This window comes from Opisthocomus hoazin, chromosome 1 (assembly GCF_030867145.1).
Source record: "Opisthocomus hoazin isolate bOpiHoa1 chromosome 1, bOpiHoa1.hap1, whole genome shotgun sequence".
In the NCBI taxonomy this organism is placed as follows: Eukaryota; Metazoa; Chordata; class Aves; order Opisthocomiformes; family Opisthocomidae; genus Opisthocomus; species Opisthocomus hoazin.
The window spans coordinates 146,949,070-147,091,026 of record NC_134414.1 but is presented as its reverse complement, the minus strand read 5'-3'; the positions used below and the strand labels follow the sequence as shown (position 1 = coordinate 147,091,026).

Below are 141,957 nucleotides of genomic sequence, written 5' to 3'. Positions count from 1 at the left end.
TGAGAAAAGTCTCTGTATCCTACCAAAACAGGCAAAATAATAACAAAAACTAAATGTCAGTCCTTCCTCTTTACACGAGCCTATGTTAAAAGAACAAGCAAGCACTTGGCCAAGAGAAGAATTTCTTCTTCCTCTGGAGTGGTGTCAGCCAGCAGAATTCACCGCTCCAAAGGGCAGAAACACCCAGACTGCTGTTGAATTTAAAAAAGGGGGATTGAATGGTCTTGATCAGGCGATGCTTGTGGCTGGTGCAGCTGTATGGAGACAAAAGGAAAAACTGAGAAGGACTGAAACTCTTGTAACGTGACACGGATGACTTAACCCCTAAAACGAACAAACCAAGGATTGGGAACACACTTGTGAATACGGGTATTTCTGCACTAGAAGAAAAATAGGAAGAGAAGGAATCGAGTTAATCCCAAAATAAAATAAACAAACAAACAGTTACTGGAAATAACTGAATAGATATTCTGCAAGACTTCCCAGAGGGACTGTAAGAGCTTTCAGATACACAACCAGAAGACAGTGATGCACACCAGAAACGGGCACAGCAGGGCATTGCTAGCCTACCTGGTCTAACAGAAACCTCTTTCAAGGATTTGCAGCCTTTTGTGGATTTGTGGGATCTGAAAAAACATGTAGCAGGTTTATGACTGGTTTTTCCTTGCCTTTGAAACTTGGAGGACGTATTTTTTTCAATGCAGGTGAAGGAAGAAAACCTTGGATGTCTGGAACATCCCTCCTCCTCAGTTTGAAAGCTAAAGCAAAGCCGACACAAATGAGACAGTCGATGGCATTTCCACCCAAAGAGCCCCAACCTCTTTTGAAAATAAAAATGCTTAAGTGCTCTTATTTCTTTAAACTTGTGATCCTTTGCTCTTTTTCTTTACTGCAAAGTGAAACTTCTTCCTAATTTGTTTTGATAACAGTTGTACAAATTATTTTGCTTCCTTCTTTTTAAGCATATTCACAGATCGTACAAGCTGCAGGAAATGTCAAGAATTCGGTTGTAACACTGCTCCTAATGTTCCCTCAAAAAAGAGCCTCCATGACTCTTTAAAATGGTGCTGTGTCTGCATTTAAAAAGAAGCTCTCTTTCTAAGGTGTGCTATATCCACGCCACAGCCTAATGGAATAAGGGTAAGAATAAGCACACCTCAGACTTCTTTTCTTTTTAAATCAGCACAGACTTTTACAGTCCTAAACGAAAGTGCAGTTCCGTCACAAGGGCGTGTGAGTAGGCAGGCTCTGGCTGGCACACGCACCTGCCGGAGAGGCTGCGCTCCCTTAGCGAGGCACCACGGCCAGCTTTGCATTTCTCTCTTGTTCTCCATCTCCAAATTCTACCCTGCCCTCTGGAGTAAGTGAATTGCTACACGGAGGAGAGTGAGACACAGTGAAGATTTATTCAGGTGTAATTACAAAACATTCTGAGATCCCGAGAGGAGAATTGTGATAAAACTGAATCCAAAGCCTGCTGAAGCCAAACGGATGTTTTCAATTTATGGGACATTGGAGCAGGCCCATACATACTGCAGAATTACTATCGAACTTTACGGAGTAAATGACTGTGGCAACAGATAAATCAGGATGCACGCAGCACTACAAAACCAGAATTAATTACCCTTTCACTTGCCTTTGCTCTGTATTATTCCAAAGAGAGACTCTTGTTAATCTCGTCTAAGTTACAGGCTGTTAAATTATCAGCACGAAGACTGCAACAACTGAGAACAAATCAGGAACAAAGGCTCGAGCTTCGCTGTCTGTGAGAACAGGGCAAACAGCAAAGACTGCTTTTCAGAGCCAAGCTGAACGTAATGTATATAACATCTGACAGCAGCCCCAATCAAACCACTATCGCACGGAGAGACAATACTCCCCCAGTTCCAGGCTCTGTGTGCTGAGAGCAATTTTCAATTAACTTTCCTCATTTACGAGGTAGATGCTAGAGTAGTTTTGAAGGAATCCAAAAGCTTAGGGTAAATGAAAAATTCTCTTGTGTGCTTCATTGAATGCGCTTCTTCTAGGACGACCAGGGAGAGACAGTTTGACAGCTCATTTCTTCAGCGGAGAGACAGACAGACGTGTTACGTTACCCAGTTGTGTCAGCACTCTCCATTCACTCGTAATTGAATACACACAATAGGTAAGGTTGTCCTAATGGGGACATGGGAGTTTTCATGCAACCCCCCGTGCAGTTTCCTTGAAGAGCTACTGGCCAAGAAACCTGATGGTTTTAAAGAAAATTTTGCTTTTATGAGTACATCTTCTCACCTTGGCGTAAACTCCCCATGAAGTGACCAGCACTGGCATACACTCCAGGACGGGGGCTGAATGAGCTTTCCCATTTCAAGCAGATACAAACTACTCTAGTTCAGACTGTGGGTTGCTTTCCGCACGCGGCAGTCTGCCCAGTGCGGTGACTCTAGCTGATGGCCATTCGTGGCTGAATCTGAGATGTGTTGGACCTGATTCTTGTTTACACTGCTACAGCAGCGTAGTTTAATAATTTTGTTTATTTACACACATACTGTACTTATTACGTACTTGAAAGCCCAGTAAAACTGCAAGATTGGGGCAAAAGAGGTTTTAATATAAATGAGAAGCAGAGAATCACAGATTCAGAGAATAAATCAGTTTAGAAGTGACCTCTAGAGGTCATCTAGTCCAACCTCCTGCTCAAAGCAAGGTGAACTTCTAAACTAGCTCAAGTTGCTCAGGGACTCATACAGTTGAATTTTTAGTATCTCCAAGAAATGGAAAATCCACAACCTATCTGTTTCTGTGTTCTGTTTTCTAGTGTTGACCAATTTCATGGTGATTTTTTCCCCCTTTCACCTACTTGTAATTTCTCATGTTTCAACCTGTGCCTATTGCTTCTATCTTTCCCCTGGGCACCTCTGAGCCGTGTGTGACCCTGTGTCCTCTGCACACTTTTCTTATGCAGTTAAAACAGCAGTAAGATCTCCCCTGAGCTTCCTCTTCTTAAGGCTGAAGAACCCCAGCTTTCTCAGGCTCTCGTTGTACTCCGTATCACCCAAAGAAACCATCTTCGTGATCTTTCACTGCACTCGCTTCAGCTTGTCCATATTGCTCTTGTGTTCAGGGGCCCAAAACCAGGCACACTGCTCTAGGCGTGGCTTCACAAGCACTACTGGAGAAGCAGAATCACTTCTCATGATCTGCTGCTATCTTCTCGTTCCTACCGCCTGGTACGTGCTCAGCCTTCCCTTCCCTGGGGCACACTGCCGGTGCCTGCTCAGACCTGGCTGTCTGCCCGGACCCCCACGTCCTTTATTGCAAAGCTGCTCCCTGGCCCAGACACTTCCCAGCTTTGTCCCCAGCTCTAATGCCCAAGAGCCATCTCGCGTTCTGTCATATTTTTTAAGCATTTGTACGTTAAATTCAGTTGTTGTTTTGCATTCTACGCTTGCTTTTAAGCTCCCTGGAGTGGGGTCAATGCGTGTCCATTGCTTCAGCCTAGCTGCTGCGTAACCCTGGTTTGAGTGCTTTCAAGAATTTGTGTTCTACAAAATAATAACAGTAACAGTATGGTAATGTCTGCAAAATCTGGGAATGAGTAAAAGAAAAATAACAAGACAAAGACAACACATTAAAAATTCTTGTTAATAATACATTATAATTATTGCTTATGCGGTCTATTATTATTATTATTATAGTAACCCCATAATCCTAATAAAGAACCCAGCAGTGTAAGAAACCAGTTCATAGAAATCTTCAGGAGCTAAAAGGATTCATATCAATGTGAGCTGTTTTCACTGACTGTTGCATCCATTTAACTCTTCCAGCTCTGCTATTTCCTTTACTTAAAATACATATCCAAGACGCAGTTAACGTATTGATGTAAAATGCAAATATGGTGAATTCACTTTCATGTCCAACCTTTCCCTCTCTCATCCACAAGCTGCTTTTTAAGACCACCAGTACTGATTTGAGGGACCCTGACCAGTCCCACCACACTTCTCTCTCCTCATATCCCAACAGCTTTATGACACAAACCTTCTTTTGCAGTTCAAAAATAAATCCCAAGGCTTGAAATCTCTTCTCTGTTTCAAATCATCAGATTTATGAACTCTGCTGGCTATGAAATCCATCTTACCACATATCCCTGTTCAACACAAAAGTTTATGTTGACAAGTCAGGGCATATCACATAATTATAGTGCAGGACTGCTGGGCGGAGGCACGACAGTGTTCCTGTCTTTTTATGGAATATAACCGAATTAATTACATAGTTTAGAATGAACTTGATTCTCTGGGTATGAATAAAATTCTTTCACCGTCCAACACAGGAACAGAGTACTGTTTAAAGCATGTTTATCCTAGTGAAAATTTATTCATTTTTCTGAGTAACAGCTGTAACAGAACGAAGCTCTCTTTAGCAGTAGGCCTGTTTTTCAACAGAAAGGCTTTCCTCTTACAAACCTCTTTTCATAAAGTTTTATTTTTGTATTAGGAAGATTTCATTGCTGCTATTACACAAGACTTTATGGGCTAAGGGTTGGAGTAAAAAGTGAGACAGAACTTGAATAACTGATGGCAAGATTTAAGTTTTTGACCGGAGATCTCATGATACATTGAAAATAAATAGCTCAGTCCCCCATCATCATTTATCAGCAAGTGATTTGCTACATTTTTCATCCTTATTGATATATTTAATTGAGTTTACAATGTTATATTGACCTTACCCTTGTTCTAGCCATAAATTTCCATCCTTAAGATATTTAAGGATACTAAATCTTCAGACTTCTTGCAGTAGACCTTTCTCTTCAGAGAATTTATTATTTTATACTAGAGGAATGTGATTTTTTTAATGACCTGCATTCTAAATTATTTCTCACTTGTAGGCAGTTTTGACCATATAGTAATAAAAATGAGGTACAGGTCTCCTCCTGGGTCTCAGGAGGAGCGCAATAAACTGTAACAGCTAACTACTTATATTATTACTGTTTGCATTAACTTAAATTGTGGAAATATGCCAAAGAAATTGCACTTTATATCTCATTAAGTTGTCTAAAATTTAGTACACTATGTTTCACCTTGCTGGTGTTCATTCTTGGGTTTGAGTTTGTTTTGTTTTGTTTGGAGCCCTGTGTTGATACTTGGAAACAGAAAAAATTGGCTATTGGGTATGTTTGTATAGGTCACGACAGGGGGTAATTTAGAATCGCTTTTTCTACCACTGAATCATCTTTTGGACTCATACGAAGATCCGCAGACACCTCCTTCTTTCTACCAACAGCCAACACTTTATTTGCCCAAGGGTTATTCTAGCATCCTGTGGATTTCAGGCCCACGTTGTCACAGCTGCACTTAGTACAATAGGAAGCTTGTCATTAAGTTAAAGATATAAAATAGAAAAGAATTTCTTTCGCTTACGGAGTTATAAAGCCAGAAAGTACTGAGCGTCTAAGCTGAAGTGTCATCTGGGGCATTAAACACACACGACAGTGCAGTGTAGAGGAATTTGGACATTAAGCATTCCAGAGGATGATCTCGTATACAGAAGTTCAGCTGGTTTTTATCTTTCAAAGCTACCTCCTTCACTTTAAATACTGTATAGATACCGTATAGTCGCTTTTATGGCCACTATACCAAGGCTTGAGAGATTGCCTAAGCTCCTGGGCAGGGAGATCTCTCTTCCAGCCTCCTTGAGTGCCTTTTGGGCTTCTTTAAACACGAAGATCAGATTGAGAGCAGCACCTCCGCAGCAGAGTCCTTTCAGTGTCAGAACATTTTCCTGACTGCTCACACACTACCCAATGCAGTGGGGAGCCCTGAGAATATGACATCGAAGCATGAAACACAGACACTAGTGTTATGCTCTCCCAAGTCAAGATTTATTTTTCCATTTTAAAAATGACGGACATACTTCAGTGATAGTGCTCTTTCCAGTTGGTTCTTTATGGAACTTTATACGCATAGAAGGGATATTCACATTACCTATTAGTGGGTATCAGTATATAGATATTGATCACTAGATCAGTTTCCCAACAATATGAACACTTAAACCCACGCTCGCTCAAAACCACAGCCCAGACTGTAAGGCTCACAGTGCTGAGGATGAAGTAGCCAAAACTGTAGAGATTGAACTAGTAAGTGCAGAACCTTTGAGTTTTGCAATTCTCTGGTACATTTGTTTTCCAGTTCATTTGGAAAACCTCCTGTGTATATTCAATATTTGTGCCCTACACATAAGACAGGGAAAAAACTATTGTAGTTGCAATAGGACAGACAGGCCATGGTAAGTGCAGAACAAAACAAAACCCAGCACTCTCCTACTACAGCTGTCACCACCATCTTCCACCCAGTTCTGGAACCACATGGCTGTTCAGAGGGCACAAATCTTTATGCATCCCTGATCGTAGTCTTTGCCACTTTGGGATCCACAACCATTCTTCCTGCTCAGTGGTTTCAACTTAGTGTGGCCTAACCCCTGTCTCCCCAGGCAGACCTTCAGCTCTTGCTCATTACGGCAGTCAGGCAGCTGGAGAACAGGCAGCTTAAGGATGGGCTGGGGTGAGGGCATCTTCCTAGGGCTTAAACAGTTCTAAGGGTTAAAAAGGAGGCAGAGGAATAAACAAAAGACACGATGTCGGAAAAGAGCCTGTTTGTTTTTAATACACCAGAGAAATAGCTGAAGCACAAAACAGCCCTGTGAAAAATCTGAAGTTAGCTTGCAGAGTTGACCTTGGCAGCAAAGCAACAGACGCCTGAGAGACGATATCAGTTTTGCATCCAATTTCTGCAAGATTGAAAACAAAACAATGTTAGAAGAAAGCTGTCCTTTTCCTCTTCACTTGCAAGGATTTGAAACAGACCCCTCTTGAAATAAATTTGTAAACATATATCCTTATCAATATCAGAATTATCACACATTTTTGCAACAGTATTTATTATCTTGGACCATGCTGAATGTGAATCAGAACAGTCTCCAAAATAAAATCATAAATCCAATCTAGAGATATCTTAGATCATATTATTTAAATCGAATTGTTCAAAGTCTAAAAAGTTTCTGGAAAAACAAGGATCCCATCAAGAGTATTAGAACTTCATCTGGACACATTTTGAAACAAGAAAAAATGTTTCAAAACAACTAAAATAGCTTATATAGGTAAGGTATGGCTGTGTTCAGAGCTAGACAAAAATCAAACTGATTTGCAAAAAAAACCCCAAAACCAAAACAAATCCTATTTTGTTCTCATATAATACCTCAAAGTGCCTTACAAATATAATTTAATTACATTCTGAACTTAATGAAAAAGACAGTTATTATCTGTCTGATTCTATCATAGGAAATAGAAAAATACCACACATTCTTCAAATGTTTATTCCCACTATAAAAAGAAATTAAAAGGCCATATGAAAAATTCCTATCTGGTGTGGTGTCTGTATTTCAGGTACTTACTAAGAGAAATTTCGGTGTTAAATTCTATTCATTTGTAACATCCTTAGCCAAAACACAGTAACAGTACAAGTATCAATTCATGTCACCATATTTTCCTAGCCATTTCTCTTTCAACACAGGACAGCCATTCACAAGACATATTAAGAAAACCCGATGCAGCACAAGTTGGTGGTTCCCAAACACAGTGTGCGATCTGTCTGGAACAGGCGGAGGCATTTGATACCGAATTCCAAAGAGATAACGTTGAAACAGAAGCTTGTACACAAAGCAGTATTTTTAGCTGCAGAATAAGGAGCTAGAAGTTCAACATGACCTTGCGGCACTCCGCGATGCCGTGGCACAGGTGGCACGCTTCACCAGAACATCTTCTTGCAGGAGAAGTGTTCCAGGATAGGTCACACACCGTGTTTGGGAACCACCAGCTTGTGCTACGCTGGAGCCAGCACACCGAGCCCCGTGTTTAGGTCAGCACGGCAAAACAACGGTACAGGAGGAGAGACACTCATAGTCACACTGGTATTGCCTCTCTAGTACTTTTCAAATGTTATTTATCTTACTATACTGGTTCAGTATGAGATGTTCCAAGAAACTGATGTCCTTAATGTAACCACAAAACAGAAACAGAACAGATACAGGGTCTGCCTGAAGTGAGGGAAATGTGTCGAAGGGATAGGGATTTCTCTTTCTATGGGCACTGAATCGCTGAGAAACTACCAGCTAGTACGCTAATCAAGCTGCCCAGCATGATCTAGAATTTGCACACTGGATAAGCCTCCACACCATTTGAAAATTTTATCACTTTCTTAATAGCTTCATTAATTATATGCAGATAAATGAATATGTCTACAGGCTTCAAAATCAGGCTCCCCTTCTGATAACCTCTAAATATGAATTCTCACTCGTACTATTTTCCTTTGCAAAGTGTTCTGCTACAAGAGCAAAGATGACAGAATCTGTCCCACTGTAACAATCTGTTTACAGTCAAATAGAAGCAAACTTACAGAATCCCATTTTACAGAGTCTGTATGAGGCAGAGAGAGTATGTGATTTGATAAACTGCACGGAAAACACATGAAAAAGGTGAAAATAAACTGCAGTTCTGGTGACTTCTAGTTGAGTCTATGTAGCCCTCCACAACTGACGACAGCGGGGATTGTACTGGTAGCAGGTAACGAAAGCTGCTGCCCACTAACAAATTATCAGAAGTGGTGAGTTTCTTTCTTGTCATAAATTGAAAATGGATAATGCATTTGTTATTGTTAATGTTATTTGTGTCATCATGGCTCCCAGAGAATAAAAATCCCATGACACTGAGATCATGGGAAAGACTGAAAATAAGTCCCTTCACAAGTGAATCACAAAGCTGGAATCTTTGAAATGTCTTTGAGGGTAGACCATTTTCTACTTAAGTTATAAAAACTTATCTCAGAAAAATTTGATATCTTTAACAGAATCTTTGGCTAAATTGCTAGTGGTAAAGATTGCAAATTATGCAGTCTAGCCGTGAAACATTAAATAAAGATATTTTTAGTTTCCCTTTAACTTCGAGCCCTTGAATTGTAGCTGGGTTCATGTTTATTTTGTTTTTCTCTCCACGAGACCTAGTAAGTTCATAAAAGTGAAGTCCGAGCTTCTTCAACATCTGACATATCAAGTAAAAACATGAAATACTGAAAGTCTGAAAATGAAGCTGCAGCAATCAGTAGTGCTGTTTCACTCTTGCTAGCCAAATAGGAGGGTGGGTATGAAAGCAAGCACCATTGGGAAAAAACCCTGACTTCTTCTCTCTTTTGTATCATACAAATCTGCTTTCTCTCTCAAACTATCATACAAATATCAACAGGAGGAGTCCTCCTGTTAGCCTACTGCAAGGCAGAAAAATAAAAACAAAATAAACCAATCGAGAGCTGTGGGGTTGGTTGTCCATTGTTTCTGCTTAATGCTTCCTCTTTTTTTCCTCCTACTCACCAATAAAATGGAGCAAATTGTAGGCTGTCATATAGGTCAGCTGATCTTCAAGCTGCTACCTGACTCCTAGCATTGCCTCACCATGTGGAACACAGCTGATTGCTTGCTCAGAAAGGAAAGATAAACGTAGTTTTCTGCAACAGCCCCTTCACACAATGCTAGGCACTCTATTGCAAATGTAAATCTTGCATAAAACCATTGTTTGAGCAATCTTGGCATGAATCAGCAGCTGCAGGGGATTACCTCCATCAGGACACGTGGAAAGGCAGAGAGGCTATTTCTGAAAGGAGTTGAATATGTAACATAAATCCTTCTCTGTTAGGAAAGATTTACTTTATAACTTGAATCAACTCAGCCCTAGTGGAAAAAAGTCTTTCACAAGAAGGTCTGGAGGTGTATGTAAAACCACTCAACTCTAGGAACCAACAGCATCTCTTTCCAAATGGCAGACTCCAAAGTCAGAGTCCACAATGTCATAAGCGTCCTGAAATGAACGGTACAATTTTTTTTGTGCAAGTAAATTTCACATGATTGTGGGTTTGTTCACTCCAGATTGTAAATAAATCTCAGTAATCTTAGTTTACGGTTCCATGTTTCTGATATAAAATAAATGATTTTGTACCATAAAAATGAGGGGACCATTCTACCGGGAAGACAGGTAACTTTGGAAAGGATATGAGGAGTGGTTTTATGGTTCAGGACTGCTGAGTGTGTGATCTCCTTGAGGAGATTACTCAGCAGTGAAGACCCTCTGCCAAAAATATCTGTCTTCAGCTTCACTGTGCTTTGTCCTGGACTCTCTGAGATGCTTTTCCAAGAAAGATACAGCTCTGCAGCTGTAGTGAAGATAGCGACGCCCTGCCAATGGAATAGATTAAAACTTGGTGATGGCTTTGAAGCTTAGGATCTGACCCTCATTGTCAGCCGGAGTAGACCTGAAGCTAACAAAGATCAGTGCAGAGCAGAATAGCCGCCGCTCTTAATCCCCCTGAAAATTAGGCAGTTGCATTCTCCAGCGGTATTGAAGAAGCCCAGAAGCCACCAAAAGCCCTGGTGGTGTTTTTACCTTTGGACAACCTCTGTAACTGACGGGCTGCTGTGGTCAGGATCTCTTCTGACAGGATGCAGGGAAATGGGATCAAGTTTAAGGATGAGTTTTTGCCACGCTGCCAGTGAGCTAACAAATAGGCTGATGCTTCTGATCACATTAACATCTGGACCGAAGGAAGAAAATATATATCCTAGCTACATAGCTCAGCTCTAGGAGGCAGCTACTGTTATTTTGGCATGGGACACCATTAATGGTTCCTCATTCAAGCATTAAATACTGTGGAAGTTTTGATGCTGAATCCTTGTGTGGAGAACTATATACCCAAACAATTATAACTGATGTATGGTTGATATAATTCCATTTTCCCAAGTGGTATCATATATCTGCTGATGCAGGATTTCTGTCTAGGACAACTTAGCAGGAAAGGACTTCTTGTTCCTTACTGATCTCACAACACTGTTGATAGGGAATGACTGACTTCCATGTAATACTGAGTAGCCATCTTGTACATTTTTCTTGTTCCACTCTGTGATGTAAAAGGGTTTTCTGCATTGATGGTCAGACATGCTATCAAAATGCCATCAAAAGACTGAATATTCACATGCAGTTTCTATCCAGTGCTCCAGTGCCACAAGCGAGTCTCGCCCTTTCTTTGCATCACTGTTACCCTCTCTGTATGTTGCTGATACCCAGTTAATCCGGCAGCAGGGACACTTGCAAGCCTTACTATTTTACGGACAATGATTTTTGTCTAAAAATAGGAGGATGAAATAGTGCGATAAATGGGGAGGCTGCCAGTATCCATTGTTATACCAGACGCTTCTACTGCTTTCATAAAATTCATGGTGGTCTTCTTTCTCTGAAGCTCATAACTTCCATTAATTAAGATATGCTTCTTTGGAAGTCAGAAGACACACTGTGCTAGTTTTGCAGGTTGTCATGTGAGAGCTTTATTTGTGCCTGAAACTAACGCAGAGACGTGGGAATCCCCTGTCCCCGGGGAGGGCCACTCCTACTTGGTGGATTTTGCTTGTAAAATAGGAAAGATAGTCATCCCAGATATCACTGTTGTGGTTAGATTACATGGTTAGTACAACACCATAGAAAGCTAAGACTGCTTAAATCAGAAGTGACACTAGGTGATACAGGTTTGCAAAAAATGTTACTTGAAATAGAGACACTGTGTCTTCCATTTCTTCTAACAAAAGAAGAAAAGCTGGACACAAACTGAAAATGCACTCCATGGTTGCATAAATCCACTATAACTTCTTCAATTGCCTTCATGCTCTGTGTATCAACTATTGATTCAACTACCACTTCTTCTCCCTAGTGTACTACTGCGCCGCTTTGTAATTATTTCCATACATATACATTTACCAGACGAGTTTCTCAGGCTTCTGGAACAAAAGATCTCTAGTTTCTGCAAAAAAAGTCTAGCGAGGTATATATTCTGATGGTGGCTTCTTGCAACCATAAAAAACCATAAACAAAACCAAACCAAAACTTCAGGTATATTTAGGCAGGCAATCTTCATAAATCTTTAAGCAAAATGATAAATCCGTAGGTTTGCTTTCTGCTTTGAATGCACCATCTTTTTTTGAATTCACTAAGTTTCACATGGTGCTTAAATCAACCTAATAAAGATTGTGGAGAAACAATTAAGTGTCCAATCTACTTCCACTAAAATCATTGTACAAACACCCACTGGCTTGACTGGAAACAAGTCTCTACACATGTCAGGTATCACTAGAAATAGAAAGGCTTGGTTCTTTTGGCCACTGTTTCCATAACCATATCCAAGTTTATTGGAAAATACTCATATTTCTTCTATAAGTTGTTAAAAATCTGCAATATCATATGTTTTCGAAATTATTTTGAATTATTTTAGTGCAGTGGCTAGAAAACACTGAACTGCCAGGACCAGCCACATATTTTTCAGGAAGCAGGTAATGCACATGAAATTTCTGTAAAGGGGATAATAGTGGAGAAACTACCTTCAATTCTGAACTGCATATAATATACTATAAACTCTTTACCTTTGGTAGATGAAAGCATTTAAGATGGAATGACAAACGTTACTGTAATCTCTCCACCCAGAGCAGGTATGAGAGCAGCAAAAGCAGTGAGTGCAAGACTCTCGGTTCCCCGCAGTGCCCTAGAAATGACTTTGGTTCTGTTCCTTTGCCTTAACTCTCAGCTGAGACTGCCCACAAAGCACCCAGCTAAAATTACTTTTCTTAATCAGCAGACATCTTAGGGAGGTGGGCAAAAAAACCTGCAGGCTCACTAAGTAGATGCCACCCAATCGTCAAATGGTAATGTTGTGTACTCACTACTACCTGTCCGTTGATCTCAGTCCTCCAAGGCCATGGTGTACCTTAGCTGACAACTGGAACGAACTTAACAAGCCCATTTGTTTACTACTTGAAGTTGATGGAAAATGTTTCTGGCAGGTGTTTGGAGGATGCTTTAGAACCCCTAGCTTAGAGATGCCTTTGCTGATTTCCAACAGTCTAATGCAAGATACACAACACCACGTGAAATGCAAAACAAATAGGAGAGAAGAAAGGACTTGACACAAGACAAAATTTGCAGCACGACTTTTCCTGGTTAACCCGCTTTGGGAGAGTGGCTACATTGATGTTCTGGTAAAGCTGTTTTATACATAAGAGAGTAAGTGGGTAATAAACACACTACTGGGTAAGTGAATGACCTCATCGAATGAAATTTTTTGTATGATAACACAGAAATGATGAAGAAAAGTAGGCAAATGACATTTGTTTTAAACAGGAGTTTGCGACTACTCTGTATATGAAAGTATCAAAGGAACATCACAAATGTCAGCGAAAACATACCACTATATTGCATGATTCATAACACAGAAGCTGACCTCATCTTTCTGTACCACAAATGCATGCCCCATACTTTGGGAACTTCCACACTAGACTTGCAGCAAAACATGGCCTGAAAATCAATTTCCCTGTCTTGCCCCATAACAGTTAGAAGAATCCGCTGTTTGACCACAAAAAAATGTCCACTGCTGATTGATTCCTAGGTCTGTTTGGATGATTATAATTCCTCAACCTACCCTTATGTGATTCACACCCATACATCTGCTCTAGCTTCAGCATATAATTGTTATTCCATACAGACAGCCCAGTATTTATTTAAACAAGGGTGCTCTTGTCTATTTTTTCTGTTTTAGCATCTCTAAAAAAAGTAAATCAGTCTCAATACATTACATTCTATGTCCGAGTTTGTGTGTGGGAATAAAAACTAGTTTTATTATCCTCTCAAAGGCAGCAGCTGATTACTAAGACAAAATAAATAAAAGGAGTATGTTAAATGGAGTACTGTACATTTACATTAGAGACAGGGCATTCCAGGCTTCTCTAAAATACTGTGGTTAGTTAAAAAAGATGATGATTGCTGTTGTTTTCCAACATCCTTTCCCATATCATAAACCAAATGTTTGCTCTCCTGCAGATCTGTTGCTACAGTAAAAAAAAACCAAAAACTAGGCCGTGACTCTGCTGCAAGTCTTTGACTCCTATGTTACCATTTTGTTCGGGGAGAAGCAGAAAAGATGCTTGTGGAATGAGCAAGTTGGTACTGCCTGGATTATCTTCATAAAAGAAGCTGAAACGAGCTTCAAAACATTTGTGCTCTGCCAGAGTCAGCTGATTTGGTTCTCAGGAGCTTGTGTGAACTGTTCTTTCATGGGGTTTTTTGGGTCATCCATGTGTTAGGACTTGGGGAAGAGTTCAGTGAACCCAGATCTCAAAGCAAAAATATTTTATCTACATTTTCTACTGAAGATGGGTTTTAAAAGCTAAATTTAGTTTTCTGGAAAATAATTTAAAAGTAATTTAGACTCATTTCACTTGTTCTATGAAAACAATCCTTATATAGACTTGAAAGTCTAGGGCTGGCAGTTTGGCTTTTGGTTTAAGGCTTTCTACATGTAGGGACCTACTTGTAAAAAATTCTGTAACTACAAGTTTAATGCCAAGTCATGTGGTATGTGGATGTGGAATTTGAGCTATTTTCAGTAACATCTATTGAGACAGTATTGTTTCTTTCTAGAATTATAAAGATTCTCAGCAAAGGAATTAATATAAATTTTATTTCTGAAACCTTTGTGCTTCCTACCATTGTTTTCCACGGCACTTTCAGTCAGATAGTGAGCATATGAAAGTGGCACGTTTGTTTTTATCTACTCATTCACATTACAGTTCTGAACGAACAACCAGTAACTACATTTCCTTTCCAGCTCACATCCCTTCAAGTACTTCAAGTCGCGTTTCGCAAAGGGAATCAAACCAGCAGCTGGCACTCCTGAGACCAAGAGACTCATGCGAAGTGAATTGAAAGTTTGCACAGAAAGCCACAGAAGCAGCTTTCATCTGGAGTCTTCCTCATTGTCATCAAGTTCTGCAGTGGAAAACGGGTGAAGGGAATACATCAATTCAGTTAGCAAAACATTTGTAGAGAAATAAGGATAAGACTGTCCAGCAAATTCGCTGTGGCTTTAACAGAGGAGCTGATAAGAGGCAGAAGAGACAGGTAACAGAAAAAGCAAAGAGAGGCATCAAAGCCTGGTTAGGAGCCACAGGGCAGAAGCCCGAAGGCCTTCAGGAGGGTAAGGCTCACTTCAGTTACCACAGAGAACAAAATATTTCACTTCCAGGCAATCAATTCACACTCTGTTACAGTCATCAGTAGCCTGTAAGTGCCAGTGATCAGACAGATAAGATGGTGATCTGACAGTTGTTTAATGGAATATGTAGAATAAATCCATTTTTCAGTAGAATTAAATGAATGTACTGATACACAACTTTATGCTTTTCCACCAACGTATTTTAACTCTCACAAGAAGAAGGGAAGTTGTTCAGATGACAGGATTAGACTGTCCTCAGCCTCTCAAGTGATGCTGTCAACAAGAGGGCTTTCTGATACTTCTGATTTTTTTGAAGATGACAAGCTAACTGATAGCAGGTTTTGGTCTTTCAAATTGGCACAGATTAGATTAATGATCCACAGATGGAAATCTCTGTATCTCTTGCCAACTGTAGTAACAGCCCATTCCCAGGTGCTGGGCAGATTTTTAATGGAATTTTTTCTGTTGGCTGATACACTGCAATGAAACATGGTAAGTTAAATTACTCGTATCATTCCTGTAGGTTACTAGTTATGAGTTTCCAAATTCTTCTCCCATTTCTTACTTCACATATGGTTATTTGTTCAGTGCCTTGAATAGGTGAGATACTAGATGCATATTACTGGTTATAACATTATATTCACATGAATTATTTTTAGTGTTGCTTCATCATTCATGTAAATAGACTAGCTGAAGTCCCCAGATATGCTAGTGTGATATGGGACTTTGCCTGAAATCTGTTTGCAGCTGTCAGCTCTTAGGTGGTCACAATGTTCAAGAGATTTGCAGGAGCTGGAAAGTGTTACTAGTTTTGTAAAATTAGGGTTTTTGTCTGCCAGAAAAATTCCTTCCCAAAAGCCTGCACTTGATAATACTTCCACACTGGTCCTCTGTACTTTAGCAAATGAAGAGTGCCCCAGCTACCTTGGAGATGCCTGAACACACTGCTCCCCTTGGATTTACTGCCCCCACAAACACGGGGTAATCCATGTCTGTAAAACACAAGGACAAAAACTGAAGTAAATGCTTAGGTGCAAAAACAGCACAAAAACTGTCAAGTAGAACAACTAGAGAATGTTATTCTAGCTGACACGTAACTGGATACCTCCGTTCCAATACTCTTACAATGAGTTCCTACGATATGCTCCGGCGTTCAGAGCCAAGTACTCGGTTTCCATAGAGACAGAGTACTTTCCAGATAAGGCCTAAGATTAACTACTTAATGATATTTCCTTACTGGGTCCTATACTTATTCCCTTGTAGTTAGGCTTTGTTGTTAAACTTCAAAGGCTCTTGATGGCTCTGAAGGGATCTAGCTACCTTGGGAACTCACGATTTTTTCCTGGTTCATGCTCAGTCAGCTGATGAACCTGTAACTGTGTAAGCAAAGATGATGGTTCCACCTGCAATCAAGTGGTATGGGTGTCTAAAGATTATTTCTTCCATTTTTATCCAGTCTGACAGCCAGCCACTTCTAGCCTAAACTTGAACTGCTCTTTCATACAAAGCTATTCATATATCCACATTAAGTGTTATATAAAACCTGAGTCACACCGACATTCACATGGAAGTAAGACTCTTGGTTTTTAGCATCCTGTAGTGATTGCAGATGATCCATTACTGGTACAGACCAGCTGGGACATGACTGTGAGATGAACTAATGCCTCCCTCATGTCACCATAAAGAAACAAAAAGAAAGAAACAAGAATTACACTTTTTGGAATCCTAGTCCGTGTTTTGCATGGCATGTTTATATGATGTGCAGCACCAAACGTGCAAGTCTCACAGAAACCCAACTGGCAAGTATCTTCAGTGCACTAATGAATTTGCAAACCTTTGTATAAGCCTCATGAGCAAAATTCTACTCCAGAATAATGACGGTACTTCCTATCATTTCGACTCACTCCAGTGTTACATATTTTCAGTTCCTTGGAGTTATATAATTATTATGGATCTTGGACAATAATCTCTGTTCCCCCAAATGGAAACCTTTGCAAATCTCCCTGTCATGTCTCATGTTTGTAAAAGCACCATCACTGTCCTCTACCATCAATGCCATTAATTTATTTAAAAGTTTAATCCTGGCAAAAAAACAAAACCCCACAACTGTAGTCACTCCAAGCATAATACCATGAGCCAGATTAATCCATGATCTAATACTGATGACATTGGTGGATCCAGTCCAGAGACAAACATAGCTTGAAGTTGTTTTGAAATGGAACAGACTTTCAAACCTCCAAACAGCAATAACATTTGCTTAAAAGCTGGATTTTTAATGCCCTTAGGGCAGAGATAACCATATGAAATTATTGTATATGCAAAGAAATTGTATCTAGTAATTTTTCTAAATAGCACAAATACATGCCGCACATGAGTGAGTAGTTTCTCTTATCTTTTTCTTACTATCCCCTATTTTCAAGTTCATCTGTTTTTCTGGTGTGTCCTAGAAGGCAAAGGCAGTCAAATACATAGTACTTTCCATTAAAACAAAAAGTTCTACTTTTTCAAATCTGATTTATTGTACAAGTAGCAGCAGAAGAACATTGCTGTGTTCTAGTTCTCTGCAATGCACAACTTGCTCCGATAAACCAGCAAATGTCATGCTGCCTAGCAAAGAGAGGCTTGCAACTAAGTTACAAACTCAGCTTTATTTATCAGAGATTATAGCCTTTTACATCCTGGCCCTGTACCACTAATATTAATGATATAACAACTGGACTGTAAGTGACTGCTCAAAAGTGGAATTTAAAGGAAATATGCATGATTGTTCAAAAAGCGATTGGAAAAGGTTTATCAACAACCCTGACTGATGTTACCCAGTTTACCTTCTTTTTTTCAAACTGTTGAAGTCAACAAAACTTCTACCTCTGAAAACAAGAAAAAAAATTACAGTACATGCTGACACAATTTTAATTATATACCTGATGCCCTGCAGAGGTCTTGATAGCTGCCATGGATTATATAAACAAATTTCACTGTGTTCTTTGCATTTGGTCTAGCTCTTTTAATTGCTGGAAGCATTTGCTGCACTAGCTTGTCATTATTGCAATGTAAGGAGGTCACTTAAGGAGTACCACTGACCTCCCTGCCATGTCTGGTTGCGTGACTAAAGCAAGCAGAAGTATGGCTCTTTCGAACGATCCAATTTAATACTGAGTTATAGCAACCCTGCGTCAGTCAGCATTGTGTCTCTGATATATCGACTCAATAATGCATAGGACGCATATGTTCGATGACAGCCTGCAGATGCAGGTGACGGACTTGTAAAACTCAGCAGTGGAACAGGATGTGTTTCTGAGGAATCAGGACAATGCTTGAGTATAAAGTATGTCTAGGTGACTCCTCTCAGACATTTAAGACATCACGTTTTGCTTAAACAAAACAACAATTTTAGAAGATATTCTGACTCATCTTCAAAGGCCGAGGGTAAATACTGTAGTGAAGGCACAAGAAATCATCATTCAAAGGAAACAGGAAAAGAAATAAAATCACACAGGCTGAAAGGAAACTCCAGAGTTAACCTCACACAACCTTCTAGTCAAAGGAGGGACAATGTAGATAAGGTTGCTAAGGGACTTGTGCAGCCAAGTTTTAAGTATCTCCAAGACAGGAGATTCCACCAACCCTCTGGGCATCTCTTCCACCATTTGATGACTATTGTGGTGAATTTTTGTTTTTTTTTGTTGCCTACATTCACTTGGAATTTCACATATTCCAACTTGTGCCCATTGCTCGTCATCCTTCCACTGTGTACCTCTGAAAACGGTCTGTCTCTGTCTTCTTTACATTCTTTTACTGGTAGCTATACATAACAGTAAGGTCCTCCACCTTTGCTTTATCTTCTTACACCTGAATGAACCCAGCACTGAGTGCATGACTTTTTGCACTTGCCTTTGCTGAACTTCGTGAGGTTCCCCTTACCCCATTTCTCCAGCCTCCAACAGCCCTCTTCACCCTCTTGTGATTCCTCATTTGGGATCGTTTGCAAACTCCCTAAAAGTGCACTATATCACACAGAATAACAGAATGTTAGGGGTTGGAAGGGACCTCTGTGGGTCGTCTAGTCCAATCCCCCTGCCAAAGCAGAGTCACCTACAGCAGGCTGCACAGGACCTTGTCCAGGCTGGTCTTGAATATCTCCAGAGAAGGAGACTCCACCACCTCCCTGGGCAGCCTGTTCCAGTGCTCCATCACCCTCAGAGTGAAGAAGTTCTTCCTCATGTTCGGACGGAACTTCCTCTGCTTCAGTTTGTGCCCATTGCCCCTTGTCCTGTCGCTGGGCACCACTGAAAAGAGTCTGGCCCTGTCCTCCTGACACCCACCCTTCAGATATTTAAAAGCATTTATAAGGTCCCCTCTCAGCCTTCTCTTCTCCAGGCTGAACAAGCCCAGCTCCCTCAGCCTCTCCTCGTAGGAAAGATGCTCCAGTCCCCTCACCATCCTCGTAGCCCTCCGCTGGACTCTCTCCAGTAGCTCCTCATCTTTCTTGAACTGGGGAGCCCAGAACTGGATGCAGTACTCCAGATGGGGCCTCACTAGGGCAGAGTAGAGGAGAAGGAGAACCTCCCTCGACCTGCTGGCCACACTCCTCTTGATGCATCCCAGGATCCCATTGGCCTTCTTGGCAGCCAGGGCACACTGCTGGCTCATGGTCAGCCTGTCGTCCACCAGCACTCCCAGGTCCCTTTCCACAGAGCTGCTCTCCAGCAGGTCCGCCCCTAGCCTGTACTGGTGCATGGGATTGTTCCTCCCCAGGTGCAGGACCCTGCACTTGCCCTTGTTGAACCTCATCAGGTTCCTCTTTGCCCAACTTTCCAGCCTGTCCAGGTCTCACTGAATGACAGCACAGCCTGCCAGTGTATCCACGACTCCTCCCAGTTTTGTATCATCAGCAAACTTGCTTTATGAAGACCTCTAGAACGAGTTGCTCCATCATCTTTCCCGGGATGGAGTTGAGGCTGACTGGCCTGTAGTTCCCTGGGTCCTCCTTCTTGCCCTTTTTGAAGACTGGAGTGACACTGGCTTTTCTTCAGTCCTCGGGCACCTCTCCTGTCCTCCAGGACCTGTCAAAGATGATAGAGAGCCGCTCAGCAACGACATCCACCAGCTCCCTCAGCACTCGTGGGTGCATTCCATCGGGACCCATGGATTTGTGGGCATCCAGATATCCCTTCATCCAGATTGCTAATAAAGACATTACACGTTACTGGCCACAATTAATGAGGGATGTCGCTGGTAACCAGCTGCCAGCTCGACTTGTACCACCGACCACAATCTCTTGAGCCCAGCACTCCAGTCGATTTCCCACCCACCTATCCACTTACTCAGTTCTTCTCATTTTGGCTTTAAGCATACTGTAAGAGAACATATCAAAAGCCTTGCGAAAGTCAAGGTACGTAACATCCATCGCACTCCCCTCATCCACACAGCCAGCTATCTCATTATAGAAGGCAATCTGGCTGGTCAGGCATAATTTGTCCTTGGTCTGGAAACTGCTCCAACCTTGCCAGGAGCACGTACGGAGGCTGACTGGCCTGCAGTTCCCAGGATCCTGCTCTTGTCTTTCTTGAAGATGGGTGTGTTTACCTCTTTCTAATTGTGAAGAATCTCCCCTTATCTGCATCTAAAAATGGTAGAGAGCAGCAGTGCAATGGCACTAATTTGCTCCCTTGGCACTCTTAGGTTCTGTCTGGTCCCATGGACTTCTATATGTCCAACTAGCTGAAGTGCTCTGAGGACTGTAGGACTAAGGCTGTCTGCTGTGGCTGATTTTCAGAGGCTGATGTTTTAATTACTTTAGCCTTTTAGAACAGTAAGTACAAACATCTTGCACTGTGAAGAACACCTTCCAAGTGAAAACATCGAAGCAGCCTACAATGATGAATTAACTCAGCTAAAGCTTGTTCCTGAAAATTTGTATTACTGTTTCTTACAGTACAGTAAGCTCATAGAAAGGTATGATAGATGTGATGATACTTAGAGAATAAGAATTTTGCTGAACTGTTTCCTGGAAAGCAAGTGAGCTGCCAGACAATTTTAATTCTCCTTTAGCAAAACTTTTACAATCTCATTCATTTTTATTATGAATTGAAATTCTTTCTGCAGAGGTAAATACTTATTTAGCTAGCCTGAATTATCAAGTGGTTCCCATATGAGGCTTGAAAAGAGGTAGGAAAAGAACATTGTGTTACTTCTACATCTCCTCCTTTACAGTGCAGTCATGCTTTGAGTGCTGACTAAAAAAATATAGAAATGGCTTTTTTTCAGCCAGAACTTAGCACCCATAGTACCTGTAACTTAGCTGTTTCACTTTGTCATGGTAACAAGAACTCTAAGCGTGGGAATAGACTTATGTACCTCTTTCATTCCATTTCCCCTTTGCATCTTGCTGATTAACACTGCAAGAGTGCCTATCCCACCAGGCCTCGTGTGAGCTGCTATAACGCTGTCGCATTGGCTTACTGCAACGTACTATATTGTTAAATGGATTGCCTGAGCACAGTCCTAGTACAGGATTTTGGAACGCACACACACACACGCATGCACACGCGCACACACACACAGACACACAGACACAGACACACAGACACACACAGAGACACACAGAGACACACACACACACACGCAGACAGACACACAGACACACACACAGACACAGAGACACAGACACAGACACACAGAGACAGACACACACACACACACAAAAAAAATGCTTTCCTCTCTAGCTGAGATCCCTGTGTTGACCCTCTCTGGGCTTCCCCCACTATGGCTTTACATCTTTCAGCCTAAACCCTGAATATGTATACATTTGCTCTACATTCCTTTATTTTCTGAGGGTTAGCTTTAGCAAGTCTGTATTCTGAGAACATTTGGCTAAAATCTGGGGAAGCACTTCCTGTTCTTGGTTTTGGTTTTGTTTTAATAATTTCTTCAGTTGTTGTCCCTTTGGTTTTGCAGTGGCTCAGGTTTCCAGTGAAAACACTGGCTGCTTAAAGTTTGTCATTTCTTCTTCTGGTAGCTCTCCTCTCTATCTGGCCAGCACTGTCAACTTTTCCCTCTCAAAAGACAGAATGGGACCTGAAGACTGAGGAACAGTGAAGCTATTGGAGCAAAGATGAAACAACTTTTAACATTCCTTATCAGTTTCATGAGTCTATGGTTGGTGCATGCTCTGAATGTGCCTGATCCTTGCCCTCCAGAAGATGGAAAGGCTCCTGATGGTCTAACTTGCATGCAGAAAACATTAGGAGCAACCTTCTTCTCAGAAGAGAAAATCCTTTTGCGATCCTAACAGTAAGGTGGTGAGTAAAGAAGTGACCTTACATCTGACCTCACCTGAAGAGATGGAGAAAACAAGGTACAAATCCCACTACGAGGCACACGGTTGATCTCTGAGGTAAGTCTCCTATTTCCCCCTATTATCCAGCTTTCATGTGTTCCATTTCTCCTACTAAACTACTCATCTTCTGTTCCTTGCTGCTGGCTCAAACCCCTCTTCACACTCTTCCCGATTCCTCTACAGCCCATTTCCCTGTCTAATCCCCTTGGCCTCTCTGTTCACACACACAGACTATACTACCATGCACTCCCAACTGAAGGCCGAGCCCCCAAATTCCCTAGATCTATGTTACAAGAAGTCACCTGAAACTAGAAAAAATATGGTCACCTGCTATGAAAGGCTCATCTAGAAAGGGCTCCTCGACTTGAAGCACACCGTTCTATTATTTGTGAAATATGATTACATCTGCCTTTTATCTTTCACCTTGTTACTCAGTGATAATGGGCTGCTCAAGGCTGGCACTCAGTTGCAATTATTCCCCCGGTGAAAACACAGCAACTTGCTCTGTGGTCGCTCTCACATATCTGCACACAGCATCTGTAACACATCATCTTTCAGCAAACAGCTAGTCCTTCTTTTTTTTTTTTTTTTTCTAAATTAGCTGTACAAATTAGTAGGGGATATTTCCCCAAAGAAAAACTTACCAGAGGTAAAAAGCACCCACATGCCTACAGATGACACTGAATGTTTCAAACCTGCAATAGATTAATATCATCCCTATTCAAGGTCCACTAACAAAGGGGCTGCCCTGCTGCTGTCTCTTCTGGCACCCGGAGATTTCCATTTACCTAGCCAATTCATTTTAGAGAACTAAGCATCTAGTAACTTCTTGAGCAGTATGTCCACAAAGCTGCCAGGTACAAGCTGAAAAAACCATCTGTAAGTCATCTCACAGTAGAAGCTCTCAGCTAGATCATTAATGTACTAATAAATATGTAAGGAGCTCCACTCAGTGGCAAGAGAGTGTATTTCCAACTATGGTATCACAACATGAGAAGAAAGGAGTCTTTGGAAATGTAAATATGTATACTACACACCCTCTACCTAATTCAGTCACTGCTTGATTCATTTTAATCAAAGCACTAGAATCATGACCTTTCACTAGGATAGCTTTATTCATCTTCAGCAACAATTTCTGAGCAAATTCAATCACTGGCTGTGGAAACATGTTGTTTAATCAAGCAGACACTCTGAATTATAAATGTTAAGTAAAAGAGAGTCTTGCCCAGGTGCTTTGTAACCTATGATTAGCATACTTGTCATTCTGTGCAGTAATGGGGTGAATTACTCTGTATGATTACAAGGCCCTGATTACTTCCTGACAAGGTGGGGTTGACGAATATTTATTTAACACTACAAGACAGTTATTTTGATAATAAGTAGACAAATAAAAAACTTGGAATAAAAATGTTTTAATGACATTTTTTTGTAATGTTATTGGAGTCTGATATATAATCACCTTGGCTAAAACAAAAAGCCTCAGTATTTTTATTTTAAGCTTGTTAGGCTTTCATTTGTAAGTAACTATTTTTTCCATCTTTCCTTCTTTTTCTCATACCTTCTCTAGGCTTTATTGATTGGCTAAGATTCTCAGACTGTGGGGAATAAAGATACTGTTTAAATCCCTTAATGTTTAATCCCTACTAAGGGAGCTAAGAGGAGGGCAATGGCGGGGTAAATGCCACAGGAGTTGCAGCTAGGGCCAAAGGCTCTCAGGCTCCAACACAGGAAAACAACAGCTCTGAACACAAGCAGAGGAAGCAGCCTGAGAGAAAGGACCACATCAGGATGTTGCTCCTCAGCAAGAGCTTGCTGACAATGTTCAGTCAGTTCAGCATCTCCTCTTGCTCCTGCCCTGTTTGTACATGGCCCCTTCCCTTGCTCTTGTTTCTGTTTGAAACACTTCCTCCCAAACACACTTCTCATTCCACTTGCAGTGGCTCCACGGCAAAGTGTTTCTCCTTCCCCAACTGCAAATGTGCTTCATGGTAGTATTTCTCCTCCCCATGCTCAGTTTAAGAAATGCTGCATTAGAAATTTCTAGTTGGAGCTGGGCTAGAGAGGCAGAATGTACCCCGGAACGCAGAAGGAAAAAAATTGGAGACGGCTGCTAAACAAACTGGCTGACTGAATTACGCGTGATACGTCCTGGCCGAAGCCTAGGGTGAACTTCGGAGACTTTCAGTTACTCTGTTCTGTCTTGGTACTAAAGATTTGATTCAAGAAAAAACATAGATAGCTTTATTTTCAGTATTATTTCTGTGTGTCTTTAATCATGTTTCCTAGAGATAACAAAGGCCCCCCCTGCTTCGCAGAACTGCAATTGAAGTCATATCCTTCTGTATCGCTGTTAAATCTAGGCTCTAAAGGCCTAATTCCTACACTCCTTGTGCTCACGTAATCATCTACATGCTTATACCAAGTCCATTGACCAGCAGAGTTGTAACTTTTATAAAACTGGGCAGTAGTTGATAACAATCATTCCACAGATTTCTACTCAGTACAATTACTTTCCTCAGGATGTAACACAGCAGTCAGCAGCACGATGCCCAGCGTCTGCCTTGGTCCCGCAGTAGGAATCAAAGTCCCTTTAGCAGCATCTGGCTTTAGTGACACCCAACATGTTCCTTACTAGACTTTTCATGTCCCTGCAGCATATGAAAAACTTAATTTGTAATACCACCCCAGAGTTTTGCCAGGCGGGATTTTTAAAACAGTCTAGATTTTATAGGTTTCACGTTTCCATGATTCTTCTCCTTTTCTGATCTTCAGCTACCTACCACCAAATCAGAAGCATTTTTGCCTTCTTCTTGCCTGTTATAGATTTTGTGTCTTCCTAAGTGGATGTCATATTGTTGCTTTGTGCAAGTGGAAAATCACGCTCCAATTTAATAGACGACAAAAATCAATCAAAGCTATGAAATCATTAAAAATCAACTTCCCTAAACGCAATCTTCCCTTTCTTCCCATTCCTCAACACTGAATTTTAGGTAAGTAACTTAAATTTGATGGTAAGATTTTATCTTTACTGACACCTAGGTTTTTTTCACTCAAAAACTTTACAACATCAGTTACCAGAACAGGGTTTTAAGAAGTAAACACAGGCAGCACTGTTAACTAGGAAATGTAATTCTATGTTTATATTAGGCTTTGAAAAAAGTAAATGTAAAAGTGATAAATCTTTTGGTTAGTCCTGTTTTAAATATAAATTTAGATAAGGGATCTCCACCTGTCTTTCCACCTAGACTCTACTCCATTCTTATAAATGGACCTTTTGGTGTGTGATGGCTCTACTGAGAACAAAACCAGATACACAGTTAGGAATGAAGGAAAAAAATGACAAGGAATTGGACAAATAGAGAACATTAATATAGGGGTTAGAACACCAACAATCCATGACATATTGGAAACACTGCTATCACATAAAGTTTGACTTTAGCACTCTGAAGTTTTTGCCCCTCAAAAAAATATTTTATACATTAAGCTGTCAAAGTAATCCTAAGAATGGGGTAAAATACAGAAAATTCTTCAGTCACCAACACTTTTATCAAGGGAAACACACAGAATCACAGATGGTAGGGGTTGGAAAGGACTTCTGTGGGTCATCTAGTCCAACCCCCTGCCAAAGCAGGGTCACTTAGAGCAGGCTGCACAGGACGTTGTCCAGGCGGCTCTTGGGTATCTCCAGAGAAGGAGACTCCACAGCCTCCCCGAGCAGCCTGTTGCAGTGCTCTGAATAAGTAGCTGGAATGAAGAAGAGGAAGAAGAAAGTGACAATTTTGGATTTACAGAGGATCTGGAGCAGATCCTTCCCGGATGGAAACAAAATGGGATTCAGTCTCACAAAGACAGCACTGCCATTTTTAACGGACACACACACACTTCTACCAGTGCCTTAAAGACACAGGATTGCTTGGGGCCCTCTGGCAACGGTGTTGCAAGTGCGTTCTCTCCAGGCCCTGTGCAGGAGGAGGGGAAGACTGTATGGCTGACTTTAGAGACTGCACAACGCAGCAGTTGCAGCAAAGCAACAAAAATACAAACTTCTCGTGGAATCCACATTGGACTATGACTAATTCATCCTCATCTTTGCACAGTAATGCTAAAATGAATGGTGCTCACCACTTCACTCTTCAGAGGCCTTCAAGCACAAAAAGCACTTCTGTACCTACTCCTAGCAAGGCAGCTTCCTTACCTGTGTCCAAACCTTCAGATTGTAGTTTTATTTCTGACTTTTATTCACTTTTTATTCACACATTTTGGGAATTCTATTTACATATGACTTCGAATGCTACACTAAAACCTTTCGGAGGTGCAGCCGAGTTCCCCATGACTGTAACCTCTGGTCTGAGACTTGCTAGATTCAGCTACAGTCACAGTGAGAGACTGGTATCACAGTCAGAAAAAGAAGTCCAGAAAAATCTTAAAGACACCGAGAAGGTCCTTGTGGCCGTCTGCGACTGCTTGTGGAAAACCTGGAAGCGCCAGCTACAGCGGCAGCACGCGTGAATACGGGCCGTGGAATTACAGAATCACGAGGAGTCGCTCCTGGGAACCCTGGGACGATCACTGGAACAGCAGAACGTCAGGAACCGACACACGGTGCCCGCCCTTCGCAGAGAGGCTGTGGCAGAGCCAGGTTACCTTAAACTTCAATTACCTGTGGATGATTTAATTGCGGGGTTTTTTTTTCTAGTCACTTGAAAAACAAAAAAACAGGTGAGTAACCGCGAGCCGTTCTGACTTCTGCGCCCGCTGAAGGACGCGGCACCCCGCTTCCCCAGCACGGCCGCTGAGGCACGGCCGCCCGCCACCTCCCGCAGCTCCCCCGGCCGGGTCTCAGCACCGCCATCGGCGCGGCGAAACCAGCCCCTCCCCTCCTTGCCTCCCTCCCTCAAGGGGCCCACGCCTCCACCGCCCACTGACGTCACTTCCGCCCCGCAGCGTTTCCGCGCCGTCACTTCCTCCCCCGCCGCTGCCGCCGCGTCCGCCGTTTCCTGCCCGGCCGGAGGGGGCTCGTGTCCCTCGGCAGGCTGCGCGCGCCCCCGCCATGGCCATGCGGCAGACCCCGCTGACGTGCTCCGGGCACACGCGGCCCGTGGTGGACCTGGCCTTCAGCGGCGTCACCCCCTACGGCTACTTCCTCATCAGCGCCTGCAAGGGTGAGCGGCGGCCGGGCGCGGCGGGGGGGGGAGCCGGCCTTGCCGTGCCGCGCCGCGCCGTGCCGCGCCGTGCCGTGCCGTGCCGCGCCGCCGGCCCCTTTGTTTGAGCGGGCCCGGCGGGGATGCCCTGGCCCGTGGCGCGCGGTGGGGCCGCGTGTCGCCGTCCTGAGGGGGCGCGAGCACGAGGAGGGGAGGGGTGGCGCGGCGAGCGGCCCTGCCCGGAGCGGCCGGTCCGTCCGGGGAAGCGCCGGTGCTCGGTCTGATACCGGCCTGCGGCGTTACCGAGCGAGAGGGGGAGCGGGCCGCGGAGCTTGGTGGATTGCCGGGGTGGGGGGGGGGGGTGGGGAGGCGGGCATCAGGGCCTGCGTTTGCCCGGTGTGGATCCAGGCTGCTGGAGGGGGGGCCTCGCAGCGGTGCGGTTCCACAGTTGTCTGGGGGGCGGGGGCGGCCGGCTTCTTTCTCATGGGACCTCTCTTCTCGTCGGCTGAATGCCCCCCCTGCTTCGTACGTATATATATTAGTCTTACACACCTAGCTGTGAGGACGCGGCTTTCTGCCTTGGAGTGCTTCCAGTCCAGCTCTCTGTCTTCTTCTGTGAACAGCGTTTTGATAGCCTCCCAGGGAAACTAATCACAGGAGGGGCTTGGCGTTTGAGTTCTGTGACATCTCTGTATGTGTTTTGAACGTATCTGATTACAAACACAAGGCTTCTTTCTGAGTAGTGCTAGTCTGAAAATACTGTTCCAAAGTAAAAAAAAAAACAAACAAACAAACCTGTCCTGCCTGAAGAAAACTTGAGTGAAAATAAAACCTAAATGAAATGCTCTTTTCTATCCCCCTTCTACCGTAACACAAACCTAAGGAAAGCTTTCATAGAATCATAGAATGCTGTGGGTTGGAAGGGACCTTAAAGATCATCTGGTTCCAACCCCCCTGCGATGAGCAGGGACATCTTCCACGAGACCAGGTTGCTCAGAGCTCCATCCAGCCTGGCCTTGAACACTGCCAGGGAGGGGGCAGCCACAGCTTCTCTGGGCAGCCTGTGCCAGTGCCTCACCACCCTCACAGTGAAGAATTTCTTCCTAATATCTAATCTAAATCTGCCCTCTTTTCATTTCATTTGAAGTAGTATTTTAATGTCTGTACATTTTTAGATGCGTGCAGTATATCTAAGCTCTTCAGCTAAACTCTCTTACACAGAACAGCTTTGTAAAGTATGCAGTACTTCCACATGCTGGTGCAAGAGAATCTTTTTTTAAAAAGTCTTCCTTCCTTTTTGTTATCGTGTTACCTGAGTCTTGGTTTTGTTTTTGTGAAGATGGTAAGCCTATGCTGCGTCAGGGCGACACAGGAGACTGGATTGGCACGTTTCTGGGTCATAAAGGTGCTGTTTGGGGTGCCACTTTGAACACTGATGCTACTAAAGCAGCTACAGCAGCAGCAGATTTTACAGCGTAAGTGATTAACTGTCTTTGAAGTCTGTATGTTGATTTTAGTCTATAGTGCTCTTTGATGACATATAGCTGTAGCAGATTACCAATTCACTTGGTAATTGTTAGGTTATTTATGGCCAGCCAAATTAAAACCTAAACTTTTAGGTTCTTGAAAGCAGCTACAGTTATTTCTGTCATGATGAACAGCTATGGTTGCTTCTTGATAAATATACTTAATTACCATACCGGTTTGCTCGAATAACATTTTTCTGCAGCCGTGATCTCAGGCACTATAGTTATAGCAGAGTTGAAACGAGTGGTTTATATTTTGTTTCTACCAGTTACCTACTTTTTATTACAAGAAAACTGTTGTTAAAATTCTAGTCAATTATTTCTTTGATGTTTTTTGTTGTTTGTGCTGTTAACAGTGTATGTTAATATTTGGCAAGTTGCATCCTGTTAGTAGAGGGCAGTCTTGATTGAACTGCCTTTGTCTTGAGACTAAAGTGCTAATTATTCTGTGTTATCCTGAAGAGGAGAATAAGGGAAAATGGTGGGACAGTACAAAAAAAGCCTTTGTAAAAACATATATTCTCATTCACTAACTGAGTTATAACATATAGTTACTATAACTTATAACTACTAAAGAATGTATTATATACGAATGTAGTTATACAAGATATAAAGAATGAAGTTATAAAGAATGAAATACATAAGAATGTAGTTATTTATGTAAGTTATATGCTAAAGAAAGTAGTAAAAGTTATATACTAAAGAATGTAGCATTTGTAATGAAATGTTATGATGGTGTCAGGAAAGATTGCTTACAGACTAATCTGGCTGTCCAGGTTGATTTGTCCTGCTGCTACTAAAATATAAATGTTTTCTCTTGCTGTTTAGTAAAGTGTGGGATGCTGTGTCAGGCGATGAACTAATCACATTGGCTCACAAACACATTGTCAAAAGTGTGGATTTTACACAGGTATGAAAGACCCTTGTACCTTATTCACCAGGGAAGTAAGCCCTTGAGTATGTTTTGTGGTTGGTTACTTTTCTACTTTTTATGTGTCTATCTTAATAGGCAAAAAATCTAGCATACCGCTTCTCATTTTAAAGATGATAACTTCAATGTAATAAGTGTATTAGAGGCTGTCTGAGAGAAAGAACTGTTATTTTAAGACTTGCGGATGAAGGCTGGTATTTTGATTCAAAATAGAATTGACCCTTTATAACTTCTGTTTCAGGATAGCAATTATCTGTTAACAGGTGGACAAGATAAACTGTTACGTATCTATGACTTGAGCAAGCCAGAAGCAGGTGAGTCTGCTTTTAGAACTGATTCTTGGTTTTTTGGAGTTAAATAAAAGTTCTGAAATGAAGAGCTACTTTCTGTATGAATCACAAAAGACAAAGTTGAGGATTGTTTTACAAATGCATTGTCTATAACCTTTTGCTATGGTAAGATAAAATGTATGCTTTAAGTTTACGCTTTTACAAGTGAATTAGATTTTATCTATAATGGACTTCAAGGATAGCATGTTTCGGTTCAGTGCAGACTCATTAGAAATAGGTCTAATTAATTAAAATTCAATCTTCTGAAAGAAAAAAGACTCCAGTGTGTTTAAATTCGTGTTGATACTGAACTACTGATGATCGATCTGAAGCTACAGAACGTTGATGTTAAGCTACTGAAGCTTTTTTAAATTTAGGCAATCAGATACCCAGTTTACATTTATCCTGTTCCTGGAATAAGATCTACAAATAATCTCGTAAGTGCTTAAAGTAATTTTACAGTTTCTAGTAAATGGAAATACACGTAGTTTAAGAAGGCTCCCAAAATGCTGCATGACATTATTTCCTTTTCTTACCTGTATTACAATATTTGGCTTTATTTTAAGAACCTGATGTTGTCAGTGGACATACTTCTGGCATTAAAAAGGCTTTATGGAGCAGTGATGACAAACAGATTCTTTCGGCTGATGATAAAACTGTCCGGTAAGAAAAAGTAACTTTCGTTTTTCTAAGAAGCTCTTGTTTACTTATTGTCATAATCTGTGTGAGAAGATAGTTATGTTTTTTGGTAAAGGATACAAGTAACACAGGTTATTTGATACTAAATTATTATAGCTGCATGCCTAATACAGTTCTCTTCTGCTGTTAGAGACATAACTCTTGTAATAATTCTAATAAACGTGTCTTCCCTGATGAGAAGAGGTGGTCTTTGAGAACTGCATAGTAGAATAAATTTATGCTTTTCATAATCCTAGAGAAGATTAATTTATGGATGAGGTCTTTTGCACACGCATTGTGCTGAGGTATTGCTGCCTTGTCTGCTGCAATCCAGCCTTGAAAGATGCATAAGGCATGGAGTACTAGCCAGGCACTGGGATAAGAGGCTGGGAAGAGTGTCTGGAAACAGCGCACCGTTGATAGACATAGCCCTGTTTCTCTGGCATGCTGAGAAGTTGAGTAGGCTTTAGCGTTTTTATAAGCTGACTCATCCAGTCACGGTTAAGTGTTTTGTTTGCTTTATGCCCAACTGGTAAAAGATGTGCTGAAACCTAGACAAACCTGGCTGCTGGGGAGATGAATTGACAAAGACCCTTCCTCAAACTGTGCTGTCCAGAAAAGATCGGAGATGTGCCCGACTGCTTCCTCAGCTTTCTGGCTGCTATGACCAGCATCATCTCATGCCTAGCTGTCTCACCATTCTTACATTTATGACACAAAGGAGAGAGAAATAGAATGGTCTTTTCTGCTTTGTGGAAGGAAGGACGGGAGGGTGAAGTCACTGGCGCAGTTTCCCCGTAGTCTCTTTTTCAGCTCCAGTTTGTTTCAGTTTCTGAGTGTTGAAGATAGGCAAGAGCCCAGTCGTCTTTATTTTTCGCTGAATTGTAGAACTAGAAATGCAGCAGTCAGCTGATGAATGAAGATTCTTAATTGTCATAGCAGCAAAAACACATTTCTGTTTAGGTAGATCTTGCACGCCTAGATAGAAAACCATACTATCTTAAGGGAGTCTCTGTTCTTTGTATAAATTGACATTAGCACCTATTTGCCTTGTGAGGTGAAAAGGCAGAATGGAATCTTGAAACCTTGCTTCAGGAAAGCTCTGTTTCTCAGGAGACATACAACAGGATTTTTTTTTTTAATCTCTAAGAGAATCCTTGAGTAGTTAATGGAATGTGTAGCAGTATTTTAAAGTAAGCATGTCTTAAAGCTTTGCTTAGGTGAGAATGAGGATCAGGATGCCACTGAAAAGCCAAAGTACCTGTGGAATCTCACCATGTTCTTTGTTAGGAGACTTTTTTGATCCAAATCTTGCCATGAGTAGGAGGTGAAAATTGTTTGATTTGCTGAAGTAATTTGAGACTTCCTTTCTGTTTCCTCTTAAGCCTCTGGGACCGCAGTACCATGACCGAGGTGAAGGCACTAAATGTTGCAATGTCAGTGAGCAGCATGGAGTATGTTCCAGAAGGACAGATACTTGTGATAACCTATGGGAAGACGATTGCTTTTCATAGTGCAGAAACGTGAGTCCAAACCGCAGGATTTTCACCGGTTGAATAGTGGGCTTGCTTGCGGGTAAAAACTGACTGTACAAGGCTAAAATCACAAAGTTGTCAGAACTGGGATTAGTGGGTATCTTTGCTTGCCATCTTGTCAGAGGCAGAGCATTAAACAACTACCCTTTTCTAAAATAGTGAACCCTAACTGTCTATGAGATGCTAGACTGCAAGGGTTCAGTGCTGGTTTTGTATTTCACATGAGCTATAATTGTGGTTAAATAAGTTTCAGTCAGGGTTCAGTTCAGTGATTTTCAGAGAACTAATTTTTTATGCATCTCTATGATGTGTTAAGAAAGCAAGTTACACACTTAAACATATTCCAGAAAGTAGTTCTGAATGTGTGAGCTTTTCTTTTGCTTATTCTGAACTCCTTTCTAGCTTGATGAGCGTGATTTGCAAGTATTAAAACTTGTTTCGGAAATTGTGTGGATGTATTCTATTTTGCTTAAAAGCAGTTGTGATTAGTAGAACCACAGTTTCTTTGCTCTCAGGATTTTTTTTTTCTTTTTTTAATGAACTTTGTTAACAAAATTTTCTCCCTCAGTCTAGAGCAGATTAAATCATTTGAAGCACCTGCTACAATCAATTCTGCATCTCTTCACCCTGCGAAAGAATGTTTGGTTGCTGGTGGTGAAGATTTTAAACTCTATAAATATGACTATAATACAGGAGAAGAATTAGGTATGTTTGTCTGCTGTAATCAAAAATGAGTTCTGAAATGGTGTTGGGTTAATGAAATAATAACTAATAAATGAAACTGTTTTATTCAAATAAGGTCTTAGCATAGCATGCTGTGCAAGAGCATAAAAAGGTATGTTATCAGTTAAGCATTTTTCCTATCTCAGTATACCTAACATTATTTTTGTAGAACTAGAGCCTCCATTAAACAGCTCTTTGTACCTATTTATAAAAAAAAAAGTTGTTATTCTGTATTGCTGCAGTAGCAAGCTGTATGTTGTCATACTACAGCGTTCATTAGATATGTCTGATGAGTTGCAACTACTTGCTTTTATGAAAAATGTGATATGTTTGTGTTCTTGCTAATGTTGTCGAAACATATTTCAAAAAAAGTTTATGTCTAAGTTTGTTCGTTGATCCTGTCCTGGTTTCAGATTGTATGTGTGGAGTGAGTGGTTGGAGGAACAGAGCACATGTACTCCATGCTACTGGCGTGCTTTGTAGTTTTGCCTAGAATAAATAAGCACCTGTTTTCTTGCAGTTAATGAAACATTAACATCTTACCTAAATTAGAGATTGCCGAGATACCAATGAATAGAAGCTTTGTTTTGCATCAGTTACAGAAAGTGCCCCCCCCCCCATCTGTACTTTTTTTCCCCCTCTTCTGATCAGTTTTTACTTCCTAATTTCAGTTGTTGGCCAAAATTTGAAAGTAATAGTCTTGGTATGTTCTCTTATAGAATCTTACAAAGGACACTTCGGTCCAATTCACTGTGTGAGATTTAGCCCTGATGGAGAGTTATATGCGAGTGGCTCTGAGGATGGCACACTAAGGCTGTGGCAGACAACAGTAGGGAAAACCTATGGTCTTTGGAAGTGTGTAGTTCCTGGTAAGTGTGTGCTTGTTCCTGGTGAAGCTTGGATGCTTTGTGTGCACTTCTTAAATAATACCTGTCATAAGTGGTAAAGTTGAATTTCATACAGTGACTGTATTGTCTTTGAGGGGTTTCTATATCCACTCAAATCTGTTGGATTTGAGGATTTACTTTTGTAGCTGTCATTTAAGCAATTAACTTCAGATCTTTTAGGCTGATTGGGAATACAGACACTTTGTGGATATTTAAGCAAATAGTCTGATGTATTTTTATGTTAAAAAGCAAGAAATATGAAATACCATTTTTACAAGTCTTAGATAGGAATCTCTAGAAAGAAGTGTGGATGATAGGTTTTTTTTATATTGTACTTTGCTTCCACCCACCCAAGTTCAGAGAAGCAATGTCTAGAAAACTGCAAGTGAGTATTTATTAACAGAATTGCTTACCCAACTGTTTCTCCTTAACACTAAATTAAGTGGAAAACTTTCGTCTTTAATTAAGGTGGGTGGGGGGAACTGAAGGTGTTGACTGTTTTTTCTCTCTGCATTCTACAGAAGAGGAGAATGCAGAAGCAGCAAAAGCAAGGACCCCTCTTCCAGGAACTGCAGAGGAGGAAATAGGTAATGCATTGAACTGCCAGCTTCAACTCAGCTAGGTGCTAAAAGATCAGTCTAGACGGTAGCATTCTTTAGGATGGAAGAAGTAGTTTTCCCCAAGTGCCTTCTGGCATTTTTCACTCTTCTCAAAAGGTCTTTTGAGTGTGTTTTTCTGAAAGTGACCGCGTGGCAAGTGTCAGACTACTTACTAGAGCTGTGTAGACAAACGAATGGTTGGGGTAGAGTAACTGGGTCAGGTTAAATGAGAAAACAAACTGAACTGGTCTTTAAGCAATCCCTGCAACGTTGCTTTGGTTTATGTATCTAAGGTGAAGTTAAATAATACTGTTTTTATTTAATAGCAGAAGATCTTCCCGCTGAAAACTCAGATTCAGTGTACAGCTCAACTCCTGAAGTGAAGGCCTGATTATTGCAACTGTTACGTGACGTATGGACATACGAGACTAAATCAAGTGAACAGTGATAAACAGCAGCCTTCCGGAGTGCGCGCGCTGCGTAAGGCAAAGATGGGCAGCAATTGATGAGAATGTGGTGGAGCTGGCTAGGTGTTGTCTGTGAGAGAACTGGGTATCCAAAAAAGAAAAAAAAAAGACAAGTAGTAGAGTTTTGCTGTCTTTTTAGCATAACTGCCTACTGTCTTTTCAAAGAAGTGTGCAAGCCAAGATCCAGTCTCTCTAATATCAATTAGACTCATTGTAGTGTGATTTCTTTATTATGGAGAAGAGATACAATGGCTTTTACCCGTGTTTTTTTTTTTTTTCTTGAAAGTTGGGAAATTTGGCTTTAGTTAAAAAGAAGGGATTATGTACTTAAAGTATTTGGTTCGGGTTTTGTTTCATTGTATGCTGCTTCTGAACGTTTAACTGTTTTCAGTTGTCTAAATAAAATGCCTCTCAAAACTTGTATCTTACTGTTGAGCGTTGGGTTCATGGAACAGCGACTGAGTTAATTGCGTAGTCCTTTGTAGCATCTTGGTTTTGTACTGTACAGAGGGAAAGCAGTAAGAATGTTTTAGTGTTGGTACAGAGGGTGGCAAGCTCTTTGATCTGTAAGCTCTGTGTCTTTTTAGTCTTTAACGTTTGAATGTAAACATGAGTCTCTCAAATCAAAACCAGTGGAAACTCCTAAATTAAATGTGCTGCCTGAAATAGCTGGTTGTCCATGAAAATCTCAGAGGCTGGCTATGAATCTGTATGAAGCTTGGGTTTAGTCCTCCAGACTGGATAAAAACGTTACTCTTTCAAGGTTACAAACGTTTTCTTCATTAAAGAAAATATTGCCATTCCTCCACTTGTCATTTCCTTTAATGGTACGCTGACAGGTTTACATAATCTGTTCTGTATGGAAAGGAGACATTATACAGAAGTATATTTATTCATACACCTTTTTGTTTTTTTCATATTCATACTTGTCCTTCATGTTCTTTTGGATTTTTTCCCAAGAGTAATGCTATCGTCTTAGAAAACTGAAGCTTAACATTTGAAAATGGATACGAATGGAACGCAAGGAACTACTTTTTGGTGGTGAGGGGCAGTCAGACACTGGAGCCGTTATGAAGTCTCCACTTTGAAGGCGTTCAGAACCCCCCTGGCCGTGGCCCTGTGACGCCGCTGTAGCCGAGCTGGACTTGGGTGGGTGGCGGAGGCCCCTGCCAGCTTCAGGCTTTGGGGTGGCAGCAGCAGCAAGAGGAAAGCAGAGAACGGCACCACCAGTTGTGGTTTCTTGGTGCAACAGCAGCGTGAAGGCTATGTTACTTCACAGATTTTATTCCAAAATCTCTAAAACAACCCTCTGATTTACCGCTAATTGTTTCAGCCCGGTCGATGCCTCCGAATCTCGCACTTCAGCCTCGCGCTGTTTGCTTTACGAGCTGAAGGATGTGTTTGACGGGAGAAACTCGCCGGCCGTGCCCGGTAACGGCCGTGCGGCTGCCGGGGGCTTCGCTGCCGGGCTCTCACCTCCGCTGGCTGCTGCCCGGGGCGCTCTCCCAGCCGCGGGAAGCCGGCAGCTGCCCGGGCCCCCCGCCCTCCCGGCGGCCAGCGAGGCGGTGTCACCGCCACGGGCACGGAACACCCCGGTCACTCCCGGCTGCGGGTAGGCCGCGGCCTCCGCGTTACAGGCAGCGCCCGTGCGCTGGGCTCGGCACCGACGCGACGGCGGCGGGGGCAGCCCCGGGGGCTGGAGCGGGCCCGCCGAGCCCGCCCGCCGCCGCCGCTTCCTGCCTGCGCGGGGCGGGGCGGGACCGGCCAGGCCGGTGCTCGCCGGCGGGGGCGGGGAGCTGCGGGCAGCGCGGGCCATGGCCGGCCGGAACCCGGGCACCGAGCTGGGTAAGGGCCGGCGGCCCGCGGGGAGCGCCGGGGCGCCCGCGGCGTGAGGGCTTCCCCAGGCGGCGGGGGGCCCCGGCTGACCCACGGCAGCGTGCGGGCCGCGGCGGAACCCCGCGTTTCCCAGCAGCCCCAGCAGAGCGCAGAGCTGGGGCCCGGCCGCGGTGCGGGGCTGCCGCTCGGCCCCGAGGCCCGTGGGAGGCCGGGCTCCCGTTGGTGAGCGCAGCTGCGGGTTTGCCCGTCGCCAGCGGCCCTGGGGAGCCGGAAGGGTTTGCCGGGTGTGTGGAGGTGGCCGGGAAGGCGGCTGGGCCTCCGGCGAGGCGGCGAGCAGCCGAGAGAGGGTTTGTTGGCCGTTTCCCGGCCGGAGCTCCTCAGCCTTCCCCTTCCCGCACCCAGCAGAGCCCAGCTGCGGCGGTGGAGCCAGTGAAGGCAGTTAACCTTCCTGCAGTGCGAGGTGTGGCGGCGGACAGCGAGGTGGAGGTGACAGAGGGGTGGTGTGGCGGGAGACGGGCGGCGAGGGTGCGGAGCAGGGAGATCCCAAAGGGAGGAAGAGGAGCAGCGTGCGGGGGGCCGCGCTGCACGGCATCGCCCGGCTGCGCCCCGGTCTCCGAAACCGGCACCTGTACGGAGCTGTTTGCCTGACCGGCCTGCGCACGGCCGGGAGCTGGCTCTGTCTGCGTTCTCCGAAAAGCGGGCGCGTGAAGCTTGCGAACGCACTCCAGTAACTCTGAACTGGGTGTGCGTTGTTCTTACGGGAAATTTAATCTTACGAGTAGTTGGTGTGTGTGGGGAGTCCAGAAACGTGAAAGTGAGGTCGGTTCCGTTCTTAGCCGTCGTCCTCCGACAGACGTAAGGAAGGAGGGGGAGTTATCGGGGGAGACAGGCGGCCTCGCTGACGTTTGGCTGGAGCTTGCCGTGCCGATGTGGTCCAGCGAAGGGTGTTCAACGTGCAGCTGACTGGCACAACATGATCGTTGTTTCCTGCACCCACTGAACCAACCCTTGAGTGTGCTCCATGTATTTTCTGTAACTTTCTCCCCCGGTAAGTAGCCCGCTGCTGCCCGAGAGGCAGAGTTGACCAGTGCTGGAGGTGATCAATGGAGAGCGGAGAGGGATGGATGTCTTCGGGGCTGCACCACGCACGCAGCCTCTTCCAGCTGCCGCCGATGTGCCCCGAAAGGCCTTTAGCTGGTCCGCAGGTACTTGTTGCCGCCCCTTCCCAGGGATCTTCGTTTAAATCAGTTGCGGCCGACATGAGCTGGGCTAGATGTGCAGGGCGGGCGTGGGAGGGGAGCGGTGCGGCCACAGCCACGCTTGTGCTAAGCGGCAGCGTGCCCGCTGTGGCTGTTTCCAACAGCCGCCCGGCGCTGGCTGCTTGAGAGGGGGAACTGAATCTCCCTGCCACTCGCTCTCCCCCTAAGTACACGTCTGAAATTTGTGAAGTGCTACACCTTAAGTTGCCATATCTTACTTAAAGTGCTGTATCTTAGCTGGTAGCAGTACTCAAAAAGGACACGTTAAACCCTTGCCTTTACCTGTCGTGGTTGCTAACAGTACACACTGCTGCTGTGGCTTGGGCACTTGGCTTCTGAAGGGTTCGCCAGCTGGTGCCAGCAGCTTTATCGATAATTCAGGTGACTTGCCCCGTATCTCGCAGAGCGTTCTGTAGGGTTATGGTTTTCTAACGGGGACACCTAGTGGTAAAGTAACTTGTACTTAAATGTCTATTATTTGAGTCCTTTTCTCCATGTCTGCTGTTTCTGTGCTTGCTAGCTGTTGTCATTATTTAAGCAGTAAATTTCTGATGCTGCCATTAGAAAGCTTCGATTTGTTTATCAATGACAAGCCAAACTCTTCTCAGATCATAGCATATAATGCTTTCCCATGTGATTTTTTTTGGTAAAATAAACACATTTTTGTAAAAGCCCTTCATTCATCCTTCCTTTCTTTCTTCTTATGTCTGTTCCTTAGTAGAAGAACAAGGTGTTTACATAAAGAACAGGTACATGTAACAGATAAAAAAGAGGGTCACTAGTCTAGTACGCTGGTACGTCTGCTATCAGAGAGTTGTGTAAGGAAAGTGGATAAGGAATTCTAGAAGTTTGTCGTTCGACAAGGGCTGTTTGTGGAATCATGCCTGGGTACTCGAGTTCACCACAATGCCTGCAGGGCTGGAAGGAAGCTGCCTCTCCTGCTCTGCTTCCGAGGACGCTGGAGTGTAGTGGACCGGCTGCTTCGTGTTTTCTCACTGTCCAGAGAAGAGTCAGATGCCACTTCGCAACAAAATAGTGAAACATATCCATGAGCACCCGTTTTGTAGTATAAGCTAGCAGCATACTCCTTTGCTTTAACTGTGGGGGTGCAGACACCTGCCACATGGGTTTTCTGCTCCCTGCAGACGGCATTTTGATGCAACAACTTCAGAAGTCATGGAGGAAGAAAGACATTTGGTAACCTTGGGTTGACCCAGAAGATGGCAAATAGGATCTTTAAAGCCCAGCAGGTAGCACAGCCGATAACACCCTACTGTGAGGCTGGTACCGAGCGGAGTAGTGCAGGGGTCTAGCTGGGGACCCATCCCGCTTAACATTTTTTTGGTGACCTGGAGGAGATGATAGACCGCTTCGTCGTGGGGTCTGCAGATGACACTAATTAGCCAGGTCAGAGGGACCCAGCCAGGTGGGAGGAAGGGGCCACCCGGAGCCCAGCGACGCTCAGCGAGGCCGAAGGCAGAGCCCTGCCCCAGGGAGGATGAGCCCCAGCAGCCGCACGGGCTGGGGCCGGGCTGCCTGGGGAGCAGCTCTGCCTGAAGGGGCCTGGTGGGCAGCGAGCTGGGCACGAGCCCGCAGTGCCCGGGCAGCAGAGGCGGCCGGCAGCCTCCCGGGCCCTGCCAGCGGGGACGCGGCCGGGAGCTCGCCTGAAAGGAGGGATCATCCCTCTGCTCAGCGCTTGTTAGATCATACCTGGAAAGCCGCGTCCATTGTCAGATCCGCAGCCCAAGAAAATCATTGACAAACTGGCACAGGTTTGGTGGGGAGCCACCATGATGGGTCAGGGGCTGGAGAACCTGCCCTGTGGGGAGAGGCTGGGGGAGCTGGGCTGCTCCAGCCTGGAGAGGAGATGGCTTCGGGGGTCCTAACAGCAGCCTGCTCGTCCCTGCGGGGAGTGTATTGAGAAAGTAGAACCAGGCTCTTCACAGCGTTGCATGCTGGCGTGAAGTGAGACAACAGGCTTGTCTTGAGAAGGGGATGTTCAGACTGGGTATATGAAAAACATCTTTGTGCAGGACAGTCAGGTGGTGGGGCAGGTCGCTCAGGGAGGCTGTGCGGTCTCCATCCTTGGGGACTCTCAAAACCCAACTGAATAAAGCCCTCGGCAGCCTGGTCTGAGCTCAGAGCTGACCCTGCTTTGCACAGGAGGTTGGACAAATGACCTTCAGAGATCTTCCCACCCAAATTATTCTACAATTATATGGATTTTTACCTCTGTGTATGTGTGTATGTATATACACGTATCTATTCTGAGTAATGACTGATTAGTAACAGTGGTTTTGCAAAGCATGTTCTTTTGGATTCTAAAAAGAAAATAAAAAAAATATCTGTGTTGCTCAATCCCTCTAGTTGAAGGGCCAGAAATACGTTTATTATGTTTCAACTGGTATTTTTAATTATAATTGGTATTTCTGAGCCATTTACATGTGAGAGCTAGCCTGTTGGTAAGTGGCATTTAGATAATGAAGTGTTGCATCCCTTTTCAAGACAACATAGTTCTGTTCTAATATATTAATAGCTGATTTTAGCCTGTACTGTGGCTCTGTTTCTTCACTCTGCCTTTCTAACATCTTTTGAATTTGCTGGATAATTTTAGTCGAATTTGAAGGACAGATAGATATCTCAGAAATAAACAAGTCACCAGATGGAGTGACCAAGCTAGTCTCTCTGCGGAGGGTAAGGCAGGCGCAGCTCAGCGGTTACATGACTTTTCATTCCATCTTTTTTTGGGGGGGGCTTTGTGCGAGTAACAATCTCCTGGTTTTACTCCATGGTCGTCAGGATCATAACAGGACAGCTGGGTTACTGGGGTGAGGAGAGGTCTCTGGAGCCAGGGAAGGAGAGAGCGAACAGCAGAGAACTTGGACCTGCAGGAAACCAAGCTCCCGTTGTTCTGCAGCTTGCTTTCTGAGGAAAGGTTTGTCAGTGGTTTGCCAAGTGCTTTGGAGGGTACCCTGATCCATTTCATGCAATCCGTGGTCAACGTTGTGTGATTTCAGTAATGTCACAAGATAATAGAGCTGATTCATAGTTCAGGGCTCATGCCTTGGTGTCCTGCTTGGAGTATCTGAATGCTGATGACTTGGAGACTGCAAGGGACCCATCTGAAAATAAAATAGGTCCGTAGCAAGAGTCACTATGGGAAAATAACTCCAGCTTCTGTCTCTAAGAAACTGAATAACCCCTGAACCTCTAAACAGCTTACATGGTATGGTAGTCGTATCAAGACCTGATCCTGAAGCCTCTTCTCTCTCTCCGGTGGCTTGGTGCGGGTACGCATGGCCAGCTGGGGTCTGCCTGCGTCCAGCTGAACACCTCGTGTCTCTGCTACAGGTTCAGGGCACAGTTTCCATCCCTCCTCAAGAAATAACAGCTTTCATCACTTCCCTTACCATGAATACATGATGAAATGGGTAAGAGCAGGAGCACACATGCCGTTCCTGGCACAGAGGAGGAAATAACCAGTTGGGGGGGCAGCTTGTTTTGGGGACAGTGCTGCCTTAAAATGCTTGTGAAACTACAGCCTCAGGCGTTCTTGAGCTTTCTGTTTCACCATCTGAAGGGATGCCATCTACACATTTTTTTTTTTAAAGCTTCTGAAAAGCTTAGTCTGTTTTGTGAGGAATGTGTTAGGTATCATAGATATTTATGTAATTATACTAATGAAGTGGTTTTATTTATTGTTTTCTGAGGAAATGCTTGGTATTTTTAGATTCGTGTTCTTCAGAGAGAGGAGATGAATTTCCTGTGAAGAGTTTGAATATGATTTTTTCAAATGTCTTCAGAGAAAAAAGTAAACTTGAAGAGTGATTACAGAATATTGGCTAATTAGCTATAGTGTAACTGCTTTAATTACTTTTATCCCTGAAGCCACATGACTGTGCAGATGACTAGCAGATGACTTATTTAAAAAAAAAAAAAAAGACGTGTTCACACTGCAAGGTTAATGAGCCTAATTAAATATAGTTTTCCTTAGCCAGATACTAAATCATAAAGCTTGGGGGAGTGGGGGAGGGAGCGAATCCAAAGGCAGTCAGTTCTATTTCAAATAATGGTTTTATTCTGATTTTTAATGCAAAAAAAAAAAGCTGGAATTGTGAGTGATTTTTCTGAATAGAGACACTTACATTTAAAGATTTAGTGAGACCTCACATGGCAAACTTTGAAAGTCTATTTAGAGACAATTATGCTGAGACATATTTGTTTTCACTTGCCCACTGCTTTAACTGATGGAGAAATGGGCTTGACTAAAAGGTCTGTGTTAGATAGAAGTCTCCATCTGCTGCTGCGTATCACCAGAACCTTTGTCCTTCCTCGCCGTGCGTTTTTTTTGCTACACCATTTTATTTCCTTTAGTGAATGTTTCACGTTTCACATTGAGTTGTAGAGACAGCATGGAGTTCTGATTTTTTAAAAAATTATTTTGTTTTTTTAAATTTTATGCCTGTGCTGTGGACAGTGGTTCGATATCGCAGATTCAAAAAAATACTTGGACATCCAAATTCTATGGTCTTTCAAGGAAACTTGTGACTTGGGCACAAAAATTAGATGTTACTCCTTACTGAGTTGCCATGTGTGAGCTGCCTTGATGACTAGTCTTGAGTTATTGAAAAGAGAAAGTAAAACGTATTACACAGTGAAACGGGCGTAAGCCAGCGAATTTCGTTGTATTTGCAAAGAACATGCAGTCAGCTATTGCTGATCAGCTGACGTATGGTGACTTTCACAGGTGACTTTGGGCAAAGCAAAGGTAGTAGCTTATTTCACTTCCACTGTTCTTCCCCATCTTTTCTCCCATTGGTTATGAATTCACTCTTTTTGTTTTTCCCTTTCTTCAGATGGTATTATTATACTCGACTATGTCCTTTAAGCTAACCTAGTGTGCAATGCTCTATTTCCTGAAAAGATTACTCAGGCCTTCTGAGAAGCAATGCTCAAAAGTCAGGTGGGGCAGATACGATAGCTCTGTGGGTGTCTCTACCAAAGTCCTCTACAAGAGGAACCAGACCAAATCCTCTCCAAATAAGAAGTAATAGAGAGTTAACCTACTCATGGGGGAAATTTCTGTTCTTTTACTTAAATTTTTGTCTGAAACCTGAATTTTCCGTATCTAGCAGACTGGACACTGTCTTCATATTCTTCCAAACTCTTCTATAGAAGGCTGTAGTTTTTATAAATTAATTATTTAGTTGGATTTCTTGATTGTCTTTCATCATGTGGAAAGAATAGGTTAACACAGAGTAACTGAAGAGATCCTTATTAGAGAGTGAGAAGCCGAGTTCCTCATCTAAACTGCTTTCTTTGATTTTTATCACATTTTCCAAAGGGGCCGAAAGGTCACCATACACCCAGTAGGGTTCGTAATTTATCTGGATAAATTGGATTATGATTAAATGATTCTACCTGAGCACTTGGCACATGGTACGAGAATCACAACAGAGAGTTTGTGTTTCCTTCCTTCCTTTATTTATTTCTTTGTATTTTCCTCCCCCATGGACTTTGTCAAATATTGCCTGTAGCGGCCCCGTGGCACGTGATGCATGCTCTCAGCTGATCACGTAGGAGCCTCAACCTTAAAGCAACTGCAGAGGATGTAGAGGTTTCACTAGCTTATATTTCAGCTGTTGGTGTTTGCATGGTTTGCATTTATTGATATTCAAGAAGAAGGAGAAAGTTCTATCCATAGGTTTTGCAGCAATAGCTTTTCTCACCTGCTTGAGCTTCAGATGAGCTTCTTGCTTTAGGGGCAGAGTGAATAAGCCTGTGGCTTTGAAAGCGGAGAGAAGTAATGAGGGTTTGTGGTTCGACTGGTTTGCAACTTTGCAAGCTCCTCCTTTTCTTTGTCCCTATACGGTGAGACCGATGCTAAAGTCTTCAAGAAATCCTTAAATTCCTTAGGATTCCTTTGAAATTCCTTCTTTGATTTACTTTTTCTGCTTTTGGCCAACATTTTGACCTTGTAGGTACCACTCATTTAATTCCTTGTCTGTGGTAATAGGAAAGCAGTAGCAAGGTGGCTTACTGTGCTGAGAACAAGATTTTCTTTAGGTGTGTTTCGTGCCTTTGTCCTGCATTTCTGCTGAGTCATCTTTACCGTAAATTGGTTTCTCCGGAGCTTTCCATAAGTCTAATTAGGAAAACAAGCTTGTATTTACACATACTTTAGCTAGTATATTAGGTCTGCACTTCTTTTGGTGATTAAAACTATAAAGTAGGAAGAAAAAAATTGAGGATAGGATTTCTGTGCAAAATTAGTGATTATGGCTATTGACTTTTTTAAAGTTTTAAACCTTTTTTAATCAATGTGCTCAAGGGAAATGCAAGTTTCATATAGTAGTGAAGAAAACTTGTAGAGACGAGATACTCTTAATAAATTAGGTCACCCAGAATTATTATCTCTTAGTATCTGAGCGTGTGTCCATATACTGACCTTAACTGATGATGGTATTTGATGATTGATGGTGGTGATTTGCTGATGATTGGTTGTTAATGATTGTTGATGTTGTCCTCAGAGTATTTTCATGGATTGCTTATATTATCAGTATTTAGAAGAATTATGTTTTGGGATATGAGATGCTTGAAGGATGATCTGATTTATTTTTCCTGTATACTTCTGTGAGCAGTTGGTGTTTATTAACATTAAAAATTACACTTTTGGTTTATCATACTAAGCAGAAATTTGAAGATTCAAGGGCCTGAACCCTCAGTTCTACTTTATCAGTCAGTTGCCCTTCGTTAAGCAGTATCCAATTTTTGTTACTTCTGTTTTCAGACAGTTCCATTATTTTGGAAAAGGTTGAGTGTCTGCTTCTCTTTGGGTCTGGTTGTTGTTCACAGACACTGAAACTTACTGGAAGTGTGGGCCAGGCTGCCTGCAGTGGGCACTTGAAGGAATGCATGCGTTGAAGACATTGCCCTGTGCCCTCCTGGGTACTTGGCACGGTGAGCGCATCTCAGCAGCTTCTATCCAAGTATGTTGCCCAGGAATTCAGTGCTTTTGGGAACTTGCAGTTAGTCAGGCCCTAGTAGCAGATTCAGTGAAATTAGCTCTAGACAACGACAACTCAAATGCTTTGTCATGCAAGGGGCTGTCCAGGGATTTTGGTGGCTGTGTGGGGTACAGTTCCTGTAAGCAAAGGTTCACGCACATGAAAAATACTGCTGTATCCTGGGTGCCAGCAGCTAAGCGAAGGGCTCGATAAATGTTACCGTATTATGGAATCAAGAAGTGAATCAGCAAGCAATAGCAGAACGCTGTTTTGTGGGGCCTTTTTATATGTTATGTGTGTGATAAACTTCATAGCCCAGGACTGGCAACATACTGTCTCAGCAGCAGCGAATTAATTCAGTTGTAACGGCAAACAAAACTTGCTGTGTGAAACATCCAGTTCACAGATCGTACCCTAACAGAAGTTAACGCAGTTATGATAACTTGGACTGGTGATAAATATGCAAGCCCTTAAAAGGACATAAAAGCACAACATTCTCTTCAGAGGTCCCAAACCAAGCTACAACTTTCTTCTGAAGTCCCACACCACATATTAAAAGAGCACAGAAATAGATGAGACTCTTCTTCTTGTGTTCCCCACCCCAGAACTTGGCTGGATCTCGACAGTGCATGTGAATCGACCTGCAGTTGTGAGGCATGCAGAACGAATCAAAAAATGGAGAACTGTGAAAGGTAATTGGCAAGTAAGTGCTCTTTTTATGCATTCTGTTGCTGTATTTTTAAAGCAGTCACTCTCCCTCTCCAGGCTGCAATATTGAATTTTTTTCAAGATGCACGTAAACTTAAAAGATGTGCTTGTCCATGTCTTATTTTAGTAATTTGTATTTGATGATGATGGGATGGAATAAGGTGGCGCATTTATCCAAACAAGTTAAAAACCTTATAACTCACGAGTGGCAAAGCCGCAAATGAATTTAAGTCATCTTTATTCATGAGTGGATTAAATTGTATATTACTATCCCACCACATTTATTCTGTTTCCCAGACAGACTTCTCTGCACGCTGCCTTCTTATTTTTTAATTTTAAAGCTGTAAGATGTGATCATGGTCCCTGTCAAGTTTGACCTACCTGGATGATTTTTCTTTACTTAAACATCCCCAACACGTGTGATTTCTTTTCTTAACTAGCTCTTACATAAAACTCAAAACTCTTGAGTGGGTGTGGCGCTCAGTGGAGAGAAAGGGGGAAAAAAAAAGGAGGGAAAAGAAAAAGAAAGAAATAAATTAAAACAAAGACTACTAATGTTAAGGGATCTGACTTCTCAACTTCTGAGATAAGGTAAATGACCAGTTATTGTCCATCTTAGTATAAAAGAGGTTCATATAAGCCACCGCTAAAGCCAGTGGTGCAAATGAACGTTTCTTCAAGGCTATCTTGTATTCATTGAACGCGCATATTTAATGTCTTAGCAGTTACCGTCAGCCTCCGCTGCTTACTGCCTGCCTGCCAGAGCTGGCCGATACTGGCCTGGTGTGCGTTTTGGTTTCTCCAGTTTGTACACAAGAGTGGTGATGCAAACCCACCAGGTCAGCAGCGTGACCTGATGCGTTCTGCAAAGCGGAGCAGGCGAGGCACAGCCACGTGCTGCTTCCAGCTGCCTCGGCAGCCGGCCGGGCAGTGCCGAGAGGGGATCGGTGGGCAGAGCTGGCTGCGGGATGCCGGCAGTGCTGGGGCACCGTTCAGCCAAGGGCTAGGTCTGAGAATCATAGAATCATAGAACGGTGAGGGTTGGAAGGAACCTTAAAGAGCATCTGGTTCCAGCCCCCCTGCCATGAGCAGGGACACCTTCCACTAGACCAGGTTGCTCAGAGCTCCATCCAGCCTGGCCTTGAACACTGCCAGGGAGGGGGCAGCCACAGCTTCTCTAGGCAACCTGTGCCAGTGCCTCACCACCCTCATGGTGAAGAATTTCTTCCTAATATCTAATCTAAATCTGCCCTGTTTTAGTTTACAGCCATTCCCCCTTGTCCTATCACTACACACCCTTGTGAAAAGCCCCTCTCCATCTTTCCTGTAGCCCCCTTCAGGTACAGGAAGGCTGCTATAAGGTCACCCCGGAGCCTTCTCTGCTCCAGGCTGAACAGCCCCAACTCCCTCAGCCTGTCCTGGTAGGAGAGGTGCTTCAGCTCTCTGATCATCTTCATGGCCCTCCTCTGGACCTGCTCCAACACATCCATGTCCGTCTTATGTTGGGGGCTCCAGAGCTGGATACAGGACTCCAGGTTGGGTCTCACGAGAGCGCAGAATCCCCTCCCTCGACCCGCTGCCCACGCTTCTCTTGATGCAGCCCAGGACACGGTTGGTCTTCTGGGCTGCAAGCGCACATTGCTGGCTCATGTTGAGCTTTTCGTCCACCAGTACCCCCAAGTCCTTCTCCTCAGGGCTGCTCTCGAAACACTCTCTGCCCAGCCTGTACTTGTGTTTGGGATTACCCCGACCCACGTGCAGGACCTTGCACTTGGCCTTGTTGAACTTCATGCGGTTCACGCAGACCCAGCTCTCCAGCCTGTTAACGTCCCTCTGAATGGCATCCCTTCCCTCCAGCGTGTCAACCACACCACACAGCTTGGTGTCGTCGGCAAACTTGCTGAGGGTGCACTCAGTCCCACTGTCCGTGTTGCCAACAAAAATAGAAGTGCTGTGGGGCAAACTCAGAGCTCCCAGCGAGCTCTCAGCCACGGGGTTGTAACCCGTGTCCCAAGGACAAGTTGATTCTTCATTCACCAAATGGTGGTTCCGCAAGCAGATACACTCTGCACGCTAAACGGATCATTCACGTGCAACAGTAACTGTTAACGTGGGAGCAGGAGGCACTCAAGGATCAATCTTAGCAGTCCAACCTCGTAGAACAAAGCAAGAATTATTTAATTATACTTAATTCTTAAAAAAAGCGTTCAGAATAGTTGGTGTCCTGATCTTAGCATGTTGGGCAGGCATTCGGGGGGGGCCTGAAGCTGCGTTCACAATAAGCACAGATCTTGCAGATGACAGTTTGGAGATAATTTGATGTAGCTGTAAGATCCTACTGGAAGGTGATAGAAAAAAACTTCTTGCCTGTTACATGGACCTGAATGTTTGTTCTTTGAATGTTGTGATTAAATAAAACATGGACATAAATCGAGGAAAGTTAGACACCAGCTCAGCATTTCTCATGAGTTTCTTATGCAGAAAAAGTCACTTGATACCAAGTTTAGTGGTCCAGTGGCTCTGGGTTGGGAAATGGTGACAGTGAGAAAATCCAGAGGGTATTCCATAACCTTGGCTATCTTCAGATACTGCAGATGCACTGATGTAAAATGTAAGTCTTCTGATTTGACCGAAGTTTCTGTGTAAGGAACATAGAGCGCCACAGGCTTTGATTACAAAGCATCGTTGGAAAGAAAGAGATTTAGTGTCGCTTCCTCAACATGGCTGCAGGACAAATGTTTAATTATTACTGACACTTCTCCACTCTCCTGTGTAGTAACACTGATACTGAGCTACTCAAATAAGATTTTACTTTGAAGAATTGCAGAAGCATCTCTCCTGTATTTGAACGCTGTCATTGCAGGATAGTCATGTGCTCTTTATTTCACAGAGATGATTTTGAACCTTTATATGTTTGAGCATAAGTAGCACCACAGGTTCAAATTTTGAAGCTTATTTCCCAAAATACACATTTGAAAAACCCTTTTAAAAAAATGAAGTACCGTTCAAGTTCGTACCAGTTCTTGGAACTCCCTGGCTACATCTGTCTTGATGACTTTGTGATTCAGGTCACAAGAGATAAGGCAAAAATTCCCTCGAACGAAGGATAAAAAAATCCAAGTAAAAGAAACTTATAACCATTTAAAATGGAAAAACCCTTCTGAAGTATTACAGGGTGAAAGTAGAAATCAGGTAGAAACAAGTTAACGTAGACTAACAGAGGCCAGTAACAGTTCATTACTCCAGGCAGTCACCTGAAAGCAGCTTTCAGTGTAACATCTACTCCAAGGAGACTCCCATCAGCAAAGTGTGAAAGGTACATAGGCTGGCCAGCCACTGAAGATTTGCGGAGTGAGACCTCCATGCAGAAAGAGCTAGTTTGGCTGCCTGTGCTGACACATCGTGTCACGGAGCAGAGCAGTCAGAGAGAGACTCTGTGGACTCAGATTGACTTTGCCATTGCAAACTCTCCCCTTGTTGAGTAAGTGCCCACCAGGAGATGTCAGCTTGTAGTGAAGCCATCGCTGTAAATGAGGAGACCTTCAACAAATGTTTCAAACTAATGTCTGAAGCAAAATTTTCTTCAGCAAAAAAAGGTCAAAAAATTTTTAGTTGTGCTTCTGTTCCCTTGTCCAATTAATAAGTCTTAAAATTCTGTAGCGTTTTCATCTAAAGAGTGCTTTAGCCTTGTCACTTAGCTCTTGCTTTTGTTTTTTGCATCAAATAATTACAGATGTTTTTTATTCTTGATTAACACAAAAGAAAGTGGAAACATCTGGAGACTAGACTCTAAGTTTTAAGAAGTCTGGGTTCTTACACCCTACTGATTCCATGCTTCACAGCAGCAGAAGCATGCAAACGTGCCAGTGTGCAGATCGCTGATGTGTAGACTCATCTGGTTACTGCCAGTTATGAACCTGTGCTCCTCTTGAAGCACGTGTATAATTTCTCATGCATAAAAGCCTCAAAGATGCAGACATGCTGTATAGAATGGAGCATATTATAACAGTGAAGCTCCTCACACGGGTGATGTTTTTATCTTTGTCTTGCAGAATTAAATTTGAAACAAGATGCTTTTTGTCCAGGTAAAAATGTTTGACTGATTCTTACAGAGTCCCATTTAGTAGTTAGCTTTTGCACCAAAAATTGGAATTTGCTCCTTTGATTCTGAGAGCATGGACTTCAAATGGATTCCAAATCCTATCTGTGCCATTAGATACCGCTCAAGACATGAGCACGTATCTGCCAACCCTGTCTGTCATAAACCATTCTTTGCATATCCTCCATGTTATATCCCATGCTTCTGATTCATGCATCTTCTAAGTCAGTTTGGCTTTGGAAGCGTAAACTGAAATACTATATACCTTGCTTCACTCCATCTGTAGGCTGCTTGGCTGCTGAAGGCTGTCACCTGCATAGACCTTACCACTCTTTCAGGCGATGATACTCCTTCAAATGTTCGGAGGCTGTGTTTTAAAGCAAAGCATCCCATCAGAGAGGATCTGCTGAAGGCCTTGGACATGCATGATAAAGGTATCATAGTTTTTGTTGTGTGCATTTTGCAGAGAAAATCTCTACTTTTCCACATTATTTTTTCAATTTTCAGAAAGGTGTAAGAATAGCCGCTTCTTCCTATAATGGAAGCAGTTATGGTAGGCAACACTGCAGAACTAATAGTACTGAGAGAGCAAACTAGGTCCTATATGCTCTTATTGAAAATAACTGTCTTAAATTGTAACTCCAAATATCTATTCCTTTGTGTTAATGTAAGAACACAAGTGGAAAAAAATCCGTTCTCAGTTTGGCAAACGAAGTGAAGCACGGACTCGGGGCGACGCTCTAAGTTATGATACCTAATAGGCAGATTTGATGTGGAAGCCACAAGTGTGTAACCTCAGTGTATATCTTTTAATAACAGTGCACTAAGGTGAAACTAACCAAGTATTCTCTTAATCTGCTGATGTCCTTAGTGAATTGGAGAAGAGGGGAGTGTTCGTGTGACTCCTCTGGATTTCATGCTTAGCTGCTGTTTCTGTGTGTAACTACCACGCCTGCCACTTTGCAGTGAGCATGTTAAATAACAGCTGTAAGCATGTTATTTTTCCTTCAGAAAACGTTATATGTCACCTGCTTGTTTCAGTGGTTAAGATAGGAAACGTTTTTGCAGCCCAGTCTACTCGAAGGAATCAGTCCTGTAGTAAGTGTGTGCGTGTCACGTGTACACACACACACACCAGTTCCCAGCGAAGGCAACAGAGCTGAAGGGGCGGAAGACAGCCCTTAAGATCTAGTGGTAAAACTTTCATTGACATCACTCAAGCAGACTCGCACCTGAAGTCCCACTGTTACTCCCAAGACAGAACACGATAAAGCTTCGGGGAAAATTGAGATTGTCAATGTAACTGTCAATAAAACCTCCTTATAGCTGAGCAGTGTTTCTGAATTTTTCCAGATGTAATCACTAATGTGTCAGTGAATACCATTTGACTTTTGTCCTGTCATGTTGGCCTTACGATGATCTAACAAAAAGAAAATCCCGGTGACCTTTGGGGCATGCTTTTACTATTGAAATATTTCAGTTTTACATGGGCGTTGGTCCACTGATTGAAGTCATATCATGTAGAACCACAGCAAAATCAGGCCTCTGGTTTTAAGCCATACACATAAAATATGAAAGATTAATCTTTTTTCAAGACTTGGATTTATGGACCCTTCAGACAGTTGAAGTATTAAATATGAGGTCAATTATCTGAGACTTTGAGAGAATAGCATTTTAACTAGAAATGCAGTAGGACTGCATTAACGTAAAGATGTCTCGGTTGCTGCTGGGCTCAGTCTGGCTCAGCAAGTAAGGACAGAGCTTGGCAGTGTGGTTTCTCTCACAGTGATTTGCTGACTAAGCATGTCTTAACTGTACGGGTTGGCATTAAGTGAATCTGGTGATGAAAATCTTGGCTTTTTAACTCCTGCTAATGCAAACTTGCTCTCAGGTTGGGTGAAGGAATATGAAGGAGGTAACAAGATGGAGAATTACCTGAACCGTTTGAGCAATATAAGAGACACCGCTAGTGTAGGTACTTAAGATCCATGTGAGAATGCAGAAGTAAGAGGTGAGAGCAATACACACATACTTATAGTGTGGATTTGACTCAAGAAGGTGGAAATCTAGATATGAAAAAATGAACTGTGGCTTTTGCAGGTATTACTGTCGGAGCGGTTTGTGTATATCCCGCAAGAGTCACCGATGCTGTTAATGCCCTAAAGGCTGCTGGTTGTAACATACCGGTAGCTTCAGGTAAGCTGTATTAAAAAATATCCAATTAAATATTTTGATACTATGAAATATGTAGAAAAATCCAGAAGTTTGGAGTTGCTTTTGTTTCAGTGTAAGGTAAAAAGGTAGCAGGTGGAAGGAGTGGAATGGAGGGGAGGATTTGCTTCTGGTATAATCTTTAGTTTTATTTCAACTTGAAGCTTATCAGGAATGCCAAGTCTGTTTTGCTGAAAGCTCTTCAAAGAGGTCCTTAAGATATATCGGTGTTTTTCTCACCCAAATATAAGAAATTGAGATAGCGCGCTAGACAAAGTGTCAGTAGACACTAAGTAGATAATAATAATAATAATAATACTGCAATATGAGCTTTAGGAGTTCTAATACAAGTGGTTTGTTACCTATCAGTTGTTTGGCTTTTAAGTATAATCCTACAAGCTGAATTCAGTGAAGCTGTGTGCAGAGGCAAGGGTTATTGCCTGCTGAGCAGCCCGCAGGTTCAGGTCTTGTGCTTACACATCTAATAGTGCCAGCTCTTCTCCAGTCACCACACGCAAGAGATGAGTCCTGAATCTTCAATAAGCAAGAAGCAGAATCAAAGAATTATGCAGGTCGGAAGGGAGTTCTGGATGTCATCTGGTCCAAGCTCCTGCTCAAAGCAGGGGCTGTGTTTGAAGTTAGATCAGGTGTTTAATGCCAAGATCCACGTTTTCTGGTCGTTTTTTTTGCCGTTGTTTCATTGTTGTGTAGCGGGAAAAAATACATACCAAATCCATTTATATGTCAGAGAGGAAGAGGATCTCTGACAAAACCATTATTCTTTCCATTTCCAAAGTTACCTTTGGGTTTTGTGCCTAAAGATCATAAACATAATCGTAAGTAGATCTCATTGAAAGGAATTTTTTGCTATATCGTGATTTAAATGTATTACTGGGTTTTAACTTGAAATACTACTTAAAAGAATTGGGAACAATTGAAAATGTATGTATTGCTTCATATATGAGTTCATCCCTGGTTTGCTCAGTTCTGCTGGAAGCAATAGATACTGTGCTTTCTTATGTAGGCTGCTTTGGAAAAATTTAAGGCATGTGAAAGAGACCTTCTCACAAGATACGCTTTGTATCTTGCTGGACGTTGGCCCTTGAGGGAAGAGCGAATGCTTCTTGTGGATGAGGAGAGGTAGGATGAGGTGCCTTTAGTTTTTTTTAATCATGGTAGGGGAAAAAAAAGAATAGCTTTCAAGCTCTTTGGTGTCTTAGCAGTATATGCAATTTTATAGTCAATTTATAAAACATTTTCTTACTTCTACCTGCATCCCCCTTTTTGCTAGTGGCTGCTGGGTTTCCATCTGGACAAACTCCTCTAGAAACCAAACTGGCCGAAATAAAGCTAGCTGTGGAATATGGTGCCAGAGAGATTGACATTGTCATTAGCAGGAGTTTGGTGTTGACTGGCCAGTGGGAAGGTAAGTACCCACCCTTTGTCAAGGAGCCGAAACCTCTGTATATGCACCTGCAAGCTCTGTCTCTTCCCCAAGTCTCCACATCAGTCCTTGAAGAATTTGGTCCCTCCCCTAAGAGTAATTGATAATCTGGGGCAAGGAACTAAATGAAAACTATGTAACTAATTTATGATGAATGGTTGCATTTTTTTAAAAGAATGCTGTTGTGAGTGGTGTCAGGCTGGGCATGCAGAATGACTTTGTGTTTTGAAAATTCAGGTCTATTCCTGCTATGCCTTTTAAGGATTTTGTGTACAGGATTAAAAAAATAGCAAGTGAAATGGAAGTGAATGCCTAATTATTTGAAGACTTTTGTTAAAACCCCCAAGGGGTTGCTAATGTAGATGATACCTTATTAAATATACATGTTTCAATTCTTGACAAAAATATGTATTTTAGTTGTTTTCTTTTTCCTGAAAGTTGAGGGTACAAATTGACTGTTCATATTATTATTGATGTTCTTGTATCTGTAGACTACTACTAATTAGTAAGAACAATAATGCTGAAGATGGTTTTTGCTCTAATTGCCTCCTTAATGTACTGTGAATGGTTTGCCTTAAGTGCTGACAGCGCTCCTATAACTAATCTCCTTGTGAAGGCAAACACATCATTGTCTTGGAATGAATTTTCCATTTAGTTGTACAATGCAGTGCTGTAATAGCCTGTTTGCTTGGAGGACTTCATAAAGGACCCCTGGTACCTGAGTTTGGTTAAGGAAATATAATCATCGTGGTAACAGATCATAATTTTGGTCCTCCTTCAGTTAGCAGAACTGAACCAAAAGAACCCACGTTCCTGCATCTGTGTCTTCAGGACTGATATCCTGATTTCCACTTGCTGTAACTTCTTGATCTCTTTTGTAGTATTTACCTTCTCCATCCTTTTGCTCTTAAATATAGGCAGCATTACAAGTGTTTGGCTTCTTGAGGATGGGCATTGTTGCAGACATTTGTTGCTTTCATAGTGGCTATTTTAAGTTCAAGTGTGGCCTCAGAAATTGCTGGAATATGAAGACTGGATGGTTGAGCGGTTTTAAATGAGACAGAATGATGGATCAAGTTCTGTACCAGCTGGCAGCAAGACTATGAGCACACCTTCCTACGCTGTATCTTTGTCAGGGTCTACATGGTGGTTTGCAAAGCAGGCGTACCCTCCAGGAGCTGTGCTCTGCTGGGAAGGCGTGCCGGGCTTGGCGACAAAGTGAGCTGAGTCAAGTGGTCTGTCACTAAGACTAAAGAAAGGCCACTAAACTGGACTTGAGCAGCAACTTGCGATTGTGTCTGGAAAAGTCTGTCCTGTAGCAATTTCGGACACAGCTGTGGTTACCATGCTTCAGACTTCGTGGTTAGCGCATGCAGGCAATCGCAAAAGCAGTTCCGAGGTCGTATTGCCGAGGATTATGTGAAGGAGAACTGGGAGGAGAAATACAGGGCTGGGTTCAGAGAGAAAGTCTGTATCGGACATTGAAATGAACTGGAGGTACGTTGTTAGGTTTCTCTATATGGGAAATGAATTATTTTCTGTGATCACAAGTTACAGGGGAGGAGTAGACAGACATAGCGATGATGGATGTAGTATAAAGCTGTCAGTTTACTAAATAAGTAAGTTGGAGATGACTTGATTTGGTATGCATATTCTTTTATCCAGAGCTGAAGTCATGACAAGGTTGAAAGCCATCCTTTCTTTGGCAGTGGTTAGTTTACATTTTTTTGACGGGGGGCAGAATTGAAATTATTTCCAAACGTTTTCTGAAACTTTATTCATGAATGTGAGTCTGTATACAGCACACATTTACAAGGTCTTGAAAAAAGCTACCTTAGGAACAGAATTTGCTTGCCATCTGGATAATGGTGCAACAGGGTGAAAAATTACAGTATTTAACTTCCCTGTGTGAAAATGGGTGACCTGAATATTTTGGTGAAAATCTAGTGTTCCCACTTCCCGTTAAGCATTCAATAGATGTATGTTACCTGTGTGAACATGCAGGTTTCCACTTCTATCTAACGATTAGATATGATCCACAGCAATGTATAAACTACGTTGAAGGAAGCTAGAAGAAGGGATGAAGAAGTCTTTTTTTAGGGTGGATCCCTATATTAGGTAAAATTGCAAAGTCTAGTGCAGTAACCGTGCCTGCGTTCAAGGTGCTTCATCAACTAGAGCTGCCTTGTAGTTATGATAGAACCTCTGCTTATGCTTATAGCACTAATATATTTATATTGCTATTTTCTCGTGCTGCCTGTCTTCACAACTTCAGGACTTACTGACAAAAATATGTATGCAGTAGGGTGCTTTATCTTACTGTTCATGTATTTTTAGCTTCTAGCCTGTGCAATAGTTGGGGTCACCATGATGGAATAGTGTTGCTTTGTGATTTGTTTCAAAGGCTTATTTGGCTATTAAATATTTTAGTGTATGTCCAATTATGTCAAGTTATTTTAAAGCAGTTCTTAAATACTGTTGGAGCTCTTTATGACACTCAGAATATATTTTCTAGAGCTTTATGAAGTAATTGTTAAGATCTTTTTAATAGTGCTGAACGTGAAAGCAGCTTTATTGGACACCTAATTTACGTTGGAAAATAAAATTAATGAGATTTAAGTTTAGGAACTTTTATACCTTTTACAACCTATTGGCTTTTAAAGCAATACTACTTTACAATAGTTTACTCAACCATTGTCTTGTATCACTTGAGAAAGTATGGATTAAGTTTAAAAATCACAATTTAGATACTGTCCTTAGACACAGAATGTGGGGCCTGTATGTAAAGAGTGATGGAGATGACCAACAAATTGATGAAAGAAATTGGATTTATTTATTTTTCTTTTTTTTTTCCTGTTACCAATGAATATGTTGGAGTTGCTGTACCTTCTGAAGCTGGCTGCGTTGCTGTAATGTTAATTCTAGTTCCACAGCTTTTAGCAAACACCTGGACATACTACACTGTCAGTGGCTTCAGAAATATTGTTAACCCGTCGTTTGCTCTATGTCAGTTGAATTTTCCTACAGGAAATGGGAAAATACCAAGTATACTCTATGAAGTTTGAACGTGGCTGCATCCATGAAATACATTATGTATAACCTCATTATTAAAGCTGCCTTTCCATTCTGTTAATAATTATTCAACTGTGAGTTTGGAGGCTTTTTTCAGGGATTGAGGCCCCCCCTTTGTGCTACGTTCTTTATAAACAGTGCGGAGAAAATACACTCCCTGCTCCAGAGACTTGGAACAGACTCCACATGTTATTCAGAAATACTATAGTTGGATTTACCGTTTTCTAGATGTGCAAGCTGACTTGGGATCTTGTTGCACAGTTTCTGTCTTTCATTGTCAGCAGCAGCGCGGACTCCTGCAGCCAAGAGCTGTTTTCAGTTTCATGTGAATCGCTGGAGCCTGGAGTTGCCCATATGTGGCTGAGAGCAGAACTGAAAGAGTCGTGTTGTGCTGATAGCCTTGTGCTTGTCATTTTGTTAACAAACCTGCCATTAATGTGCAAGACAGAAGGGATTCCAGCTCATTTTCCAGTTTCCCATAATGATTACCTTGATCTTTTGGTCTAACAGAAGTCGAAACATCTTCCCTCCTCATCTCAGTTTCTACCCTTAACATCAGTCAATGTGACTGACTAGATAAAAACAGCAAATAAGCTGAATTTAGAAAAAAAAAAAAAAAAAAGAAAAAGTGTTTTTATCATCACATTTTTTGAAAAAAGCTGTTCCATAAAAATTTAAGCTCTATTTTTTTCCCCTTCATGTTTTTCATTTTTTCCCCCTCATTTTCATTTCCTGTGTAGAAGATACGGATTATCCCCTTTATTTTGTGATTTTTAGGACAAATGTATTAGACCAAAGCAAAAGGCCCTCTAGACAGTCTAGGGCAGATTATAGCCATCATTAATTGTCAGGGGTGTTTGCTTAACAGGTGTGTAGGGCGAGGAACATTTCCCTTGGTGTATTTAATAGCTACTGAAAATCAATATAATTTACTAAATAGTTAGAATTTTAGGAAAACTTTAAAAATATGTGTTCCAACACTTATTTTTTATGACAGTGAAATTAAAACCACAGCCACAAAAGTATTTTTTTCCTAGAAAATATGAATTTTTCTGTCTTCTATAATTGCATCCAATAAAAGCACATCTAAAGTTCATGAAAACAGTAAGGTATCCCAAGTAAGTGGGTGCAAAGTAGAAGAGTTCTTATGTCACATCCAACAGCTAAGGCAATAGATCTACTACAGACTACGTCAGTGAGCATCTAGCTTCAGATATATTTTATATAGATTGGCTTGCTTTGGTTTGCTTGTTTTTGTGGGTTTTTTTTTTTATTTTCCTCTGGCTTAAGACTTAGAATTCTTTTAGAATGGATAGCACTGGTGCTGCATTCAAGGTGCTACACAGTACTGGCCATTTACTTTGAGAGGTCTTGATTTTCTTTTCCTTGTTTTTAGCAGTTGGGTGAACCTCTTGCAACCTCTTCATGGTGGTCTTAGCTCCGAGTTGAAAATATGGAGCCCTCAGCACGGGAGAGACATGGACCTGTTGGAGCGGGTCCAGAGGAGGGCCACAAAGATGATCAGAGGGCGGGAACACCTTTCCTAGGAGGACAGACTGAGAGAGTTGGGGCTGTTCAGCCTGGAGAAAAGAAGGCTCCGGGGTGACCTTAGAGCAGCCTTCCAGTACCTGAAGGGGGCTTATAAGAAAGATGGGGACAGGTCTTTGAGCAGGGCCTGTAGTGACAGGACAAGGGGTGATGTCTTTAAACCAAAAGAGGGTAGATTTAGATTAGATATTAGGAAGAAATTCTTCACCATGAGGGTGGTGAGGCACTGGCACAGGCTGCCCAGAGAAGCTGTGGCTGCCCCCTCCCTGGCAGTGTTCAAGGCCAGGCTGGACGGAGCTCTGAGCAACCTGGTCTCGTGGAAGATGTCCCTACTCATGGCAGGGAGGTTGGAACCAGATGATCTTTAAGGTCGCTTCCAGCCCAAACCAGGCTATGATTCTATGAATATGCCTGCAACCTTTTCTGTGATGGGGGTTTTTCCCAAAATCTTTGTGCCACAACTGCTAACCAGAGAGGCTCTACCTGCTGTGTCAGTTACTGGTGTTCTGCGCAGGTCGCAAGATATTCCCAGGACTGCAGTGTCCAGCTCTGTCTCTGTACTCTGATGGAACTGAGTAGTTGAGCGATGGACTTTTTGGCATCACAGACTGTCGCAGAAGAAGCCCAGGACCCCTTGAAACACTGAGTGCATTCTCAAGTGTGATTAACTCCACCCACACTTTCGACATTTGCCAGGAAGTTTCAGGATAATCAAGTTTTTTGTGCCTTGATTTAAATCTGAGTACTGAAACTTCTGTCTTTGAAAGGAGTAGGAGTTTTTGCACTTGCTCTGTATGAAAGCAGTTCCTGCTTGCACTGGGACTGGGTGCTCTGGTTAATTTTCTCTGTCCCAAAGGTAGTTGCATTTCTGTTTGTGCTTTTACTGTAGGGTTGAGAATGTCCTATGAATGCCAGCTATTGTCTGCAATAATTAGTCTCTGAATAAAGAGCAGTATTTATTACCTACATTAATAATGCCCCATTAAAGTATGCCCACTTTTCCACCACCTCAGCTAACCTGATAGACATGGATGATTGAAGATCCTCAGTTGTTCCTGTCCATGGGTTGATGCGTGCTGTCAGATAGTGAGACTATTCAAATGATCTTGGCACTAATTGCATGTAAAAGTACCTCCCAGCAACAGGGGGGATGCTGTAGCTGTGGTAATAAATCCAGTGAACAGCAGCTATCAGGATATAATTTCTTCTCATAGATTCCAATCTAAATGTACATTTTGTTGATTTTGTTTGGACATTTTCGGCGATGTATCTTAAAGGTAGAGAAAACACGAATCTTTTCTTCTTGTTACCGAAACCAGAAGAACATGAAAGCTGCTTTCTCTGGCTTTCCAAAAGCTTCAGGAATGAGTCACTCCACAAAAAGAGACTGCATTTGAATCTGACATGAACAGTGTTATCAAATGCACAAGAAAATAGCACACATTCTCTGTATTTCCTTTCCGAGTCCCGATTTGATGTAGGTTTCTGGAGTATCATCAATTGATCAATAAAACATGTTAGACTGCGTGCTAGCACTGATTAATTCACACCTTTGGTACACAGTAAGAAACAAGGTGAAGCCTGGTGCCTATAAAGGGACTTGCTAAGTGCATTAGCCAGTTGTCTACTAACGTGTGCAGTGCGTCTCAGAGGACCGTCCCAGCCCCGGTGTGCCGGTGGCATCAATAGGACGGGGCAGCACCGCGGGTGGAGGGCAGGGCCGGCCGCACAGCGGCTGGCCAACCCGGCTGTGTGTTTCCACGGCTCGCTTGAGGGGAAAAGAGAGCTAGTACGGCTGAAAAAATATAGTCTTCGTAGCCATAGCCTGGACTTTTTTTTAGCAAGAAAGATTTGTTAAAAGCTCTATTTTAGCTTTGCAAAAAGAACTTTCCGATTATGTGTTTGAAGTTTGAGTACGATTTGTGAGAAGGTCTCTCTTGCCATGAGTCCTGTTTGCTTATTTTGCGTCTTTTTTGCTTAATTTGAATTCTGTAAATGGTGGCTGTACACTACAAAAGAGCTGCTTTTTTCTCTGCGCTGGAGGAGTCGTAAACATCCCCAGGTGGCTAGTTTCTAACAGCTGTGTTTCGAGAATTTCTAGCTCTTTTAGTCTCCCTATGTTTAAAGTTTTGTGGGAGCACTGCTGAATTTTACCAAAAAGGGTGCGAGGGTTTCCCTGTGCTCCCCGTGTCGCGTCACCTGGCCAGGTCCACAAGTTCTAGCCTTTTTACCGTCGGTTATGTCCAAATTTATTCCAGTCCTTACTGCGTCTGTGAAAGTAGAGAGCTGTTAGAAAGTCAAGCATGCCTCTGGCCACGACACATTGCAAATTCGAAAGCAGGAGTTTGTGAGGGGGTGGTCTGCTCAGGACAATGTCTGTGAGCAGCCAGATGCTGGTCTGTCCTCCTTGTCCCTGCTCCTCCCCGGCTGCAGCCGGTGGCCAGCTGGTCGCATGGCTGCTGGTTGGGAAGCGGTGGGCCAGGGGGTGTCTGCTGATTCATCTCGGGGATGCGTTGGCTGCTTGGAGAGGAGAGCTGAGGAGAGCTGTAGGCTAGAAGACAAACTGATAGCAAGAGGTCCTCCAAAGGCGGTGGAGCTCTCTGTGGGGAGGGACAACTCCAGGACAGGGTTTGCTTTTCGTTTTCCCAAGTGGTGTGAAGGTACAGAGATAATAGTCTGCTTTATTTCTGGACTTCATGTAGGTCAGTCCTGCTGTCTGTGGCAGTGTTTGTGTGTATGATGGTGGTTCCTGATAAACCTCCTTCCTGACCTCCAGCCGGCTTCCTCGACAAGCGTGGGCATCAGAGAGGGTCCAGCTCTGCCCTGGGAGCTGTGGCTCCACGGCGTGCGAGACAGATGTTGTCCTGCTGGCCCTCCTGCTGCGGTGCTTCCTGCACCTTTGCCGGGGCCATTTGAGGTCATGGCACAGGATGGTCCAAGGTAACCTTGTGGGTGATGCAGCAACTTGAGGTGGTTTGTAAACACAGATCCGTGCGGGTTTGCTGGTCCTTGAAGCATGATCCCAGGCTTCAGTCTCTTCTCACCAGCGATGTTAGCCGACTGCACTGATTTCTTTCAGGAAATTCTTATTTTCAAGAAGCTTAAAGTGGCACTCAGATGCCTAAACACAGACATCGAGCTCCATAATCAGACTTCCTGAGATGGTCCCATGGTGCTAGGGGGAATGGTAGGAGGCTGAAGGGAGATTTGGAGTCTCCAGGACTGGCAGCTGGAAGCCAAGGGGGATATGTCATGGTATCTCAGGGGGCACTAATAATTGTAATTTGACAGCTTGGTCACACCTTTGGTGTCTGTTAGGCTGAACCCTTTGGAAAATGTGGCTGAAGGGGACGGAGTGGGTGGTGATGCGATGTGGACAGGAGAACAGAACTGTTCCTGAGTACTGATTCAATGCACTGCCGTATTTATTGCTGAAAAAGCCGTTCTGAAATCAATCTTGGCTAGCATAGCATTTTTTACTCCTGATATATTCATGAGTGTTTGGCATACTGTGCACATTCTTAGTTTTTAGAGAACCGACATTAATAGCTATTAAGTTAAGTCTGAAACTGTGTGGCATTGTTAATTACCTCCGGTCATGTAATTTATTGAACTTACAAAACTTAAGTTCTTGAGTGCTATGACTAATTATAAGATTGGAAATTAACTCAGAAGTGGAAATTACAGCCATACTTGAAAATGTCTCTCAGGCAGCTTTGATCATTTTCCGCATGCTTTTATCCACAGGTCTCTACGAGGAGATCCGTCAGTGCCGTGAGGCCTGTGGAGAAGCTCACATGAAAACAATCTTGGCAACAGGTGAACTGGGGTCCCTTGCTAATGTCTACAAAGCCAGTATGATAGCTATGATGGCAGGTAAATATATGTGGTTTTCTTTTTAAGCTAAGAATGTCTTTGCTATATTATTTATGAAGCTTAAAAAATTCTCGTCGTGGAAGTGTAGTCTTGCCGATGGTAGAAAAAACTGTTATGCAGCAATTACTGGAGTTGCAGGTGTAGTAATGAAGTGTCACTTGTTTTGTATAACCTACAAATACTGCATCGAAATGTTAAACAACACTTAAAACTGCTAAGAACAAGTAATATTGGTTGTGAAGGATGGATACATTTGGGGCAGATACACGTATCATCCAGGCAGTTGTGGTGAGCTGCAGGCGTGGTGTAGGTGGATGGCTCCTAAGCTGACTTTAAATGCAGAGGGAACTTCCCTGGAAAGGTTCGCTCTGAGAGCTCTCGTTTCTGGTTTGCAATCACTGCTTCTGACCACCTCTGTGAAAGTGCGGTTCGGAAAACCAACTGTACTGGAAACGCAGCGAGGGGAAGGATACTGCGCGCTCCAGCAGGCACTGGGTCGGGCTGGGCTATAACTGGTTTTAACTGGCACGCTCGAAAGCAGCGTCACTTGCTACCGGCGATTAACTGGCGTTGCAGGAGGTCTTCAGTCTTCCCTGTTTTTGAAAACTTGATTACATCTGACCTGATGTTTAGAAGTCTGTCTGTCTCTTATTCTGAACCTTTCAGCTAAGAAACTCATTCCCATGAGCAGGATGGAATTTTTAAGGGCTATGTATAGTTAGTAGGTATTACTTCTTGGCAGAGCAATAGCCGTTGCAGACTGCGTGTACAGAAGCACCCATCTGAGCCCAGATTTACAGCAGTATATTCTCTCGGCAGCTTTGGGTCTGCACTGGTGCAATTTCCCCAGTTAAACAGGATTTTAGGGCTGTGTTTGGTGCTGTCTTTAAGATGCAAAACTGGGAATGTGCTGATAAGGTGATGCTCTTTGAACTCTGTTCTAGACACCTGCTTCTTCTACCATGCTTGAAAAAGGGCTCTTCAAGTACATTGACAGAGAGAAGCGTAAAGATATACTAAGAACTTCTTGGGTTAGTCTGTCTTGTAAACTTTCCCTTGGTTTTGTGTTGATTTTTTTTTTTCAACTGTAAGTTCCTCAGACCTGGAATTTCTTCTTATTTTAGACTAAGAAAAAAATCATCCAAGTGTCTTGTCAGTAATTAAATAAATTTTCAACTTGCTGCTGACCTCATTGTCTCCGTACACAACACTACGCTTATGTACTTCAAATGTAATGGGAAGCAGTTCAGGCTTTTTACATGCTCAGAAACAATGTCAATTAGTATTATTAGATACAAAGGATCAGTGTTATGCCAGTAAATACTGTTTTTAATTAGAAAAGATGTAAGAAATACACATTTCCTGTCATTTAAACTGATGTACTAATTATTATGATCACTTTTTTAACATGCAGTAGTGAAAAATTCAGGTTGTAAAAGCATTTTAACATTTTCAGATTTTTTTGCTGGTGTAGTTTTTTTGAAATACAGCAGATGGCTCTATTGTTAATGATTTTCCCTGCATGGTTATTAATTTTACAAGATGCTTATCCATCTGAATATATGCAGTAATTTCCTTATTTCAGTCTCTTGCTTTTTCTTTGTCGATAAGTGTAAAAATAAGAATTTATTGGTGCCCTATGTACATGTATTGAGGGCCAGATTTTCAGACTCTTGACTTATCAGAACTGCTGAGACCCTCAAATTCCAGTTGAATTTTATTTGCTTTGTGTATTTGTAGCATTTTGAGGAGCAAGTAGTTTGGTGCAGTAGTTTTAAATTCTAGCCTTAGTATCCATATATTTTTTTTCAACTGATGCCGTGATTTAAAAGAAAGAAAGAAAAAAAGCAGATATTCTTGTGGATATGTCAAGCTCTGGCAACTTTTATCTGAAGATAAAAAAGCAACAACTCTGATAAACTTGTCCCTAGTGATTAGTTTTGTATGGGGAAATTAGTTACAGAGTATAGTGGACTCAACAGCAAAACTGGCTTTAGAAGTTTTTGCTGCCGCTGGCCAATTGCTCCTGTCCCTTACACCAAAATTCACTGCTCCTTCAGCTGTGCTGTTACAAGTGTTCGTCACGCTGCATTGTAAGCTGAGCTGTCGAAGTAATACAGTTGAAAATTACTCCAGAAAAGGGTTGACTAGTTTGCTGTGTGTTTTGTTATGATTGGTTGGCAATGTTTTGCTATTTTTTTAAATGGTCACAGCCTCAGTAATCTGGTGTACAGCCTTGCCTTGCATGCAGTTGTATCAGTGCAGCTGAGGACATGGTGAGGAGTCCTTCAGCTGTTTTCACTTCGCTGTGCTTAACGTAGACCTGTCATGTAGGGAGCACAAAATCCTAGACTTACAGATGTTTATGTTGCCCTTGCTGAGCATGCACACGTTCTCCCACGTCCTGAAGCAAAAAGCCAATAGATGTGTTGCAACGTGTGTGAGAAATATATGTATTTCCCATGTGCCTCATTTGTGAGACTCAGAAGGCCGAGAGAGTAACACGATGCTGATTCATCAGTAGCTCCGTGGTTACAAAGCTTGCCTGGGGTGTCTGGGACTTGGACTCTCTGAGGTTCTTCTCCCACACAGAGGTCAATTTTACGGTGTGTTTGCTGTTAAGGATCTCAGTCCCTCCTGATAAAGTTGTTCTGCTTTGCACAAAGCAGTCAACCGAGCAGGGAATACAACCCAGATGTCTCCTCTCCCAAATGAGTTTCCAGAATTTGTATGCAGTCTTCCTTGTGCTGGCTTGAGGAATTATCGGTGTGTGCTGGGAGCCACAGCGTCTTACATTGGTCTGGTTCAGCGAGCAGGCGGGGGCTGAGTCACTGGACGTGAGGCCAGCTGCACAGACAGCTGGCTTGAAAAGGGATGTAAAAGGTCCAAAAACGTGCGCCTCCGCGTTGGCTGGGGTTTTACAAGAATGCTAAGGGCTGCGCTCGGACTGGGGTGGTGTGCCCATCCACTTTTATGTTTAAAGCAGATTGCATAGGACACTTCCATGGGCAAGCGGCTGTCCTCCGAATCGGAGCCCTTGCAGGGCTCAGCGCAGTCACAGCAGCCGTTCGCTGCACGTGAGGCTGAGCCCCGTGAGACAGACGTGCAGGTCCCAGCAGCGCACTGGAGGTGGAGGCCAGTCGTAGAAAGGGTGCTTTGCACCACGCGCCTGCGTGCAAGATGTTAATGCTTGCACCTGCAAAAACGTGGGCAAAAGTGTTGCTTCACAGTGAGGTATGCTGCTATTTGAAGCGGTGGCTCTTGGCTCTTCCTGTGTCTGGAATCGTATCTCCAAACTGCCATCACTACTTTTTCTTCCTTTTCCAGTACAGCACCTAAGGAGAAATACATCAGAATGGGAGCAGGCACCCAGTTCTTTTAAATTCTTTCAACTGCACCTTTACAGACTTGACTGACATGTGATAAATTCTTCTGGAATATTTAAGAACCTATTTCTGAGTGAAAGAGGCTGACAGCCCTCTAAGGACAGTGACTCAGTTGGCAAGAATAATCCTTGCAGTGCTGAGGAGGACAGAATGGCAGGTAGGATTGCACGTCCGTGGCTCTGTGTCATTACCAAAGGAGCACATTGTTTTCAGAAAGCTGACCAAGAGAAAATCTTAGCGTTGAATCAGGGATTTTTTGGTCATTGGTTTATAACATCCACTGACATTTTTTGAGCTTCTTTAAGTCTTGATGGTGGTTTGAGGACATGAGCTTCTCAAGGAAACTGACTGCATCTTTGCCTCTAGCAGACAGCTTCCAGGCAATGAGTAGAGCAAACTAATTAGTGGTTCTCACTGTCTGGTGTATACTTGTGTAAGTCACCTACATTTCACAGAATCACAGAATCACAGAATGTTCGGGGTTGGAAGGGACCTCTGTGGGTCATCTAGTCCAATCCTCCTGCCAAAGCAGGGTCGCCTACAGCGGGCTGCACAGGACCTTGTCCAGGCGGGTCTGCAATATCTCCAGAGAGGGAGAACCCACAGCCTCCCTGGGCAGCCTGTTCCAGTGCTCCGTCACCCTCAGAGGGAAGAAGTTCTTCCTCATGTTCAGTTGGGACTTCCTGTGCTTCAGTTTGTGCTTGTCCCTTTTTTTTTTTTAAAAAATCACATTTAAACCATATAACCTTATTACAAAATCTTTACTGTGTTGAGTAACAATTCACATTAATTAAGATATGCAGATGGGGGGAGAGGTCAAGGAAGTGATTAAGTAAATGTACTTTAAAAGTGACAACTTCATCTGTGTCATTTTGACTGTGAAAGGTGGTCTTGATAGTACAGCTCCTTTTACATTGCTCTTTGGGAACCTAAGGGAAATGCAGCAGTGACATGTGAAAGGTATTTGTTTTCATTATATATATCTAAACAAGTACCTGTGGAAAGATCAGGAAGGCGTGAGGTATATTGTGCTGCAGCTCTACCTAATGTATGTATTTAAACCAATTTTTCCATAGGTCATTAAGCAGTTAGTCAAAGAAATTCTAAGTTGAGATACTGACTAATGTAAAAATTGAATTTAGAAAGGGAATGAGTTAGTGCTAAACCAAACTAACTTCTAGAGTCTCTAGCACAGAAAACCCTGCAAAAAGTAGCAGAAGATGGCTGAGGCAGGAAGGTCGCTGATGCTGATAGTCTAGAAGTAGGCAATTAAAACACATTAAATTGTGAGCAGATTTTTTTTAAATGCTGTGATGCTGTTCATTCCAAAATGAACCGAAACAATATAGCCAATTGGTGCAGAAAAGCTGTGTCTTGCAGTTCTCTGGAGAGAAGAGCCTCCTATCAATCCTTCCAGGCTTCATCTTGCTTGACAGGAGTGGTTCCAGTTAATATACACTTACTGTATTCACAGCAAACCTTACCAAAACTTAAAGGCACGAACAGGCTGGCCTTGTGCTGGACCCAGAGAGCGGCTAGCTGAGGGTTGTAGCACCCAGTCTTTGTCTCTAAAAGCAGAGGGCAGTGCCACAAGGTTCCCCCAAGGAAAACTCAGGACATGGCAGTACTGCATGAAGAGGTTTCCTCAAAAATCCTGAAGACTGGAACATCCCACTGCACAAAAGCCTAGTCCTGAATTAAGAAAAGATGTAACAGTTTAATGATTAAGAAGAGAGAGTCCAGGAAACGTGGTTTGGAACATCACAAAATAATGCCTGGCTACACAAAGCTTTTACCTGAGCTCTAAGTAAGGTTTTTATACTGTAGTTAATATTGCTGCAGATCCGTTTTTAGAATGAATAATGGGAGGACAAATTCTAAGGTACCAATAGCTGTTGTTTTGAGCACTGTCCTGCAAAGATTTGTTCTGAGCAGGGTTAGGTGGTATGGCTGTAAACATGCTAACAGCTGTCTAAGTGCAAGAGATTAATTTCCTATTGCTGGATGTGGACCACCACGATCCAAAACTTCTACCAAGCAACTGTTTCATGAAAAATCAAAGAGAAGAAAGGAAACCAAACTAGCAAAATTTGACTGAAAAGCTAGGCATGCTTTGCACAAATGCAACTAACGTAGGAGACAAGACTATTGAATAAGTAATAGTACTTGGCACTTAGATAGCACTTTATGTCTTCAAAGCACATACTGACAGTAGCAGAATAAATCTTACAGTTGCCCTGTGAAGTACGAGACAAAGATAATAACAGACAAGTCAAAAGTCAAGCTGAGATCAGTTGTAAGTTCCTGGCTTTAAATCCCACGCTCAAACCAAAAGTCGAGGATCTCCTTAATAGCATGTGAGTTGTATTATGTATTGATGCAGTTAGGTATCTACAGCTTCAGCTGTAATCTGATACCAAATCAGTCAGTTATCAGAGCCCAGAGCACTTCCAATGGAAAGGCAAACCAAGGGAGGAGGCTTGGTAACACACATAAAACAAGATTTCAGTTTGCGTCTCGTTTTGCATGTCTGAAATACAACCAACTGAATTGAATTTACGGTGTATCCGTAAGGGGTACGCTTTACCCTGTAAAAGGTCCATCTGAAATCAGGGGCGTGCATGGTTGTCATCTTCTAAAAGCAGACCAAGTCAAAACTGGCAGGTCCTTTTTACAGATGTGAATTGTCTCCGAGTGCTTTCTGGGGCGACAGATGATGTTAAGCTCTGATCTGGAGGTCCAGTATAAGGCTGGGGACAAACTAGTAAGTCCTTACTCTTCTGAATGTGTGAATAAGAGGACTCGGCGGCTGACCGGTGACTAAGGCTTTGACGGCCACCAGACTGTGACGGAGCCCTTTCTCCCTCCAACCGGGCGGGAGGCAGAGCGAGCCCAAGGTGCGGTGGGGATTGCTTGCGGTTCCAGCCTGGCCGAGCTGCGCGCGCTGGCTGGGGAAGGTGGATGCCGAAACGCAGTGGGCTCTTGTGTCTGGCTGCTTGTCTTCAGAGAACAAAGCGCAGTGCAGCGAGAGTTCTCCCACCTGCATTGTCAGATGGTAGAGAATAATCCCAGTTTTCTTTGGCTGTGATCTTCTGGCAGTACAGATTAGATCTAGTGTGCGCAAGAGCACATTTCTGAATTTCTGTCGGTTTACTGAGAGTGCATAAAATTATGTTTATGTCAGCTCTCTTCTGTCTGCATGCATGCAGACAATACCTCATTTGTCCAAAGATCTGCCCATTCCTTCAGAATTTTTAGATAAATTTGAACTTGCAGAGTTTGTACTACTTCAGCACTTTGCATCATGCAGATGCAGTGCTGTGTGTCGTTTTAGAAACATAGCCTTGGTTACTGTCTTGAAAATACAGAAGTGGTTGCAGTTGGCTGCTGTAAGAGGCTCATCAGGACAGTAATTAATGCTATGGAATTATATTGGTGGTTGATAGCTTTCCTGTCTGTTTGCTGCAGCAGATGTCCTGCATTCCGCATAGTCTGCGGTTGTTCTGCGTCTTCAGAGCTCTGGTTAACACCACCGAAAGTTAAGTGCAAGGAACAAGCACAAAACAGGCTGTGGAAAACCAAGATACAGGGCGGGTCAGAGTGACACTATCTGTCTCAAAATCTTGAGTGATATTATGGACTAAACGTGTTTCTGAATTAGGAGTTACATCAAAGGATGGATGGTCTTTACAATGGATCTGAAAGAAGTCTCTACAGGAACAACTGACTTCATTTATTCTGGTACAGAGTGTGGGGGGTAATAAAAAAGCCGGTGATATAAAAATGCAGATAGCTGCTGCATGTCCGGTAAGGCAGTACCAGGCTGCTCCCTTGAATGAAGTAATTGCCTAAAAGTTTTATAGTGGTACTGCAGCTAATGACTAGAAATAATGTAGGCGTGGTAGATAAGCTTGGAGTTAAAAAGTTCTGACAATGCAATCACAATATCCTCAGGTTTGAATTACTGATGAGAGTCCATACAAAGAGTAGTAACAGAAAAAAAATGTTGGGCTGAGTAAAGCAGACCTTGAAGCAATGCAAAGTGAGACTTAAAAAACTGTCTGGAACTAAATAATGTGTGTAAAGGGAATCAGAAGCAAAAGAATGGAAAGTGGTTGAGAAACGCTAGGGCAGGCTCTAATGAAAAGTCTTTTCAGTAGAGTCAAAAGAGCTACAGAATCCTGTATGGGTAAGTAGAGGACAGAAGTAATCCATAAGAGAAGCAGAGATGTTGGGGGGAAAAAAAAAGGTAGAAAGAGTCTGTGAAGGGAGAACAGAATTAGAGTGTATACAGTAAAACCTCATCTGTTTGCAGTTTGTAAGCTAGGCACCCAGACGTGCATGCGATGCCACATTTTGTTATGCCTTTATTTATGTGCTTACTGAACTGTGCACTAGCTTATACAGCTGTGGCTGAGGGGAGATGGTCATCTGGGGCACTTCATATTTGTCATACCAGGATGTTCATATTTGTCATACCAGGATGCCTGGCAACTCAGTTTGCTAATTTTGTGAAAGGGTTATTCTATTAATGATATTCTACTGCAATAAGAAAATAACAACATATACTCTTTACTCAAGTCAAAGAAGAAATAGCAATGTCAAATAGATGACATTTGTCAGCTCTGTACCTGTTTGTTTGATTTTATGTTATGCACACCACCACTTGCCTTTCTCTCTACACCATCCTCATTAACAAATAGAAACAGTGCTGTTTCCAAGCTCTTCTCACCAGAAGAACAGCAAGTTAAATCATGAAGCCAGAAGATGGGTAGGGTTGTTTGAGGTAGCGGCATTACTTCTAGCTCATCATCACCTTTGACAGCTCTGTTAGCTTCTCTGTTTTTCCATATGTAAACTTAACATTCCACATTTTATAGGATCTCTGTGAGATCTAGTAAATTAAGATATAAGCAGAAATATGTTCCTCTCAGAAGGCAGAAATTCTCCATGCCTGTGCACGAAGATGGAATACCCTTGGTCAGGACTGAAATTGGGAAATGGAGCAAGAAAGCCTGGAAGTTTTCTGGTGGGAGCTGCTCACTTGGATTTATTAGCACAGCCAGCCCTGGGAGCGACAGTGGAGGTGGGAGCTGGCATGCCTTGCCGTGGTACTCCAGGCTGATGGCATTGTGCGCTGCATGATTGACTGGCACTACCGGTAGCAGCAGGGAGGTCACCTCCCTTCAGCTGTTTTCATAGCACTCCACCCAAAATGTTCTTTTAGATGAAAGAGCTTTGCCGTGCCTCCCGTATGCTTCTTTTGCTGTGCTTCGATGTTCTCCTTGCACTGAGCAAAATGGACTGAGCAGTATGCCCCTACAAGAAATCGTAGAGTAGCAGGAGCGTGGTAACTCCCCAGAAATCCCAAGACTTGTCACTGGATCTCGAAGAAGGGTTTGAATCCAGATCTGCAAATTTCTGCTGCTTGACCTGTGAGAAAGTGGCTGTTCTTTACACTTCAGCCTTTGAAACCGGTGGTGAAATAATAGGTTACAGCGAGCAGGCGGGTACTGACAGTGTAGTGTACTGGTGAGAGGGGTCAACCTTCCATTAACAAACTATCCTAAATGCCTGAATGGTGTTTTTCTTGTGCTGATAGTCAAGATCTTTGCAAAGCATGTTAATTAAGAAATACCTAAATGGTATACTTTCAATTTAGGACAACTGATGCAGAGAGGTGAGAAAGCACCCCTGTTGCGTTAATTTTCCCCATGAATGAAACCTTGTTTCTATGTTAAATAATTTGTTAGAATTTGAGTTAAAACTTCTAAAGTTTCATATCACTTCAGACTCAGAAATTGTTGCACAGTGAATAGTTCTAGTCAAACATGCCATCAAAATAGCACGGCTTCATAGCAAAAAACTCTGCATCTGTGAAGCTCCGGTATTGAAGGTAATGGTTTGAGAGAATGCAATTTTAAAACATGGAAATATTATGTAAAATCAATAGATGTACAGGGTACTATTTATTTCTCTGTTATTTCAGGTTGTTTTTTTATTGTGTTAGCAGCAGGTGTTAAATTCTGCTAAACCAGTGAAAAATAGAAATAAATATTTAATTTACTATATCTATCAATTATACAAATCGGCTTATGAAATATTAAAGTATCTTTTAAGAGACTGCAAGTAGGAACACTAGTTAGAAAATCCAGTCCCTTAACAGAAACTTAATATAGAAGTGGAGATAAACTAAGCATGATTTTAGGGTTGTAGGTCCTGGGATTTTTTGGTTGCTTTTTAAGGTGTCAAAGCCTAGTGATTGTGCCTATTTAATTTGAAGGTATATGCTCATGACAGCAGAAATGTGAAATTAGACTCCTAAAGAGAGAGATGTTGAATGGAAAAATGCGCTAGGAATTGTGATCTTGAACATCAATAGGTTATTGTCAAACGCTATGGGCACTCATTTGAATAAATCCATTTAATCATAAAGAACAGGAATGCGGTGGAAAATAAAAAGCATAACAAGAGATGAACACAAACATAAGCGAAATACATATTAAGACATAAAAGTGGGACAGAAATTAGTCGTATGAAACAAGAAGTTAGTCGTAAGGAGGTTGTGGGTAGTTTCCTTACTGATAAACTGAATCTTAAAACGCACTGAGACCAGTATAAAGACATCCACTAGCTTCTAACAGCTCATATCCCAACGGTGCTGGTGCTGTATTTCAAAGAGTTACTTCATTAAGTGCAGAGAAATAGGCTGGATACCCATGCTAACTGTTGGGTTCAGGGTGCTATAAACACGTTCCTCGCCAAGCTAAACAGGACTGACTACTCAAACATTAAAGCTGGTGTTTAACATTTTTCCTTCCTCATAAATGTGGCTTTTTAACCAGAATTTTAAAGGTCTTCATAATAAACTTTGTCAAAAGGAAAATATTTCTATCAGAATATTACTATAGGATGCAGCAATATTCTTCAGGAATGTGCTCACTTCAGTGGTGGTAGGAAGGAGAGCTCCATGGCTTTTTCCAGTTTGCCTCTGTGGTTGCTTGCACTGTTTTTTGGTGAGTTGCACAAGGGACTTGAACTTCCACGGCAGGTGCCTGGGTTATGTAGAGCTTGTCTCCCAGGCTTTCTGTGCTCCTTTGATTCGTGTTGCCAAAGTGCAGACTGTGTTGGGAAGATGTTGAAAGGAATGGAAGATATTCCTTTCTTTGATACTGTACTCTGGAATTTCAGCCCCTGGGAAATATGCCTGATTTATATATATTTTTAATTCCTTTTCTGAAATTATTGTCAGCATCTCTCAGATAAGACAATTTCTAGTTTCCGACCATGCTTACTTTATAGTTACCAGAGCCAGTAGCTTTCCCAGAACTGCCTGTAATAGTCCTGCTTTTGAGAGGATATTTTGAAAGACAAAGATGACAGCGAAGTCCGTAGTCTTCATGGCAAGTCAACAGAGATCTGACATCTGATTGTCGTTTGCATCTTTGATGTTTCTACCCCTCTAGCATTTGTGATTTCCGTGCAGGGTACAACTGCAGCTGGTTTCTCGAGTTGAGTTCTCCCTGAATCTAAGAGGTAGAAAAACTTCCTGCTTGATGATGGCAGGACCTTTTCTTAAGCAAAAAGTCTTCCTTCCATCACCTTTGCAGTTACACGGCCAATCTAATGTCCAACTTAACAGCCTATCCCAAATGTCTCAGAGGTGAAGTCATGTAGTTTATCCAGGTGGTTTGTTAATTCATCACTAATGGACCAAAAAGGAAAGAGATGACAATGTTCCATGTCCTGGGCAGCTCGTGAAACTTAAATTATGCAATGCAACATTATGAATCACATATCTTCAAGAGCTTCCTGCCCACTGCAGAGAGCTCGAAGGAAACACAAAGCCTCACATACAAATGGAGCTTTGAAATGAACCCAAGCCCCAGATGAGAAAGCATCTTGGTGGGGTGTGATGGAAGGGGGTGCCATGTTTCTCATGACTTCTGGTCCCCAGCAAGAGGAGGAAGTAGCATTTTCAGGTGGTCCTCTGATAACAAGATAGCATACACATGCTGTTGATAGGTAACAGGTTACATTTATTTTGTAATGGGGTACTGCGTACCTTCTCTGGATGTAAGCAAATTCAGCTTCCCAGCAGTCTGCTTGGTTGCCAGCTGCAGCACGGTGGCAGCTTCAAGGCAGCTCCTGCAGGAACTTCAGCTGGATGGACCCTGCGCTATTGTAGTGATGCCATTTCCAGCGCCTGGGTTGGAATTACAGCTCACAGCTTTAAACTAGCTGTCTCCAGAGTGTACTGCAGAAATGCTGGTTTGTTGCTTAGAAGTAAAAGAAAAAAATGTTAGTAAAATAAACAGCTACGCCGTGCATTTGAACAACTTCTTGGCGGGTTCATTTGCAGCGACTTGGCTGTGTTAAGAAGAAAGAAGTGAAGGCAGGAGAGAAACCTAAGAAGACAGTAATATATTTTTCTGCTGAAATATTCAAGACAGTAAGTAAAAAAAAGTGTGAGAGGTAGAGAGAAGCCTTTAGGTTTGAAGGGTTCCTGTGCCTTTTTTACTGTCTTGAGAACACAGTTTTGGAGTGAATCACGGGAACATGCAGAGCAGTTTGCAATCTATGTATGAAAATGCTGCAAATGAGAACAAATAATTATTAATTACGAACATCACTGCATTTTGTTACTCAGAAATAATCCAGAGAAGGGTTCTGCCAGTTAAGATCATTGTCTAATGTCTGGTTCATGAAAGACAAAAGCAAGAGAGGAGCTGAGATTATTTGCGTGGAATTTTTAAATGGTGGAAGGCAAAGGGAAGGTAAGAACAGAATTCATTCAGGTTGGAAGGAGGCAACTAATATGGCATTTGAGGTATCAGTGATGCATTCTGTATTATTCACGGCCGTGACTCTGGCATGGCTTGTAGGTTTTTGACGTTTTCATTTGCTAAATTAGGTGGGACATCACATAAAGAGTAAAGTAGTCAGTGAAACATAGAAAGGTTTAGGTCATCATGATCAGGCAAAGCTTGCAGATGCCTTTCCACAAAATGTGAGTTGCTACAGCACCGATTTTTGTGTTAATTTACTACTGAATAATTTAAAAAGGTCTGTTTATTTTTTAATAAAAAGGAAAGATATAAATTGGCTGAGTCTTTCTAATGTAACTTACAGCTGCCCTGAGCAGATGTGGGGGATTCTTAGTGGTATGCTAGACCAAAATAAGTGTTATGAATAAACAAACAATTTCTTTTTACTACCAACTCTTTCAGGCTGATTCTCTCCCAAATTCACAATAAATGGCTTTTTAAAGTCTGCTCATAAATAATTACCTTTCTTGTGCCACTTTTTTCTAGGCACTTGGATTTTAATTATGATGATGAACTGTTTTAATAAGTTGTTAAATAATTTTATCTTTTTAGGTCTGAATCCATTCTCCATTTGTCTTTGACTCCATTGGTTCCTGGGTTTTCAATTCTTTTAATTCTTGCTATTTCACTTGATATTGCACTTTCACTCTCCTTTATAAATTCACACTGCAGAAGCAAACAGCGTGCAGCATCATCTTTTCCTTCTGAACTCTATGCACATACAGCCGCCTTAGCTTGCTGGTTAACAACAGTCTCCTGTTACTTGTAACTGTTTTGTTTAATTCAGTCATCTGAATCACTGTAAGTCTGAAAAGATAAGTAATTAAATGTAGATAATGAGGTTTTGCTTTGGGCTAATGTCTGGGGGCCTTAAAGCACTCTACAGAAGATGGCTAGCAAATTGAATACTGTACTAGTTGATAGATAAGGGATATGCAACACTGCTGTACTCGCCTTCAGACCACTGTTTTCCCATGTAAATAATTACAAGATACCTATGTATGTAATTTGATGTAGAGAAAAGCTGAACACATAATTCTCTGTGACTTCAGCTGTGATTCAGTACCAGTGAAAAACAGCTGCTTTATTAAAATGTGTGCATCTCTATCGGGACGGGGGGGAGAAGAGCCAAGTGACAGGTTTTTAAACTTCCTGATTTTTAGTCTTGTGGCGTGGCCAAGATTTACGTACTTAAAAGTGACTGCCATCAAAAAAAAAAAATCCAGCCACAGATCATGTTTAAACTTTCATGTTTCTTTTTCAGATTATGTCTGAAACACAAAACATGGTAGCGCATCTGATGATCCCACTCCTGACACTGAATAATTTGAGTCACTACAGAAAATATGAATAGCAATTTAGATGTTGTTAGAAGTCATAGTAGAAAGTGTGGATCCTGCAAAGCTTTACTTTCATCAGTTTAGGGTCAGTCTGTTCACGTCAAATATCTGTTTCTTTGGGGTGCAGCCTTGGGTATCTTTGCTTATGCTCTGTATGACCCACATAGAGGATGCTTGGGACTAACCTCAAACAGAGAGACAGTGCTGTGACTTTTTACCAAGTCAGAAGCTGAGAAGGACAGAAGGAAAGGTGTAGAGCAGGTGGTCATGCTTCCAGGTGTGATGTCGACACCATTGCTACCGTTGCAGTTTGCCAAGTGATAACTCGGTAAAACACAGGCGGTGTTTTACTTGACCATTTCTATTTCTGAATGTGTAAGTGTGGATGAAGAAGCCATTGGTATCAAAGTCAGGCTCTGCAGTACTGCTATTGCTGAGCTACAAACTTTAGATAGATTTTTTTTTTTTCTGTAAGAAAAATATAAAATATACTGTCTCAATGAATAGTGACATTTAATAACTTGCCACTGAATACCTCTGAGGATATATACATCTAAAACAAAGAGAGTTTGATAGTCAAATTCTTTCATTCACGGTATTTCAGTAAAAAGACTGAAATGCCAGAATAGAAAACGATAATATATATTTAGTGTTGGTATTCAAAAATGTAAAACCTATATATAAAATGTAGATTTGAAGATTGAAATATCATCCTTATTTTGCCAGTGGACTAATGAAATGTGCATTTCTGTATCAGTTTCAATTATTTTTAACCAAAACCCAGGCAGTTGTTTAATCAGATTGTTGGTACTTTTGGTTTGAGATGCTCACCATGATTGCAGTCGGTGACCAGATCAGTGGACAGGCTGTTGACAAATGGAGGTGGAGAAACAATGCCACAGCATATTAAATGCCTTTTTGTGAGTTGCTGCCTATTTCTGACAGTGCTTAAGGGTCTTTTTGATTTCCTTCATTTTTTAAAGCAGTCCTCAGTAGATTGTTATGCCAGAAAAGCAAGTCTGGCTGAATTTATCAGCATCATGCCTGCATGAAGCATCCCTTTGAAATAAAATTGTTAGTTTTGCCATGTAAGCATCATCAATAATACAGTGGGGGAAAAAAAGTTGTTTTAAAAAACCAGAAGTATGTTTTTCCTTGACCTCCAGCAGCGAGGTGCCTCTTGCTCAGAGTGTGGCTGCACAGTCAGGGCTTTTGGTCTGATTTTTTTTTTTCTTTTATTGGAGGGGGCTGGCAGGCTTTTTGGTATTTAGTCTACCTGAAGAGCTAGAAACCTTGTAAAACAACCCTGCTGACAGTGACAAAAACATCTGTCAGTAGCTGCAAGTTCTCACCCCCGTTGCAGCCTACACACACGGGCTTTTGCACTTTTGCCAGATGTCATATTATCGAGGTGGGGAGGGAAGAAGGAAACGCTCTGAGGGGCAAAAAAATCTGGGAAGCAGGAGCTACAGGTAAGATCAGTACCTTGTAAAAAGAGCCGTAGCTTGCCATTTTACTGCGCTGCCTTCTGTGTAGGTGAGGCCTTCCAGGGTGTTCCCTTTGGGTATTTGTTTCATCAGGAGAATGCCCAGCACCTGCACCCAGGAAGTCCATGACAGAATCTACGTGTTTGTAAGTTGATTGTATTGAAGACTTTCAAGTATCATAAAAATTAAACTAAGTGCCTAGCATTTTCCTGGTAATGTCATGGTTACTGAAAGTGGAACATTCAACCCCCTGTGCAAGCCCATAAGTAACCTCTTCCAACTCATTTATAAAAGCCAGGAGGAAACAAAGACATCACAGACATCATCTGGTGAGATCTGGCACCTTATATTTTCTTCAGAGAAAGCCGAAAGCTTGACACTGGCCACAAAGTGCTCTTGGGAAACGGCTTTGATACTGGAAACCCCCCCTGTACTGAAGTCTCCACCTGTACCAGCTGCCTGCTTACGTGTAGGGAGCAGCGTGGAAGAGGGGCTGATGCTGACTGTTTGTCCTCTGCATCACAAAGAGGGTGGATGCTGGACAGATTCTGACTGTGGCATTAAGACATGACTTTTAAATCTCAAAAATCAATCCTGCCTTTCTCTGGGTTAGAGCCAGAACAGAATCTTAAACTGCTTTTATCATGGGGTGTTGAAAAACACTCAAAATGACATTGAAGTGTCGTGATTTTGGCTGTATTATGTATGGGTTTTTTAAAAAATCTTTAAAATTCATGACACCTTCTTGATAAAGTAGACTGATTTTCTACTTGCTTTGTTCAGCACGGAGTATTTCCAAATGTGTTTTAAACAGCTATTTCTCCAATTTGAGCAATTTTGTTACAAGCTAATAGGCAATACATAAGCGTACCTGAGTTTTAATGTTAACGTATTTGTTTCAAAGTTGCTATCAACATTAAAAAGCACAAAGCTAAATGTGGTTGCTAAAACGTGGTATGCAATATGCCATGTAGTGCTGTGATTCTAAGCAGTCATGCATATTTATTATTTTCTTCCAAATTGCAATGCTATTACAGGTAGATATATCAGGGTTTCAGCCTCAGTCTGTAATATGTCATGTACTGGACAACATCTTGAGAGACTGAGATGTATTGATCCAAAACCAAGAATGCCAAGAGGGAAAAAGCCTGACCTAGATCCGTGCTGTTTCAATTATGTCACAGTTTAGGATAGTTTATCATTGTTTAGATTAGTTTAAATGTGAACAAGCAAATGATGCAATGCAATTCAGTGTTTGTAAAGGAAGCTTAATGGGATTTTCATATCACGTCTAGTTTCTCCCACGGCATTTTGCTTTTTCACACAGCCCAGCAGGAGCACGTGGCTCAGTGCTGGGAACCAGAGTGCCTGCATCTAAGCTGAAAGCAGAAGCCAACCTTTGTGTTGGTCCATAAAGGAGCAACAACCTGTTTTAGCAGCAACCTGTGTGCTACTGGCAGAGCAATGAGAATGAAGGTCGTGGTTCCTTCTCAAACACCCCGCATGCCTTTAGCTGCTGTGTGTGGGACACTAACGCTCTGCCAAGGCAGGGAACGTCGCCATCCCCCTCTTAGCCCCTGGCCACATCCATATCCCCCTACAGATACAGTGTATTATTTTATAACCTTTAGCTTGTTTTATGGAAATGGTGACTTTTGGACATGAGGGCAATCTGCAGAACTCAGCCATCGCTATCTGTGCAGCAATGTGTCAGAACGAGGTGTTGAAAGGTATGACTGCCTTTTTTGTAGGTTGCTGCTGTGTAATTGTGGAGATGATGGCGGTGGCGGCAACGAGAGGGAGCAGGTCTGCTGCTCTGCCCCTCCATGCATGCCATGGAGCACTGCCACTAGGTTTTATGCAGGTGCTGCAGCTACTCTCCACACTGTCCATGCTTTTACCAGCTGTTTGTGGTTCTTCCACTCCCTTCCCCCTTACTCTTCAGGTATTTTGGTAGCTGATGGAACAGCCACATCTTAATGTTAACTGACATCCTTCTATCTCCACATGCTACTTCTGCTGCTCCTTTGACCCTGTTCACTCTTCTTGCTACTGGATAAAATGCGCCACGGCTGCCCACTTCTGTTTTGTCGTGGGTATCGTGCCAGAGGATGCCATGGGTTTTGCACAGATCTCTCTTCTATTTTGAGTCTTGCTCAAAACCCGAAGAGGTGTGGCAAAAAACAGCCCACAGAATAGTCTGTAAAGGAGAACAGCATTGCGAGTGAATAAGCTGAGAGGAAAGATGTATTTTTTCTCAGTGATTATAGTAAGGTTAGGCTTAGGTTTTGGGATGCATTGATTGATTTCTTCTTTCTACCTTTGGCTCGTCATGTGTCATTAGGCAAACTGCTTAACCAGTTCTGCTAATGTTATCTGCAAAATGAAATAAGGTTAATATAGGTCATACTCTGTAAAGCCCGTGAGTGTAATACGTAGTACACAGTTTTAAAGAAGAAAAATGAGATCTTGGTAAAGAAACATGAAATTTAATAACACAGGGCTTAAGCTTCCTTATGGTTCCACTAGCTGCTCTTGGGAGGACGTCCTGCTGCTTCCCCTTTGGAGAGGAAAAGGAATGGCTGTTCCAGCAGCACGTAATTGCCTGAACTGCTCCTGCACTCTGGTGTCTCCCAGCACTGCTTCTGCCTGGCGATACGGGAGGGGACGGGGACCATGCTTCCTCCTGCGTTTAGTGTGGTTTGAAGCCTAAAGCCAAGAGCCACCGTTGACAGGGATTCCAGCTGTGGCCTTTGAGCCTGCAACACATGTTGATTTATCTTCTCTTTCACCATATCAGATAGGGATCGGATTGAAAGGAATGCTCTAAAAATAACAAGAGCTCATGCTGTATAGCCGAGCAACAGAAGGTGGTATGGATCTTTCTGTTGAACGTTCTAAAGAAACGCATTTTAGATGAACACACAAGAAACTAATACTAATTAAGTAATAGTATTCTATGGAGACCTGTGGTAGACACTATAATAATGCATTAGCAAGCTATGCATAATTCAGCAATGCTGAATTCTTTCAGACATCATCTACAGGGATTTTTGCATAAGTATGGACTTAATAATTTGTCCCTTTGTGCGCATGTGCAAGTGTTCATAAGGGCATCATTTGTCCTGCAGAGTGTCTGTTACCGGAGGTGGTGTACAAGGGAGGAAGCATCCATTCTGAGTCTTGAAAACCAAGCTGAGGGGATAGGATGGGTCACTAGAAAGGTTGTCTTATTTGTAAACAGACTTTAAACGTGGAGCCTTATGGTGTGATTTTTTTTTTCTTTCTTCATGCAGGCACTTTTCCAATAAGAACTGCAAAAAATAGGCAGTTCACAAAAGACCAAGACGTAAGCCATCATTTTTCAAAATGGTAGCTTAGACGCAGGCATGTGAAAACGTGCATAGGCACCGAAGCCAGTGGTCTGGCAATGTAGCCATGTGTGATGGAGCTAAAGCTACTTAGTGAGCTACAGCTAAAGTGAGTTGTCACAGCTTCCTATTCTGTTCTCAACAGCAAAGTTAAGCTAGCAGGGAATGTATTTTATCTTGCCACTGGAGTAGGATAAGGACATGTAAGTGGACAATTACGATGACTCAACTGACAAGAATTAGCTACTACATTAGCCTTTTATATCTTGCCCTGCTGCTTGATTTTCAGAGGGTTGATAACCTGGTCACCCCTAGTCAGGCTAATTGTGTGTGAATCTTAAGACCCTTATTTTAGGTACTCATAAAATAGAAAGATGACTTGCTAATAGGACTTTATGCACATTTGATAATGTACTGTTTTATCATTGCTACCTTGTCAGCAAAAACAGCAGGGGCTTTTGCAGGTCCCCTCAGCAGCATGGCTCTTTTTGCCACCAGTCCTAGAAGTCTTGGAAGGGTATGTGTTCACCCTGTGTCACCGCATATTGTTATATCTGAGTTGCAGCAACCAGGACATATTTGTGCTCGTGGCAGGTACTTACAAAGTAGCATGGCCTAATTGTCCCTCCACAAGCATCTCTCTCTAAACTGTTGTTTAAAACTACCAGACGTATCTTTGTTCTTTATTAAGAGTAAGGCAACAACACAGAGTCTGTAGATATCAGGAGATAATCATTCCCCAAGGGCATTTGAAGCACGTCACAACCAAAAGGTTGCGATTACTCCATGATTGCTATACTGCTTATTATTCCTTATTGCTTAATTATGGAACCAGAGTGTGTTTCCTGGATGCTGTCAACTAAATAAGATGCTCTGGTTCACAGGCTCTGCTTCAATGTTATGTGGACTGGGAAGCTTTGTAGCATTTCAAGATGGCGTAGGGAACAGCGATAGGCTGGGCCAGTTGTGGCAGCTCTTCTGGCCTTTGGGAGACCAGGGCACTCAATCCCTGCCCTGCCAAATGCTTGCTGAGAGGCCTTGGGTGAGTCACTCAGCTTCTGTATACCTCAGCTCTACGCTTCTGCTCAGGCGCTACCATAAACACGGCTGCGGGAGTATCTGGAATAGAAATAATGCAATGGACTTCATCTTGACCTCCAGGCAGGGACTCGGGCAGCAAGCCGTGAACACACCAATTTTCTTTTTAGCATGTGCACGTTCAGCTGGCTTGCTTTGGTCTTTGGTGGAGTGCAGTGGCTGAGGGTTGTGTGTGTATGGGGGGTGAGAGCGCACGGGAAGAGGGGATTTAATATCTTATAATGCTCTACCAGACTTCACAAGATACGTGACTGCAACCCAAGCGGTCTGGCTCCTAACGGCGCGGAGCTCGGTTGCTCTCGGCCACAGAGAACCTCTCAAGCAGAGGCTGCGGCACTGTTTGCATTTCTTAAGCTTTATTCAGATTTCCATTTCTGGTTATGGTAAGCCGATGCAGTGTGTGCTTGCCAGGCTGTGGTGCTGCGATGCGTCACGCGCAGGTGGGTCGCGAGGTTGGCAGCAAGCCTGCCTGAAACAGGCGTGTAATGCTGCTGTGTTTCAAAAAGGCTTTCGTGTCTCCACTCCTGACTGATTGAAGGAGTCTTACATGACTTGCTGCCTTGAAAGGCAATGTACTGCTCTGGCTGCACATTAGAAGAGGGTAGAAAGGGTGGCCTTTTCCAGGATCACTGGGCCAAGAAATCTGCCCTGAAGAAGAAGTCTTTGATTTAGTGTTTCATTGGATGATGTAACCTACTCTAACGAAGGGGAAAGTCATCCAGCGTGTATTTTAATACAAGCCTTGATTTTTTGAGTGTATACATTCATAGGAAGATGAGAAGATGGGTGATAAAACCCAGTTTCTAAATCATCGCTTAGATTTCCAGATGAAACTCTTGCTGAACTTCATTCCTTAGACTTGTTTCTGAAAACTTGAATAAGAAATGGACTTCATGAAACTCCCTTATTATTGCAAGGTTAGCATAAAGTCAACTAATGAGGTGCTTTTTACGGCCGTGGTTGATTTTTAAATCCCCCTTTTCATTCCTGAAATCTAAGCGTTGATAGCACCTTCCATTGTGGCACTCTTTGCTAGCGTGCATCCTCCTCTCTGCAAGAGGCTGCATGCAGTCCTGCTAGCAAGCTCTTGTGTCATAAATAGAATTTGTTCAAGAAATAAAAATGTATTGTTTTCATTGTTAGAGGATGCTACTAAATTGGCTGTATGTTTGTCTAATAATCACATCTAAAGCTGATTATTCTGGTAATAGCCGTAAGATATTATTTAAAAATAAATATATAAATGCACTACTTTTGTACTAATACTAGTTTTTAATCTCTTCTTGTTTCTATGAAGTCTGAATGAGATTTTCAAAATTGAATAATAATTTGATCCGTTAATCTTTTGAAGCTAGTAATTTTATTTTCCCCTCTTTGCAGTCTCTGAGGCTCGCAAATGAATAGAGCTTCATTACTGGAGTCTGCATTTAATAACCATTATCCATTATCTTGTAATTAAGACTCCCTGTAACGAATCATGAGGACAATGCAAAAATACATAGTACATTTCTTTAATGAACTGGAAAATGTTCATCTTGTTCTATTTAGTAATGAGTTGCTGAATAGTCGTTAAATCCACTGGAGAATAGAGCTAGATGGATTTTGAAGACTATCTTGAGTTTGTGGTTAATCTATTAGAATTAAAATTTCATCTTCTATTTTTATCAACAGCTGATTAGAAGTCATTCTGTTTGACCAAATTGATTAGAAGACCATATACAAGGGCAGCTGTTGTTTAATGAAAGTTTTTAATGAAACTGTACCATAGAGACTTGTAATTATAAGACTTATAAAAGCTTTGACTTACCTTATACTAGGAAAAATGAAAAGTATTGCACTGAAGGACTTTAAGTGCTACATTTCGAAAGGGAAATTAAAAATATAATTTGGCGATGTTGAAGTTTCACTTCCACTGTTACTTGTTTTAATGCGACTATCAGATGTCCGTAGTGTCTCTCTGGAAGGGAGTACCTCTGAAATATGTAACTCAATTGTCTATCCTACGTGCTTCATTCTTTGCAAAGCTCAATCAATTATTAATTGCCTCTTCTGCACGTTGCACTTTCTCCGGAGTTAGAACTTTTTTTGCAAATAATTGTTTCTCTTTAGAATGGGAATTGTCATAGGAGGGTGCGGTTTAATCACTAACGGGCTGAGTTAGTGCCCGGGCAGGAAGCCTACAGAGAAAACCGTGGTCTTACAAGACACAATGTTAGTGATGCCGTTCAACTGTGTTTAAATCACAGGACGCAGAAGCATGCCTGGCTTTGTCTTAGCTTCCCATCCGGCTGAGACCGAGCTGTGTGCCAGTCAGCTGTGTCGTCAGGAGGACGGGTCTCTGGAGCGTGCCTCAGAACACCGTCAAAATGTAGCCTAGGCAACTCTTCAGTTTGAGCCAGTAGTGAAACATTCCCGGCTTACCCCGGGGGATGTTATGGAGGCATCATCATTCAAATAAGAGACAAAATGGACCCTAAGCCAAATTTGAAGTGGAAGCAGATGCAGTTCCAATTGACTTAAGTGGATGATGCACTACTACACGATGTTTGAATTATCACTCCTCTTCTCCCGATTACTTTTGATAATTAATGATCCTGCAGTACACCTTTTCTGAGATGTAGGTTTCCAGGGATGAAGTGCGCCCTAATGCAATTAAAGAAGTTTTGTCATTGTATTGTGTCAATGCAGGATCATACACCGCAAGGCAAATTTTTTGGTTAGTTTCTTACCTTTTTGTAATATTGTGCTGCAGGATTCATTTTAAGCCAACCTAGGACAGGAAGAATGCACAAGAACACTACTCAAGTGTTCAGGACAGGCAGTGGAGAATATTGTTCATAAGTGAGAAACCGGAAAAAAATAAGCCAACGCTAACTCTCCTCCTTTAAATAACACAGATGTTTTGACCTTATTACTGCATTATATCAGACAATGGCATGAAGTATAGTAATTTGCAATGCTACAATTGCAAAATGCATAAGAAGGTTTTCCCCCTGTTTACAATATTACACAGCTGGTTTCGTAAATACACGTGAGATTTCTTTCCTTTCACTTTACACAGCTGCAGGAGGTGCAGTACTAGACTGTCAAATGGGAGACTAAAGAGATGCAAAGTTAAATTAAAAAGGCTTGTAAGACTGGTTTCTATTCAGAAAGATCCTTGTGGAAATACTAAAAAGTTGACTTATATGCAAAATTTCTTCAGAGGAAGTAATTTCCATCGTTGTAGTTAGTCAGACGCATTTCTATTAATGTATTTATACAGATATATTGAGTGTCCATACGGGAACATATATTACATTGGACTGTCCTGAAGAGATTGTTGGTCTGATTGCTAGAGCAAAGAATTCAGAGCTGGGGTGTTCATTTAGCCACAGGGATGTCTGACTTGCTCTGAAACCAGATGGGTATCATCCTCCTTCCCTAACCTTGACCAGAGCAAGGTTAGCACGGACACTGCTGGAATGTACGTGCGCTTCGTAATTGCTGTGAAGCATGAGGACGTCTTTGGAAGGGTGTGAACTATGCATATGCAGGGTGGCTCTTTTTGTAAAACTACCATAAAGCTTTTTACTGCTTTTCAGGCTCTGATTTTATAAAGACATCTACAGGAAAGGAGGTGGAAAACGCGACCTTTCCAGTTGGAGTTGTCATGATGCGAGCCATTAGAGAATTCTACTGGCAAACTGGCAACAAGGTAATTCTCACTACCTTTATAAAAATTAGCCAGTCTCACTCAGAAAGAAATCAGACTGTAATAGTTTCAAAGTGTAGAACATATAAATCCACATATATTAGCTTCCGTGGGTGTGTAAGCAACAGGTAACGAGACTTCTCTCTTGTATTCCTCATTTCATTTGCTAATATTTGTATACTTTAAAAAAAATAAAAGTGGGGCACTTTTGGCTTTCCTCCCTCGAATAACTGTCACTTCATTCCCTAAAAGCTCGTGCAATCTTGATGCGTGCTGTGCTCCATTTGGGTTTCCGTTTTGTTTCACCATTTAAGGTATTTAAATGGTCATCTCCATTAACAGGGCAAATCTCAAGCTGGCAGTGATTGGCATACGCCGTAAACCTCAGTGGAGCTGTACAAATTTATAGCCTTTGAGAGTCTGTCCAGTGTAGACAAGTCTATTTTCTTTGTTCTGGCCACCCAAGGGATAAATTCTGCTCTTTCCTCCCTTGCCAGAGGGGGCTTTCCAAGGGTACGAGGAAGCAGATTCAGTTGTATCCTGTTGTCTGAGATGAACAGAGGGAGGGACAGGGGCCAGAAGAAAGTTGTGTCCTGGTGCACAACATTTATCCGTCAGGTCACTGTCAAGTGAGGTCAGTGGAGGCAAGGAGCAGGGGGGAGCGTATGGCTGAGCCAGTGATGAAGTAGCCGTGCATCCATCCTTGCGCTGAAGCGGTGAGAAAGGAGGAGGTTATCTAGGAGGGCTTAAGCCACCGCTTACCTCCTTTATCCGTGGACAAGTGGAGGCTGCCAGTTAGATCTCGGGGAAGGAGACCGTGTCTTCCCATTTCTGGGCCACCTTCCCGTCCTCTCCAGCGCGCCCTTTTGTCCCTTCTTGCAGGTGGCCTTTTGAGGTGTGATGTTAGGACATGGCATGAGCAGTGGAACAGGGGCTGAGATGACTTCTGGGGCTGTTGGAGCTTGAGGACATGTGACAGCAGGTTAGACAGGTGTCCGTCTGCTCTCTGTAGTCATCTAGGTGAGACCAGCGTGGATCCCTGGGCTGTCCTCACCTCCCTTCCCCAGCCTGCGTCCCTCTCTGCCGCGCAACACCTCGCCCAGCTCCAGCAGCCTTGCTTCTGCGGGATCATCATCGCTGCTGCCAAGCGGAGGCCGATCCCGGGGGCCGGGTGACTCGCCTCGGCACCAGCGCCGCGTACGCGAGCCGGGTGCCAGAGGTTGGGCTCTGCGGCATTAGCACGGCTTTGTACCTATAATTGGATATAAATGTTGAATTCACCTTTTGCTTTAAAAGGATGCATTCATGATATGAAATGTGTTATTAAGAACGAGTGCTTATGTCTGTGTGCATGTGTGTGTCAGTGAATTAGATGTAAACTGACTTTACGTGCTTTTATTAACTGAAGACAATATTATCAGTGACAAGAGATTTCTAAATGGTTTCTTTAACAAACTAATTTTGCTGCTGTAGGGATGCTTTCTAGCAAGGCGTTGGCTGGGAAAACCAGGTTAATACAGAAATTAAACTTCTTCGAGGAAAGGAACAAGTTGCAGAGTAACATTTATTGAATGATAAGCTGTGGTGGTGATATGAAAAGTGTGCAATATAATGGAAAATAATCTTTTCCTGTCATTATTGAAGGACATACATAAATTGGTTTTTCTGTTGGGAAAACCCCCAATCCAGAAAAACTTATTACTTTTAATAATATAAGGTGAAGAGAAAATTCTTGAGGAGATGAACTTATTAAGCAAAATAATGAAATGCTGTGAAACAGCAGGAAAGTGGTAGCTGGACTTTGTACTGCTCTTGAATTACATTCCATCCCCCTATCCTTTTTGCGTTTTTATGGCAGCCAGATGTGCCGTTTGGAAAGCTGGTAAATGGAGGAGAGGACAGTCTTGTCTGTCGGCTTTTTTTGCAAAGAAAAGAGCTTTTGGAATTTGCTAAAAGGACAAGGAATTCTGCGTGGTGTTTGAAATTCTCTTATTAACTGTATTTTACTTGTTTTTGCCACAGATTATCTCAGAGAGTTGTAATATTTCTAGGAAGAAATCTAAATTTGAGTTTGATTACAATTTCTCTTTCTGAGGGAAAACACATTTCCACTATTTTAATTTATTGTCTAGAAAATGTTTTTCCACTTGCAGTGGTTTAAATTCCTTTTGGAAATCTAATGTTAACAGATATATGCATACACTCACGCATCCATCCATCCATCCTTCCATTCATCCGTCCATCCATCCATCCATCCATCCACAAAACCACAGTCTTTGTGTTTTGGATTTATCAGGCTTTTCCTGTTACTGATCTTTATAATCTTATTGGAAATATGTTGCTATCACAGTGCTTCAGTGGGAGAGAAGGATTTATTCTGTGTTTGTATGTCCTGAACTCACTATAAAAAGAAAGGTACCACATTTAAAAACATACTTTTTGATTCCACTATTATATCCATAAGGTACAAAGAAATCCTCAATGTTGTGAGGTTTCAGGAATGTATATAAAGAAATCAGAACCGTAATTCTTGCAGAAGGAGGTTGACAGGACAGAGTACCGAGGGTAAAGGTTTATAGCAGAGGGAAATGTAGAAAGAAACACTGTGTACAAATTGTTCAGATTTTTTTTTTTTGGATGCAGAAACACTTTTTTCCTAATTCTCCTTGTTTTTCAAGAGTTTAGTAAGCTGCTGCTGACCAACATTTTGGCTAATGTGGGTGACGGAATTTTTGAGGAGGGGTTTGATAGCTGTGTGTCACAAGCTGTGTCTTGGCATGCGATGCATTTAAACGTCATGTAACTGTAAGACTGGCATTAGGGGTGCATGCCAAGTCGCCTCAGTGCTGGCTCTGCACAGCAGGTTGATCGTGGGGTTCCAGACATGCTTCACCTCAGAGACAGGTTTTTCTTGGTGTGTGTGTACCTCTACCTACATTGCAGTTCACCTGACCAAATACAACACGTATCTCACGTCCAGTTACTGAAAGCATATCCAGCGTGTGTTGAGGGAGAAGTTTGGCAGTTCCATGAAGCACAAAACTTTCAATTTTTACTAAAGACAGACCTAATTAAATTCGCATTTGGAAAATTTTAGTGAAAAGTAAACCTCTGGCACGTTTGAATGTACAGCCCCATCACGTATAACTGTGGTGCAGAGACCTTTTGCAAAGTTCAGCCATCTCTTGTTGGCTCTCCATGAGAGTCAGCTGCATCACGTGCTTTATTTCAGCATCTTTGGTGTTACGTTATTGCGTGTATATTTGCTGTTATCTATCTGGAATCAGGTTGCGACATGGACAGCAGGTGATCCATAGATATCCCAGGTCCTGCCTAATTCCCTTGGCCTAGTCCATGCTGTGGGCAAAGTACTCCCATTGGACCTCACACCCAGCCCCTGAGAAAGCGCACTGGGGTCAAAAGTATTGCTCCCTCGCTTGCTGTCCCTGGGGGTGAAAATGTTATCTTTCGCAGGGCTGTCTGAGGCTTGATAGCTCCCAGCACTAGTCCAGAGCTTACACTGTTTGCAGTCGGATGCTTACCAGAGGAGAGCTGTTACATACACCACAGGCACTTTGAGACTGCAGATGCCCAAATGCTGACTGCTCTTCTAGGGTTGCTGATGGATGAAAAATGTGTATGGTGCTTCCTTTTTCTATATGAAGGTTGGATTTAAACCTGCTGGGGGCATTCGGACAGCAAAAGAAGCTATTACTTGGCTTATGCTGGTGAAGGAGGAACTGGGAGTGGAATGGCTAACACCAGAGCTCTTTCGCCTGGGTGCCAGTAGTTTGCTGGAAGACATCGAAAAACAGGTTAGTTGTTAATGTTTTTCAGCTTGATGGAGAGAAAAAGTAATCTTTCTAAATGTGCTGGCTTACTGTTTTTGCAGAAGGTGCTTTTTGGTGCTGTGTAAAAGATAAAAGAATCATAGAGTCACAGAATGGTTTGAGCTGGAAGGGACCTTAAAGATCATCTGGTTCCAACCCCCCTGCCATGAGCAGGGACACCTTCCACCAGACCAGGTTGCTCAGAGCTCCATCCAACCTGGGCTTGAACACTGCCAGGAAGGGGCATCGACAGCTTCTCTGGGCAACCTGTGCCAGTGCCTCACCACCCTCACAGTGAAGAATTTCTTCCTAATATCTAATCTAAATCTGCCCTCTGATAGTTTACAGCCGTTCTCCCTTGTCCTATCACTACACAGCCTTGGGAGAAGTCCCTCTCCATCCTTCCTGTAGGCCCCTTCAGGTACTTTCAGGCTGCTATAAGATCACCCCGCAGCCTTCTCTTCTCCAGGCTGAACACCCCCAACTCCCTCAGCCTGTCTAATTTGTTATTAACGACAGGTTCACTTCCATCCCAGTATTTCTTTAAATTTGTCCTGAAATTAGAGGCATCTGGCACTCTGGTATTCCAGCAACTGGCAATTGCCTGGGCCACGTTCACAATGCAGTGAGCGAAGAGGCTCGATTTGTACATATACAGAGTCTTTTGCAAAGGCATGGCAGCCTGCTTCCCTGCACTCCTCGCTGTTGCCAGTTCAGCTGACCCTCACGGATCCTCTGTGTCGCTGTGCCGCAGCTGCTCACAGTGTATTTCCGTGCTGTGGAGGAAGGCACGTCTCATCCTACACATGGTACTGCTGATAGAGAACTTTTTACATATTGATTATTTCCTGAGGAAAAAAAGCAATTGCCTCCTACGAAGCCTCGTTTTTCTAATTGCTTTTATTTTTGTGCAGGCTGGTCAGTGTGTTTGCTGGCAGACGAATAGTGCATGGGGTTCAGTGGCGATGTGTAGCTCCTGGTGGGAAGAACGGTTCTGACCTGTGTACCCACAGCCTACCTCAGTGGTCCAGGGGATTGACCCTGAAGGGTACAGCATAGCTGAGAATAGCGTAGTGTCATAGGAACTACTACACCATTAGGGCTCCTGAACTTCGCTCCTGTGTTCATTAAACCCAGGTGATAAGGCGACATTAGCTTTAACCAAGAAGAAAGTTTTAGAGTCTTTGTGTTCTTGCTGCTGGCGGGAGAACATGAGATGTAGGGGATTTGGGGGCGGGGAAAAGCATCAGTCTGTTCGCTTTTCCCACCTTTCCTAGAAACTGAAATGCGGACATGTCTTACGAAGTACAGAACAGCTGAGAGATGTCAGGTGAATGTTCATGGCTGTTGAAAACCCCTGGCTCCCTCCTGCAACGAGAATAATATTGGTTTGCTTCACTGCCAGACTGCCTCTGCCTCACTCCTGACCTAAAATCATGTCCCTGGTTATGACAAAGCAGCATGAGCTTTCTTGTTGCCACTGCCATTGCTGCGGAGTCTCACAACACAATTGTGTGGCACGATTTGTGCTGATTCCTGAAGGTTGGCATCCTATTATCTGCCAGGGATTGCACAAATGCCCCAGTCATCACCAAAGCCCTGCTATACTGTGCCATCTAAAACCATGTAAGATAAAATGTACCCATCATTGTATTCAATAAAACAAATAGGTATTGAAAAAAAACCCAACAAACAGAGAAAATGGGGAGAACGCCCCCCCCCCCCCACAATGCAGTTAAAAGAATAGTTTGAAATGAACGATGTAAGAGCATAAGCAATTCTGGATACTTTGAATATCACAATTTAATACTGAAATCATCAAAAATCAGATTACAGTGAGAGTAAAGCATTGTCTTCTACGTAGCTCTTTTGAAAACTTAGTTAAAAGCAACAAGACTCTGCTTTTTTCTTTTTTCTAAGCAAAGCAGCAAGAGCCCTTAGCTCAGATCCTATAAGCAGATATATAAAGGTATATTACATCATATTTTATGCACACACACACAGAAACAAATATCCGTCATCTTCATCTGGCATGCCTTTAATTTGTAACTTCCATGACACTTTCAGGTTTATAGTCATATATAATTCCATCATAAATTTCCTTTTTTCTTGCAGATTTTCTATCACGTGACTGGCTCTTACGCACGTCGGCATGACCTGGCAATGGCTTAGACACAAAATCAACTCAGGATTACTTTTACAAAAGAGGTCTTTAAGCAAACAGCATTCAGAAGTCTTCTGACAACCAAGTGCATACGATAGAATTAAAGGCCTAATTCTCCCTTCTTCATGTTTTACAGTATTTAAAAATATGCTCAAGTCTGCTGGTTGTACTTGATCCAGAAGCAGAAAAAATGGTAATTCTGAAGTAGTTAAATAGTTAATACTTACAGATTTGCAAAGTTAATCTTGCAAAGTCTTCCTCAGACCAGTCTGAAAAGCTTATTAATGGCAACACTGAAATACTATGAAAAAGATTTAGGTGGCCTGGTAACTCTTTGCAGTTGCAGAATATGAAATATCTATGGAATGTTTCAGATTGCTAATTAAGAGCTACAGATCTCGGAATAGCTTTCCATTCACCTCAGACAAAATCTTCTGCCACACACGTGTTGCAGTATTAATTGTTATGTTGATTCAGTTTCAAGCATGGTAACCTGAGAAAATGAGACTTGGCTATTACTTTCTTTTATAAAATGTCTCTGTAGCAAAAAGCCCCTTTTTTTGTGTGTGTTTTTTTCCCCCCAGCTTGGGCACAGACATCCATATTTAGACCCTTGAATAAAGGTGGCTTGATTTCCAGAACAGCCGAGTATCCACAGTTGCTCCTGAACTTAATGGAAGCTCTGGGTGATCAGAACAACTGAAAATCAAGCAGCCTCTATATAGGTGCCTAACTATGCATTCAGGGGCCTATTTTTAGGCATTTCACTCTTAAAATTTTTGTCTAACTTGCTCAGAAGCTCCCATTCCTGTCTCCTGTCATTTTAAAACGCATTCATGCAAATCTTTGCATTTTAATGTGGAGGGGTTTGGCTGTCAGTTTGCAGGTGTCAGTGCTATGCTGGCTGAACTTCAACTTTGCCATTCTAAAAGCAATTCTTTAATTTAAAAGGTGGTTTTGAATTGTGTCCTGTACAGGGTTTACAGCTTTAATGTAAAAAGTACTTTTCTTGGAGCACATTAAGAATAATACCGAAATCATCAGCACCTTTTGAATATCAGACTGGAGCGAGTAGATTCATTATTTCAGAACTGCATTCTGCTCACTAACTAGAGTTGTACTAAAAACTTAATTATCTCATCATCATGACTAGTCTCGCTGACTTAAGTAGGTCTCATCAGGGAAGTAAGAGGAGGAGGGTTTTGCTGTAAATCAAGCTACAAGGTACATTTATTACAGAGAGATCAGTGCTTCATAAAGATAATAACTCGGTTATTTATCTGGTTAAACCACCTGAATCACCAGTGCTCTGCTGAACGCCTTAGATAGGAAAGCTGAATGGGGGGGGAAAAATACCAGAGAAACAACATATACAGAAAGCAAAATCCTATATGCAGTGCTCAGTATGAAAAATGGGCCTTGATTTCCCGGGAAGCAGTTTATCCGAGGCGCTCAACCTTTTTCTGGCTGAGGTCTCAACAGAGAACATGAGGCTGAGCCGTGACTGTGTTTCCACACGTCTGTTTTCCTGGAAAGTGGCCTTTTTGCCACAGGTTTTCCTTCTGATTTCACTGCCAGCTTCTTGAAGTTAAAATCCAGTGCCTGTTTGCGTATTTAGAGGAGAATTCTGCTGCTGAGCTTTCAGAAATACAGAGCCCGTTACGTGAAGTCACCTCCTGTCAAGCGCACTGCCGTGCCCCCCCAGCAACCTCGCGCTGGGTTCTGATGTTCTGTAGCTCTCGCCATATAGATGTTAGAGCGTATTGCAATACTTCTGTGACAGAAAGACTGACCTCACTTGCAAAGCATGCTTTTTTTTGTTGTTGGTTGTGTTTTGAACATTTAGCACAAACATAGAAACTATTTTTTGGAGCTGCTTTAGTTTCTAGATGAAGGCATTCTGTTTAGTCCCTTAAAATGAATGAAGGTCCAGCTTTGCCACCTGGCTATTTAATGTGAGGCCCTCTGTTTGAGAGCAACCTCACTGTTTCCGTGGAGGCCACATGTCGATTGATGAACTTTCCAGGATGAATGGTTTGTATTTCTGTTGACAGCCCCCTTCGTTTTGACGTGCGCATGGGCTGCTGCTGGTTGCTTTGCAGATAGAGAGGTCCGACTCCCTGGGAAGGCAAAGATAGCCCCTTCCCTTCTCCGTGAGCGTTACAAACACACCGATATGAAATACAGTGCAGCTCCAAGCCAACCAGGGGTTTGGAAGAAGCTAAATTCTTTGGAAAGTAATTTAAACGTTTTTCTATTGAAACCTGTAATTTCTTGAGGGGAAACACAAAATGTAAAAGTAACAGAATCTGTAAACACATTCAAATAAAGATGTTTCTGGTTTTGGGGGTGGGGTTTTTTCAAGGAATAAGCAGAAGGCTCAGTGTTACAGAGTGACTGGTTGTCACCTTCTCTGTGGCTCAAGCGAGTTGTATCTATGTTGTCTGCAGTTGCGGACCCCCAGCGTGACCCAGAGCCTGGGCTCTCGCTCCTCCTACAGAAGCTAACATTGGGGAGCAGTAAGGGTGCTGCTCTGTGGACAGCCCCAGGCAATGCCAGAGGATGAACCGGGTCTGGTCAGGAGCGGCAGGGGACAGGGCTGGAGTGATGCAACAGGGCACCTCCAAGGCTCCTGTCCAGGAGACAGCTACCCACGGCGTGGGGCCGAGGTCCGTTCCAGAGACAGAGCAGGGCTGGAGACCGGCACTTCTGCAACATGGCTGGGGGCCGTGGACTGGGCTGAAGTGGGGCTCCTGGGCCCCTGCTCTGGCTGGGGAAAGGATGGGCAGGGCCAGAGGAGTCACTGGGCTCGTTCCAGTACCGAGCTCGTCAGAAAGCTGAACATGGAGGATGCAGGAACTAACACATGTTTTGAGCTCAGGTTGGAGGCTGGTGTAGCAGGACCTACACCCCTGCCCGCGGGGAACTGGAATCGCTCACGGTGCGGGCTCCTGGGCTTGCTGCCCGTCGCCCTGACCAGCACTTCCACTGCCCTCTCTTCCATCATTCCCATTGCTGATGGCCGTTTGTTGCTATTTAGTCCCCGTGGTCAGGGGGCAGTTGAGATTTATCGAGGCTGCTGCAGGTGGTCATCACTCCCGCAGACAGCGCGTGAAAGGCAATGGGGACCTGAACTCAGCTGGGAACCAGGGAGGGGGGGCACTCCGTCGCTGCATAGACTTTGGGAAAGGTTCAGATTTAGCGCTGTGCTTCAGGCCATTAGAAAAGGAACAGGCAATTATGCAGTCCCATCTAAATGTATTTCAGAGTATAACATATGTTTTGTGCAAGTAAGTCTTGTATACTAATTTATTATTTTTATAACACTTATTCATTTAGGATTTTAAATAGCTTCATTTTGCAGACCACATTACTTTGCAAAGAAGAGAATAAATTCAAGAAGAAAGTCAAGTAGAAACTGCAAATTTAGAAGATCTGCATCAGCTTATTTACAAGAAGGGGGAATTGGGAGAGAGGGTAAGCTTTTTTTCTGGTTTGTAGGAAATAAAGTTATTAAATAGTAATTATGTGAGAAGCGTGCATATCAGCTGGGGCAAGTAATACTTTGATATCTTTATTTCATCAGTCATATAAGTTCATTCTTTCATTTCCTTTGTGAAGCAGGGAACATACGTTATATACCATAGCACATGCTATGGAGACAGAAAATACTGATCTACTTTTAATTTTATTTTGCTCTGCTGGAACTTTGGCTCCTTGCCTCCCCTGGGGGAAAGAAACCACAAAACAACAACTGCAAGTTTTATCCAGATCTTGGTGAGCTTTTCCTGAAATTACCAGTGCTGACATCTGGATGATGTATGTGCGGTAGGAGTAGGAGGAGGGAACAGCTTTGAATTAGACATAACCTGCCCAGGAGAGAAGGACAAAGAATTGTCCATCTGGGCAGTCCTTATGTAATAGGGCAACCAAGGCGAAGCGTATTCTTAATATGCCAAGACACCATAAGTAAAATTACTAACTGACCATTTTTATTAGAATCCCAGAAAGCTGGAACGGTGCTAAATGAAGAGGTGGTAAGATTGAGAATGAATGAAGCCTCAAGAAAGGTTGCAGTCCTTGCACTCCCTAAAAGCAGGAGTAAGCAAGTGATGGGTGACTGTCAGGTCCTAACCAGCTATATTGCAGAGACCTTTCCTCTGTTCTAGATGATTTAGAGATCCTTCCCCTTCTGCGAGGACCTACAGTAATCACTTACCAAGAGAAAGAGTGACAAAGTGATAGGACGAGGGGAAATGGCCTCAGGTTGCATCAGGGGAGATTTAGGCTGGATATTAGGAAAAATTCTTCACTGAAAGAGTGGTCAGGCATTGGAACAGATTGCCCAGGGAGGTGGTTGAGTCACCGTCTCTGGAGGTGTTCAAAAAACGTGTAGATGTGGCACTTTGGGACATAGTTTAGCAGGCATGGTGGCGGTGGGTTAATGGTTGCGCTTGATGATCTTAGAGGTCTTTTCCAACCATAATGATTCTATGATTTTATGGAAGTTGTTTTAATATCCTTTAATGAAATTTAACATTGATGCAATGAAGGAGTACCAACAAGACGCTCTAGCCATTCTTAATGAGTCTAGTGGTTTGAAGTGGCTCTGTTTTGAGTACTGGGGACATCTTGTGGGTTGCTACTTTTTGGAAATTGCAGAAAATTTGGTCTTCTGGAAGCTAAGCTTTCTTGAAGCATCACCGTTTCAGATCTCCAAGATCACAGGGAGCATTTGAAATCACTGAATTGTAAAAGCGTCAGTGCAGAAATGCGTCCTTAGCTGAGATGAAAACAGAGGATTTTTTAAAGAACGTTAACAAACTGAGGAAGCCATACTGGAACTGACTGCACTTGTTTTTTCAAGTCTTGCTTGCTCTGTGGGAGGAGTAGAGAAAGGAGCTTTGCAGGCTTATGTGGTGGAGATTAGCATCATATCTATACAGTACAGTGTTGTATAAAACCAAACCCCAAAACGGATGATGGTTTGCCCAGAAAAAGAAGGGAAAGCTTTATAAGCTGATATTTCCATTTCAATAGTAGTTCTGTTTTTATTCAAAGCATGAGTTCTGTTTTTATTCAAAGGCTTACACGAGTTCTCACCTATTTAGTAGTCACAACAAACAAGCAAACAAGCAAACCGGCCACCCGGTTCTCTTCCTACATCTGGGCTGATGTGGGAAATGTAAGGCTGTTTTCTTCATTTCCAGGGGAAATGGAACATTCAGACGGCATCACGGCGGAGCGCTGGCTGCAGGCTGGCGCGTCTCAGCGTTGGCTGCTTTCTGCTGCCTGCAGCAGAGTCTTGGGCTTTCTTCAAAGCACCGCCTGACCCGGAGCTTGATTTCTTGCTGTAACCTATTTAAAGGCGTGAGCTGAACCAGAGCGAAGAGCGACTGTGCGGGCTCTGAACAAGAAGTGCTTTGTCTTCTAGTTAGCACAGATCTGTCCAATTCCAAAAAAGCCCATGGATGCCATCAGCCCATCTGATGGCGACTCTAATGAGGCCTCTGGGAGGGCAGTGACAGGAAGATGTATATAAAGGGAAAACAGAGGGGGAGAAAGAAAAGTTGGGAGAAGTAAGAGAGATGATCGCCACCGCTGTTACTGCTTCACAGAAGTGTAATCTTTTGTGATCACTTTGGAACAGGAGGTAAATAATAAAACACAAGGGAGGGAATAAAATTAAAATAAATGTAGTGTGTGAGTGCATGTTAAAACAGATGTCAGATTAAAAATAACTGAAAAGGAAATTCTACTGTAGGGGAAAAACTGCTTTTTCCTTCAACACTTTATATTCCACCTTCATTAAGAGGAAATTGAAAGAGCTGTAAAGGAAAAGGGGAACTTTTGTTGTTTCCCTCTGAACATTAAGAGCAGCCTAATGCGAGTGCAGGGGGGATGCTCTGTGGCGCGTGGGGCTGGAGCAATTCTCAGGCTGAAGCCCAGAAGCAGTAAGGCTGTTAAACAGATGCACCACATCTGCCAAGCCCTGGGACTCGGAGCTTGAAACCTGCAGTGCTGCACGTCCAGGTGGTTTCATCCTCTCCATCCTCCCTCCCTGAGTCCCTTCAGGGTTGACGAGTCCTTTAATGCTGTAAAATAAGAAACCCTGCAATCTGGTAGGTCACATCCTTCAGTAATGCCCCTCTAATGATAGATCTAGGCACCAGGGACTGCATTCTAGTTTCTTCAGCACTTTAAAACAGGCTATTTCAGTGTTTGATGACAGCAGAGCGGGGAACATCTACACAAACACATACTTCTCCCCACGTGGCAGCCAGACCACGCTCATCCTTGGAGATGGCAAGTACTCACAAAAATACCGGCGCCGCTCTGTAAAACAGTGTCATCCCGGGTCTCTTCTGCTAAACGTGCTTCAGAATGGCTCCTAAAAATTCATGGTCTGAAAAGTGACCAGCCCCACACCTGTTTAAAGCTCAAGGAGCTTTAAATAAATACCTTGAAGACGTGCTGAGGCTGGACTGGGAACCACTGCGTTTCTTGGAGAGCTAGTGTGGGTCATTTGGCTTGTTCAGGTTAGCTAATGAAATGAGAATATATGGTTTCCTCCTTTATTCCCGTGTGGGATGGAGGTTTAAAATAAAGGCACAGCTCTCTGTGACTAATGCTTCAGCTTACGAGACGAGTCAGAAATGACAGATACCTTTGGCTACTGTTTCAATGTCGATGTCCAATGGACTTGAACAACTCGATGGGATCCAGAGTAGGCATATTCCTACAGTGTTTGAGAAAAATATCATTACTTTCCCCTACCATTATCTTGAGCGAATTCCCGCAACTCCTATTTCTTCCAGACACTTAAGCTGTTGAGAAGGCAGCTGAGACAGAGTAAAAAGGTATCCCCAGCAGACTGAAGGCAGAGCTGCTCCACAATTTCTGAACCTTTCCTGAAGCTTGCCCTGAAAATGCCAGGTAAGATCCCAATAGAGAGTCCTCCTAACGAGAACCGCTGACGAGGCGGAGCCGCTCAGTGTTACGCTGGGTTAGGATTTGGCGGAGAGGAAGGAGCAGGTGTCACCCGGAGCGACTCCTCGCAGCAGGTCGGGGTGAAACGGGTGCGTGAGCAGCGCAGGGGAGGACGCGGCTCGTTAAACGCGCGGTGTGAGGCTGCGGCCCGGTGAGACGGTGCTAGCAACGTGTCACGTTTTCAGAGGGCGTCGCCGGGTGTTAATGGCCGCTCCCCGGACGACCTCTCACAGAATCACAGAATGTTCAGGGTTGGAAGGGACCCCTGTAGGTCACCCAGTCAAACCCCCCTGCCAAAGCAGGGTCACCTACAGCAGGCTGCACAGGACCTTGTCCAGGTGGGGAACCTTGTCCAGGCGGGGGACCTTGTCCAGGCGGGACACAGACTGTCTCCCAGGGACACAGCAAAGGAGCAGGGACGTCCTCGGTGGCAATGACTTGCCCAGCAAAGGTGGGGAGGGTGAGGTCTCCAGGAGGTTTCACCTGCGCCCTTCCCACTCATTTCATTCACCCCTCCAGCCCTGCTTCTCACTAAAAAGGAGAACTCGTGACCTTCTGCTCTGGATAAGGAAATAAGTGCCTAAGTACCAGTCACTTCAACAGCAGGAAAATATCTGTCTGCTCTTAATTGAATATGTGTTTTCAGAGCTGCCTCCTCCAGGGGAAATTTCTTTGTTACCCGTTAATTCCATTCCATTTTGCTGAACGTGTCTGCCATTTTCTCCATTAGAGGGCTGCAGAGCAGTGTGTTACAGCGTTTTAGAAATGGATTTAAACCTGTATCTGTACTCTGGGTCTAATTTCCCGCTGTATAGCTCTCCTGAACTCAATGGGGTGTGAAACTGGTGCAACACACGGAGAGAAAAAAACAATGCGCAGTGCCTCAGAGTACATCAGTGCTTTGGGTTTTGCTGACGAGCTTAAGAAACTCCGAGATGCTAAGATGGAATTTTAAATACACGTGTGACAGGTGAGGCAGATGAGTACGTTAATTGCTGCTCGTGTGTTTGAACACAGCATAATGGGTCAGTGGGGTAGGTTTCCAGAGAAGAGTAGTGAAGTGCATGAGCAAAGCACAAGTAGAGCTTTAAATCCTTCCTTAGAAACTATGCTTATTCTAGGCAGAAGTTAGAGTCTCTAGCACTTACAAGAGTCATAAACGTTATATTCTCCATTATGCTCCAATTGTGGCGTTGGCGAGCTAATCGCTTGGACTGAAATTTTCTAGGTGGATTAACTTTCTTCTGAAAAACAGTCAGAAAATAAAGCTGAATAAAAACACAAGAGCGGGCTGGGGGGTTTCAGCCCACACCTAGAAACTTTGGCAATTGACCTCTGTGAAATTCCCGCATTGCAGCGCACGGACTGGTGGGAAGGGGGAGAGCGGTCCCGATCCTCAGCACCTGCGTGGCGTGGGGTTGGTGCGGCGCGGGGTGCCGGCCGGAGTGTAATTCCATCAGCAGGCACAAGCCGGGCTGCAGGGAGAGACAGGGCGCGGGTCAGGGAAATAAAGGGAACGGGGAGCGCTGGTGTGAGCTGGGAACGTGGGAGAAGAGGCGGGGGGCTGGGGGGCAGATGCCGCAGGAGACCAGAAGCAAGAACTGGCAGCTGCCCAGCAAGAGCGAGGTGACCCGGGCAAGAAGAGTGGGAGTGAGCCTGCCAGGAACACCCTGCCTCAGCGGCAGAGAAAGCATACCGAGACCGAAAGAAAAGGGTTCATGGGCCTACTGTCCATGAATTTCATTTTGGGAATGGCTGGAAGACAGAAGGACAGACGGAGCAGGGAATAACGTACTGAAAGTGTCATTTGCAAAGGTTGAGATGCGGGGGCACGGTCAACCTTAGGGCTTAGCGTTTGGTGACTCTGAAATGCTTCGCCTTCCAGATCTCAGTATTTATTCCTTGTTTCTTGTAATGCATGCTGTGAATTTAATTCATCTGAGCAATGAACTCATTGAGGCAGGGATTGATTTTTTTTTCTTCTGTTTTTGCACAGCGCGTGCTGCGGTGTGTTGTGGTTCCTGGCCAGTGCCCTTACACGTCACTTATGCAAACAGGCAGTAGAATGGCGATGGAGGTAAATGTGAATTCCAGCAATAGAGAGGAATGGTTTGATGCAAACCACTGGGATTGTATCAAGTGCACTAGCCAAAAAAAAGAAGTGAAAAATTTAGGGTGAGTACCAACAAGTTTTTCTGTCAGTAGGTAGGCGAGGCTGTTGGGCAGCCCACTGGGGAAGCTGCAGAAGCCCCTCCGCTGGGACCCGACCGAATACGAGACAGCTACGTTCAGAAAGCGCAAGCCCGTGCGGGGAAGCTGACGAGCTGGATGGTCTAATGGGTCTGCTCCATCTTTAACACAACCTTCCCCAAAAGCTGGCACAAAGGAGTGTCAAAAGACGCCATACATATTCATGGCCATTTCTGGAGCTGCACTCTATGAAAAGAAATCAAGTCGTTCTGATCCACGGACTGAAATTGAGAGTACACACTAATCCAAAAGGATACCAGCTCGCTGAGTGCTGTATGAAAATCTTATAAAGCTCTGCAACACTCCATAAATAATTTTCAAACACGAAGCTTTTTGTTTCAGTGATGTCAATGCTAAAAAGGAAGAATGGCAAATAGCCGTCAAAAAAGGGCTGAAACAGCCTGCACTCTGCACTGATGTTAGCTTTAATCACTGCAGGAGTTACGCACAGAGTTATCAGCCGTTTATTAGAAACCACAGATGATCATTGCAGAGGTTGAGATTAACGCGGACCGGAGCCTGGTACCTTGCCAATGGGGCACCACGTGACGGGCAGCCCGTGGAATAAACATTCTGGCGTGTCAGCGCGCTGTAAATCCTCCAAATGAAAGAAATTAAAAAGCCAGGAGCAATTCTGAAAATGAGTTATGATTGGAGGTGCACTTGGGAGCGCTTTTATTGTCATGGGAGCATCTCCTTTCACATCCTTAAGGTGACAGACCCACTCCGCTTCCCTCCGGATTTCTTGGGCTGCCCTGTGACAGCGGAGGCGAGCACCCCGGGGGTGCGCTGGGGGTGGGGGGAAGTGGGGGGGATATGGGCAGCACCTTCCTGTTGTGAGGGTTGGCTTGGCACGGCCGGATGGTGAGAGAGCTGCAAATCCGTTCTGACATTTTAAGTATGCGAAAAGACACCAGTTGTGGGGGTTGTTGTTTTTTTTTTCATTTACAGCTATACCATAACCGTGCTCCTAAGTGCATGTATAAACATTTTACAACATGGATTTGGAATAACACTTGAAAAATACACTTAAGAATAGTTCCTAAGCAGAAGGTATTCTTACCAAAATAGCAGTCTGTTGCAAGTCAACCCTTTGCTCCATACGTAAAAGATGCAGCACTATCTGTTAATGTACTTCTGGTGTAAATATTACGAACTGTTTCACTAAAATACAATTTTAGTACTAATATAGATATATTTTCTTAAACAAAAATTGCTTTTGCTATAAACTGAAAGGCAAAAGATTGTGGTTTGCAGGCAGAGTGCTCTGGTGCCTGTCCAAAGAGCAGCAGCGATGGTGTGGGTGAAAGGCTGGCTATCTTCTACACCCGAGATGTGGGCGTGATGGTTAATCCTGTCCCAAGCCAACGACACCCAGTGCCTTGCTGGTTTCTCCTTTGGGCATGCCTGCAGGTGCTCGGCCTTGTGCCTCTCATCCTCCCGGGACAGCATCGGGACGTCCCACACTGGTGTGCCATGGACACGTACCCAGCAGGCCCAGTTGGTCTGGATACCCTTTGGATTAGGAAGCCAGTCTGATCTGTTTGTGTCTGCAGCTGGAACAAAGCTTTTAAATACAGAGTCTGCGTGGGTGATTATTTCGGTTAAAGGCTTACACATCTCCCAGTGCTGCCTGTCTTCTTTTGGTGACTGTGGATGCTTTTATCGAGCTAAAATATTTCCTCTGTGTGTTCCTGCTGATTTCTTAGAAAGGGTTAATTTTGCATCTGTCTGCTGATCCTGCTGATGTTCCCATCCTGGGGCAGCACAGCACACCAACTTTTATAACTTGGTTGGAGCTCGGCTCTTCAAAGCCAGCAACTCAGAAGCTGCCTTACAAAACTCTGCGTGTGTTTGCTGAATGTGACTTTTCCTTTGCTGGGCTTTAAACTCCTGCAAGGTTCTTTCACCCTTTTTGGGGGGTCCACACGCACTTCAACCCACTCACATCCCTCCCCACCTCCATCAAGGCCAGGCAGTGCCTGCTCCCCGGGGACACCACCAGCAGACTGACGGTACGGGGCACAACACGTGGGGACCTGCACCGCAGGAGGGCATACGTGACCTTTGGGGGTGTGACCTTCCTCACCCTCCTGTAGGGTGGGTGAGGTGGGAGGGCGTTGGGTTAAAACTTCTTGGGATTACTTATGGAAGGCCTTTCTTGCATTTGCAAGTATTTGTTTACATTTTGTAAGCATCTCATATTGTGGTTTGTCTGTTGTGCTGCTGACATTGACCCTGGATGTATAGGTCACTGACTGCCAGTTAATTACACATCATTAGTAAATCAATAACCTGCTTTTATCCTGATTTGCTTTAAACCATATGAATTGAGCAGCTTTTCCCTGCAACAACACTCATCTTTCTCTGTCCTTTTCACAGAAATAAACCAAAGAAGTCGTAAAGCAGACCCCCCCAAATGCAGGTATCTGTTTGCATGTCCCATACCTCATCCACCACGCTGAACAAAAGGGGCAGAACAAGATTAAAAGGAGCTGGACACCAAGGGAGAAGTTCCTCGTGGCGCTGGAAATGAAGTGTACAGCTCAGTGTTTTCGAGGGTAGCAATGACTCCGGGCAGGGGAGAAGACCAACAAGCTCTTGCAGCACGGGGAGAGCACTGTAAGTGGTACAAATTGTGCTGAGGGAAACTGGGGGGACTGGAGCTGTCTCAAATCCAGCGAGCACAAAGGATTCCTGCCTGCGAAGGCTGTGCCGAGGCGCTGCGGACCCGTGGCCCAGCAGCTTCCCTGCCATGGCAGAGCCCGGGCGTTGGGCTGCTCCCTGCAGCTGGGCTGGGCTTGGTCGCTCTCCCCGTTTTACTGACGAGGCTCCTGAGCAGTGGCTGCTATGACAGTAATAGGCACCTGTGGATCCCTCTTTAATAAGAAATAACCTGAGAGTTCTCCGTCTGCATAGTAGGTTTATGTTCCTCCTTTTTTTTCTAATTTGGATTGATATGGAAATCACAGAATCGTAGAATGGTTTGGGTTGGAAGGGACCTTAAAGGTCATCTGGTTCCAACCTCCCTGCCATGAGCAGGGACATCTTCCACCAGACCAGGTTGCTCAGAGCTCCATCCAGCCTGGCCTTGAACACTGCCAGGGAGGGGGCAGCCACAGCTTCTCTGGGCAACCTGTGCCAGTGCCTCACCACCCTCATGGTGAATGAAATGCCACGCTGTAATTTTAACAAGGCACATGCAGCTGCAAGATGCAACAAAAAGTGATTTAATCATTGCGTTGTATTTAAAACAAGAATATGAGTAGATTCAGTGAAGGACATGTTAGCATGTGTCGGCTCCATCACAAGTTCTCCATCCTAAGTGACGGGGCATGTCTGGAACGGCGGCCTGGGCGCCAGCCATGTTCCTCAGCACACCGAGGGGCTGTGATCCCGCCGCAAAACCCTGCCCCAGTTTGGTATTGTCAGCATTAGAATCTGAACTGCATGTGTACAGAGTATCTGTGGTCTTGTTAGTGGGTCTACCTGTCCCACCTCCCCCTCCCCCGCCCCCACCTTCCCCCGCGAAATCCGCATCAAATCTCCCAGGGGACCGATTCCCGTTCTCGGAGAGAGCTCTCACTTTCGCAGTTTGTAGGGATGTGCGCCGTGTCTCGCGGGGCCGTTTCCCCCCTCTCTCTCTCACCCAGCCCGTCAACACTCCAGCACGAGAACGGGATGCCATCAGGCGCAGTTATTAATGCACAATGGAAGTGCCATGTGTGATTGTCTGCGAACGCTCCGGTGTTTTATGTAATGCAGATTTAGAGATTTCATTGTAAAGTCATTTTAAACTCTAAACTAATGGGTAGTTTGGCAACAGCTTCTAAGTATGAAATCATTATTAATTCCTTTAGTACCATAATAACATTGATTTAGATGAACTCTTATAACATAGAAATTGTGTAGTATTTAGCTGTAATTAACGTCCCCTAATTAGGAAGTGTTGCCAAGTAGTTTTCTCTGCTGGCTCTGTTGTACTTAAGTGCAGCTGGATGAAAATTAACCACAAAGGGAACAGCTTGTGTTTTATGTGAAGTTTGCCTTTGATTGATTAAAAAAATATTCCTTGGTACTTTATTTTATTATCGAAAAGGGTGCACTGGATTATCAATGTTACAGAGAGCCACGAAGTCCACATGCTGTAAACTACACACACATTTGTGTAGTATGTAAACCCAATGACTTAGCTACACATTCAGAAAATTCACAGATTTATTTTGTCTCAAAACCACAAGTTACCATAATAAAAATGAGTTGATTTTAATGTGGCTGTCATTAATAAACTCTGCAGAAATTTAAGCGGAATTAGCATAATTTAATGTCCACTCAGAGGAAAAAGTCATGCACTGCAAGCTGAGAGGCATTTGTTGATGTGAAAAATGCTGACATTTTTGGATATTCAAATTATAAATGAAATACTGCTGTCAGTTTACTGTGCAACGTCGTAGCATATGGTGCTTCTGCTGGTGGGTGTTATTTCAAAGTTTGCAAATCACACTATGAGAGTGTCCCTCTGGTGAGCTTTTGCAACGCTTAGCAACTGTGAATCAAAAGTGACAGTACAGAGGAAGAGGGACTAAAAAAAATAATTCTCTCTCTAAGTCAGTAGAACAAAGTATGTGAGAAGTTAATACATTTTTACAGGGGGGAAAATGGAGGCCAACCCGCTAAAGCTAAAAGAGATCCAGTGCCTCCTTTCTTGCAGAATAATGCACAAAGTCCTCTAAATTGTTAAAATAAAAACATGGTTTCTCTCTCCCAGTCTCTTTGGCTTTGGTATGACAAGTGAATTAAAACAACTGGCAGATAGACCATATAAAGGTTCAGTTTCAAAATTAAGAAAGTTGCTTCGAGACATAATGCAACCTCCTCAGAAGGTCCAGATGTTTCTTTTACCCATCTCTCTGAAAAAAGTTCCTACAACCACAAAGTAGCATTCACCATTTGAAAAGCATTGTCCACCCGAGACTGTCTAACAGAGAGGAAAAATCCAGAAGAAAATGAAGTTCTGTATTAGCTCAGCAATGTGGATTCCACCTCGTCTGGCAAAAAGCATACACGGATAAGCTAAATTTAAATAACTCCAATACGGTGACATCCTACACCGTGGTTTTCAAGAATCTTCCACCCAGTGACCCCTTTAACATGCATATACGCTATCAAGCAATGAACATAAAACTTGGTTTCATTGTGATTTGATCTGACCGTAGTTGCCACTTGTTCTGCTCCAGGTAGTGGTTTTTGGCACCCGGATGGAACCGTGGCTGCGCGGTACAGACCTCCTCAATTTGCCAATCAAGCTGGCTGAGAATAGAAAGTGACGGGGCTGTCAGTAGCAGTTCAACCACAAGCAATTCTAAACTAAGCAATTTGAAAATTTAAATAGTTATAATGACCAAGATTCTCTAAGTTGGCCCTTAATTACTGGAATGTCAATTCAGCTGAAAATTGCCTTCCCAGGTAATGATAATTCTTAGAAAAGTCTTTGCTTGTACACCCACCCATAGCACTCATTAAGTCAAGTTTCTTCCTTTTGTCTGAAGAGCTGTCAATTTTATGTGACATCACCAATCATCTGCCATCTAAAAAATCTCTAGGCTGTCTTGCTGAAGGCAGGCTTATTCTCTTTTAGCTGCAGCTCAGCGTGTGGTAGCACAGCCTGCTGTTACAAGCAACGTTGCACCGAAGGAGTGTAAGGAGTTGCCCAGTCTTGGCACCGCTGAACGGTGAGCCACTCAGATTTGGTTGCTGGCATCTCGGGTGAAACCTAGGGTCCGTGAAACAGCAGTGGATGTTTTATATGTGAAGGGAAACTCTGTTACCCAGCCCTTCGCAGCACTCGGCACAGGAAGAGAAGGTTGGGAGGTTGACCCCCCCTCCATCACTTCTTGTGGAAAGGAAAGGGAGAGGGAAGTTGCCGGATTCGCCAGAGCAGAGGGGTCCCCCTGAGATGGGCATAAGGGTGGAATGAACCTGTGGTGCGTGAACATGTCCCTGTGTATTCCGTGTATCACATTCCTTACACGTCTTTTGCAGCAAGCTGCTATTTCCAATTCAGGATTATGGCATTGCCACTGTGTACATTGGTGGACCTCACTTGTTGTTTTCCTTTTCCAGAGAAAAAACATGAAAAAGAAGGAAAACCATCTCCATGACCAGACTGTGCAATATCAGCAATCCACTGCTACTGTAACCCGTGTTAGTAATGTTCTTCATTTCCCGCAGCAGGCCAACAGCACCCTGCAGTTGTGGGTACAGAGCAAGCTATGCTTCGTTCCTCTCTTCCAGTCGAGCTGGAGCAGACCTTCTGCCTTCACATGAATAATATGGAATTCCAGGGAAACCAAGAAAAAGAGCAGCATAATCGCACCCGCTGAAAAAGTCTGTCACCGAGAGAGGGAATTCAAGTGCCCATGCATCTGAATTCAGAAGAGTTCAAATCAATTACTGCCTCATCCTGGCAGTGTGTCCTGTGCCCTAAGGCAGAGTTCGACCTCTCTGGACACCATGGCCAATATGTGGCATTGTTTTATGCACAAAAAAGAGGAAAGGGACTCTATTATGAGTTTGAAAAGGGGAGAAGGTTTCTTCCATGCTGTCTTCTCAGCCACAAGTCCTTCCCTCACTGGCCCTACACACTGAACATGCCATTCTCTCCCATCTGTAGCAGCTGCATAGGGGCTGCAATCAGATTCTCGCAGTCAGAACTGTTTCTTACTAGTTTGGATGAAACTTGCTCACTCTCTCTCCCTGCTCCTGATTCTTGGCTTGCACACAATGAAATAGTAGGGGCCTTAGGCACTTTGAAAAAAAAACCCACCACAGCCCTCAATAAATCCCCTTAAGGGCCCATTTTAATTCTGCTTATGCTCTTGATGTGCAAGTTCTTACCCTGCTATCCCCCTAGAAGCAGTTTATTTCTGTCTGTCAGCACTGCCAAAGTGACAAAATCCCCTTTCCCACCCACCAGGTAATTGCTCTGTTGTTGCCCTTCCCACACATGCCTGTAGAAAGAAAGCTCTCACTTTATTTGCACTGCCGAAGTGAATAGCATCTCTTTCCTCCCTCTATGTGGCTTTCAAGTAGTCACGCTATCATTAGTTATTTCTATTCTGGAGGAGCTCCCCGTCTGAGAAGGGAGCGTATTCCGCGGGAAGCAGAGCGAAGGCCTGATCTGACAGCTCTCTTGTGCCCCCAAATCCTGGAGCCAAGCAATTCGGAGGTCGTAAGGAATGCAGAAGCAAGAATTACAAATAAAGGACATTCGGAAAAGGGTAGTAAAATAAGAAAATCAAAGGACCTGGCTGCATTTTTTAATTGCATTTTTCTTAACGCAAAGGCTATGCGGCACAGTAGCTCCCTTTGTTCTGTGCTTGCACGGCGCCATGTTGTTAATTTTAGTCTATGGCAGGAGAACTATCCTTTGGAATAGGGGTTTTTTACTTTTCTGCTGTCTTTGCTCTGTATTTCTTCATTTCAACATCCGTTGTTGGCAGAAAACAAAAGCAGACCTAGAATCAGTCGAAAGTCATGGTTTTCTTTTCATTTCTTTGGGGTTTATTTATCCATTAATTTTAAAGGTGCACGCCAGTTAATTCCCCCACCACATTCTAGGTGCTGGGTGTATGATTACCAGAAGACCACACGGCCGCTGCTAACTAAACCATCAGAAATAATTTCTTCAGCTTGCCTAAGGAAACTGACCCCTAACTCTTGTTAAAACTTCAGAATTCGCTGAAGCATGGTCACGTGGAAGCAAGAAATAGAGCTTCAGAACCACTCACCTCTGAGGCAAGGAATGCACAATACATTTATTTCTTAATAAAATTTAAAAATATAATAGCATAGCCTCAGATAGAACAAATTCTTGTTGTAGACATGCTAAGTTGTTCACGTAGTTTTGCTCCTCTGTGGTTTGGCAATCTAGGATTGGTAAATAGCCATAGTTACCTTGTTAAATAATAGGAGAGCATGACTGTAACGTATTTTGCAGTCAGCATCCTATTATATGCAGCTTCACAATTTTGCAATATGACAACTCTCTTGGTGAAAAGAAGTCCCTAACAATGGTCTAAATCACACATTCGCTCTTCCTCCGAGCACCGGTGTTTGTCAAAACCTGTTGCACTCTAGTAGGGGAGCCTTTTAGACATATTCCAGGGCTGGCTTCATGCAGACAAAATGCATTAGAGGCCACTCAAACGCCACAGCTAAACGATCACACAAACCTGCTTATGCCCACTTCATCCACGAGCAGTCCTGTAAACCACACGCAGAGGTCAGCTATCCCCCTCCTCCGCGGCGTGGAGCGCTGCCAGGCACCGAAAATCACAGAAAATACCAAGGGCTGGTAGAAATTAATCTGTGTTACTTCCCGAGTGTGTATTTAGGATATCAGAGGGGGTGTTAGCAAAAACAATGCAAATGCCCAAGTTAGGAAAAAATGGGAAGAATCTTATTTTAGTAAGAGGATAATGGACTGCCCTGAAACCTGTCCCTCTCTGGATGCCCAGGCCTCTCAGTGCTGTTGCTCCTCCCCAGCACTCCCCCTCCATCCTAGTTACTGCCTCTTAAAGCAGTCTAGCCTTGTTTAAGCTTATGTTTATTTAGAATTAATGAATTAACTTTTGAAGCAGCCAAAACGCCTCTGTGAAGGAGCTGTATTACAGTACCATTCATTGCCCAGGCCAAGCCAAAGAAACCTGTGCTGTGGGAGAACCTGATTACCCTACCGATAACGATGTTCTTCTGATGGTGCTGCCATGCTGGACACTGGCTGTGCACTTTTGTATTTGTTTTCCAGTCCTTCACTCTGCTCTTTTTGTCCCTGACAGGACCTTCTCTCTCCAGTTCAGGTATTGTCAAGTCTTCGTAGCTGTGTCTGATTTCAACATTTTATAAGCAGCTCTAAAATTCTCCATTTAAACCACAGCAGCATGGATTTCTTAATGGCAGCTTGGAAATAACAGCCTTTGTCATAAGCCCTACATTAAAATTTTATGTTTATGGAAATATTTACATTTGGTTTTGGATAAACAGAGACCAGTAACTCACGCCGTGAGTACAGATCAGTGCTCACGCTGAGAAACCGAGGGGATGGAAAACATGAACAAAGAGGGGACTCTGGAGCAAGCTCCCCAGTGATCTGCAGAACCCCCCGAACCCTGTTATTTATTCCTAGCTAGTGATTCCAAAGCCGAAATAAAAACATTTTCCTCAAAGTAGTTTTGATTGGTTCAAAGGTGAGGTTTTCATCAGTGATGATGTACTGTTCCCAGCAGTCCCACTGATTCATGCCAGAGAGCATGAATAATTTCTGCAACATCAGCCAGAGCCAATAAACAGCCCCTTGATGACAGCCCCTTACCTGGCTTGGACCAGCAGTTGAGCTTTGCCTTCCCAGTCCCCATCCCAGTCCCATTCCCGGATGTTCGTGCAACCACCAGAGCCCCACCAGCCATCCCGGCTCCTGGCAACGGCTGCAGAAGCCCCTCATCCAAGCACAATGCTCGGAGCATCCCAAATGGCTTCTGTGGATGGCACAGAAGAGGGAACTGAATGACGTTGACCATCTTTCAGTTGCGTTGGCACTGCAGTACTAAGTGGGGTACGAACATGGGTGATAATTTTTCAACACTGATTTCAGCAGGTGAGCCCTTACTTATAAGCACAGAATAAATCAGCTACGTAAGACAGTGCCAGTCCTGTGTTAAGAATTTAAGGTTCATATGCAAAAATGGATTTAAGCAAAACAGGATTAATTTCCCTGGCTTGTGTGGCTGCTGTGGGAGCATGAAGCTGCACACAGCATCTCGCAGGCTGCAGATCCCCAGCTGCCTGATGCTTACATACATGGCCTCCCTGTAAAATAACCAGGAGAGTGGCAGGTACCAAAGTACCATCTGCAAAAACTCAGCGGTGCCCTAGACAAGCAGCTAACCAAGGGCTGGGTGACAGAGGGCTGGCAATACGGGGGAGCACTGCCCTCCACGCGGTGCACAGCCGAGCTCTGCTAACTCTGCTTCGTCCCTCGAAGAGGCAAGCGGGGCTCATCCTCGCTTGCCGCCACCGCCTCTAGGGTTGCAGCGTTACAGCAGGTAACTGAGCGCCGGCGCATCCAGGTGCGAGTCTTTTCTCAGTGTGAGAGGACTCGGATCCACACGTCCTCCCCGAGCACAGGAGACAGCCCAGGACTGACGCTGTGCCTGTACGGGTGCGCGCCTGTGTGCCGTGACACAGCCGTGAGCTGAGGCGCCAGCCCTCTTCTGAAGAGCCAGAGAGCTTTGGTACTAAGGGCCAGGGAGAGAGGAGGAAGAGTGTGCATAAGCAGGAGGGACTGCAACTCTTCAGATTACCATTGCGAGCCTTCCTCCGAGAGCGAGAGTCTTTGGTCCCAGTGCACGCTGCTAGAAAGTGATCTGGTTTACACTGCGTGGATTTCACACGGATAAAACACAGAAAGAGCTGGGACTGGAACTTGGGATTCCCTCTTTTAAACTAAGCACCAGAACCACACAGCTGGTTATGGCCTCCCTCCCTCCCTCTGGCCCAAATCATTGCTGGCTCTCTCCTGCGCCGTGGCACATCTCCCGCGGGGAGGGTGGAAAACGCAGCCACCATCCTGGGAACGCGGGCGCGCACGGGGAGGTGAGAGGAAGGGGAGGTAACCGACTCGGGACTGCTCCTTTCTGGCCAACCTTCCTAACACTGAGCCACGGTAATGGATCAGAAAAGCGCCACTTTAAGACAGAACTTAAATGAAAGGAGAGGCTTCTACCATATTTCACCCAATCTGGTAGGATTTTTTTTCCTAAATTCTAAATTTCTAAATTCCCCAAAAGTTAGACTCCTCTGGGAGAAGCAAATGTATCAATATATTGTTTGAAGATCTCGATCAGGCTTAGGTGTAAAGATAGGCAACAAGCTGTTGAGCCATTTCAAGACTAGGAAGCTGCTCTCTGTGCACTGAAGTCGATTGTGAGGCTTTTGGAAAGCCTGTAAGGAGAAAACTGCCCACAAAAGACTATGAGTCACAAGCTGGGGGTCTGATGCTTTGTAGGAGTGCAGTTTAGGATATACTTGACTAGATCTAATAGAGGTACCACTTAGGCATCCCTGTTCTTTTTCCGTCTTCCCTTTCAGAGGCTGATACACCTCCCTGAGCAGTCCTGAAACCTCGCTCAACTGACAAGGTCACTAAGCTTCGGCACTGTATCTCTGCTGGCTTTGATTCCCTCCTATTTTAAGCAACCGTACGTGGAATGAAAGACAAGCGCACATTTCTGAGGCAATCAGAGGCATTTAACTTTTGGCTGTGTGACACAGGATGAGAGACGTACCCAACCTCCCAACTTCTCGCCTCAACTGACGCTTCCTTCACGGCTGACATTTCTCCTTCTGCCAAGTCAAATCAAAACTGTATCTCACAGCTACCCTGAAAACCACATTTACACCCAGTCCAAGGCTCCATGGCCAGTGTCAGCTCTTCGCACGCCTCGGAGTGTTTGGTAGGAAGGGGAACAGCCTTCTGAAACGCACCTGCTTTTGTTTACTGGAGGAGAGCCTATTCTCATTTACGAGCCAGGCATAACACTTGTGAAGATGGAGGAATTATTCTTGTCTATGCTAACTCCAAGAGCAAACTACACTCCCCTCTATTCATGCAAAATGTAAACTCTTTCTCTCGCCTTTAGGATAATCTACCACCAGCTCCAAACTTGCACCATCCATTGATTTAAATCACAATTCTGTAGGGTAAAATTTGGCTCATGATGCACTGTACTAATTTAGGAGGAAAAGAGGGGCCTCGCTCATGAAATATTTCAGGTATAATCAGGAAATTGTGGTTACAGATGCAATCCAGGAGCATTTTGGGTTGGTAACCAAGGCAACACTTCTTGCTTCAAGACACACTTTTCTGTTGATAATCTATTGTAATGCCAGTAATTGCAGCTGACAAGGCTCTGTTTGTTGTGAGAGATAATTAGCACTTGAAATAAAGTAACAGATTTAAATAAATTGGGGGGAACTGAGTGGTGTGACCTGATCACTTTAGAAACAAACAAGAGCTTTGGGGGCCTACACACTGTGTGATGTTAGCGGTGGCCTCCACGGTGACTGAACAATACCAACATTTATTAGGCGTTGTTTAATTAGGAATTACAGTTGCTTTCGTGATGAAAACGTTTTTTCTCTTTCTCATCCAGGTTATATTTACATTATAAAACATGCTTTAAAGAAAAACCCCACAAATTCCCTCTACCTACCTCACCAAACAAAACTACTGATGCTTTCACATGCTTGTTCTCTTGCATAGAAATTGTTTTGTTTAAAAGCCAATGTGTTAAAACAAGTAAGTGTTTTGGACAATTGCACAGTTTAAAGAACCCAGGGTGACTCTGCCCAAGGGTGTGGAGGGAGCGTTGTTCGTTCAGCATGTACTAGGTATGTCCCTCCGGTCAGCTTCAGCATGCTGCCAGTTTATTCAAGCCCCGGGTCGACGGCTTGGGTTGTTAATGCGGCTCCTTAGTTGATGATTGTGTTTGTGTTGGGTGGTGGTGTATCTAGAGCTAGACAGGCAAACTGGGGCTGCTGCCTGATGTAACACAAGATCCCATGTTCTGCAGAGGCAGTGTTAGCTGGTGGGGAAAGGTGGGGGTCAGAAGCCACAGCAATTCCTTTCAGCGCCACTAAGAAAGCCAGACTCGATATTATATTTTTCTTTCTCTGTGAGACAAAACTGCTTGGCTCAGTTATACAGTGAGAAGAGGAATACAATCCTACTGAAAATTTAATGCCACGGGGAATGGCAGTATTTTACATAAACTTGTAGCTGTTGAAATGAGGATGCTTCTGGGATGGAGCAACACAACCATGTGGCTTCATGCAGACAAACTTAACCTAGTTAAGTGATCCCCTTTTCCACAGTACTCAAGCATCGTTCTCACAGTTAAAGAGAAAATGAGTTTTCCTAAGAATATGAGATCACCTTGTTAACAAGAGAGGAATGAAGGCTCAGGCTACACAGCTTTGTCCACAGGCCTGCAGGCAAACGCATGACAGATGAGTGAACTGAGCCCACAGCGCACAACGTCAAGAGTAGCAGCCACATTTCTCTTCTGAAAGCCAGGCTCTTTTGGGATGGAATGGTTCAGCTACTTCACAGAATCCCACCAAACCCGTGAAACCTCCTGGCCAGGACATGATACCATATCCAGTGTCAAAACAGAGACTGTCATGTAAATGCATTCACCTCACAGCTGGCCAGAAAGCAAAATCAGCACCCTCTCAAGATTTGCTTGTAAGACATTATATGACTAACTATAGCTAGTAATATCGTTTCTTTCTTTGATACTTCATCAGAAAGACAACATCTCTGTTATCAAGACAACAGCCACATTATTTCTCCAGCATACATAGATCAACAGTTCACATCAGACTCATACATCCCTTCTGTGTTACTACTCACAGCCCATGTAAGGCAGGATAGTCATCTTCTCAGGAGATCGAAACCGCATGATTACTTTATTTCTACAAGTGAGGTCGGCGGTTGAAGATAGCATAATTGAATTGCCTGCTGTTTGCTAACCTCTGCTGAAGTTACAAAGGTGGCTAGCAAACAAGACCAGACTGAAGCCCAAGGGCCACGGCCAGTGGTCAGGCTCTCCCCTGCCAGCTTCCACATGCACTGTTTTCCACACAGGTTCTCCAGAAGCGATCAGAGAAAGGTGGTGTGTTAAAACCACAAGCGCAGCGCATGGAGTACAGTTGTCGTCTTTCTTTAGTATTCAGCAATTTAGTTCCACCAGGCAATGTTTCTGCTTTCTAAATGCTTTGAAACACACAGAAATGTTGCATTTATAAGTTATTTAAAAACCAACAACAAATAATGATCTGCAGTAGTTCCCCAGGAATTAAAAATTGCTTACAATTTGTAGCGTATGCAGGATCTTACCGCAAATCCCATCCCAGCCCCAGTTCTAAGTAGCTCATAAAAATGGCCTGTTTATTTTCTAAAACGATCTGCATAAAAAGATTAAGCTTATTTATTGTAAAAATTAACGTCTTGCTGAAACAGTAATGACTATATCATCGAGGAATGTTCTTCCCCTGAATGCCTCCCTCGGCAGTGCTGTGCAAGGAGACCCGCATTTATAGTCTCTGAGAATAAAGTTAATGCTCAGAAGACTCTGCTCTTGTACGCCTACAGCTAAATCATGCTATCTAGCAGATGGCGTATGTGTGTTTCCTAATGCAATGCCTTGTATGTGTGTAGTTGCCATAATTAAATAATAACTCCCTACACCATCTCATGTAACGGGAGAGCCACAGCCATATTTTCCATCAGAGTGAAGCCGTCAAACGCAGCTTGTGGGTAGATGAAGTAGGCTATAAGGAAACTAATACACAAAGCACCCCACCACCTCCTCTCAGGAATAAAACAAGTTCTGTCTGTGGCTAGAACTTCTAAAAAAGTAAATAAAAACATCTGTGCCCCAAAACTGTCGGATCGTAGGGTCCCGACACATCTCTGAGGTTAAGTAATCTATTCTCATCCCTGAGGTTAAGTGATACGTTCTTGTGTGAAATGAGTCTGGCCTTGTATATTTGGGATTTTCCCTGCTTTTCATGGTCATCGTCGTGACGGGGGAGTTATGGACATCTGCAGGAGAAGTGCGTGTGAGACAAGGCAATTTACAGCTATCATCTTCTTCAGATAAATGCAACAGCTGCTTTTTATATTCCTTTATGGATGGAAGACAGGATGATAGGTCTCTGCAGATATTCATTCTTTCCTTGGCTTAGGGAGAGAATTAAGTTGTTGATTACGCCCAGCAAGAAACATCTCTGTTCAAACTGAGGACAAATGTAGCTTATTTTAAGGGATGTGAGTTTAACAATTCCAGTATTATCCTTCACTTTGCTGTAAAAAAATCCTTTTGCTAAGGATACCATAAATGCCTCAAACAGATAAAAGGCATTTAGCCTTTATTTCATACTAAAAATCAGAATATGAAATCAAGAAAAGCGTCTTTCAGATTTGAGTGGGCAAGTTAAACAGGAGGTAGCATGAGCTATTTACCTCTTTAGTATGAAAAAATACAAGGAAGCTTTGGCTCCCGCTTTCCTTTGGCCCACGCTCTCCTTTGGCCAGGCAGCTCTTGCCACAGACCAACCTCCTCCTCCTCCTCCTGCCCCAGCAGGTCGCACCTCCCAGTTAACTGGTTACTTCTTGGGAGTGGGGAAGCAGTAAGCAACACCTCCCCGTGGCTTTCTCTTCTGCGAGGTGGCTCAGGAGTAGCTGATCGTCTTTTCTCCCCCTCTCCTTCAGCTTCAGAGAACTGAAAATGAAAATCAGGAATCAGTTCTAAAGTTTGAAAAGGGCCTCAACCTCTCAGCGAACAAATCTCCGTTACCTTTAGGATGCTAATATCCTTTGTTTTGGTTTCAAAAATGGAAGACATAATTGCCTAGAATTTATGAATGACTAACTTGGTATTTTTATTCCATACTATGACCAATTTGCTTCGCATGTGTAAAAGAAAAAAATTCCACCTTGAAATTTCACATCATTTACTCTAATTAAAAGTCAAGGTGAGCTATTGCCACAGGAAGCTCATAAAGACAACAAACTCAGTTTCAATTTTTTTTTCCCCAAGTTTACATTATAATAAATATTCATGCCATACTCCCTTCACAGTGTAACTGCTAGAGAACACACTGTAATCTGTTTAAGAAGAACATGAATCAGACCGATAAAAATAATTGGTTGGATTTTTCTTTTAATTTTTTTTTAATGTTTTAAATAAAGCTGTCAGAGGTTCCTGTGGTAATGAAGAGCTTTGTTGTTATGACAACTGCTTATTCCTTTTCCTTTGAAGAAGTATGCAATTTGATAGGCAAAAACATCAGGAATAATTAAAACAAACGGTAAGTGAGGAAAAACATCTGCTAGGAAAAATCCCCACCCGAAATCTTACCACTCATCTTGCTTGTGAAGTGACAGACTTCAGATGGAGTGTCATCATGTCAGCCAGCACAGGGGCACTTGGCACCTGCCGGGGCTTCGCGTAACCCCACGTCAGAAAGCCCATCTCTTCATAAGGAGCACATAAGGGTTATTCGCGTGGCTCGTTCTCTTCATCTCTGTTACCAAAGAAGGGTCCTTTCAGCAGGCAGTTCCAACGATTTATTCTGCTCCTTGGTTTTAAAGTGGCAATCGTTTGAAACGTGACACTCGTGTTTGGTAAACCATGCTGGTGTCTCCTGCAACAGGTCCCCCTCTCACTGCAGGACAAGGACTGGGGAAAGGTGAGCTCTGAGCAAACTGTCGTGAAATAATAGGTTTTGGCAACCAGCAGGGCTTCCCTTTAGAAGTGAAGGTGGACATTGCCAAAGAGTCCTCTAGTGAAGACAGAGCAAGCCTCAGAGGACTGGCCGGGGCCGTAGCGAGGGTCTTCACGGCTATGACAAACCATCGTGTGAACAGCTAGGGCTGTCCACAGCTCAAGCAGACAGCGTTGCTGTTGACAGCCGCACACACACACACACAAAACAGGTCTTAAGATGCATCAATCAAAAGTACTGCTGCTGTTTGGGACTAATGCTACATGTGAGGGGGAAGTACGCTGTAGACAGCTATCAAAAATTGGGGAAAGATTTCCCCAAAGCAATTTTTTTGCTCATTGCTATCTCATAGGCTGTCCATCCCGGCAGATACGTGACTGTCAGATGATAATTAGTCTGCTCCAACGTACAAACTGCAAGACCTAACCCCGTAGATGTAATAGGACAGAAGGGATACAGATGCATGCTCCTGGCTCTATAACGCTAATAAACTCCATGTTTGGCAATAAGCTATGACGGTACATGCCGCTCAGAGACTGGAATTGGGAGTGCCAACATTCCTGCTGCGTGTCTGACTTCATGAGAAATAGGACACTTTGCAATAATTTCTGTAGCTTTGCGTGCCAACTTGTACTGCCAGGCACACGACAGTCTCATTTAGCTGTTCTTTGCGGCACACTCAGCTCTCCATCGCTCCATCCTCCTGGAAATTATCCAGCCCTCTTAAGCAGAGGAATTTTAACCGCTGTCTTGCCTCACCACCGACATTTAAGAACCTGCATTTTTCATTAGGTCTTTTCTCGATACCTCTGTGCTCCTCATTCATTCAACCAAGATGCTCCTGCTGAAAGTGAGGATTTCAACATCCCTATCGAGATGTGCGAGAAAGTGCAGTCCCTCCTTGCTACCCTTTTCTACGCAGAGAGATTTCAGACGTCCAAGAGAAGACAATCTTGCTAAGAAGACGTCAAGATTTAGAAATAAAAGCAGTATTCAGATATTGCAACTGTGGATTATTCTGAAGGTGCTGTAGGAGTCTATGGTAGTTTAAGAAAGCAGAAAGACCCCCCCTGAATTTTATGTTTCCTTTTTTCCCCCACCAGGCTGTATTCCCACGTTAATGACATCTGAATTGCCAGGCTGGACACTAGATGGTGCTAGGACAGTGGTCTGCGAGGAAATTCAGTAGGAAAATTCTGGGTGGAAGAGCACAGTAGGTTGTAAATGGTTACTTGCCAATAAAACACTTGCTCTGGTACAGCTAATCCATTACTATCTGTCTTTGTTAGACTCACTCACATGACTGGACACCATTAGCTGGCAGCGGGAACATCTAATGCTGCCTTTCGCCAACCTTGTTTCCCATACATCCATAAGCTGTCAGAGGTACAACGCTCTTTTCGCCAATCTGTCGCCCTTCCCCTCCCCTCCCAGGAGGACACCAGCCCGGCTGCCTCCTGAATGCAGAGAGCAATATGCTCGAGAAGTTTCCCTGCCGCTGGGGCGGGCAGCGAGGGAACAGGACTGCTGCATGGTCACTCCGTACCTCCTGCCTCCTCCGTAATCGCTGTTTGCGTGGTTGCGCAGCTCGCCAGGTCGGGGAGCTGATTCGGTTTTAAACTGACCATTTCCCACCATGTCCCAAGGTTGCCCTGGATGGCGTTCCTCACCCGCCGCATCGCCCACGTGAGACGCAGGGCACTGGGTCACCCCTCGCCCCCGTCACTGTGGCAGCGCTGCCGCCGACGGGGAACTCGCCGCCCGAGTCACCGGGGCCAGCTCTCCAGGCAATGGAGGTATCAGAAACAGCGAGCGTTGATCGAGGGGTGTCTGCTGGGGGTGGGCAGGAGCCCAGCTCAGCTCCCTGCTCCCCCGAGCAACCCCGCCGCAGGGGTGCAAGGCTCCGTGTCCCCTGGGAGCCGCGGCTGCCGCGCAGACATTGCCCGCGTTCTCCCGCAGTGGCACTGAAGCTGAACAGCACCTGCCATGGGCCCCGACAGCCGGCCAAGGAACCCGACAAAGCTATATTCAGGCGCGCTGTGGCTTTCTGTGCTCCCAGGGGTGCGAGCGAATCTGGAGACAAGAGGAACGAATCACGCTTAGAAACCAATTAGTGGGAAAGGTTTGCTTTCTCCGATCTGGTTTTGACACCCAGCTAAAGTGTTTCTCCTCACTTAAGGGGTGCCACAGGAGCGAGAGTCCTCTCACCCACCGCCCACCCGCCCCTCTACCCCAGCCTCCAGGCAAACTACACCCCCATATTTACAGACAGCAAATGGGGTCATGGAGGTGCAAATTTGCCATAGCTTGGGCTTTTAATAAATATATTGAGAAAAAAAGAAGAGTTTGAAAGAATAAATCCTATAGTCTTATGATGTGCTATACCTAAGGACTGGCTGAAACCAAAGATCTCAAGGGCCAATTCATTTTTCATGCACACAGTTACTTCCTAACGACAACAATTAGGTTGTCTCTACTTCAGCCTAAAGCTTTTTATCCAGAACACTAGGAATAACAAAGTGAAAGGGCCCCAGAGATCCTGTACTTGGTGCTTGCTATTGTCAGAGAGCGCTATCTGGAAAATCAGGACCAGTTTAAGGCAAATTAAAAACCAACCCAAAAAAGTAAAAAAGAAAACACAATTTCAGAATAGCTAACAGCACACGTCAAGAAAATAAGCATTGCTGTGGGCGGTGCGTTGAACCGGGAGATGATGCCTGGCTTAACTGTATAGAAGGACAGTTCCCAGACACAAGAAGTTCATTACAATATACAATACAAGGAACTAGTAATTATTTTTTTTCTTTTTTCAATTGACAAAGCACCACTTCACAGCAACCAGGAAATTCTGTGCAAGAATGCTCCAGTTTCGGTACTTATCTGGAATATCTAGTCTGGAGCAGGCACTGAAAGCGCACTTCTAGGTAAGAGTCCAAGGGGTGTACACACAAGACTGCTCTGGACACACTTTTGAGCCCAAGCTTTTCCCCAAAACGTTTTCTCAGTCGCTGGCAGATGTCTTGGCAGAGAGCGGAAAGAGATCTGAAACCTCAGAATTGCAGAGAAGAATAAATATCCTCTCGCCCAGGAAAAGCACACAATAAATCTAGCGTTTCGACCTTTGGGTGCTTGTATTGTGCACAACACCCGTCACATGCTTATTCTTCAGTCACCCACGACAAGACAAATATCCTTCAGCAGACAAGGCAGGAACCAGGACGCAGCGGCAGGCGGCTTCCATCCTGCCCCAGTTAACCAGTAGCAGAGTAAATGGAGGGTATTTGCACCAGCTCCCTCAGATGAAGAAACTACTGAGATCCAGGCATGCTGTCACCCAAGCCAACACCGTGTGGGCAGAAAGACCTTGATCACCTGGAAGTGAAGCCTAGGAAGTTGTGAGAAACGTGCAGAAGATTCAGCTAACAGAAAAGGTCGACCCTCCTTGCCAAATCACACAGTGTCCTCTGCGTGGGTGCTTGCGATGCCAAAGAGGTCCTTCAATTTTTCGCGTATCCTAGATTAGACTAAGTAGGAATGTATTCTTAGTGAAGGCGACCATATATACATGAGAAAATTCAAACTAACTATCGTGATTTATATCTGTGTCTTCATCAGTCAAATCAGCTTTCATGCACACACAAGCCTGTGATGTGGACAGGCATAGTATCACATAAAATAGTTCTACAAAGTCATTAATTACCAAAGGTCAGAACAATATTACATAAATCTTAAAGTGTCATTTAATGGAATACCCTCTGTTTTGCCTATTACAGCCAGACCGTGAGCAGCTTTCCATGGATTTCTTACCTTTCCCTACTCCACTCTCGCTATGTATTCAGGGATCTTTCAAGACAATAGTTAATACTCATTAAAAAAATAATTTTTTTAAAAATAAGTAACAGTAACTTGGTGGCTATTTTATTACCTAAATGAGTAGTCCTGGATAACAGTCTTGTTAATGCATGCTATAAAATATGTTGTCCCTGTTTGGTGGATGTAGAACAAACATGGAGATTTGTGGGTCCTGGTAGTTTCTGCTTGCTCAGTAATGCTCGTGCATCTTGTCGCAGATATAAAATGTAGATTTTTTTTTTTTTTTTAATATATAAACATTTCCAGCTTGGCAATGTGATTAAAGACAGAAGATATCCATCTTCAACTATCCAAAGGTATAAAAATGAAAAAAGAAAAATGTTAGCAATAACTCACAGGGGGATGGGTCAGAAGATCCCGATGCGACTATGGTTTTTAGTCTTTGGAAAAAAAAAATTGTTTAGCCTGGCAAGAACCGGTCACTCGTGGCTTCAGGAACACATGTTAAGGACCCTGTCCTCTTCTGGCAGTGGATCCCCCTGCTCTAAGTGCACTGACAGCTGAAGGACACGAGGATGGCGGTGACACGTGGAGCAGGCTGCCGCTGCCCCGACCCACCGAGGAGCCCCGCACCACAGCCCAGCACACCAGCACTGGCGAGACCACTACCTGCTGCACAGACAGACAGACTCAGAGAGCTAGGAAAGAGCCTGACGCGCGAGGGCCCGGGATGGGTCCCCGGTGCCCCAGGACGCTGTGCTGCTGGACTTACTCAGCCGGATGGAGCGGAGCGAGTAGCCCATGCGCACTGCGGGGAAACACCACGCACACCCAGGAGCTGGCTGCTGCTCCAGGCTGGGCAGGAGTGCGGCTGTATGCCCCCTTGCATCAGTGCTAGAGAGAGAACAAAGATAATTACACAAAGCTCTCACGAGGTTAGACGTCCCCCTGGTAATAACCAGCAAAACCAATGCAACCACAGCTGGCACCAGCGTCAGCGCAGAGCTGCTGAGCAGAACTTCAGGCCATGAGGTGCAGATCCTGGGACACAAGAAGTGACAGAAAACCGACTCACTGACAACACCCAGCCTGCTGCGTGCATTTATTGCACCGCATGTGCTTGCAGCAGGTGACTGGCGTTAGCGGGAGGAGGGGAACAGCGTCCATGAACAACTCTGTGTAGAGTCGCTCTTCGACGCGTGCGATCCCTGCCTGTTCTCTTGCTTCCCTTGCAGTGGATGAGTGTAACTGCGCTGTCATTCCGTGATCCCCAGGGATATTTATTAGACAACGCCCAGCAAATCACCTTCATTACGGCAACCAAATGCAAAGCCTCGAACGATGAAAAGATCTTTCAAGTCTACCGGCAGCGCTTCCAGAGAAAGAGAAAGCAAGTGCGAATTTTAGTTTTGTTCTTTGCATCCTGTCATCTCTCAGCATCCAAGGGCTTCAGCTTGCTGCAGCTGGATGGTTGAGGACCCCCACGGATGAACACAAGGCCAGAAGATGGTGAGAGATGATCAGACAGCAATCACAGAAGCAGATGCTTAAAGGATCTTTTCATTTCACCAGGTGATAGACCTGATATGCTAATTGAAACAATATCTGTGTCTGCTTGTGCGATTTCAAACCCGTAGAGCTCTGTTTTTGACACAGGCATGATAAAGATGAAGTCCTCTTCAAAAGAGTCGTAGTGACCTCATTCAGACACGTTCGTTTTCATGAAAGGTAAATAGAGCAGACAAAGTAGTGATGGTAGCAGTTTGTTCCTGGGAAGTAAGGCAGGAGGGGAAGAAAAACCATCGCATAGTTTGTGTTTCCACCAGGCTGATCTCCTTTAGCAGCCTGGATGAGCAATTGGCTACTAGCCAGCTGTGGTGAATTTGTCCCATGTTTGCAAGATCAGTCAGTGAGCAAAGCCGTTTTCAGTTAATAAATATTTGATTTACAAGGTACAGTAAGTAGTAAAAAAGGGAAGGGAGTTTATCTGCTGGGAAATTTGTTTAGCACTTTAGTGAAGATAACTAACAACCAGCTTTGGTTGTTTTTCCTCCTTCGCATGGCCAGTGGGCAACCAACTTGATCAGCCTTGCTGCATTATGCCTTGTAGTGAGTAGAACTAACACACTGAGGAAAACAGAGGTGGACTGGGACATACACCGTGCCTTGACAGAAACACAGCTGAAGGGAACACTCTTAGATTCTCCTTTCTTCTTCTCTGCAAGTAACCTGTGATAAATATTGCATCTCTCAGTATCATTGGGAAAAATCAAAACTGTTTGATCCTTTCCATATGATATAGGTAGCTATATATGAAAGGGGGAAGGATGATATAAAGTAGAAGGTACAGAACAGCCAGCAGCATCTTATGAAAGGAGAAAAGACCGCAGAAGACACTAATCAGCCAGCTACACAGTTCTGGGTATTTTAGATAGAGCTGGAAAACAAAGTGGGCACACGCCCCCCCCCCCCCCCCCCCAAAAAAAAGAAAAAAGGTAAAAAGGCCCTTGTTTAAAGAACTCCAAACCAGCTATGATATAGAAGGTAACATCTTTTTTACATATTAATTTCTTCCTAGAGCACTGAGCCTGCAGGTGGGGATGTGGTAATGTGGGCAAGGCAGGGAGAGGAGCATCAGGGGACCCGAAGTGCAATGCTAAGCTAAGGTGGGTGTGCTCGGCATGCTGGAGGAGCCGACACTTCTGTTCTCAGTCTCCGGTGTGCAGCAGACCTCCCGTGTGACCACGGGCACATCACCTAGTCTTTCAGATCTCCAGTTCCCCAATTGTAAAGACGCTATCCTACCCACCGCGCAGGCACATCGGGTTGTTTCATTCAGGCTCTGTGAAGGAGGTTTGAGTTGTGTACCTGACATCAAAAAAGTGCAGAATATTATTGTTAGAGTTATGGCCGTTCATTGCAGATGAAGGACTCCACCAGAAGAGTAACAGCCTTTTTCTAGAGGCTCAGAACAGCAGTAAAGATGACCATACAGCCTCACCAGAAATACTGTGCATGCACAGAGTTATTGATTACTAGGATGCTGTGGGTAGTTGCTTCCTAGTAACTACCTGTAGGACAGCGCAAAGTGTTTTCTCTGTCAAGTACAAACTAATTCTTCCGAGTTCTAGCTCTTCAGTCTACAAAGTTTTACACTGTTTTATACTGCTTTGCTTTTGTCCCCAAAGTTATTCCAGGTATTTGTCTAGTGAGAGCATGAAGAAAGCCCTGGGCAGCCTGCAGGTGAGGGACAGACCACAGCTCTTACGAAGCAGGCGTGGGAATATTGGCCCCTTCCCCGCTCCCCGTGGCACAGAGGGGTCTCGGACGGCAGCACCTGGAGCGGAGCGCAAAAGGCAATGCCTGCAGCGGCATGGTAGCCCTGCAGCCCCGGAGAGGCTGGCCCCAGCAGCCGGCCTCCCCGCTGCAGCGAGCAGCCAGCCCTTGCTCCAGTGGCTTTTGCGTCGCTGGCATCTGGCCACGAGGAGCTGGCCTTGCTCAGCACTGCTGTGGAGGTCACGGCCATGGCCATGGCCACGGCCATGCCAGCAGGACGCGAACAGCGCAGCCGGGCGACCCTGTCCCCAGCACTGCGACAGAGGAAGGCCCGTCTTCGCTCTCCTACCAGCCCAGGAATTGTGTCTTTAGATTCTGCTACAGACTTCAGGAAAACTTCATGCCAGGAGTTTCATCAAAGCAGATGCTTCTGCAAAAGAGCTTTGATGAATCAATGTTTCCCAACAAAAAGCGGGTTTTGCCAGAAATCCTGTCCAGCTCCCCTATTCAGTGATCTATCTTGAAAGACCACAGCGCTCCATCTGCGGAACGAGAAGAGTTTTACCTTCTTTTTACGAAGCACGTTAGGATCTATGGGTGAACAGCTCACAAAATAAAGAGCTATTAAAAACCAGCGCTTTCACAAATGGATCTGACAGCTGTCACAATAATGTTGGACAAGAGTATTCAGGTGGACCAGACAAAGCAGTAATTTTGGCATCAACGATCCCACATTATATTATTTCAAGATGCCCAGTCATTCCCCTGGAATTGGAGTCCAAGGGTGATGCCAAGTGCTTTGGAGAGAGGAGGGAGCCGGAGGAGGGTGTATTTCTTTCATAGACGCTTTACTTTTTAATAGCTGTTGGGATATCTGTTAAACTAAACTGCAAGAGTTGGACCACAAACGTTTACTGTAATAACAGCAATGTTATCAAGCTGATCAGCCCCATCCTTCAGAAACAGGCTGTGCCTCTGCTTGTTTTTCTGTTGAGGACGGACGTGTCCCAGAGGATCTCCCTTTGGGAACCCTTGTCTCGGCATGAAATGAGTAACACGATTTATGTAGACACTGCCAGCTTCTTTCCCTTCTCAGACAGAAAATGGCTTTATCTAGTCAGGTAATGTCACAATAAAGTAGTACAGTAGAAATTTCATCACTGAATGGTCTAAAAGAGACAGATCACCTAATATATATTTTCACAGGCTTTAAAAAAAAAAAAACATGCTGTGCTCAAAAGGCAGCAAGCCGTAAAGAGAGGGGGGAAAAAACCCCAAACAACCACAAAACCAAACAACTAAGGCTACACCGCAGATTTTAAGCCAAATATTTTCAAGAGGGACTGACCATAGCATTATCAAAGTTGGATGAACAGGGAAGGGACAATGCAACGCACTGATCAGATTTAGCAAACTTATTAGACTTGTTTTTGGTGAGCTTTTCAAAACAACCCTTGACTTATCATCGCTTAACTAGGCAGGATTTGAGGGCAGAGGACGGGCTCTGACAGGGCTGACAACCCCCTGCTGACAACGTTCAATTCGATGCTCGCACCTTCCCAGCACATCTGCTCCAGTCCTACCTCTGCTCCGCTGCCCTCGCCCCTGCTCCCGGGTCAGACCGGGGCCACGTCTGACTGTGTTCGCATGTGCACAGAAGGGGATTGTTAACAGCGAAGTTTTAAGGCAAGGGGGAAATGCCGTAAACGTCTCTTTTGCTACACTATTTCAGCTTCTCAGTCTAATCGCATTTGTCCCGAATCAGAGCCTGGTGGTGGGTATGAAGCTCTCTGCCCAGGTGATGTGGTACATTAGAGCAGAGCTAGCAACAGTAATGCTTAACTGCACGGTTGGCACTGGCAGCCTGAACACAGGCACAAACTGCTTTTCCTCTACTTCCTTCATAGTTCTGTTTTCATTAAAAAAAAAAAAAAAAAAAGGAGAGAAAAAGAAGGGGGCCTTAGGAAGTGCCACAGGAAATTTCACAGGAAAATTTGGGATACAAATGAGGGGGATTTGGAACCCAAAATGTTCAGTAGTGTCACTAACAGTCAGCACTTGCATCTAACTTGGCACACCTCTCAGCTGCGTGACTAAATAAAATATTGCTGTGTCGTTTTGATGTTTTCTTGTTTTTGAATACCTGAATACAAAGCCTTAAAAAACAACCAACAGCCACGTTGAGTACATAACACTACTGTCACGTTAGCGTCCAGAAGCTCCGCTCGTGGTTTTAGCATAACAAGTTTTTTCAGTCTACGAAAAGCCTCAGTGGATGTTGCTTTGTTTCAAGGAAACGAACACCACATATGATTCAATTGATTCCAGCCACTTTTGCTCTGTCAAGGAAAGACGGATTAGTGTATCAGAAAATAAGTTCCTTCCAAAAAAATCCAGACTTTTCTTGCAGTTCATACTGGTAACTCTGTACCACATTGTCAGTGCCAAAGAGGGATGGGAACACAGGAACTGGTGATGGGATTTAGTAAATGAAGGGAAAGGAGGTGTGTCACCACCTACAGAGTTTTTTTTACTTATTTTCAGAGGTGCAAGTGTTTACAAGCTCTCTTCCTTCAAATGCAAAAGCAGATCTAAAACAAAACTATGTAAGTCACTACTGTCTCAGCTGATTTAGGCAGCTGTTGTTGCTGATGGTATCTGTGCTTCTTGACATTCATGAATAAATTCCTTCATCTTAAACCTTATAAACATATAAGTCCATGAAAGAACCCACATGACTTTTTATTTTTAGGAGATAGAATAAAATATTTATATCCCTCTGTGTCCCAAATATCAATTACTTCCTTCACCAAAAAAAAGTACATATGCCAAGTGATTAAAAATTTACCCTACTACAAACCAATATACAATTAACTCATACATTTCCAGATTTCCTTGTCAGACATATACTGTATATATCCACATCCATCCCTTTTAAACCACGGACACCATCAATACATTCTCTCAAATTTGACAAGTAAAGAACACAGCTGTTATCAGACAACACGTCCACATGATCTCCTGACAGTTACAAGCACACACAGCAGTTACCACTGGAAGAAGCCAGCATTTACTAATGTGTGTTGGATACTGGTCTGATTTTTCTAGATTATAAGATTCCTAAAGAACTTTGGCATCAGAATTAATTTTTAGAGAAATTTAGACAAACACGGATTCTGATCATTTTCAGCATAACCTATGAAGTTCTACTTTAACATTTTTTTAAAAGTCTATACGATTATATTTGCATTGATTTTATTCTCTCTCATGATAACTTACCCCTCCCAAAAAAGACTACCCAGCGAAAACCCTGGAAACTTTATCCTAGTATAGCTTTCAATTTTTTCTCTTCTGCTGGAATAGAGAACATGAAATTCAATAGCAACATTTGCTTTCAGCACTGCATTTTACATAAGGAGATATGAGGAATTTAAAATTTTACTTAGAATTAGTTAATATTTTAAATGCCTAGAGAAATACATCCCCCACAATAGTCTTACGATAACCCAGCCATTAAAATCAGTGGCATTAAAAAAAAATTGCACAATAGATTACCTAGTTAAAAAACACCTAAGAAAATCAAATCAACAAATCCAACCAGGAATCAATGCTCACAAAGCAGAAGCAGCACTGCAAAGCTGTGCTGGTTTTTTTTTTTAACCCTACATCATCCTCAAAATGTTTCTTTTTAGAAAGTCTCCTGAATTTCTCTAAAAATTAACTTCAGTGATATGTTCATATTCAGACTGCAGGAGCAGAGAAAGACTGAGAAAACAATAGGTGAAATATGTAGTGAAATGCTATTTATGAATACCAGCGCCTATAGCAACATACAAGAGTTAACCAAAATTTGTTTTCTGGTATAGAAAATTAAGGGGTGCTTTTCAATTATTTTTAAAAAAGAAATAGCTGTGACACAATCAAACATCAACTGGTCACAGTAAAATTAGCATAAACTAATGTAGATTTTCTTCCAATGTGCAAAACTCTCTATACCAGCAGAAGTTACCTTACCTTTCCTATGAGGAAAGTATCTTCATACCTATGAGGAAAGGGATCCTGCTGCTTTAATATCAGAAATGGTGAAAGAGCTACATGTTTGGTGTTCAAAAAACTCTTCAAGTTCATAAAAGTATCTTTTTTTTTCAGATACTTAGTGACATCACCTCGCTAATTAGTGCCTTCAGGAAAGCTCCCACACTGCTTCTGCTGCCCTCTCAGATTTAAATTTTTGCAGTTAGCAAGGGCTCAGACCAACCTAAGAGGAACTACATGGTTCTCAAGCAGAGGGAAGCAGAAGGAACGAGGGGAAAGGAGGAAAGGACTTTTGAGAAAGAAACTCCTCCAGATCTGTCCATCTGTCTGCATTCCTACAACTACACACACAAACAGTGCGTCCTTTCTCAGTAGTCGATCTGAAGTGGCCATCACCTCCAGGATGAGAGGAAGGCAACTGCCTGCCCTATGGTATACTCTGCTTACGGTGGAGAAAACAAGCATTAAAAAGTTTTGCGGATCAGGGACGAAGCTCACAGTAGTATGACTATACAGATACCCGAGCTCCAACTGAAGTCAGGGAGAAGTAAAACTTCTCAAGCGCTCGTGTGAGGTCAATCTTATGCCTCTTGTGCTCAGTTTTGGAGGATCACAGGGTTGTCTCCAATTCCCTATTTCTGGCTTCCTACAGCCTCTGGCAATATAAAATAGAAGGACTTCCCATCCGGATAGGTCTTCTGAAAAACAATAACAACATATGACTCTACAATTTCCATCAGGAGTACAGAAGAATGCACAGTGGAAAAATGTATCTTTGAATTCATAATTTTTGAACTTATTTTCATTCTCATTCTATGAAAAATTCATTTCTGCTATTAAAAACTGTTGTGGCGGAAACACAAAAATCCAAGCCAATTTCATAATGGAAGGCAATTAAGCTGATTGCTGAATGATAAACACCACCTCTTTCTTCAACAGGGATACTGTTCTTGAGTACACAGACTTTTTCTGTTCATGAATTTAAAAGAATGCATCAAATCTCTCTCAAAAGTTCAATAGAAAACAAACATTCATTACGGAGTTCTTAAAAGTCTCATCTATTTGAAAAGCCTATATACTAATAAGTGGGTCAGGAAAAAGTAAACTGACTCTTACGCAAAAATATTACGATTAGAAAAAAAACCTCTACAAACCCCGACCTATATTTTTGCTTTCCAGCTGTCTATTCATTTTCAGGAATGAATGTCTTCCTCTGGTATCTGTAGGTTGATTTAAGACTGAAATGAGAGAGTCACTTTGAAAGAGACAGCTATTACCCTGCGTGTAGTTAAATGGCAAAGTTTCTTTCTTAAGTAGGACAAGAAAAAATGTGCAACAGAAACCGATTGATTTATTCACCTGGTCCAGGCTATGTGAACTATGTAAAATCATTTATTCTGAAAAACAAATCAAACAAAAACAACCATATCAAGAATTGACTATATGGGTCTAGGGATTAACATTGAACATAGATAAAGAAATTTAGAGCTAGGAAAACCTTGAAAAGTCTTTATGTAGGAGAAAAACACATTATTAAACGTACAGTAGAGATCAATTTTGAAAGTAATGTCAGGTAAGAGTCTGGGCCAATAATTATAATTTGCAGATTCCCGGACATAGTATTTTTCTGCAGCAGGAAAGTCATGAATGACAAAATGCCACACCTGATATGGTATGATTATCAAAATCTAAATGTAGTTCTTAGCTTCTGTAAACCATACACATTACAGTTAAAATGTAGGAAATGTAAAGAAACCCAATAGCAACAATAAACAAAACACGTCAATTTTAGGACTTTATGATTGAAAAGTCCCAGAGGTCATACCATACATTCATGCAAACCGTACTGGGCACACTCAGACCCTCACTAAAGACTAAATTAAGCCAGGCAGCAAAATGAAACCAGGTACTAAACCCTGAACAAGAGTCCACTGCCGTCATGATTCTCATGATCTAGAGCTGATTGAGATTAAACTCAAACCACATGAAATGATGTTATCAAAAGACATTAGCTGAAGAAAAATTGTAATTGCTTGGAATACGTGCTATTTCTCTCTTGTTTCTCAGTATTCTTTTCTTCATTGTTTCAAAAGGCACCAACAGGTTCCTGGAGTTAGAGACATTCCATCTGTTGTATTTGAACAACACACAGAGAAGTGAACTCTGAACGTAATCCAAATCTTTGGACGCACTAAGGAAATGAACAGTGACAGTAAAAAAAGTGAATATTCTCAGCAAGCTGCTCCTCCCTTCGACTCTCTTCTGTACAGGTCAGGCTAAGATTTGAATAAAGAGTATTTAAAAAAAAAATGCTTCGTACTGTCAAGAGGCAGGAGAAGCCCTTTAATTATATCTTTAGAAAGAGATTAAATAAGAGGTATTTTGTAAAGCCATAAAAGCAGAATGGAAAGGTCACATGGAAAGTAATGAACAGCACAAGCTATGGTAGCCACTATCAGAGAGGCTATGATGTGCAGAAATACTGGGTGATTAGGCACAGGAGGTTACTAGGAAGGCAATCCAACTCAGGGGCCCCCCCAAAGCCTGATGATATGATCATTCTTCTTGCCAAACAATCTAAAAATGTTTCATGGGAAATGCTGGCTTGTAGTTTGCTGACAAATGGGATCTGGGGGGTCAAGATGATATTTCACCCAAACTCAATTTTCACAGGGTGTTCATGACTCTTGTAGACCACACCTCTTATAGGGCAGCCAAAATGGGTATTTTAACTGGAAGGCACTGCCAGAGTTGTAGAAGTGACCCTAGACCTGTCCTTCTCTTTGCTTCCTTGGTCAACTGGCTGCAGCGCATTTGATGAAGATCAGCACCTTCATCTGTTCTGCATGCAACTCCATCTTGTCTCCCATTCAAGATACATACTTCAATTGCATTTATTATAACCATCTACAACCCCCTGCAAGCTGCAGCTCCCTCACTAGGTTTCTATCGGAGCAGAGTCTAGGTTAAGCGATTTAGGAAGCTCTTAAAAGACATGTACACTGCCAGATAATTTATAAAAAAACAAAAACCAACCAACCAATGCCAGTGTGGCTGACTGGCATGACTCAGCAGTCAAATATTTCCATTCAGAGATATTTAGCATTAAAATTCAAGCAGACTCAGGTGTCATTAGCTATTTATGAGGGAGAGAATCTCAATTAAGTATTATTGACTTACTAACAATTCAAGTTACAACGGAGCTTTTATTTCCTTTTAATTGTAAGCAAACAATACTATTAGTACTCAAGGCAGACAAAACAGAAGTATTATCATCATTCATTTACCATTATTACTAAAAAGTACAAGAAAAAGCAACAAATCCCCCCAACCTCAATGTCTTCCTCCACCCCTCATGATATCTTTTCTAATCCTATAAAAGCATCTGTCTTTGATTTCAAGTGGAGTACCTGCTGTGCAGGATGCCATGCCAACCCAATTTGTGTGCAACAAAACCAAATGGGTTGAAATGAACTCTGCATTTTAAGGACGTTTTTGTTTAATCATTACCGTCACTCCTCTTTAATGAATGCATTAATCAAGCAAAACTTCAAGCAAAAACGGAAAGGCTCATCTCAAGAAATGAAAAAACAAACAAAAAACCCTCCTATCTTCACAATATCTGCTACCGTCAAACACGGTTATGCTTTCCTTTGGCAGAACTTCAAATGCATATTACTGTAGGTTGTTTGGAGACATTAAGTAGAAGCAGCAGCTCCCTCCAGAAAGGAGTGGAAGAGAAAACAGGTGAGCTGCCGTGCAGCCTCAGCGCTGCTACCGAGCTGATTAATGACCTGCTACACAGGATGTACAGTCTGGAGTTTTCCTGAGCACCCCCTCAAATGTTCTAGAATTCTGTTTTATTTTAAGGAAATAACAAAAACAGTCAATACTGCATTGTCAGCAAATGTAAAAAACACGTGCATAACATTTATTCATCCCATCGAAATTAGTTTGTTTCAAAGCTCAGTATCAGTAAGAACATTTCAATATTCAGAAGATTTCTACCAGATAATAAAATTCCCAGGGTTGGCCTAAAGAGAAACTTGGTTTTAGAAATTAGGGTATAGAAATGCTTACTTCTGACAAATTCAGTCACACCCATTATTTACCTTATGATGTTTATCCAAATTTTTGAAGCAGGGATTGAAGATGAATTTGCACAAGAAAAACCAACAAAGAAGAACAGAAAGTGGAAGAACACCACAGCTTTTCCAGTCTGACATTTCCACCATGTCCACCACCCAGGCAAAATAAAGGATTTATTGAAATTTAATCATCATGACACACTGGAACAAGCCAGTTTTTTCATAAATCAGGTGGAGATAATTTGATTTAACTTTCTCAGATGACAAATGCATTTTATATAAACCTTTTCCTTGATAAGAGTTTTCCATGTTGAAATTGTCATGCTCTTTCATCAAGGTAATGTTTAAAATCCATTACTTCTCTCTTGCTTCATTTGGGCATCATATTTTTTCCAAATGTTTAAGGCATTTGTACTGGTCACTGACAGCAAGATACCAAATGCAAACCTGGGGAAAAGAGTTGCTGAGAGCTGTACCAGACATTCAATGTTCCTTCAAAAGGCTTTATTACAGAGCTAGATCCTTTCCAGAAGGAATTATCCAATAGCACTCCATTAAAGGATCGTAAAAATTTTAAAGACGTTTTACGATTAGGCCAGTGACCTTTACTAGAATTTCTCCCATGGCTTCCACAAATTTTATCTCAATGTGGAAACAAAAAACAGCAGAGGAACAATCGTATTTTTTAAATTCATTCATAGTTTGACAACAAAAACGGCAGTGTTTCCAGTATCAGATAGACTAAGAGGAATATAATAACATTACTTAAAATTATCATAAATTAATTGTTTTTCTAAAGGGAAAAAAAAAAGAAATGAAGTTAGATTTCTATGTGCTCTCGATCCCTGGACGGTTCATACTCTTTTTTCATATTTCTGAACAAAATTAGGGAGTAAAGTTGGCTATGCTGATGCACAGCAGTCAGACATTTTGCTATTCTGATGCTACTGACTAGAAGATCAGCTAGTGCCATTGCTGGAGTTACTAAGTGGGCAAAGGACAGTTCTCTCCTCCACATGATCATACAACAAGCAGTCATTAGACAGGGCAGGGCAAGAAACATCTTCCATCCCCTGATGTAAAGGTCTGGAGCTCACTGATGTTGCTATTCTATATTATGAAAAGCACAGAACTAGTCTTTTTTTTCTTTGTGTATTTTAAAATCTGTCCCATTCAGAATTATTCCAGAAAAGCCCACTCAGTCAGAAAAATGGGAGACCGCTCCCCCGATGAGCAGTGACGGGATCTGATCACTGCCAGATTCAGAAAAGGGAAGGAGATGGCTCCTCTCAGTCTCATTACAGACTCCAGATGAACCAAGGTACACATGAATTATTCATGAGGTAATCTGTAAAAGTTGCATAAAAATTTTAAGTTGTGATTATTTGTTGTAATTTTTAAAAAAAAGTCCATCACCTCTAGCAATAACATTTATTTACCAGTTATTCCAGTGTTATGTATTCAAAATAATAGCCAATATTTTCCTTATTCTTTCTTCCAAATTCTCCATTTGAGAAGAAATTAAAAGATATCCCCAAATATTCTTCTGAGAGAGACTCAATTTTCTGATTTCAGTTGTTGATAGATATGAAGAAACATCACATGGTGGGAAGAAAATGAAAAGACAAGAGTAAGAAGTCATCCCAGCCTTCTGTCAGGCACTTTACAGCATAATGAGCTATGATGAAAAACAAGTCAAACACTGAGAAAACAAGAAAGCTTGGAAATTTGATCTTACTGACGGGATCTGGAATAATTAATTATAACCCATATGACCACTGGATGTCCCCACTGTTCCTCAAATGCAGCACAGAGACCATCTACCCGGCAGACCCGATGAAGAGGAGGGTGTGCGCAAGGACACGGGTCCCGATGGCTCCCCAGTTACCTCATCACCAGCGCCCGCAGACACGCGCAGGCGACCGCGCGTGCGGGTGCAAACCGGAGAGCGGGGCAGCGGCACATCACACGCGCCGAGGGAGAAACGCGCCTCCAATACAGTTCCCACCAAGTTTACCCGGTGTCTACTTGATGCTTAATAATGCAACACCGAGAGAGGCCGGATGACAGATCCTCAGAGGGAGCTGGGAAAGCAGAATTACTGCTGAGGGGATGTGTTGGAAGCCTGGATTAGAGCATGGCGAGCAACGGGCAAACAGAAAAAGACCCTTGTGCTGTAATAGAGAAGAAAGGTGACCAGGAGAAGAGGTGCCAGCATAAGACCACTGAGTAGCTGCCAGTCAAAAGCATCTAAAAGAGCCAAAAATAACAAGACAGCACCTGTAACACTGCAGGGGTCTCTTCGTATCAAAGTTTTGAGGGCACTGGTGGGATGAAAGCTGGAGGAGGCAAAGGAAAACAAAAACAAACCCCAAAATACACCAGGAAGACTACTTCTACACATTCTTCTTTTGAGGTCAGAAAGTATGAGAGGTTTAAGTTCATATGAAGGTGTAAGGAAGATGAGTTCTTAGCATCAACTTATTCTTACTTATTTTTGCCACGTGACAAAAAGCCAGACCCAATTCTGCTGTCAAGGAAGGACCAGGTGCCTTGCTTACTACAATAAAAAGGAAAGAGATCATCCTATTTTTTAATGGATGGAATTTCCTACTAATAGATTCAAAAGCAAATTTCAAATCAGCCATGTGTCTATTTTGCAGATTTAGAAAGCTCAAGCTCTGATAACTCGTGACTTATTTTACACTTTTAATGAGAGGTTACACCACAAAAAGCACCAGATCCCTCCTCTGTCCCCACCTCCTTTTATTAGCACAGCTCACTGATGTTAGATGTTGAACTACAAAGCATTGGGAAGGGCAGCAGTTGCTCATACAAAATAATATTTGAGGAGTTTGCACTCTGTGAGGGCGATTTGTGAGTTTATTCTCTCTCCTTCACCCTTTCCCCCCTTCCTCCCACTTGTAGAAGTTTGATCAGGGAAGGGTCTGGGCCATGGCTGACTTCAAAATGCAAGGCATAAAAAAACCTGCAAGAGCACAAGCACTAGCAGAGAGATACTAGAAAGAAACATAAACTGAAAACAAGTACCCAAATTGTATGTTTCACTAGAACATGCTAAACGGGCAATAAGTATTACATTCAGTTATTATTAGTATTCTGATTAGTTACATAAGCTATTGGGATGAACAGAAACACAGAACTAAGGATAACTCCTTCAGCCTGGATGCCTGGAAGGGTTTCATGCTTTGTTCTGTATTTTTTTCCCCTTGCACACCGTTAGAAGGATGACTGGTCTGACACAGAGGGTATTCTTTTGTTTGGATTTCAGATGTTCACAAAACAGAGCTGCACTGAAAAGGCAGAGTTTTTTTAGGGGGAGAGCCCTGGGGGAGGGAAGTACATGAATATATTTGAATAATAAATTAATTTGAGAATTTAATGGTTTGCAATTAAATTAATTAGGTACTCTGAATTACTGGCCAGTGACTCTTCAAGCTTGTTCTACTCCGTTTGAAGTGATGTATATACACAAATGTGCCAGAAAACCTAGATAGCTTTTGTTCCCTCCCCTGAATCTCATCCATGCTTTCAGATCAGCCACTGACCATAATACATAACCTTTGTATGAAGAATAAAATGGATCAAGTGATTTGCTGAGATTTCACAATAATAATAAAAAATTGTTACCTGTTAGGCCGACTTCTCATAGCCAACACTCTCTTTTGCAGCATGTTGTCTGACAGAGAGAATTCATTGTGTACGTTTCAGCCTTCCAAAAACAAGAGTTACTATCACGACTCCTCATCCAAAGATCTGAGATTGCTTAAAAATGTCAGGGATGCTTTATGACAGCTGCTCAAATTCTGAGCAGTTTCTTTAAAGCTTTTGGCACTAAAGGAGGATAAGTAACATCTCTAATCCCAAGACCTGATTATTTTCCCAGGTTTAAAATGGAGACTGTGCACTCTCATTTTCAGACTCATTGGTGGAAAGCTAGTTCTCTGGCACCTCCTCCACTCTCAAGAGGTCACATCTCCACTTGACTCCAAGCTGAAGTCAAGTAAGAGTGCTCTGCGCTCTCCAGCACTCAGCTTTTTGCATCTTAATCAGGTGCTACAATTAGAGGTTAGCCATAATTAAGGCCTATGTAAGTTTATGAAAATATAGCAGAGAAAAAATACCAAGAAACAGTTAAAATCCAGTGCGCCAAACATTTTGGGGCCCAAAAGTTCAAGAACCCGTCCATTCTCTTTGCCCTAGAGCCCAGAGAAGGAAGAGTTTAACCTATAGTTGTACGGCTATGATAGTAAGACAGACCTTTCAGAATCAGTCCGATTCCCCCCATTTTTATATTATTGTGGTTTGAAAATTGTACCGTCCACCATGGAGTAATTTAAATTAAATCTTTAGCCATTAGAGATATAGCTAAGCTTCATTAGTGTTTACAAAGAATTACCTGACTCATAGGAATTATACTTAGGTAAACAACACAAAAACTATCAAGGCATTGCTAGGTTCCTCCCCAGTGCCTCCACAGAAAAGTTTGTGCGCATGCAAGCTGGAAGACAACTGAATGGAGAAGCGTTAAAAGATGTCCACAGAAGGAAAAAAAAATGGCTTAGGCCAAGTTTGCTCATACCTTCATTCTATGGTACTTGTTCCTTATCAGCCGTTAATTTAGCAGAAGAGAATTTGGCCCAGAGTTGATACAGTCATGTCTGATTAGATTGTAGCTAATCTTGTGTGATAGAAAATGCATGCATGAAATTGCTGTGTAGTCCTGCGACACTCCTAAAGCCTTGATAGAGCCCTTTAAGCATGATAAACTAGAACAAGACTACACAGCAAATCCCGTCTTGCACTAAGGAGTCTCACAAATTCAGTTTTAATTTTTATAAACAGATTGCTTCTTGGGTTGTTATTATTAGTGTGAGCTGGACAGCTTGAATTAGAGAATAATTTATTCCCTGTGCATTTCTAATTACAGAAAAGAGGTTCACTCACTGACACACTTGTCCGTCTTGTTCTTTCCTGTCTTTCAGGCATGGCTGATTGCAGTTAAATAGACAGACCAGCACAAACTGCATAAGAAACACAACTCTGTCAAAAAAGGACTGAAGTGTTACCATTAATTATTCTGGACCATGTGCTCATTTACAACAGATCTAACATGAGAAATATTCTCAGAGGTGTCAAACAGCCTCAGTTTCATAGGTGCTTGGGGGTAGCACTGACTAAATGTTTGAGTGACTGGTAGGATGTGACCTGCCAGGGACCCTTGAAGCTTGGGGATTTCATGTGCAATTTGTGCTTCAGCGTTCAATAGATAATTTAAATTGGGCGACTCTCTCTGAGCATTTCTGCAGGATCTACATGCCTGAGCCTGTGCCGGAACCGCACAAGTATCGCAAAATAAAGCATTTATGAGCATCTGCGCAAGTGATTATTTGGAACTCACTGCATCTTAAAAAGGCTCAAAGAAAGTGAAAACACTGTTTCTTAAAGAATGCTGAAAGGTAGGCGTAACAATCACTGAATGCATAGGAAGATAGCTTGAAAATACTGAGGGAAAGAACAAAACCGACATCACCGTGATTTAGTTAACCCTCGCTACAATGTAGGCTGTTATTTTAAGTAACTGAGCAGAGAATAGTCCACTTTAGCCATTAATCAGATGAACAAACTTTGCAAAGGCAAGAATCAATTGACATTGGAACTAAAAAGAAAAGTAGCACTGGATTTACTAAGTAAGTTATACCCTTCAATTATTTAATTCAGAACTACAAGAATACCCTATTCCTGGTAATTCTTTTGAGATACAAGAAATACACACATTAGGTGTGCCCTCACTGCCACTGTATTTAGTCTATTTAACATCTATGTAATCTAACAGATGAGACCTTCATCCACTCTCATGTGTTCTCATAAACATTAATTTCCTACCCCAACCAAGAAGCAGGAGTTGAAAGCTCCTCCATAATGAACCAACACCATTTTCAAATAGGTAATAATTGCCTTCCCCCACTCTTGGTACAGTTTGGTGCTCTCTCTGTTGCTGAAACTATTGGCTTCTTTTTGTAAGACCTGAATAATTTCTGTACTCGGATCTCTGCAATGAAGTTTCGCCCTTAAAGTCACAGACATTCCCTGGCGCTTTTTTCACAGAACACATAAGGCAGAACTTTTTGCCTCTTAAGGTTGTACACAATATTCTCAACTTTAAAGTTTAGCTTACAAACAGCTTAAGCTTAAAAAGCATTTCTACTAAATGACAGCTCTTTATAACGGTGACAGAGCTTGTTGAAGGGGTTATCATCTGTCAGCAGGATATTATAATCTCTCAGGTTTTTCACCTGAATATTTTAAAAAGGAACAATTTCAAGACAATTGGAAAACTCTATGAACCAAGGTAAAGAAATTCAAAATTGCATGTAATGCTGGATTCGCTGTCAAGCAGCATCTTCTTGCAACCTTTGGTTTACTATTCAACATTTGTTTTGAATTTATGATTTTGCTTCATACCAAAGACTGCCTCTTTCTGCCAGCTAAATAGACAGTATCTTCATGTCGTATTCATTGACCATCCAAGAAACAAAGCTGAGATAACTTGTGGTGCCTTTTTACTAAATGCTACTATAACTACTAACCCCAGCCTCATCAGCGATCTAGCTTCTGAAGTTCACATGACATGACAACGCAGGCATTCAGGATCTGGTTTCAAAAGACGCTTTTTACCAGGCTATAAAGCAGACAGGACAAACGTTGACTGCTGTAAGGGATTTTTTTCTGGTTCTGCTCTCCCACTCCCCCACGGCTGGGTTTTTTGATTTGCTAAGTGTTTCAGACTTCAAAACATTTCTTCTGATCTGAAAGGAGAAGAATATATATATATATATATATTTCAATAATAAATGGACTATCCAGAAAATCTGCACACCTACATTCAGTCTCCCTCTAGTCAGCACGCTCTGCTGGGTATGCAAGACCCTGTTTCCAAACGTTTGTTCTAAGCTAAGCTGTTCCAGATGTGACAGAGCAAGCACTTGAACAGGAGTTTCCCATATTAACAGGAATGAAGCCTAACCCTCAAAATGTAAAGTTAGTATCTGCAAGATATTCTAGACATGTGCTTTTTCTCAGAAGTGTATTCGATAATTGCAATGACCACATTTTGGCTCTATACAAAATCCTGGTGTTTGGAAAAGTGATGGGCTAACCTCCAGCCAAACTGTAGATATACCTACCCCACATTTTTTATTTAATTGCGGGGGGAAGGGGGGAGGGGGTGGGAAAACCACCACCAAAAAATCCCACCAAATCAAAACAAACACCCCCAAAAAAACCCGAAGTAGGCAAATATGCTGATCATACAATGTTCTAAAAAAAGTTTCTGTAAATTTTCTTCTTGAGAGCATATATCCCCCAACAAAATGTGCAGACTGTATCTACAATTTGGTGGTCTTAGGGTGCATTATCCAGCACTTTGCAGAGCAAAACACTGAAAAATCATTGTCAGACCAGTTCCTTTCAGTCTTACTGCCACTGAGTATTAGAACTGATTAACTAACAAAGAGTCAGAACTAGTGCTAGGAGACTGCATAAAGGTTCAAATGTCAACCTTCTCTGAATCAAGGAAATCTATATTTATGATTACAGAGACTGAAACTAGAATAAAGTACTACACCAACAGAATATTACTTCTGTGGTGAAATTTTCTAGAGACTAGATAGATAGAAAGGAAAAGGTCATTTTTATTCAGAAGAGAGACATGATGAGGAAACTTGTGAATTTCTGATACTTTTTTTTAAAAGATTAAATAAAAGCAGACTTTCAAAACGTCCTCTGAAAGGTAGCTGTATTTGCCCTTGCTACGGTAAATCTAGTGCATGTTATAGGAAACAGACACCAAGCTGAAGTCCAAAAGCTTTAGTTCTGCTCTGCAGCTCTGCTCTAGGACCACAAGCAAGGCGTTCTCCTGCGTCATCTTTCCAACTCAGAATTCCCACAGAAGATGAACGAGACTGATTTTCATATCAAGTGGGTCACACGCCTGCCTCTTCCATCACTGGTAGAAAGCAAGCAATTCTAGAAAATTTACAAGAACTTTGAAGGTGCAATAGTAGCTCCAACTAAAAGAAAGGAAAAGAAATCCAGCACAGACCCAGGCAGCTCAGTTTAATGCTGTAAAATTACCTCCAAGGTATTTTAATCAGATACAGTCAGGGTTCTTTACGAAAAAAGAGGTCTGAATGTTATTCTTCCCTTCATACCTAGGGAACCTGACTGAAACAGATTAAATAACTTGCACAAGGACACTCAAAGCCTATGTAATGTCTGATCTGGGTTCTACCTCCTAACTACTACCGCTGAGTCTTAACAACTCCCTCTTTCCTCTGCAAAGCTGCAGGCTTCAGCAAACAAAGCATTCCTTATAGCTAATTGGTATTACATGGAAACTCAACTGCTCTTATTTACAAAACTACAGATTTATGTCAAGCAAAGCCAATTATGCTTAATGTTTAAACTATTGCAGGTGCTCAATGACATTGTTGCTAGGCAGTAGAAGTGAAATTGCTCTTTTAATGCATCTTGTTCCAACTGGGAGCATGTGTTTTATCATCAGTGCAAACTTAACAGATGGAGATCTTAATCCTCTCCAGTGAGCTTTCTTCACTCTCCCTCACTCAGAACTGCGTCCCATGCATTTAGACTTAACTGAGGTGCTCAAAGAACTGCCTGGGACAGAACTTGTATTTTTTTAATGTGCATACAGGAATACAGTATAAAACACACATTTAACCCTTAAAAAAAACCCCCAAAACTGTACCAGCAGTAATCAGCAATACTTCTGGCTGTTCAAGGTTCGTAACAACCTCCGCTGAGCACAGCACCTACTCAAGTAGCTATGACCAGCCCAAAAGCAGCTTCTTTCAAAGTCAAGACTGAATCTACATAGTTCTTTATACAAGCTTCACTGCGTGATGGGACAAGATTTAGAAAATTTAGGCAGTAATCAAACCACAAAATTGAACTAGCATGTTTCTGGTCAATGCTAACCTCACTTAGGAGGCAACTTTTTCCACAGAGGATTAATATATGCGTATCTTGGATTTACTTTGTGCAAAGCAACATCAACAGGTGACCTTGAACACAGGCAATCAGATCTGAGTGTTTTGTTATCTCCCACGAAAACTGCCATAGATCAACAAAATGCTGAACAAAAGGCTATTCTAGCATTTTCCAGCTGCTCACTGCTGTATTTCACATGGACACACATCTCCTTAATTTTTTCTGTCCCCTCATTTTTTCTAATGTATTAAAACAGATGTGAAAAGCAGCTTCTTCCAAATCAAGACCAAACCTAGAGAGTCCTTTCTACTAATTTCACTGTGTGCTAGTGCAAGATTTAAAAAGTATAGGTAGTGCTCTGAAAGTACAAAGGATTCCATCAGCTTTGTCTGGAGTCCCAGATGCTGCAGGTCAAGCAGCACCACCGTCTGTTGGGAATAACTGCTGAACCGCTGCCTTAACAGCCAGCATGACTGATAGACTTTTGCACATCGCTTCCTCTGCACCACCAGCTGAAATCAGCCCAAATCCAGCAAAATCAGTACCCCTTTTGCCATCCATCCGAAAGGCCCAATTCTTCACTAAATCTGACAGAAAAA

The 141,957-nt window shown here is 43.0% G+C and overlaps 2 protein-coding genes across 17 annotated transcripts; both read left to right on the top strand.

Moving 5' to 3' along the window:
- The first annotated feature begins 27,394 nt into the window (after window positions 1–27,394).
- STRAP (serine/threonine kinase receptor associated protein) lies at window positions 27,395–36,065 on the top strand. 2 transcript variants are annotated; one of them, XM_075440515.1, is made up of 10 exons: window positions 27,395–27,608; window positions 28,927–29,062; window positions 29,942–30,023; window positions 30,286–30,358; window positions 30,940–31,036; window positions 32,437–32,574; window positions 33,155–33,291; window positions 34,029–34,178; window positions 34,718–34,783; window positions 35,125–36,065. In XM_075440515.1, exons 1-10 carry the CDS (start codon window positions 27,497–27,499, stop codon window positions 35,184–35,186), a joined length of 1,053 nt encoding a protein of 350 aa, XP_075296630.1. In that variant the 5' UTR covers window positions 27,395–27,496; the 3' UTR covers window positions 35,187–36,065. The 2 variants fall into 2 exon arrangements, with proteins under 2 accessions (XP_075296630.1, XP_075296623.1); XM_075440508.1 differs by having other exon boundaries at window positions 35,122–36,065.
- Window positions 36,066–36,744: 679 nt separating this feature from the next.
- Window positions 36,745–113,395, top strand: DERA (deoxyribose-phosphate aldolase). Of its 15 annotated transcripts, none has more exons than XR_012765941.1 (13): window positions 37,023–37,107; window positions 45,970–46,067; window positions 50,458–50,605; window positions 52,272–52,367; window positions 53,674–53,808; window positions 62,194–62,322; window positions 85,417–85,529; window positions 89,192–89,341; window positions 91,472–91,713; window positions 94,860–94,997; window positions 103,143–103,382; window positions 106,399–106,492; window positions 106,884–113,387. XR_012765941.1 is itself a non-coding variant. In XM_075440464.1 (10 exons), exons 1-9 carry the CDS (start codon window positions 37,077–37,079, stop codon window positions 91,526–91,528), a joined length of 957 nt encoding a protein of 318 aa, XP_075296579.1. In that variant the 5' UTR covers window positions 37,023–37,076; the 3' UTR covers window positions 91,529–91,564; window positions 91,657–94,843. The 15 variants fall into 15 exon arrangements, 5 of the variants coding, with proteins under 5 accessions (XP_075296605.1, XP_075296579.1, XP_075296585.1 ...); XR_012765939.1 differs by lacking the exons at window positions 103,143–103,382; window positions 106,399–106,492; window positions 106,884–113,387 and adding exons at window positions 96,731–98,456; window positions 100,507–100,587; window positions 100,716–101,472; XR_012765944.1 differs by lacking the exons at window positions 103,143–103,382; window positions 106,399–106,492; window positions 106,884–113,387 and adding exons at window positions 96,731–98,456; window positions 100,507–100,685 and having other exon boundaries at window positions 91,472–91,564; window positions 91,657–91,713; window positions 94,872–94,997.
- The last annotated feature ends 28,562 nt before the right edge of the window (window positions 113,396–141,957 follow it).

Bases quoted from the DNA above. Each gene is read 5' to 3' on its own strand.
- DERA (XM_075440464.1), top strand. From the start codon at position 37,077: ATGGCCGGCCGGAACCCGGGCACCGAGCTGG. The intron at 85,530-89,191 runs GTAATTCTCACT...TTCTATATGAAG, and splicing joins ACTGGCAAACTGGCAACAAG to GTTGGATTTAAACCTGCTGG. The intron at 89,342-91,471 runs GTTAGTTGTTAA...TTTTTCTTGCAG, and splicing joins TGGAAGACATCGAAAAACAG to ATTTTCTATCACGTGACTGG.
- STRAP (XM_075440508.1), top strand. From the start codon at position 27,497: ATGGCCATGCGGCAGACCCCGCTGACGTGCTCCGGGCACACGCGGCCC. The intron at 29,063-29,941 runs GTAAGTGATTAA...CTTGCTGTTTAG, and splicing joins GCAGCAGCAGATTTTACAGC to TAAAGTGTGGGATGCTGTGT. The intron at 34,179-34,717 runs GTAAGTGTGTGC...TGCATTCTACAG, and splicing joins TTGGAAGTGTGTAGTTCCTG to AAGAGGAGAATGCAGAAGCA.